At 39.7% G+C, this 144,179-nt stretch overlaps 4 protein-coding genes and 5 pseudogenes across 5 annotated transcripts; 4 read left to right on the forward strand and 5 right to left on the reverse strand.

Moving 5' to 3' along the window:
- Positions 1-5,824: 5,824 nt before the first annotated feature.
- LOC138426501 (olfactory receptor 10G9-like) lies at positions 5,825-6,759 on the reverse strand (annotated as a pseudogene).
- A 13,198-nt stretch (positions 6,760-19,957) lies between these two features.
- LOC138427238 (olfactory receptor 8B8-like) lies at positions 19,958-20,923 on the reverse strand. The gene has a single exon (XM_069566604.1). It carries the CDS (start codon positions 20,921-20,923, stop codon positions 19,958-19,960), a length of 966 nt encoding a protein of 321 aa, XP_069422705.1.
- A 9,576-nt stretch (positions 20,924-30,499) lies between these two features.
- Positions 30,500-31,444, reverse strand: LOC138426460 (olfactory receptor 8B3-like; annotated as a pseudogene).
- A 1,879-nt stretch (positions 31,445-33,323) lies between these two features.
- On the reverse strand, positions 33,324-43,980 carry LOC138426875 (transmembrane protein 225-like; annotated as a pseudogene).
- Positions 43,981-54,737: 10,757 nt separating this feature from the next.
- LOC138426876 (SIN3-HDAC complex-associated factor pseudogene) lies at positions 54,738-56,583 on the reverse strand (annotated as a pseudogene).
- Positions 56,584-57,324: 741 nt separating this feature from the next.
- On the forward strand, positions 57,325-87,239 carry VWA5A (von Willebrand factor A domain containing 5A). 2 transcript variants are annotated; one of them, XM_069565884.1, is made up of 19 exons: positions 57,325-57,413; positions 58,397-58,441; positions 60,519-60,576; positions 60,680-60,882; positions 61,472-61,694; positions 61,817-61,992; positions 62,272-62,386; positions 67,221-67,390; positions 67,645-67,733; positions 68,383-68,527; positions 72,423-72,502; positions 76,943-77,057; positions 77,811-77,975; positions 78,253-78,353; positions 78,604-78,869; positions 81,251-81,373; positions 83,601-83,731; positions 85,280-85,406; positions 85,905-87,239. In XM_069565884.1, exons 3-19 carry the CDS (start codon positions 60,534-60,536, stop codon positions 85,982-85,984), a joined length of 2,352 nt encoding a protein of 783 aa, XP_069421985.1. In that variant the 5' UTR covers positions 57,325-57,413; positions 58,397-58,441; positions 60,519-60,533; the 3' UTR covers positions 85,985-87,239. The 2 variants fall into 2 exon arrangements, with proteins under 2 accessions (XP_069421985.1, XP_069421986.1); XM_069565885.1 differs by lacking the exon at positions 57,325-57,413 and adding an exon at positions 58,083-58,303.
- Positions 87,240-97,921: 10,682 nt separating this feature from the next.
- On the forward strand, positions 97,922-100,757 carry LOC138426461 (olfactory receptor 10D1B-like). The gene has a single exon (XM_069565023.1). It carries the CDS (start codon positions 97,922-97,924, stop codon positions 98,855-98,857), a length of 936 nt encoding a protein of 311 aa, XP_069421124.1. The 3' UTR covers positions 98,858-100,757.
- An 11,048-nt stretch (positions 100,758-111,805) lies between these two features.
- On the forward strand, positions 111,806-112,573 carry LOC138427239 (putative olfactory receptor 10D4; annotated as a pseudogene).
- An 8,430-nt stretch (positions 112,574-121,003) lies between these two features.
- Positions 121,004-121,936, forward strand: LOC138427240 (olfactory receptor 10D3). Its single transcript, XM_069566605.1, has one exon. The coding sequence runs from the start codon at positions 121,004-121,006 to the stop codon at positions 121,934-121,936; it is 933 nt and encodes a 310-aa protein (XP_069422706.1).
- Positions 121,937-144,179: the final 22,243 nt, after the last annotated feature.

Consider the following 144,179-nt stretch of genomic DNA (forward strand, 5'->3'; position numbering starts at 1 on the left):
ATTACAAATTAAAAACAAAAGAGGAAAACTTTCTACACAACCATGACGAAGTAGACTCTATTAACAAGTATTAACAACATAAAATATAGCCCTTCAATATAGAAATTACCATAGGCAATTCTAAATTGAATAAAATGATCCCAGATGGAAGTGCAAGAAGGAATAAATAGCACTGGAAAAGGTAAATATGTAGGTAGAACTAAAACACTGCTACACAGATATATAGAACGGACTTTTGGACTCTGAGGGAGAGGGAGAGGGTGGGAAGATTTGGGAGAATGGCACTGAAACATGTATACTATCATGTAAGAAAAGAAGTGCCAGTCTATGTTCAATACAGGATACAGGATGCTTGGGGCTGGTCCATGGGGATGATCCAGAGGGATGATATGGGGTGGGAGGTGGGAGGGGAATTCAGGATTGGGAGTTCGTATACACCCATGGTGGATTCATGTCAATGTATGGCAAAACCAATATAGTATTGTAAAGTAAAATAAAGTAAAAATAAAATTAAAAAAAAACTTAACAATCAAAAAATGATAAAATAAATAAATAAAACACTGCTGATCTTTAAAGTGGCCTTCCCTGGTGGTTTAGACAGTAAAGAATCTGCCTTCAATGCAGGAGACCTAGGTTTGATCCCTGGGCCGGGAAGATCCCCTGGAGAAGGGACTGTCAACCTACTCCAGTATTCTTGCCTGGAGAATCCCATGGACAGAGACAACATCTTGCAAAGTTTACAACACAGTTGGAAATAAAATAGAGGACAACAATATAAAAAATATAGAAAGCTGATACATGTACTTAAATGACTGTAAAGGTCTTGGATTGTTTAGAATTTAGCTTGGCCTCTAACAATGATGTTTAGTTACTATATGACAGATTGCCTGTTATGACATTGTTCTTTTGAGCCCAGTTTTGGAGTTGTGAACACCTGTGAATGGCTTGTCATGCTTCATTAATAATTTTGCAACACCCTAATATTACATCATCAGACATGCAAATATATATCCAGTGGACATCCTTTAAAGGAGTCATGGAAAGTCTTATATGTCTTGTCCACTAATATGTCTCTCCAGGGGAGTCCTTGTCTTCTCTTTATATCTAATTATCTTAAATGTTCATTAATATGTCACTCCAGGAGAGTCCTTGTCTTCTCTATATATCTAATGATCTTAGGGCATCTGACCACTTCAGACTTGATTCTGCACAAATTTCAAATGTATTTTCAAAATTCTTTTTATGGCTTTCCACTGCCCCTGCTGACTGTGGGTGAAATAGATGCATAGAGTGGTACTGAAACTTTTGTTTTGTTGTGCACTCACTGAGTTGTGTCCAACTCTTTGCAATCTCATGGACTGCAACATGCCAAGCTCCTCTGTCCACTCTCTCCAGGAGTTTGTTCAAATTCACATCTATTGAGTCTGTTATTCTAACCATCTCATACTCTGCCATCTCCTTCTTTTGCTATGTTACTCCTTGTAATAACTTACCACAGGCTGCCTATATTTCCACATCACCACCACAGAGACACAAAAGGAATGCATATTCTGGCCTTTTTGTGATTGGAAGGAAGTATGTCCGGGCCAACATGTATGCATGGCCTGGGCATTGAGATTATCAGAGAAAAAAAAACAGGTGAAAAGTTTTGAATTTAGTCTCTTGTGTCCAAAATTTCTTCTCATTAGAACTAAAAGACTCAAAATGAATTTTGGCCTGGGCTGAGAAGCAGAATCTCTGAGAATCTGGGGCAGACTCCAAAACACATGAACTGAAATAATCTCCATATTATTCACGTGTACTCAGTCGTATCTGACTCTTTGAGACTCTATGGACTATTGCCTGCCAGGTTCCCCTGTCCATGTGATTTCCCAGGCAAGAATACTGGAGTGGGTTGCTAGTTTATCCTCGAGGGGATCTTCTCTACTCAAGTACTGAACCTGCATCTCCTGCTTTGGCAAGCAGTTTCTTTACCACTGAGTCACCAGAGAAGTCCATATTATTTACACTTACATGTTATTAATATGAATTACATGTTTGGAGAAATCCATATTATCTGTGTGTGTAGTTTTATATATTTTCAGATTGTGACTCACTCAACTGCCTAACCTCTATTAGATGCCATATGGTTTACCATTTCACCTGATATATAATTTATGACATTCTAAAACTCACTTGTTTACTTATGTGTTTCAGGTATGGATGCTGGACCTTTAGAACACGATTACTGTCTTGATGTTCTGTATTTCCTGTGCCTTAAATATTTTGTTGCTGTTGTTCAGATTCCCAGTCGTGTCTGACTCTTTGCAACCCCATGAACTGCAGGACACAGGGCCTTAAATATAATAGTCATTTAATTAAAATTTTTAAAGGAATTATTGCATTGATTAATTAATTGAGAATGCAGGATTGAATGGATGAATGGTATCAACATTAAGATTATTATAAAAGTCATCCTATTCCTTCTGGGTTTGGCCAGCCTCTTTCCACGCTAGCTACTTACATCTCATAATTTAACTATGTACTTTCTATAATTTAAGATCCGTTTGGCTACTAGTTAACTCAGAAACTATAACTTCAAGGAATCAATTAGACACATCATGCTATTACAAACAATGTTTTAAAATTTTGGGTTAACAGGGGAATGATAGCATAATAATGAGTCTCCAAGGGCAAGTTCAATACTCCATAGCTGTTACTGCAAGGAAAGACCCGAGAGAATATATGAATAAATGACACAGGATGTTGAAAGTTTTTCTCAGTTTTCATAATTCCCCAACTGGAATGGGAAACATCAACTCTGCATTATTTTATTAATTAAAAAAATATTTTCCCTTTTGAAAACAGGCCTGATAACTTTTAGGGCATAGTAATGACATAAGGAAGTATTTATAAAATAAAGTTTTCCCAATTAATATTTGAAGATATGAAGAATTCATTATGGAAGTATTAAAATTATCCACTATGCTTCTTTATTTTCCAGAGATTTTTCCTGCCATTTGAACTCTCTCATTTTTTTCTATTTATCTCTTCTCTTATCCCCTTTCAACTGTATGAAGAAGAAGTGTAGAAGGAAGGATTCTGGGCAGACACTGAGTTTCAGAGTAGATTTATACTGGGATATAATCATATCACATAAGAGACAAATGTCAAAGAAAGGGGTGAAATGTTTAGACATGTAAAATTTGATGCAATACCTTTACCTCCTAATTGAAATATCTGACAAACTAAAGTTATTAAGGACTTGAACAAGGAAAGCAGGAACAGCATGGAGAGAAAGAGAAGGCCCCTGTTTAGGAGGGATACCTAATATTGTGAGTGTGCATCAGAAATTGGGTCCCTAAGAAAGTAAAAAAATATATTGGGAAATAGAAATGACCTATAGCAGAGAAAGCACCCTAAAGAAAGGAGACAAACATTTATAAAGATGGATTACTATAGGATAAGACAATATTTTTCCTTGAGAAGTCCACAATTTAATGTGGAGCATGTAAAGAAACAGTGTGATGAAGCATTTAGAATCTAAGTCAGGCAAAGGTAAGGTAGCTAGGGTGCTTTTCATAGTATATGGGGAGAAAAGTAGTTTATAAGAAATTGCATTTGATATATAAAATACTGTACAAATTTATATGCTTTGTTATTTCAATGATTATTGATGTTCATTGATATGAACATTGATATGATGTTCATTGTCCTCCCCAAACACTTAAACAGTTTTCTCATATTTAGTAATAGCAATGTAGGGTAAAGTTTAACATCATGGGCTTTGGTGCAGGATATCTGGGGTTAAGCCTTGACCATATTCCTTACTAAACCTGCGTACTTGAGTAAGCAACCTAATCATCTTTAGTTTTCTCACCTTATATATCAACAGTACAAATCTCATAGGGTTCTTGTAATGATTAAATTATAAAGTGTCTAGTATATCCTAAGCTCATTAATATTTATATTTTTGCCTCTGAATTGTTCTAGAATAATTTAATTTGGTACAATATAATTTTTGTTGATTTTATAATTATTAAGTTCCTTGAAAACTAGTAAATATGACCATATAAAATTTATCAAAATAGCTAATCAGAATAATTACATTGTGAATAATGGTGATAATCATGACTATAATTTATTATCAGTGATTTAAAGAAAGCTACATTCATGCATCTGCCAAATATTATGTCAGTGGCTAGAGAGTCACTGAAATAAATTGTAGAAGAAAAGATTCTGAGAATCAGGCTATCTGGCTGGTGGTCACATGTTTTAATTTTAAAACTTTAAGAATTTATTGTGACTTGATATTGCTCAAGTACATTTACTTCCACTAAATCATTTAATTCTCTGAACAGTACTGCTAGAAAAGGTCTTTAACAGATGAGAAATTGAGATACAGTCACATCTTCATCATTACATGTGGAAGTCCACTAGTATGGGCTGTGTAGCTATGCATTGTTTTTTTTTTGTTTTTGTTTTTTTTTAGAGTGTTTTGTCTTTACTAGGCCTTACTTTTCTAACTTGTAAAAGAAATATGTTGAAATCCCAAGATACCAAGTGACTTAATTATACTTTAACTATTCTACTTTCTAAATAGGAAGCCCCTTTGGCTCCAGCCTATGTATGGTGTCCCTGTCTCAGAGGAGGCTGAAGTTTGGTGAATCTAAGGAGCTCTCTGGGCAGCATGACTGTCATCACCACCAATAGTGAAATAACCCAGCATAGAATGATTGTGCTGAATATGGGCATCTGGTCCAGTAATACAAGAATTTAAAGTCAGATTGTGTGATGGAGACTGAAGGTATCTGATGGTAGCTTCCTCCTGATCACACCGACCAAACCTGAGAAACTGCAGGGCTCCCTGAAGGTGGTGATGGTCCCCAGTCTCTGAAAGGAGTCTCTCAGAGACACAGCTTGTCCTGGCAGACCTATCTAGAGAGACAAGTTGCTCAGAAGTCTGGGACTCTCAGTGTGGCACCACTGACCAGGGTCAAGACGTCCTGGGAACAGGACTAGTTACCTTGGGACCTTCATGCAAACAGACATACACATAGACACAGACAAACACACACACACACACACACACACACGCAGCCACAAAAAGAACTGAGGAGGCAGGTGCACTGCTGCATCTGTAAGTAAATGACCTCTGATAATTGTTGCTATCCTTGAACAGTGTTAACAGTGTCCCCAGATTCTAAACCTCCATGTTTATGTGCATAAGATGTAAACAGATAAGCACATTCTCAACTTAAGAATATTTAAATAAGTCACTCCTCTGCATCCGAGATCCAGGTTGAATATTTACTTTTTAAAAAGGCAGAAAGTGAAGTTGCTTAGTTGTGTTTGACTCTTTGCAACCCCATGGACTGTAGCTCCTCCGTCCATGGGATTTTCCAAGTAAGAATACTGGAGTGGGTTGCTATTTTCTTCTCCAGGAGATCTTCCCGACCCAGGGAGCAAACCAGGTTTCCTGCACTGCAGGCAAAATTCTTTACCATCTGAGCCACCAGGGAAGCCCTTAAAAAGGCAGAAAAGATGTTATATGTCAACTATATGTCAATAAGAGTGGGACAAAAATGTAACATAAATGTACTGCAGAGAAATGAGTTCATAGATCAAAATTTAAGCATGTTTATTGTAAATAAAAATTTGTAGTTTTAAAAAATTCTCGAAATCTGTGAAACAGATATGTCTAAGTAGTTCGAATAAAATTTAACACTGAGAACTATATACATAGTACATTTCATGTTGATAAAATTATATTACTATTATTATTATATTATTATTATACTATTTTATTACTATTTTTTAAATAAGCATATGTATAGTGTAGAGATTATTTGCTCTGTGAATATGCTACTTTGTCTTTAAGCTTCACCAGAGCTTTCTTCACTTCCTTGTTCCTCAGGGTGTAGACCACAGGGTTCAGAAGGGGCGTCATCACAGAGCAGAAAACAGCCACAATCCTGTCCACAACCTCCTTGGAGCCTGGTCTCAGGTAAATGAAAACAAGGGGAACATAGAAGCAAAGGACCACAGTGCAGTGGGAGGCACAGGTCTAGAAGGCTCTCCATCTCCCCTCTGAGGTGTGGATCTTCAGGATGGAATGGACAATGGATACGTAAGACAGCACTATCAGGAGAAAGCAGTCTGAAGCCACCACAAAGATCACCATCTCCACAATGGACTTGTCTGCATAGGCCAGTTTGAGGATGGGTGGTGCATTGCAGAAGTAATGCTGGGTCTGGTTGGGCCCATAGAAGGGCAAACAGAATGTCAGTGTGGTCTGGACACTCTGGACAGCAGAGTGCACAGAGGTACCGAGCCATGTGGTTGTGGCCAGGAGAACACACACCCTCTCACTCATCATGCTGGCGTACCTGAGTGGGTTACTGATGGCCAGGAAGCAGACATAGGACAGGATGGTGTAGAGGAAGCACTCAGTGCTGCCCAGGAAGTGGAAGGAGTAGAGCTGGGCCACACAGCTGGGAAAGGAGACAGGACTGCCTTCTGGGGGCACCAGGGTCATCAGCATTTTGGGCACAGTTACTGTGGAGAATGACATATCAGTGAAGGACAGATGAGTCAGGAAGTGTAGTATATGGGGGTGTGCAGGAGAGGATTCACTATAATCACCAGCAGGATGAGAAGTTTCCCCACCAAAGTGAAGACATAAATCACCGGGAAGATTCCAAAGAGGAAAGTGTCCAGCTCTGGTGCATGGGGAAGGCCCGTGAGGATGAAAGTTGTCACTAGGCTCACGTTTGTCATTTCTCCACGTTTTTGCTCTCTGTGGGAATATCAAAAGCACCCAGCATTAAGGGAGAACTGAGAACCCATTCTCTAGATAGAAGCTGCATCATTCAATGTTGATAACTCTAGAGTCATACTCAACTTTGTTTATTATGAAGCTTCTTTGAAAAAAGTAATGGAATAATTTCATCATCATCCTCTCTCTCTCTCTCTCACACACACACAGATATGCAAAAGGAAGTCGAGAAATTCTATGCATTCATCTATTGGTGTATCATAAATTGCTACAAATTCGGTAGCATAAAACAATTCGAATTTACTGTCTTAAAGGTTTTTTGAGTCAAGTCAGCGGGGTTTCCCTGCTCAAGGACTCACCACATTGAAATCAAGGTATTGGCTGAGTCTGAAATCTTGTCTGAGGCTCACGATCCACTTGCAAACTTATTGAGGTGGTTGTTATTTAGTTCCTTGAAACTTTGGGGCTGCTCATTAAATGATAGTGAACCACACAGCACTGTGCTTTTTATTACAAAATTGCCATATATATATAATATATGATATATATGTATGCATAATACATATTTTACATGTATATAATATATATCATATATGTGTATATATAGAGAGAGAAAAAATAAATAAATTCTCATTGTGCTATAGAGACTTCTCAGTTTCAAAAGCTACAACTTTAAGGAAAATTTAATCACTGGTATTTGTACTTGTGTCTCATTAATTCCACTTCCTGCTTATATAAGAAATACTCTTAGAGCAGGTTAAGAATCCAAACTCCAATAGAGAATTCTACAATCTCCAATACAATCAACAAAATACCAACCCTCATAAGATTGCTGTTATCATGCTTGTCTTATGTGAGACTATGCTTTATGAGGCTCTAAGAACAGAGCTCATATGTATTTTCCCAGCCACAATCCATTAGGTAGGGGCTGGTTTCTAACATGTATTTCAGTCTTAAATATGAAAGTATTGTTAGAGATGATATCTCTTCCCCCATCTTCCACTCCTCATACTTGTAAATCCAGGTGATGACCTCACAACAGAAGACAATTCCATCAAATACCTGATGCATATTTAAAACCTACTACCTGTGACAAGGATAGAAATGGTATGGACATAACAGAAGCAGAAGATATTAAGAAGAAGTGGCAAGAATACACAGAAGAACTGTACAAAAAAGATCTTCACGACCAAGATAATCACGATGGCGTGATCACTCACCTAGAGCCAGACATCCTGGAATGTGAAGTCAAGTGGGCCTTAGAAAGCATCACTACGAACAAAGCTAGTGGAGGTGATGGAACTCCAGTAGAGCTATTTCAAATCCTGAAAGATGACGCTGTGAAAGTGCTGCACTCAATATGCCAGCAAATTTGGAAAACTCAGCAGTGGCCACAGGACTGGAAAAGGTCAGTTTTCCTTCCAATCCCAGAGAAAGGCAATGCTAAAGAATGCTCAAACTACCGCACAATTGCACTCATCTCACACGCTTGTAAAGTAATGCTCAAAATTCTCCAAGCCAGGCTTCAGCAATATGTGAACCGTGAACTTCCAGATGTTCAAGCTGGTTTTAGAAAAGGCAGAGGAACCAGAGATCAAATTGCCAACATCCACTGGATCATGGAAAAAGCAAGAGAGTTCCAGAAAAACACCTACTTCTGCTTTATTGACTATGCCAAAGCCTTTGACTGTGTGGATCACAATACACTGTGGAAAATTCTGAAAGAGATGGGAATACCAGACCACCTGACTTACCTCTTGAGAAATCTGTATGCAGGTCAGGAAGCAACAGTTAGAACTGGACATGGAACAACAGACTGGTTCCAAATAGAAAAAGGAGTATATTGTCACCCTACTTAGTTAACTTATATGCAGAGTACATCATGAGAAATGCTGGGCTGGAAGAAGCACAAGGTGGAGTCAAGGTTGCCGGGAGAAATATCAATAACCTCAGAAATGCAGATGACACCACCCTTATGGCAGAAAGTGAAGAGGAACTAAAAATCCTGTTGATGAAAGTGAAAGAGGAGAGTGAAAAAGTTGGCTTAAAGCTCAACATTCAGAAAACGAAGATCATGGCATCTGGTCCCATCACTTCATGGGAAATAGATGGGGAAACAGTGGAATCAGTGTCAGACTTTATTTTTTGGGGTTCCAAAATCTCTGCAGATGGTGATTGCAGCCATGAAATTAAAAGATGCTTACTCCTTGGAAGGAAAGTTATGACCAACCTAGATAACATATTCAAAACAGAGACATTACTTTGCCAACAAAGGTCTGTCTAGTCAAGGCTGTGGTTTTTCCTGTGGTCATGTATGGATGTGAGAGTTGGACTGTGAAGAAAGCTGAGCCCTGAAGAATTGATGCTTTTGAAGTGTGGTGTTGGAGAAAACTCTGAGAGTCCCTTGGACTGCAGGGAGATCCAACCAGTCCATTCTGAAGGAGATCAGCCCTGGGATTTTTTGGAGGGAATGATGCTGAAGCTGAAACTCCAGTACTTTGGCCACCTCATGCGAAGAGTTGACTCATTGGAAAAAACTCTGATGCTGGGAGGGATTGGGGGCAGGAGGAGAAGGGGACGATAGAGGATGAGATGACTGGCTGGCATCACCGACTCGATGGACGTCTGAGTGAACTCCGGGAGTTGGTGATAGACAGGGAAGCCTGGTGCGCTGTAATTCATGGGGTCGCAAAGAGTCGGACATGACTGAGTGACCGATCTGAACTGAACTGAAACATAAGAAAATGTTATAAAGAAAATCATAAGGATGAGAAAATACACTTACTGTACTGTGTTTATGGATACTATAAGTGTATGTCAACTCTTTACAAAGAGAATCATGTGTGTGTCACCGTGTACATCAATATTGTCTTACAGAATAGATGACACTGTAGATGTTATACATATTACTAACACTACATCTCAAAAATGAAAAGATAAAGTGAAAAGATTTATATTTATTTGCAACTGTAACAACTCATGACTTCCATGGTGGCTTCACAGTAAAGAATCCACCTGCCAATGCAAGAGACACGAGTTGAATCCCTAAGTCAGGAAGATCCACTGGAGGAGGCAATGGCAAACCACGCCAATATTCTTGCCTGGAAAATCCCATGACAGAGGAGACTGGCAGGCTACAATCCATGGGATCATAAAAGAGTAAGACTCAACTTAGTGACTTAAACAACAAACAAAACAGTAAAAATTCATGCATTAATAAGAAAGAAGCAGCTATATGATTGCTTCAAGGTAGCCTGGCTCATATATGAATGAGTGAATTCTTAGAAAATTCTTATGTCATACAGTATTACAGCTATATCTCTTCAGTTCAGTTCAGTTCAGTTCAGTTCAGTTCAGTCACTCAGTCATGTCTGACTCTTTGTGACCCTATGAATTGCAGCATGCCAGGCCTCCCTGTCCATCACCAACTTTCGAAGTTCACTCAAACTCATGTCCATTGAGTTGGTGATGCCATCCAGCCATCTCATCCTCTGTCGTCCCCTTCTCCTCCTGCCCCCAATCCCTCCCAGCATCAGAGTCTTTTCCAATGAGTCAACTCTTCACAAGAGATGGCCAAAGTATTGGAATTTCAGATTTAACATGAGTCCTTCCAAAGAGCACCCAAGACCGATCTCCTTTAGAATGGACTGGTTGGATCTCCTTGCAGTCCAAGGGACTCTGAAGAGTCTTCTCCAAGACCACAGTTCAAAAGCATCAATTTTTCAGCACTCAGCTTTCTTCACAGTCCAACACTCACATCCATATGTGACCACTACACAGTATTAAAAACATTATTACTTCTTTTTTTAAAAACCACTTATCTGTGATGATAGGCTAATACAATTTCTTCCATGATGATGGAAAGAGGTATTCTGTATGGTAATGTAAGTCTTTGAAAGCAAAGTTATGATATGGTTCAAAACTAACAGGTTTCCACAATGTTAGCTTTATATTAAATATCTCTCACCTTATGCCTATATGAAAGTGAAAGTGTTAATTGCTCAGTCATGTCTGACTCTTTGCTACCCTTCAGACTATAGTCTGCCAGGCTCCACTGTCCACGGTATTCTGTAGGCTACAATACTGGAGTGGATTGCCATTCCCTTCTCTAGGGATCTTCCTGACCCAGGAATTGAACCTGAGTCTCCCACACTGCAGGCAGATTCTTTACCACTGAGCCATCAGGGAAGCCCTATGCCTATATATGAATATCTACAAAGCCTCTTGATGAAAGTGAAAGAAGAGAGTGAAAAAGTTGGCTTAAAGTTCAACATTCAGAAAACGAAGATCATGGCATCTGGTTCCATCACTTCATGGGAAATAGATGGTGAAACAGTGGAAACGGTGTCAGACTTTATTTTTTGGGGCTCCAAAATCACTGCAGATGGTGACTGCAGCCATGAAATAAAAAGATGCTTGCTCCTTGGAAGGAAAGTTATGACCAACCTAGATAGCATATTCAAAAGCAGAGACATTGCTTTGCAGACTAAGGTCCATCTAGTCAAGGCTATGGTTTTCCCAGTAGTCATGTATGGATGTGAGAGTTGGACTGTGAAGAAAGCTGAGCCCCAAAGATTTGATGCTTTTGAACTGTGGTGTTGGAGAAGACTCTTGAGAGTCCCTTGGACTGCAAGGAGATCCAACCAGTCCATTATGAAGGAGATCAACCCTGGGATTTCTTTGGAAGAAATGATGCTAAAGCTGAAACTCCAGTTCTTTGGCCACTTCATGCGAAGAGTTGACTCATTGGAAAAGACTTTGATGCTGGGAGGGATTGAGGGCAGGAGGAGAAGGGGACGACAGAAGATGAGATGGCTGGATGGCATCACAGACTCGATGGACATGAGTCTGAGTGAACTCTGGGAGTTGGTGGTGGACAGGGAGGCCTGGCGTGCTGCAATTCATGGGGTCACAAAGAGTCGGACACGACTGAGCGACTGAACTGAACTGAACTGAACTGACATATAATTTATGCATTTGTAACATACCTTTTCCTTATTTTTTTCAATATTTCTAGGCTATCCTACTTGTGATTTTTTTTCAAATTGTTGAAAATCTCCAAAAATATTTCCAATATATTTATTGGAAAAGTCTGCATGTAAACAGATCACGGTGTTCAAACCCGTGTTACTGAAAGGTCAACTGTATGTATATATCAGAGAGAGAGAGACTTGATAGCCTTATTTAGGTGGAAGTCTAACAATCCCCAAGTAACTTATCTCTGAATGAAAGCTTAAGAAGGAAAATAAGGGGAAACAAAAGAAATCTACCTTTCTAAGAAATTACCTTCCAGTATGTGATGTCTTTCAACATAAAACTCATGTCCCTTTTTAGTTCTTTTTTAACCAAAATTTTAAGCTTACTATATGCTATGTTGCGGTATTTGTTTGCAGGTTACTAATAGAAGAACAGGTACTGTTCTATTTGCTTGGTGAGAAAGAATGATTACTCTCTGTTCAAGGCCCCAACTAGTTTATGTGCAGAGAATGGAAACTAACACAGCTAGATGGGTAGGAGATTAACTTGATTTAGTGTCTCAGGGGATAGAATTACTCTTGGGTCTTTAGGTTCCCTTGATGAGCAGAAAAACAAAAGAAAGAGATTAATAAAAGATTTTTAATAATCATACTTATATTTCCTATGAGTTTGTTATTTGAACCCTCTTGAGTTCATGTAGTTCTGGAACTAATATTTATATCTAAGAAGAAAGGTGATGCATGTAGACTCATAACAGATTCCTCTCAACTTAAAGTGGCCCAGCATCCATAATATTCATCCCCAGCTGGCACTCTCTGTCTCACTGTCACTCTCTTCCACCATCTTCTTCAGGTGTTTTAAAACATCTTCCAAATTTCTTTTTTTAATATATAGAATTTTAGTGTGGCTTTTCATAAAGAAATCTAAAGAAACATAATTATTTCCAAGTTTACAATTAATAATCAGATTCTATTGCTGTTATTTCATTGCTTTTACAAGCATGACTAAGACACATGATATTCTTTAAGGGTATCTTATTTTGCAAATTAGGTTTTCGTGAACTTTCTTTTAGAGTAATAATCATTTTGTTGATTCATCTGAGCTTTTTCAAATTAAAAGTACTAATTCAAGTTATAAATATCAACATCTGACTGACTTAGATGAAAGAAACGTTTCCTCTGACATCTGTTTGTAGGTTATTCTTTGGAAAAAAAATGATGATAGTTTCCAAATTTAAATATATTTATATACACTCTCAAATCCAGTAATTTCACACCAGAAATCTATCTCATGAAAACAAAAGCAGCAGTACATAAGTAGATATATTCAAACTCCTGTGTTAACACATGTTTTATGATAACAAGACAACTGAAAATCTAGTGAATATTCCCAAAGAGAAATGGGTAAATAAAATATGGTACTGCTACATCATGAAATACAAAGCAGTTATTTAAAGTACTGAAATATAACAACAGCAGTTAACTTTGAGTGGTTTTCAGTAGATACCATGGTATTTTCTTTGGGGATGGTATGTGATATACAGAAGTGTAGTTAGCATTGTGCCATTTTTGTAAAGCCAGAAAGACAATTTGTGTGTCATCAAAGCATAGAGAAAGAAGCATAAGGATATATTATTTGTTTTATTGGAGTATAGTTTCTTTGCAATGTTGTTTTAGTTTCTGCTGTTAAGCAAAGTGAATCAGCTATACTTATACATATATCCCCTCTTCCTTGGATTTTCTTCCTGTTTAGGTCACCATAGAGTGTTGAGTAGAGTTCCCTATGCTATACAGTCAGTTTTTACTAGTTATCTATTTTATACACAGTATTGGTAGTGTATATATGTCAATCCCAATCTCCCAATCCACTGCACCCTCCCCTCTCCCCTTGGTATCCATATGTTTGTTCCCTATGTCAGGAGTAGAAGGATATAAATGAGCTTATAAAACTAATCTGGGGTTGAGGCGTGTGAGTGACTAAAAAAAGTTTAAACATACAAAAATAGTAATATAACATTAATGATGTAATTACTTTTAAATCATGTCCATTGCTGTATGCATAAAGAAATCAGAAAATATAAGAATTGTATATTGATCTACTGACTTGGAGGGAAGTCCATAATACAGAATTTAAGTGAAAAAAGTAAACTAAACAAAATCTCATATTTCAGTTAAAACATACTCTTTCACACACACACACCCACATAACAAACAATCCAGAAAAGCCAAAGACCAAACTTGTAAAAGGAATAGGAATCAGGTAGAATTATTCCAAAATCACATCTAATGAATATCTGGTGCAGGTCCACTGCTGTCTCCATGGAGCTCAGCCCCACAGAGGGCCACCATCACCACAAGTATCCCCTAAATCCCTGTTATCATGAAGTCAGCCCTGCCTTTCAAAACTGTGTTGCCAATGCTGTCATTGGTTTCATTGATTGATGTCATTGATTTCATCCTCTCTTGGACTCCCAACCACTGGACCAGCAGGGAAGTACATATATTTTTCTTAGTTTAGAACATTGCCTTTGTGTTGAGTCATTTCATTCACTAAGACTGCTGTTCATGTTTCACTGAATTTTGAAATCATTTACTTTATACATTTAGAATCAAAATACTCAAGTCTCAGCTCTACCACTTATAAATCATAATTTGGAGCAAGCATGAACATCTCTGAGCCTCAGTTCATCATCCATGAGATGGGAACTAGGATCCCCTTCCCTAATTCCCTCACTATTCTTCCCTGAGGAACACACAGCCTGACAGACGCAACAGTGTAGAGGAAACTGCAACACGACCTCTAAGAGCAATCGTGACACCCTATGCCTTCTTTCTATTAATGTGTGAGGTGGGTTTACTAAACCTCATGCCACAGGGGGACTTCAAACACCCCAGGTGATTCCACCAGCCTCCCATTTATTGAGGAAGAGGGAGTCTCTGCCTTAGAACGTAAAACTTCTTCATTGAGCAAGCTTTTAATCTTTAAAGGTGCCTATTTTGATGGACATGAGTTTGAGCAAGCTCTGGGGGTTGGTGATGGACAGGGAAGCCCTGTGTGCTATAGTTCATGGGGTCACAAAGAGTTGGATATGACTGAGTCACTGAATTGAACTGAACTTATTTTGTATACCAAACCCAGCATATAAAGCTGCAACTTCATCTGGTGCCAGGGTGATGATACACGTAAACGTCCCACTGCTTGAGAGAAAAGTCAGTTGTGCCAGATTTGGGGAAACATTGTGTCTGTCCTCAACATGGACATCAATTCACCAGAGTCAAATTTCAGTAAAAATTTTCAGAATATAGTAATAATTTTGAGTAAATATGACTGACTTTGGATTCTATTTATGGGTTACATGCAACTCCACTATGCTGTAATGAGAAAAAAATACCTTGATGGCTTTCTCTCAGCTGTGACTTTCCGCCCAGTGCACAAATCACCAAAAATGCATACAAAATGGGTGTTTCACTTGTTGTAGCTACTACACAATTAAATGGATGGTTGACTCAATAGCTATTTCTTATCGTTGGATTCAATGAATATTTCCTGCTTGGTCTTGCTCCTCAGGTGCTGAAACCAAGAACCATGTACTTAAATGTGCTTGCAAAAATTAAAAGTGGGTTGTGTGTCCTCTTTGACATAAATCACAGCAAGATCCTCTTTGGCCCACCTCTTAGAGTAATGAAAATAAGAACAAAAATAAACAAATGGGACCTTGAAACCTAAAAGCTTTTGCATAGCAAAGAAAACAACAAATACAATTAAAAGATAACCCTTGAAATGGGAGAAAATAATTGCAAATGAAACAAGTGATAAAGGATTTTCCTCCAAAATATAACAGCAGCTCATACAGCTCAATACCAGGAAAAATAAAAATAAAAAAATGAGCAAAAGACCTAAACAGACATTTCTCCAAAGAAGACATAGTGATAGCTAATAAACATATGAAAAGAGGCTCAGCATCACTAATTATTAGAGAAATGTAAATCAAAACTACAATGAGGTATCACCTCACACCAGTCAGAATGGCCATCATCAAAACATCTACAAAAAAATAAATGCTGGAGAGGATGTGGAGAGATGGGAACCCTCTTGCACTGTTGGTGGGAATATAAATTAATACAGCCACTATGGAGAATAGTATGAAGGTTCCTTTAAAAACCAGGAGTAAAGCTACAGCATGACTCAGCATTTGCATTACTGGGTATATATACTGAGGAAACCATAACTGAAAAAGAAACATGCCCTAGTGTCCATAGCAGCACTATTTACAATAGCCAGGACACGGAAGCAACCTAGATGTCCATCAACAGATGAGTGGGTAAAGAAGATGTGGTCCATATATACAATGGAATATTACTCAGCCACAAAAAAGAAAAAAATTTGAGTCATTTCTAGTGAAGTGGATGAGCCTAGAGAATACTGGACTGGGTTGCCATTTCCTTCTCCAGGGGATCTTCCTGACACAGGGATCGAAGCTGGGTCTCACGTACTGCAGGCAGACTCTTTACTATCTGAGCCACCAGGGAAGATCATACAGAGTGAAGTAAGTCAGAAACAGAAAAACAAATATTGTATATTAATGCATATATATGGAATCTAGAAAAATGGTGCTGATGAACCTATTTTCAGGGCAGCAGTGGAGATACAGACATAGAGAACAGACTTGCGGACACAGTGGTGGTAGGAGAGAGTGGGTTGAATGAAGAAAGTAGCATAGACATACGTACATTATCATGTGTAAAATAGATAGCTGGGGAGAAGTTGCCATATTACACAGGGAGCCCAACCAGGAGCTCTGTGATGACCTACAGCGGTGGGATGGGGAGGGGGAGGGAGTCTCCAGAGGGAGTGGATGTATATATGACTGATGTGTATTGTCGTATGGCAGAAACCAACATGATACTGTAAAGCAATTTTTCTTCAATTAAAATATAAATTTTAATAAAAGGGAAAAAGTGGGTTGTGTGCCATGCAATTGATGTTAGGCAGTGATCTAATAAAATGCAAGGTTTGAGGGCACTGAGTGTGTGTGTGTGTGCGTGTGTGCAGGGAGGCAGAATAAGGAGGAGAGTATAATGGGGTTCAATAAAGTTGGGAGTTCAGGAACTAAAGGGACATAGGAGTCAGAATGCCTTTTACTTCCGGTTTTCTTCAGCCCTTAGCCACAGTACACTCTGGTCATACTTATCCTAAAGTGGATCCTGACAACAACAGTAGCTCACTTAGAGCTACTGAACATTAAACAGATTCAGAATATCCTCAGGGAATTTTCTGGTCCTTAACGAGGAGGAAGACTTTGTTATGTTTTGAAAACCAGAGCTTTCAAATTGACCAGGCTGGTACATAGGCACAGGAGGATCCTATGTCATACCTGCTTGATTCTCAGCTGTGCCAGCTTTGACAGAATCATATATTCCCCCATAGCTCCTTTTATCCCATTTTATAAAAGAGCGAAAAAAAAAAAATCCTCTGCAAATGACAGTTTTATGCTGTGCCTGTAAAACTGACCATTTTTTCCCTGACACATCCCTTCCTTTTGAAAGAAGTCCAAATAGCCATATAGTACTTATATGCACTAAAAAATCAAACTGCCTCTGCTGAAACTTTGCCATCCCTTAGTTTTTAATCTGTATGCATGTCTGTTTTTCTAATTAATTTTATGCAAAATAATCCAAAAGAATGAAACCTAATTTTAAAGAAAAAACTTTTTTCTGAGATTAAATAGGTTTCATTTGTATTTTGAGTCTCATCAAATAAAAGATTAATGACAACTTAAACCCACACTTTGAGTCACTTCAAATACTAATGAATTATATGACAGATTGAACATACTCTGTGATATCTACCAAGGTTCTCAAACAGCACAACTGTTTGCCTATTGAGATACACTTTTCTTTCAATCTGGAATATATATTTTTCAGAACAATTACTAAAAGAAAAAAGAAAAAGTCAAACCAAGATGAACTATTTCATATACCTAGAACTAGTTAAGTGAAAATCAAGCATATTAATATTGGAGTCAGGGAATGAGATATGAGTGGTCATTTAGAACCAAAAGTCAAGGATTTAGCAGTGCTGAACATCTAAAAACAAGCAAGCAAGCCAACAATCCAGATATGTTAAATTTCAAAATATCTAAATATTGAGTGGAAACTAGAAAAACAACAAAGTAATAAATGTTATTATGTTCTCTTGTTGTTGTTCAGTTGCTAAGTTGTGTCTGACTCTTTGTGACCCCCACAGACTGCAGCAGGTCATGCTTCCCTGTTCTTCACCATTTCCCAGAATTTGCTCAAGTGAAGTTGTTCAGTCATGTCTGACTCTTTGCAACCCCATGGACTGTAGCTTGCCAGGCTCCTCTGTTCATGGGATTTTCCAGGCAAGAATACTGGAGTGGGTGGCCATTTCCTTCTCCAGGGGATCTTCCTGACCCAGGGATTGAACCTGGGTCTCCCACACTGCAGGCAGACTCTTTACCATCTGAGCCACCAGGGAAGACCTGGAGTTTGTGAAAACTCCTCCATTGGATTGGTGATGTCATCCAACCATCTCATCCCCTGTTATCCCTTCTCCTCCTGCCCTCAATCTTTCCTAGCATTAAGGTCTTTTCCAGTGAGTTGGATCTTCATATCAGGTGGCCAAAGTATCGGAGCTTCAGCTTTATATCCACCCTTCCAATGAATATTCAGTGTTGACTTCTTACATGTTTAAATTTTCCCTTGGCATCATAATAAGGATTTTTGATTTTTCATCTTTTTGCTTGTTTTCTCAAAAGAAAAAAAAATCTAATTCTAAAAATAGATGTTGTAAAAATTAGCTTATTCATTAAATACTTCTTTCAAATTGCCATTGCTCTTCCAGGCGCCATTTGTGGATTTTGTACTAAAAAAAATCCATATAAGGGTAGTATAAAGAAGCCAACATAACAAGGAATGGTTTTTTTCCCCCGGGTCCCACAAGTCCTTTCAGTTTAACTTTTTAATATCAAATAACTTAAGCTTTCATCCTATCTAGAGAAATCCTATGACTCTCATAAGATTTTGAGAATCTTCCAGAAAGAAGAGAGTCATAGAAAAAGTTTGTTTTTTTCTTTACCATTTACTTTCTATTCATTCTTCCTAATTTGAGTTTTGATGAACAGTAACTATGTTATCTTTTTAAGAGGTCATCCTTTCTCTTCCTGGTTCCCCACAAATTAGTCTTAATTCTAAGAATCACTGTTAATGTGTGGTCATTGTGTATTATAAGTTTTAATGGAAGCTTTATGGACAGTGGAGGATAATTGCAGTATTCTACAGCTCAAGATACAGATTTAGAATGAAATACAGCTTCTAAATCTCATTGTCCATTCTCTTGAGGGACTTCTTACTTACTGACTGTGTCTCTGGACCATGGACAAATGACACATTCATGAAAAATTTTCACCCCATGCTTTGTTCTCTAAGTTACAAGATCCCCCCAATATTTCATTTTTATATAAAAAGTCAACTTTCAAAGCAATTTTTTTCTCATACGTGTTATACAAATAGTATAATAGAAAGAGTGGTAGATTTGAAATATGAGGCTTTTAAAAAATAAAGCAGCTGTGCGATTTTAACTAAATGAATGATATTTCTTTCAGTATTCTATCCATATGTTAAATATATATTAAAAATCTATTGTGCTTCTGTGACTGTAGAAAGCAAATATGAAATCTCTGAAGTAAATATGAAACCAGCTACAAAATGGGGTATATTACATAGTTTTTATGGATCTGCTATAATTGTGAAACTGGCATTTGAGTCATAGTACTGACCACAGTAGGGAGAAAGAAAAGAGTTAGGACAGATTATCTGATTCATGCTTCTGCTGGCCCTAGTGGCATTTAAGAAACTCCCATTGTACAAGGTGTTACTTTATTGATCATTCAAAATCAGACTTTAAAACGACTTTAAACTCATACTAGTGTTACTTTATTGATTGTTAGCAGTACCGCCCATCTTCCAAGTGAAAAAAATCCATAATGATAATTTTAAAATAAAAGAGAATAACTTGTTTCTTAATGCTTTTCTTAAATGAGAAACATAAGGAAAACATAAGGAAATTGTGAAAATGGAGATAAAAAGGCCTAAAAATAGGAAAAATTGGAGAAAAGAGTCAGATTTCCTTCCCCATGGTGAGAAATAGGATGAGAAAGCTGCCACTAAAATTATTAAAAATAAACACATGGAATCTCCTGTCTTATGACAGCTTGCACAGAGACATTGATTCTAATAAAAATTTTCCCCTCCCCAGGGTTTTTCTCAGAGCAAGTTTAACATCTTTGTTTCTCAAGCTGTAGGTTAAGGGGTTCATCATGGGAACCACATTGGTGTAAAAGACAGAAGAGATTTTCCCCACATGCATGGACCCAGCAGATGACGGTTTAAGATACATGATTGCCCCTGAACCAAAGAACAGAGAAACAGCAATTATGTGGGAACTGCAGGTGCTGAAGGCTTTGGACCTGCCCTCTGTAGAGCATATTTGGAGGATGTTGGAGAGGATGAGACCATAAGAGACAAAGATCGTGAGACTGGGCACAATGATATTGATGCCCACCACAATGAAAACTACCAGCTCATTCACGTAAGTACTTGTGCAGGAGAGCTGGAGCACAGGGAGGATGTCACACAAATAGTGGTCAATGGTGTTTGCATCGCAGAAGGTCAGTCTCAGCATGCATCCAGTGTGAGCCATGGCACCAGAAAATGCCATCAAGTAGGAACCAAGCATAAGGCTGGAACACATTTTAGGGGACATGGCAATGTTATACAAGAGTGGGTTACAGATGGCCACATACCGATCATAGGCCATTGATGTTAGCACATAGCATTCAGAAACAACAAAAAAACAGAAAAAGTAGAGCTGAGTCATGCATCCCATATAAGAGATCGTATTCTTCTTTGATAAAAAATCTACCAGCATTTTGGGTGTAAATACAGAAGAATAACACAGGTCTATGAAGGACAAGTTAAAGAGGAAAAAGTACATGGCGGTGTGTAGGTGTGAATTCAGCACAATTAGTGTTAACAAGCCAAAATTTCCCAACATAGTGACCATATACATTACTAGAAACAGGAAGAACAAGGGAAGTTGAAGATCTGGTTGGTCTGTTAACCCCACCAGAATGAATTCAGTCACAAAAGAACCATTTCCAGGAGCCATTCTTCGCTAAGGGAATCTGTTGACACAGGAGAAAAGGGTGACATTAGAGAACAACTCAGCCCTTCTGACAATATCTTATCCTACATGAAAGTGTATATACCGAGCATGTCTGAGACTAGCCAACCTGGACCCATAGAATCTGCCTTTATCATTATCATGATAGTGAGTGACATAGACATTCCCTTACTGGAGGCTTAAGATGTTAATTACACAAAGAACATCACAAATAGCCTACAGAGAGAAGGCAGTGCTGCCATATGCAAAATATGCCGGAAAAAACTAAAGTGAAAAGAGAGGAATGTGCCAGGACAGAATCTTCCTTCTCACATCTCATCATTTCTTCATTCACTTAAGCCCTCCCCTCACCAGTAAAATTAGAAGGCAGAGACCCTAGCTCCCTGGTGATGAATACGTTAGAGTAGTAATACATGGTGGAATGGAAACCACATTGTCTCCAAACAAAAACTAAGGGACAAAAGGCCAGAGGAGGTTAAGTTACTGCTCTATTTCACAGAATAAAATCCATAAATGTAGAAAAATGGGAGTTCATTCAGGGAGAAGGAACTTACTGACTGAGATACTGCATTTTTTGAGCCTCTTAACCTCTGAACACTCTTTGATCTCCCATGAACATACTCTCCTGACAGTTTCACTTAAATCTCAGGACTGCACACAACAGGAATGAAAGTGGCAGATCTGATACCCCTGGCCTTCCATCTCAAAACAGGACATACATTAAATCAACAAAATTCATAAACTCACCCTCTTTGGTGCTCTCCCTTGGTATTTACCCCTGTAGTCCTGGAAAGGCAGTTTCAGGTTTGAGGTTCCTTAAATTCTAAAAGGATGCAGCCCAGACTGAATTTCAGACATGCCCTGGAAATCTTTCTGACCTACATATATTAATTTCAGATTATGACTTTGAGTCTTCTCAAGAATCAGGAAAAAATTAACAGCATTGTTATCCGGTTTGCCACTTGATAAGACACAGAAGATTGAATGAGGTTTAATGATGTAGTGCTCTTGATTATAAACAGGGTGGAAGCTTACTCAGTCTCTTCTCAGGGAATAGAGTCTATGTGTGTGCAAAGAAATAAGGGAATTGGTTTTACACTCTGGACCATATTCTCTGTTTAGTTCTTTAGGGACTCAGTATTTGAATCCAGTTTACACATCACTCCAGGGACTGTACATCCCCCAAGGCAGAGGCAAAAGTAGACTCCCATCTTCCTATCATCTTCATTACTTTAGAAAAATCTATTTACAGATTCTTACTCTGTGTTTTTCTACATCCTAAATGGAAAACTTCCAGAGAGTGTTTATAGGTTTCTTCACATCTTCACTATAAATTTTGCAAAGACCCTAGTAACTAATTTCAGTTACTGTCTTTCATGGGTTATCTCAAAAATTTTTGTGACTTTCTCCTTTCTATTTTTATGATTAAAGTCCTACTGGAAATTTCTGAAGATCTAGCTGAGCCCTTAAATGTATTAAATTATTTCATTAACTGAGGTCATCAATTCCTTCTCATCATAGAAACTACTAGGGGATACAGAGTTAGGGTGTGGCTTAGAGTCCTACTGCCACACTTACTAACTTGAGCACAGTGCTTAAACTCCATGCCTCAGGTTCGTAATTTCTAAAATAGTGATGAGAATGATAGCATCTTTTTCATTGCATTGTCTTGATGATGAAATTAAAAACTGTACAAAAATCGGTTAGAATAGTCAAGTGGTATATAGTCAAACAGTATCAGCTGTCATTATATATGTTGTCAAAACTTCCAATAGGTCCTCTGTCATAACACTCACCAGGCATTTTCCCCTTTAATTCCTGTGTCCTCTTAGACACTATAAGTTCTATAAGGACAAACATGTCTTCTGTCTTATTACTTTTCTCACAGTGCTGTGTATAGTGCACAATACACAGTAGGCACTGCATAAATAACATAAATAAGCTACGTTGTTCTTTGGTGAAAGCCTCCTGAGTGTTTCTTACATTTCTCACATGCTCAGCATTAGGGTCTACAGCCACACTGACCTTAGGTTTTTATTGAATTACTGAACTACATGCTGAAATATGGTGATTCCAGCTGTTATTCTAGAATTTTCCACATACTCCCTCTTATTTCACTATGTACACAGCTGTTAGAATAAGTTCTGAAAGCACAGATCTGTTCCTTCCTAGTTTAAAATGTTCCATGATCTTAAGCTACCTAATGGGCAATTGAAACACTGTAATAAAGGCACACTGGAACACTGTAATAAAAACATAACTATCAAAACTATGATTAAGTTTTGCATAAAAGTAAAGAAAATCAAGTGAGATACTATACTAAATAGAGAAGTTTTCCTTCTTAGTCTGAAAGTACCAGGCTCTTTAACTCTTCACACTGCTCAGAATACGAGTGCCTCCAAATCACATCATCAAGATGGTTAAAAAAAAAAAAACAACAAAAAAACAGCAAATAGAATGAGAGAAATATGTTTGATAAGGACCTAGTATCCAAATGGGCTTCCCTGGTAGTTTAGTCCGTAAAGAATCTGTCTGCAGTTCAGGAGACCTGGATTGGATCCCTGGGTTAGGAAGATCCCCTCGAGAAGGGAATGGCAACTCACTCCAGTATTATTGCTTGGAAAATCCTACTGACAGAGGAGCCTGGTGGGCTACAGTCCATGGGGTTACAAGAATCAGACACAACTTAGTTACTAAACCACCACAGTATCCAAAATACTTTGGCAGGGAAATTCTTTACCTCTAGTGTAGCCTGGGAAGCACATTTTTTTTTTTTAAAAAGGAGACACAGGTTCAATGCTTGGGTCAGGAAGCTCCCCTGAAGGAGAAAATGGCATCTCCTTCAAATATTGTTGCCTGGAGAATCCCATGGACAGAGGAGCCTGGTAGGCTATAGTCTATGGGGTTGCAAAGAGTGGGACACAACTGAGCATGCATGCACATGTTTTTAGCATCCAAAATGCATAAACCACTCTTTCACTCAATAATAAAAAAATGCAAATAGTCCAAAGAATGCATAGTTCCATGGAATGAAATACAGAGTCCAGAAATAGATCCATATACATTAGAAACAATAATTTTAACAAAAAAACAAAGGCAATCTAAAGGAGAAATGACAGGCCTTTAATACAGTGAGGCAGAAATAATTAAATACACAAAAAGCAAACAAATATACAAAGAGATTCAATGTGTACCTCACAACATTAAAAAAATTGTCACAAAATGAATCATAGGTACTCATGTAAAATATAAAATTAAGAAGTTTAAAACAAAAAAAGGACAAGATAGTGACAGAGTGTCCACTGACAGACAAATGGATAAAGTTCGTATGGAGTACTGCAATGTCGCTCAGTCATAACAAAGAATGAAAGCTTGCCATTTATGTTAAGGATGCATCTAAGTGAAATAAGTCAGAGAAACACAATAATGTATGATCTCATATGTGAATTCTAAAACACAAAACAAAAATTAGACTCACACATACAGAGAACAAGTGAGCAGTTGCCAGAGGAGATGGTGTGGGGGATGAGAGAAATAGGTGAACGGAATTAAGAGGTGCAAACATCTAGTTATAAAATAAATGTCATGGGAATACACAGCATATGAAAAATGGTCAAAAAATTATAATAATTTTGTATGAGGACAGATGGTTGCCAGACTTGTCATGGTGATCATTTCATTATGTGTTTAAATATTGAATCACTATGTTGTACACCTGAAAATAATACAATATGTACATCAAGTATATTTCAACAAAACAAAACAGCAACAAAAAAAAATCTTAAAGAAGCCAAGTGTGAGAAGTGTTTTACCCATAAGGACAAAGATTAAAAAAAAAAAGAAAGAAATTGCCACAGCCATCAACATCAAGGCAAGATTATCCAGCAGCTAAATGATTATGATTCAGTGAAGGCACAGATGATGGTTAGCATTTGTTACAAATAAATTATTTTTAAAATGAAAAAAAAATAATTACAGAGAGACTCTCATTGGAAACCATGCAAAAAAAAAGAATGGAGTGAAATATTTAAAGTGTTGAAATGAAAAAATCACCAATCTGTGATTTTAAATTCAATAATATTATCCTTCAACTTGAAAGTGAAATGATGACATTCTCAGATAAACAAAATCTAAGAGAGTTTGATGTCAACAGAACTGCCTTGCAGGAAATACCAAAAGCAGTTTTTTAGGCAAAAGAAAAAGAATATAGGTCAGAAGCATGAACTGACATTTAAAAAAGAGCATCAGAGGGAAAAAATAGTCATAAAAAGTTTGTCTTATTCTTCTTAATTTATCTAATAGATAACTGTGTGTTTAAAATAACAGTAGCAACAATGCATTAGTAATTACAACATGGTTCTGTAAAATGAATAACATCAGTGTCATAGAAGCACAGAAGGAAATAAGTAGAAACTGTCCAAGCTCCCTGTACAACAGATGATGTCGAATAGAGTTATTTGAAAGTGGATTTGATTAAATTAAAACTTATTGTAAACTTTAGGATAACCAGTGTAAATATTTTAAAAGAAGGATAATCGATATATTAAGATAGGAGATAAAATGGAATAATAGGAAATGCTCAATTAAATCTGGAGAATAAGAAAACAAAGGGAAAGATAAAGAAACAAAGAACACAACATGTGCACAAGTAGAAAACACTTATAAACATATTAACTCAAGTTTATTAATACAGCTGGTCCCCGACTTAGGACGGTTTGATTTATGATTTTTCAACTTCACCATGGGCCTAAAATAAATACGGGTCAAAAGCCACAAGCTGCAGTTCCCCATCAATCATTTGACCATGACGGTAAACAGCCCATACTCTTTCAATTGCAAAGCCTTTCACTTTCGTACAGTATTCAACAAATTACATGAGGTATGTAACACTTTATTATAAATGGCATTTTTTCTTTGCATATTTTAACCAAGACAACATTCTAGCTTTATGTTAGATGATTTTGCCCAACTGTCGGTTAATGTAAGTATGCTGAATACATTGAAGGGAGGCTAGGCTAAGTCATGACATGACCCCAGAACCCTGTCGTGAGTTGAGAAAGCTCTGCAATCACGTTAAATGTATGTCGTATAGATACACCAAGGATTCTTCAACATCCACAAATCAATCAATGTAATTCACCACATTAACAAATTGAAAAATAAAATCCATATGATTATCTCAGTAGATGCAGAGAAAGCCTCTGACAAAATTCAACATCTATTTATGATAAAACTCTTCAGAAAGCAGGAATAGAAGGAACATACCTCAACATAATAAAAGCTATATATGACAAACCCACAACAAACATTATCCTCAATGGTGAAAAAATGAAAGCATTTCCTTTAAAGTCAGGAACAAGACAAGGGTGCCCACTTTCACCACTACTATTCAACATAGTTTTGGAAGTTTTGGCCACAGCAATCAGAGCAGAAAAAGAAATAAAAGGAATCCAAATTGGAATAGAAGAAGTAAAACTCTTACTGTTTGCAGATGACATGATCCTCTACATAGAAAACCCTAAAGACTCCACCAGAAAATTGCTAGAGCTAATCAATGAATATAGTAAAGTTGCAGGATATAAAATCAACACATAGAAATCCCTTGCATTCCTATACACGAATAATGAGAAAATAGAAAGAGAAATTAAGGAAACAATCCCATTCACCATCGCAACGAAAAGAATAAAATGCTTAGGAATATATCTACCTAAAGAAACTAAACACCTATATATAGAAAACTATAAAACACTGGTAAAAGAAATCAAAGAGGACACTAATAGATGGAGAAATATACCATGTTCATGGATCAGAAGAATCAATATAGTGAAAATGAGTATACTACCCAAAGCAATCTATAGATTCAATGCAATCCCTGTCAAACTACCAATGGTCTTTTTCACAGAGCTAGAACAAATAATTTCACAATTTGTATGGATATACAAAAAACTTCGAATAGTCAAAGCAATCTTGAGAAAGAAGAATGGAACTGGAGGAATCAACCTGCCTGACTTCAGGCTCTACTACAAAGCCACAGTCATCAAGACAGTATGGTACTGGCATAAAGACAGAAATATAGATCAATGGAACAAAATAGAAAGCCCAGAGATAAATCCATGCACCTATGGACACCTCATCTTTGACAAAGGAGGCAAGAATATACAATAGATTAAAGACAAACTCTTTAACATGTGGTGCTGGGAAAACTGGTCAACCACTTGTAAAAGAATGCAACTAGAACACTTTCTAACACCATACACAAAAATAAACTCAGTAGATTAAAGATCTAAACGTAAGACCAGAAACTATAAAACTTGTAGAGGAGAACATAGGCAAAACACTCTCCGACATACATCACAGCAGGATCTTCTATGACCCACCTCCCAGAGTAAAGGAAATAAAAGCAAAAATAAACAAATGGGACCTAATTAAAATTAAAAGCTTCTGCACAACAAAGGAAACTATAAGCAAGGTGAAAAGACAGCATTATGAATGGGAGAAAATAATAGCAAATGAAGCAACTGACAAACAACTAATTTAAAAAATATACAAGCAACACATGCAGCTCAACTCCAGAAAAATAAACGACCCAATCAAAAAATGGGCCAAAGAACTAAATAGACATTTCTCCAAAGAAGACATACAGATAGCTAACAAACACATGAAAAGATGCTCAACATCACTCATTATTAGAGAAATGCAAATCAAAACCACAATGAGGTACCATTGCATGCCAGTCAGAATGGCTGCAATCCAAATGTCTACAAGCAATAAATGCTGGAGAGGGTGTGGAGAAAAGGGAACCCTCTTACACTGTTGGTGGGAATGCAAACTAGTACAGCCACTATGGAGAACAGTGTGGAGATTCCTTAAAAAACTGCAAATAGAACTGCCTTATGACCCAGCAATCCCACTGCTGGGCATACACACTGAGGAAACCAGAATTGAAAGAGACACGTGTAACCCAATGTTCATCGCAGCACTGTCTATAATAGCCAGGACATGGAAGCAACCTCTAGGTTGCAGATGAATGGATAAGAAAGCAATGGTACATATACACAATGGAGTATTACTCAGCCATTAAAAAGAATACATTTGAATCAGTTATAATGAGGTGGATGAAGCTGGAGCCTATTATACAGAGTGAAGCAAGCCAGAAAGAAAAACACCAATACAGTATACTAATGCATATATATGCAGTTTAGAAAGATGGTAATGATAACCTTATATGAGAGACAACAAAAGAGACACAGATGTATAGAACAGTCTTTTGGACTCTGTGGGAGAGGGAGAAGGTGGGATGATTTGGGAGAATGGCATTGAAACATGTATAATATCATATATGAAATGAATAGCCAGTCCAGGTTCAATGCATGATACTGGATGCTTGGGGCTGGTACACTGAGATGGCCCAGAGGAATGGTACAGGGAGGGCGGAGGGAGGGGGGTTCAGAATGGGGAACACATGTATACCTGTGGGGGATTCATGTTGATGTATGGCAAAACCAATAAAATATTGTAAAATAAAAAAAAATAAAAATTCAAATACATTAAAAAAAAGACAGAAATTTTCATAGTGGATAATGAAAATAACACCATATATGCACTGTCTAGAAGAAATTCATTTTAAATGTAAAGATTTAAGTTAGGTGTAAAAGGATGGAGAAATACATACCATGGTAACACTCAGAAGAAAGCTGGAGTCACTATATCAAGTTCAGAAAACTTACATTAAGGACATAGGAAGCTTACCAGGGACATTTAATCTTTAATAAAGAAGAGGAATTACAGAATGTTAATAATTAAGCAGGCAGAAGCACTGTAAGGATCCAACTGAAATTGGGAGAAGGAATAGTATCCAACAACAGCCGTATGTATATTTTTCTCAATCTCACATGGAACAACGAACGGGTTTCTCTTTCAACCACAGCCTGGATGCTTGTGGTAGCTAAGAACAGCAGAAAGAGGAAAGAGGTTGCTGCAGCCTGCTGTCTCTGATACTGGCCTCCCTGTGCCTTCCCCCCAGGAAATCGGGGGCGGAGTGGAGCCTGCCTCCTCCATCTTGACCTTTCCAAGACTTGTCCTATGACCTGAATTCCAGGGAAATTTGCTCCGAAAGCACTAATTCTGCACAAGCATAAAACTATCCACTTCCTGACATCTTGATGAATATTATTTTTAATACAGTTTTGAAACTCAGTGAATTAAGGCAAAGACTCAAGTAAAGAGAGACTAGTATTTCAGTAAAAGTAAGTTTGTTAGGTACGGCTTTTTGACCATCAAATTTTATGTGACTATATTTAGCATTAAAAAGAGATGTTTATATTATGAGTCCAAACTCTTTTAAAAATATTTCATAGTGTTCAGTAAATAGTCCATCCATTAGTTTGTTAGGGTTATTATAAAGAAATACCATACTAGGTGGCTTAAAAAATAGGAATTTATTTGTCACAGTTCTAGATGCTTTAAATCCAGGATCAAGGTGTTGGCAGATTTGTTTTCTCCTTGGCTTGCAGATGGCCACTCTGTTCCAGTGTCCCCATGTGGATTTTCCCCTGTAAAGAATATTCTTATCTCTCTGTGTCCAATTTTCCTCTTCTCAGTTAGAATGTTTCCTTCTCAGAAAAATCCTTCCTGAACACCCAGTCTGAAGTAACCATAGTTACCTATTGTACCATCTCCTTAATTCAAGACTCTACATGGCATTTCCCATCTATACATGTGTATATGTTTATTTGCTCATAATTTGACTCCTCCAGCTTGCACCCCACCTCCACCTTCCCATAGACAATTAGCCTGATGAAAGCACAAACATTGCCTTGTTCACCATGGTATCTCTGCTGTTTAAAAACACAAACTGATACAGAACTCAGTTTCAATTTGTTGATTGAATAAACTATATTATTTGTACCTGATGTCCAGGGCATACCTAAAGAGAAACTTTTGAAATCTTTATTTAAAATTTTATTTCATTTTGTTTATTTTTTAAAGTTGGAGTATAAATGCTTTACAATGTTGTGTTAGTCTCTGCTGTACAATAACATGAATCAGCTATGTGTATACATATATTCCCTCCCTCTTGAGCCTGCCTCCAACCCTGTACCCTACCCCTTTAGGTTATCACAGAACATTAAGCTGAGCTCCCTGTGCTACACAGCAGCTTCCCACTAGCCATCTATTTTACACACAGTAGTGTGTATATATCAATGCTACTCTCTCTATTCTCCTTACCCTCTCCTTCCCTACTTCCCACGAAAAACCTGACAATCTTACCATTCCTTGATACATTATCATTCAACTTTCTCGATTTAAAACCTTATAGTCTCTGAAAATAAGCTGAACAATGACACAATGACTACTTCCCCTATTTTCTATGAAAGGATGAAGGGTTGATCCTCCTTTTCCATACAGTATTTTTTCTTATGAAGTGATTTATATAATGAACTTAATATATGCTATGATTTAAATCACTTACATTTCTACTTTAATTTCTCTGTTCTCCATGTCTTTATACATTGTGCATCCATACTAAGATGTGGCATCAATAAGTAACAAAATTTTAGTTCAGAATACTCTTTTCTTCAAGGTCTTTCTCAATGCAACTTGGACATCTTTGTTCCTCAAACTGTAGATGAAAGGATTCACCATTGGCCCCACAATGGTGTAAAAAATTGTGGACACTTTATCTTCATCCAGAGACCGAGCAGGAAAAGGCTTAAGATACATGAATGCAGATGATCCAAAGAAAAGAGATACCACAATTATGTGGGAGCTGCAGGTACTGAAGGCTTTGGACCTACCCTCTGCAGAACGGATGCGAAGGATGTTCAAGAGGATCAAGGTGTAAGAAATGGAAATGGTGATACTGGGCACTATGACATTGACACCCACCACAATGAAAATCTCCAGCTCATTGATGGAGGTGCTTGTGCAGGAGAGCTGGAGGAGAGGAGGAATGTCACACATGTAGTGATTGATGATGTTTCCATCACAGAAGGAGAGTCGCAGCATGCACCCAGTGTTGGCCATGGCACCCACAAGCCCCATCGCGTATACACCCACTGTCAGCATGAGGCAGACCTGATGGGACATGGAGACTTTGTACAGCAGGGGCTTACAGATGGCCACGTATCGGTCATAGGCCATTGACGTCAAAATAAAGCACTCATCAATAACAAAGAAGGAGAAGAAGCAGAGCTGAGTCATGCACTCTGCATAAGGGATGATGTTCTGGCTTACAAAACTCATCAGCATTTTAGGGGTAATGACAGAGGAGTGGCAGAGATCAATGAAGGAAAGGTTGAAGAGAAAGTAGTACATGGGAGTGTGCAGGTGAGGGTTCAGACCAATAAGAATAATCAAGCCAACGTTCCCCACCACAGTGACCACATAAATTGTTAAGAAAATGAAAAAGAGAGGCAGCTGGAGTTCTGGCTGCTGTGTTAAACCCAGCAGGATAAACTCGGTCACTGAAGATTCATTCCCTGGGGCCATTCTTCCCTAGGACATACCTGTGGGAACAGGACAGAGGGTAATGTTAAAATGAGTGCCCCGCTCTCTCCGCTCAATCCCAGTCTACTGAGACAGTCCCAGAATTTGAGAAGAAACCCCCACCCACCCTTCTGTGTACCTTTGTTTTCTCCTCTGTATAAAGGCTGAAGAAATTTTTAAAGAAGTGTATCAAAAACACTATCGGGCAAGTTCTACAGGGATAAAATTCAGTAACCCATGGACTCATGACAACAGCATCTCTTTTCCACTTCTGCTCTGACAGTTTACCAGACTTACCCAATGATCAATAGTTATCTCAGCAGAGAGAAAGCTGTCATTTTAAGGAATCCTTGGCTTCCACAGATGAGGTTTGGAAGATGAGTAACAGGGCAGATAAAATTCAACACTCACCCTTCTGTATGGAGACTTCAGTGTTGGGACTTGCTACCTCTGCTTCCTTATTCTCAAGGAAGAGCAAGTGGCTCTGATGAATTTTAGAGATGAATGGCCCAGAACAGAGATTCTTCTTCTTTGCTATTGTTTCTGTTTTGAGTGCATTTGGACTGAGTCAGAGCACAGACCTCAGTACACCAGGCTCTAAGGTGACATGAGTTACAGGTCATGATTTCTGATGGTGGCTCTGCCAGAGTGTCCTCTCCAGTCCAGCGGGGTGGAAATAGCATCTGCTGGTGCCCAGGGAGCCCCTGATAATATGACCCAAGGGTTATTGTGAATGGTAAATCCTAGGGACCTGATTAAAACTTAGAAGTCTTCGGTTTTCATTGTGCTTTCCCCAGAGATCATGATGTGTAGCAAAGAGAAATTACTCTGCGTTTAAGCTGAGTTCACTATAACAGTGATGTATTGGAAGTAAACCATTTTGCATACATTTTTGTTTGCCATATGGGGCACATCCTCAAATAGAAAAGCAGGTGACCTTTCCTGAATACACAGCACCTACCCCTCTGTGAAATACTAGTCACTTATTTGTTTACTTAGTTTGGTTTCTCACAACACATACACACACATTGATATGCTCAGGTGCATTTGAATCTAAGTTCCATAAGGGCATAGATTTTGTCTATTTTGTTCAGTGCTATTTTTGTAGCAGGAGAAGGCAATGGCACCCCACTCCAGTACTCTTGCCTGGAAAATCCCATTGGTGGAGGAGCCTGGTAGTCTGCAGTCCATGGGGTCACTAAGAGTCAGGCAGGACTGAGCGACTTCACTTTCACTCTTCACTTTCATGCTCTGGAGAAGGACATGGCAACCCACTCCAGTGTTCTTGCCTGGAGAATTCCAGGGACAGAGGAGACTGGTGGGCTACCCCCCATCCATGGGGTCACAAAAGAGTCACATATGACTTAGCAACAAAACAACAAAAGAAAACTGCTAGCTTTTTATCAACTGGAAAGTGAGTATTTCACATTATATCCCTAAAGGGAAAAACTTAACAGTAGTCTGAATCAATGAAGTAGAACAAAACTTATCAATGAATTACAAAACCATAAAGTCAAGTGAAAAAGGTGACTTGCTAAAAATGATCTGTAAAGTACAATATTTAATGATCTTTAAATGCTTCGATAGCTAATCTTTACAATTTTTATAGATGTATAAAGTTGTAGGAAAGATGACATGAATGTACAGTTATCAACAATGCATCATTAAATGTGTTTTACAGTGAAACAAATGAGGGAATTAAGATTAGAAAAAACAATTAAGGGAATATCAGTTATGTCTATAATGTGAAAGTTGGGTGATGTATACACAGGTATTTATCATGTTGTTTTGTATTTTTTTCTGAAAGGTTGAAATATTTTACAATAAAATCAATGAGACTAAAGGTAATATACATTATTCCAAATCATTGTGATATATAAAGTTAGTAGTACAGCAAGTATCAGTTATATGATGATATTTACTATATTAATAACAGATGCTATTAAATGGTGAGAACAAATAAAAGCTGGTCAGGGTAAAACAATTTTTTTTAAAGGTTTCTGGATCTTCTTATAGACCCCAATCCAGTTATAGTCATTTACATAATTCCAAACCAGACCATACAGCTGGACCTTCACACACCACATATGCACAAGATGCTGCCATTAAGATGAACATATACAGAAAGATAAATTGTCAAATCATAGAGCCCTGGTTACACGATGTGCTTGGTCTTTTTGGAGAATCTTCTTTCATGTGGGCAGAGTGTATCCAGACAATACTATGAGGCATTGCAGTACCTGCTGGCAACGAGACAACTTTGAAACTCCATGTTGCTCCATAACCTGACTTTCTCTGGCAGATTTGGGGATGGTGATCAGGCTAGCAGAACCATTAATAGACTGCTTGTACTGTAAGAGAGAGAGGAATCCTGGGAAAAAGAGAAGCCAGGGGAGGGTGATGAAGGAACAACAGAAAAGTCACAGAAACACTTCCCTCCCTATGGGCCACGAGGCCCAGCTGTGAAACCTAATGGTTCCCTTTGAACAGTCCCAAGCCATTCAGGAGGGGGGTGCTTTAGCAGAAGAGTGCTGGTTGCTCAGACAATTCTGCCTACAATGCGGGAGACCCGGGTTCGATCCCTGTGTTGGGCAGATTCCCTGAGAAGGAAATGGCAACCTACTCCAGTACTCTTGCTTGAAAAATCCCACGGACGGAGGAGCCTGGTAAGGCTACAGTCCATGGGGTCGCAAAGAGTCAGATATGACTGAGCAACTTCACTTTCTTTCTTTCACTTTAAAAGTGTGTGCAGAATAGCTTAAATGCAGCCCAACTACAGTCCATGGGGTCACAAAGAGCCGGACTCACCTGAGCACACACGCACAAGGTTTGGGGCTTCCCTGAGGGCTTAGCAGGTAAAGAATCTACCTGCAATGCAGGAGATGCAGGAGACTTGGGTTCAGTCCCTAGGTTGGGAAGATCCCCTGGAGGAGGAAATGGCAACCCACACCAGTATTCTTGCCTGAAAATCTCATGGCCAGAGGAACCTTGCAGTCCATGGGGTCATGGACGAGTCGGACACGACTGAGTGACTGAGCACACACACAGGCAGTGCTAAACATAATTGAGCATTCTTTCTGACAGAGGACATGCTTCTGAGTTAGGAAGTTTAGTTCCAAGGGAAATTTTAAAGGCTTCTTAGAAGAGTCTCTGATGTTTGTAAGTGGTCACTGTGCACCAGACACTGATTCTCTCTGACCTTAGGCTGTCCTGGCAGGACAACTATGCCCCTAGGGTCACCGCCTCCACATAAGTGAACATTCCCTACCAGCTCTTTAGTCTTGAAGTTAGCGGTTATCTCTACTCTGAACAGGGCAGGTGTGAAAGCAAAGGTGGAAAGGAAGGGTTCCCTTGGAGGCAAGCGTATCGACCATCTCACTCAGCCCACATCCTTGTAGGAACCATCCTCAGAGTGAGTCTAACTCCCCCAATAGCCCTTTAAAATGGAAAGGTTGGTAACTTTCCCTCTATCTTCTTTCCCATCCTCTCACTCTCCCGCCTATCAGAGATGGGTTTTTAGCTCCCATCAAGGGCCCTGAAGACACTCACCAGAGGCGAATAACAATAAAGTGTTCAAGTATGCAGTGAAAATGACCCAGGAGACCTTGTAACTCAAGTAGTACACGGATTCACCCTGAGTTAGCATGTGGGGATACAGTAGAAGCGCAATGAGCAGAAAGATGCCTGATGTCCAGACAAAAGGAGAAAGAAAAGTCCCTTCTGAGGGACCCTGGCACTCGTACTTAAGTCTTAACCCGAGATATGCTTGACTTCCAAACCCCTACCACGCACAACTGCACCTTGTCCAGAGGCCAATGCCACTTGAGTGGTGGCTCCAATTTGGCAGCTGTGTATCTAAGCCAAAGAACTGGGAGGGCTGAGTTAGTCAGAGACCACAGCCTGGACCTACAAACCAAGTATGCCTCCTATCCTATGTCAGGGAAGACAGGAAGTTACTGGTGGCTGAAGACAGGAAGTTACCTGTGAGGAAAGAGAGGCAGGCAAGTCATGAGAGTATATTTGGTTTGAGGAATCACATAGGTGAATTCAAAACCCAGGAGCAAGTTATGCATGAAGGAAAAGCTGAGCACCACAATCAGAATGTTCCTGACCACTTCCAGGCCATCTGTTGAAAAGAAGAAGCTGTATTGAGAGGAGGACAGATATTTCTTCTGGCTCATTTCTACCTGGGGCACACAAATCTCTAGGTAAATAAGAATGAGGTGAAACATTTGATTAAGTAATAAAGGGCAGAGGTAGGGAATGAAAGAGGTAGGGGTCTTAAGCTAAATGGGAGACGGAACCAAAAGAAATTGTTCTCTATCTTTGTATCTCTGTAAGCTTCTTTCTCTTCTATTTTTTCAAAATGTATTTCTTGCTAAACACTCCTGGCTTCCTCTAGTGGCAGTGTAACATGTTTTCTTTGCTGCCAGTCACCTTTCTTTTATATCCTCACATTCTAGATGTGCTAGATTCCCTGTTGTTACTGTCAGGGCTTCTCAGAGATCCATCAGTTAAGTCTGTGAGCTTCTAAACATTTTTCCAAAATGTGCAAATGCTGAGCTTTTGGGGTAGGCCTTGACTGTGTTGATTATGAAAGTGGGCACATTGCAGCTACAGGTGGTTGCACTAGAGGATAATGGTGAGATAAACTGAAGTCAAAGAAGGATGAACCCTCATTCTCTACCCATCTCTTTCCACATAATAGCTCTGACCTGTTGGTTACTACGAGTGAAATGACACAGAACATACAAGACACACAAGAGACAGACAGGACCCCACTCTGGCCAGAGGAACAGAACTGGGCAAACTAATTGCCGTTTATTATTATAAAGCCCCCCTTAGGCAGAATTCCAGACTGTAAGAATAAGCCTTTTCAGTACAGTGCAGGTGCATACATGATATCGTACAGCAAAGGGGAGTGGAATCTCTGTCTACTGCAGAGTCTGCACAAAGCCCTCATCTCCCTCTTATCTCAAGAAGGGAATGCTCCCTCGTTTGCAAGGGACCATTAAACTCAAGGCTGTATGCAGACTCTTTGGCAGAACGCCTCGTATGCAAGGACGCTCAGCCTGAGCAGAGAGACCCGTTTGCAGGCACATCTCTGCTACCTTATTAACCCTTCATCTCCCCCTTTTTTATTTTATTCAAGCCCTCGAGACATTTGTATTGATGTTTTGTAGAGCAAGTCGTAAAGCTGTAGGCAGCCAACCTCCAGCCTCGCTAGCCCCTCTTGCGGCTGTGCCTGTCTTAGGTTGCTCTCCTCTGAGGGTCTTACCCGTCATTGGCTATCCAGCCACCTCTTAGGGGCTAGGCGGAATCTCTCTAGATGATGGGCATCTAGAACTCTTTATTTATATGTCTCGGTTAATCTCTTGAAGGGCTCATGTTAAATGGTACAGGTGTTATACAAAACAGAAGAATTCCAATCACATTTTAACACACTTCGTGTAGATAAAACAGCCAATTGATCTCCATGCCAGGAAACGGTGTGTTTGAAGATTAAGCATGTCGGTAGCAAGTTGTGCATCCAAATCTCGCTGTTGTTGCCATAACAAACGAGAGTCCTTTTGCCAGTCCCAAACAAAATCAGCTGTTTGAATTCCTTGGTGTAACGCAAGGCCTGCTACAGCTGCTGTTGCAGTTACTGATGCGACTGTGAGAATCGAAGCAATGACCACAGCAAGCATACGTCGAGATCGGTGTAGCAAAGTCTGTACAGCGGTTACTAGATGAGAAGCAGCAAAAGGATCTGACCACGGCTGAGTCAGATTTATAGACAACCATACTTCTGTCCGAGCTTTAAAAATTACTAGCGAGAAATTGGAGTTAAAGGCTTGTCTTTTAAATTTTTCCCACCAAGACATTTATACATTGAGTTAAATTACAATAGTTACTTGACATAGACCCCACAGTATCATTTTAGGTCCAATTCCCATATAACAATGTAAAAGGATATTTTACACATGCAATTGCGGAATAAGATTTATTAACATGTAAATTAACATGGAATGGACCCAAAGAGTCACCACTGTCCAAAGTATAATTTCCTGACCAGATAGTGTGATTACCAGAAACCGCCCATAGTTTCCAAATATCTCCTTGAATGTGCGGATATCCTTGCAATTGTAATTGAGGAGGGACAAGTGCAAATTGCTGCCATTTAACTGTTTCGTTACCGTTGCCCATCAAAGTGGTATTTGCGCGATGCCACCTAAAAGGTTTATTTGACCATTTTTCTAAGAATTGTCCATGATCTGGACTCCAATCTACAATGATGGCCCCAGAATAATTCATGACCTTAAAGGGTCGATGGCCTCGGCAATGTTCCCACTCCAAAGACTCTAGAGAAGGAACGAAAAGGTTAATAGGACATAGTGACATGTGTTTTCCATTATGAGTATCCATCGGTTCTGTCCAGGTACTAAATCCTGGTGGAAACAAGCACAGTAAAAGTAGCAAAATGGTAATTATTATACTTTACCCCCCATGTATTATAAGAATGATGAGAATGTTCCTTGGTGGACAGACAAAAGGGGTGTCCCCCTATATATAAAGGAATATCTTCCATTGCAGTGGTCAAATTATTAATATTATATTATTGTTTATGATGAGATAGTTGTTCTATTCCCCCGCAAGCTGGCAGGGGAAAGAAGGCAGTCTCATTAGTACATACCTGCACTTCCGGCTCCCCCCAGGAAACTGCTCTTACTAATGGGGGATTAGGTATATATGCCCAATATGTATGATTACTTGCCGATACGCCGATTACCTGACATGTCACCACTGCCATCGTGGCAAGCAAAAGATTGGTAGGATTTAGAGGCTGCTCCACCTTCATTAATGTCTTTTCTGCTTCCTGGGTCAACCTCTTCATTTGACCCCACGTAGGAGGTGTTGCTTCCCTTGTACGGGAGGTAAGGCTTCTCTGCATAGTAAGCTCTTCAAATTTTTGAACAAGAGGATTGATTAACCATTGCTGATTTTGATCAATCTTGTTGGGGTCTAAAACCTGTAATTATCAACAGAAATGAAAGCATACCCTTGCCCCAAATATATTAATGATGCTGGGATCCAGCCTTTCTCTTTATCTTTATACCAAATGGGCGTATTCAAGATCTTTTTATCCTCTTCTTTCCCTTGAAAGTGCAACTTTGCTGCTGATAGATTTCCCCTGCTCCAAACACTCAAAAAATTTAGGGTAAGTAAGGTTTTATTCAGAATGTCTTTAGGTTTCATAAATCTCCCTTGTTCCCCCTTTTTTATTTTTTTAAGATAATCATGCAATGTACGATTAGCTCTTTCAATAATAGCTTGCCCTTGACTATTATAAGGAATACCAAAAGTATGAGTTATATGGTATTGGGATAAAAAGTGAGCTAATTTCGTGGATTGGTAAGCAGGTGCATTATCAGTTTTTAATTCAATTGGTAATCCCATAACTGCAAAACAAGATAACAAATGAGTAATAACAGTGTCAGCCTTTTTTAGAATGTAATGCAGTGGCCCACACATTTTTGTTGTCTGAAGGAAGAAATGTAAATTACATTAATTTGCCATATCTGATTTGCTTGTTGTCCTCTCATGTTGACACCTGGTGAGGTAAATGGCAAAGCAAAGGGTGCACATATGGAACAAGAACGAACAATATTTTGAGCTTGTTTTCGAGTAATAACGTGAGATTTTTCTAACCCTTTGGAGTTGGTATGTTGTAAGAGCTGTTCTTGCTTTGCTGCTTTTATAGGATTAAGTAAGGCATCAATTGTAGCATTTCCGAATAATAATGGTCCAGGAAGGGCAGAATGTGCACAGATGTGAGTAAAGAAAATTAACTCTGAAAGTTGCAAGAGTAATTGTTGTACTTGGTAAAACAATTTATCAATAGCTGTTTTAAGAGTCAGTGGAAGGGAGACATGAGGAAGCTGTAGGCAAGAGAGAACAGCATATCGAGAATCTGAAACAATGTTAATAGGAAGTTGGGGAAAATCTTGTAAAACTAAATAGATAGCCCACAATTCAGCAGGTTGTACAGAAGAAAATGAGTGGGGGAGAACCTTGGAATTTTCTGGGGTCCAATATCCAGCAGTAGTTTTATTTGCATCTGTAAAAATAGTGGGTCCTTTAACTGGAACATCTGAAATTGGGGAATGAGATATCATAGTGTTAGTCTGGAGAAAATCAATCAATTTAGATGATGGATAATGATTAGAAAACGAACCAGGATATGAAGCAAGAGAAATTTGCCAGTTTTCATTAAATTGTAAACATCGAGATATTTGAGCAGTTGTTAACTGAGTAACAATCTGGTGTGGTTCACATTCTTGATAATTGTAAAATATGATGGTGATTTTTTGTATAAGGAAGGCTAATTTATCCATATATATTGTCAATTTTTTGGAAAAACTGTTAGGTAAGAAAACCCATTTTATTAATCCTTTTTCTTGAGCAATTACACCAGATGGGGAATAAGGGGTATGAAATATGATAAAAGAAATAGGTTGAGATGCATGTAAGTAAGTCAAAAAGCCGTCATTCAGTCGTTGTTCAACAAGTTGAAGTTCCTGTAAAGCCAATGGGATTAAGGTCCGGGGGCTATCCAAAGCTGTATCTCCTTTAAAAGTAGAAAACAAATGTCGTAACTGATAAGTAGGAATCCCAAGTACCAGGCGTAGCCAATTAATATCTCCCAATAATTTTTGAAAATCATTTAAGGTTCTGAGATGGTCTCTTTTAATTTGTGACTTTTGGGGCTTAATTTTATGTTGTTCCAATATTGTCCTTAAATATGAAATAGGAAAGTCCTTTTGAATTTTTTCTGGGGCTATTTGCAAATTGTGTAGTCTTAAAGCCTCTTGTACTTTTAAAAAGAATTAGTCACGTTCAGCAATACTAGGAGCTGCCAATAGGAGATCATCCATATAATGATATAGAATATAATTAGGGTATTATTGATGGAGAGATTGTAAAGAGCGAGCCACCAATTTTTGATATAAGGTAGGACTATTTATCATTTCTTGTGGTAGGACTGTCCATTGATAACGCTTAACAGGTTGAGCATGATTAAGAACAGGAACTGTAAAAGCAAATTTATTTCTATCTTGAAATTGTAGGGGAATGGTAAAAAAACAGTCTTTAAGATCTAGCACCATTAAGGACCAATTTTGAGGAATAAGAGCTGGAGAGGGGAGTCCCAATTGCAATGCTCCCATAGGTTCAATACATTTATTAACTTCTTGTAAGTCAGTTAACATTTTTTATTTTTTAGATTTTTTTTTAATAACAAAAACAAGAGAATTTTAGGGTGAGGTAGAGGGCTCTATATGACCAAGTTGGAGTTGTTCTTGTACTACTTGTTCTAATGCCTCGAGCTTCATTTGTGGTAATGGCCACTGCTCAACCCATTTAGGAGTATTAGTTAACCATTTTAATGGGAGTGCTCAAGGAATTTGAGCAGTGGCCACTAGTTTTCCGATGGAATGGTTACAGAAGCCCCCAAAGGAGAGAGGAGATCTCTCCCCCATATATTAATAGGTATATTTACAATATAAAAGGTAACAAACACTGATCTTCTATTATGGAATTGACATTGCAAGGGATGGGTACTCTTCCAAATATCTGCAATGGAACCCAATCCCGTCAGCATCAAAGGGCTCTTTTTTCCTTTTCCCAACCTTGGGGCCATTGCTGAGAAGAAATGATTGAAACATCTGCCCCTGTATCTACTAGTCCCTCAAAGTTGTTTCCTTGTATAATCAAGGGGAGAACAGGGTGAGAATCTCTGATAAGCATTTCCCAAAATATATTTCACCCAGTACTTCCAAATCCCCCTGTTTGTTTATTAGGAAGAGCCAAAAAGGGGGTGATAAGGTAGGAGAAGTATTTGGGCAATACGTTCTCTAGCTAACAATGAAAGTGTGGTAGAAGTAGAGACCATAATTAAAATTTCCCCAATATAATTAGTCTATTATCCCAGGAATTATGGTTAGACCTCTCAAAGCCGCGCTGCTACGGCTTAATATTAAGCCAAAAGTGCCTTTAGGCAGTGGTACAAATACATTTGTTTTTAATTTATAAATGCCTCCCCCTGGTGACAAAAGAACATTATCAGCTAGCGGCAAATCAGCAGCAGCACTCCCTGAAGTAGCAGACCATAAGTCCGAAATCATCGTCTGAGGTCTTTTTAACGGGGCAGATGGAATGGGAGGAGGGCAAGGAGGAGAAGCCCCGGGTATTGTTCCTGGGCCCCAAGGACTCAGGCCCGCAGGACAGTTTCCCGGTGTCGGGTTGCCCATTTTGTCTGTTTTAGATTTGCATTCATTAGTCCAGTGAAATCCCCTCCTGCACCGACGGCAAAGTCCAGGAGGAGCCTTATTCTTCCTAGCAAGAGATCTGTCTTTATCAGCTTTTAATTTCTGACACTCTTTTTTTATATGACCAGGTTTTCCACAATGAAAGCAGTAACCTCCCTTTGGTGGTCTCATAACCTTGGCCAAGGCCGTAGCAAAGACATTAGCCTGGTGCTCAGTTCCTCCTACTCCCGAGCAGGCTCTGATATATTCAGCTATAGAGGCACCCTGTCCCTTTAAAGGTCCCAGTATACGCTTGCATTCAGGATTTGCATTTTCAAATGCCAAAGTTTGTAATAATATCCCTGAGATTTCATCCCTCCCTACAGCCTGTTCCACAGCTACCCTCAATCTTGCTAGAAAATCAGTATATGGCTCATTAGGGCCTTGCATTGTTTTAACAAAGGAGGGCTGGGCTTGGCCAGTAGGCACCACACGGCGCCATGCTCGTAAAAAGACCTGGCAAACTTGTTGTAAGTCCTGGTCAGAGTATTGAGCCTGTTCTCTTAAAGCCCAATATTGGCCCTCTCCCAATAATTTGTCCTCGAGAGGACCAGGGGGATTTTGTCCCTCATTAATCCGAGCTTGCTTCCTAGCTTTTTCCTCCCACCAGCTACAAAGTTGCAACCATTGAGAACCCTCCAAGACAGCTTGGGCAATGGATTCCCAATCTAATGGAATGATTAGTTTGCCTTTTCCCAATGATTCCAGCATAGCAAAAACAAAGGGAGATTGAGGACCGTATTGCGCTATTGCAGCTTTAAGATCTTAAAAAAATTTATATTCCAAAGGAGCATATTGAACATTTATCACATTGCCTTCCTGCTGTCTCTGGATGGGAAACAATTGTGGAGGATCAATAAACCCACCAGGGGGAGCAGACAAGTCATCATCATGAAGCATAGACAAAGGAAAGGAGAACGGACAATGTCCCCTGCCCACATCGGGCCGATCAACTGCAGTGGGGAGAAGAGAAGCACAAGCAGGAGCAGAAGGTGTAGATTTTTTCTCCTCCTTACGGGATTTCCACTATTCCCAGAATAGATGGGTCATTTCTTTAATCTCTTTGCCCTCCTCTGACGAAACCGAAGAAGCCTCCGAATCTGATTCTGAACTATCAGATGTTTCACCATTTCCAGAAGGAGGCTTATTTGTATCCTTACTTTCAGGCAAGGCAGAAATTCCACCAACATTTGGCATATCCTCATAAATTGCCTCTCCCTTCATTAAAGCATTAGATTTAGTCTCATTATCAGTAGATAGCAAAGTCAAAGCCTGTGTTATAGCATTACATAAATTCTATAACATGATTCAATATATAAATTCACATATAACATGATTCAATATATAAATTCACATATTGTGCCCATAATGAACATTTATTTCTTCCTAGCAGGATTTCCCCATGGTTTTTTGAACCATGAACTTTTGAAAGTTCCCATCTGCTAGGGTGAAGAATTCCCCATGATTATGTACAAGAATTCACCTAGCAATTTTTTCCGCTAGGGTGAGGAATTCCCATGTTTCCGAAAGCTCCCCTGCTATGGATCTAAAATCCCCCCGGGGTTTCTTACCTCTTTCGGTTTCACTCGAGCCCCATCCGTTGGGCGCCAGATGTTGGTTACTACGAGTGAAATGACACAGAACATACAAGACACACAAGAGACAGACAGGACCCCACTCTGGCCAGAGGAACAGAACTGGGCAAACTAATTGCCGTTTATTATTATAAAGCCCCCCTTAGGCAGAATTCCAGACTGTAAGAATAAGCCTTTTCAGTACAGTGCAGGTGCATACATGATATCGTACAGCAAAGGGGAGTGGAATCTCTGTCTACTGCAGAGTCTGCACAAAGCCCTCATCTCCCTCTTATCTCAAGAAGGGAATGCTCCCTCGTTTGCAAGGGACCATTAAACTCAAGGCTGTATGCAGACTCTTTGGCAGAACGCCTCGTATGCAAGGACGCTCAGCCTGAGCAGAGAGACCCGTTTGCAGGCACATCTCTGCTACCCTATTAACCCTTCACTGACCTGATGGCCACAGGGAAGTACAACATATCCACGAACTGTGGGTTATCGTAGGTTTTTGGGGTCCCAACTTCAGTTCAGCCCATTCTTCTATGATGAGTCCTATCGCCAAGAAGACTAAGACCCAGGAAGAGAAGAACATGTTGCTGGCCTCGACCTTTCTGACCAGTATGTGCACCATTGCGACTGGGGTTTTCAAGCGGAGACCGTCACCAATATCTCACATGCTTCTTCTCAGATAGGATTAATCACAAGAAATAGGGCAAAATCTTTTAGTGATTGCTGACGCAATGGCAGTGGCAGAAACTGAAGTAGCCTATGGAACAGAGAAGATAAATCCTACTGTTTCTGACTCCTCCATTTGGGCTAGTCTGTTGTCATGGCTGCCAACTGCCATGGGATCATCTTGGTCTGACCCTTGACCCTGAGACCTACTACAATGGAATCAGCAAGGGGCCTAGAGGCCCTGAAAGAGGAACCAGATACAGAAGGAGATATGATGTCACACATAGAGAATACTATCAGCTATAAGAGTAACTAGAGGTCCTGAAAGAAGTCAAACACATGTGATGGAAGACATTAAGATTATATGCTCCAGGACTGATGAACATTAGATAGGGATCAAGGAAATGAGGAAGGTGATTGGATCATTACGTGAGATGTCAGGTAGCTAGCATCACAAAAGAGAATGCCCACTCATAATTTGGGGTATTTTGAAGATAGGTGAGAGAGATTAGTGAGACACATGTCAGAGAAGAAATTATGTATGTAGTTAGGGAAAACAGGAGTCAAGATGCCATTAAATAAGATGTAAGCCATGGGAGAAAGCACAAGTCTGCTTATGAGAAAGAATTTAGTAAGTACAGGTTTTGGTTAAATTTAAGGTGCCTTGAAGGCATATGATGGAGGAGGCAATGGCACCCCACTCCTGTACTCTTGCTTAGAATTAGTCTTGAAACTTAATAGTAGGTTAAGAGTTATCAACATAGGAATGGCAGTTGAAACATAGGTGTGCATATCATCATGAGAGGATATCACACAGAAGGTGACAAGAGGCAGTGAAGGAAATTCTGATTAACGTCATTTATGAGAAAGAGCAAAGAATGAGGTCAGAGCAATGCTGCGTGTGTGTGCTTGCGTGCTAAGTCGTTTCAGTCATGTCCGACTCATTGCGACCCTATAGACTGTAGCCCACCAGGCTCCTCTGTCCATGGGATTCTCCAGGCAAGAATACTGGAGTGGGTTGCCATGCTCTCTTCAAGGGGATCTTCCCCACCCTAGGTCGAACTCCTGTCTCTTATGTCTCCTGTACTGGCAGGTGGGTTCTTTACCACTAAAGCCACCTAGAAAAATACAAATGCTGCTGACTAATTAAAGAAGCTTGAGTTGTGAGGAGAGATTAGATTCCTAATGTTGCAGAGAAATCTAAGGTGGAAGCTGAACATACGTCACTTGATTTGATGATTAGAATGTCACTGGTAGTTCTGGGCGTGGCATTCTCTGCAGAACAACGGGAGAAGTGAAAGTAGAAGGGAGATTGTTAGGTTTTATGTTTTCCTTTTTTTATAATAGACAACTAGATTAAAGAAATAACAATAATAGAAAAAGAAAATCATAATTTTAGTTTCAAAAGGTAACTATGCAATTTTGAAAAAGGAGAGATTGGTGGGATGATTCCCGTGTACCCTTTACCCTGCTTCAGTGCTCATCCCTGAGTTATTCTGAAACAAACCCAGAGAATCTCATCCTTAAATATTTGTTGGAGGAGTCAGAAACAGTAGGATTTATCTTCTCTGTTCCATAGGCTAAAAGATGAGGACTAAGTTTTCCTCATAGATTTACTTACTCTCCCTCTTTGTTTTCTTAATCTGGTTTATTAAAGGGTTATCAATTTGTTGATAATTTTCAAGATCCCTTTACATGTTTATCCATTTGAAAATATTATTTTTAATAGATTTTACTACTTTAAGTTTTTAATCTCATTATTTCCCTTTCCAATTAATTTTTTATCCCTCAAATTTCTTAAAATAGTTAAAACTTCTTTAGTATGCCAGGATTTAAGGTCACCCATGTTTATCTGTGCACAGAGTTTTCTATATCTCATATAATTTTTCCTATTTAAACAAGTTTAAGAAAATAATATTTTAAAGAGCAGTTATGTTTTTCCAGCAAAATTGAGCAGAAGATGCAGATATTTTTCATATACTCCCTGTATATCCCACACAGGGACAGCCTTTCCTGTTCTCAACATCCTCACCAAAGTGGTACATTTGTTACATTTATAAACCTACAATGACATATTATTGTTGTCCAAAGTCCATGGTTACTGTTAGGGTTCACTCTTGGCTTATGTCTCATATATTTCCACATTAGACAGTTCTTAACGTTAATTTTGACTTCACCGTTGAAATCTATTTGGGACTGTGTTCACATGTACAAATGTTTCCCACTTGAATGTATCTTGGAAAGTAGAAACTATAGTATTATAGCATTCATGATTGCAAGATTCACTAGTAAATAACTGAACATAGTCCCATCTGGGGCAATTAAAGCTTTTCCTGGGACTTACCTGGTGGTACAGTGATTAAGAATCCACCTACTGATGCAGGGGACATGGGTTTAATCCCTGATCTGGGAAGATCCTGCATGCTGAGGAGCAACTAAGCCTGTGAGCCGCAACTACTGAGGCTGCCCTCGAGAGCCTGTGAGCTGCAACTACTGAACCAGTGCAGCATCACTGAAGCCCCTGCACCCGGAGCCCTTGCTCTGAAACAAGAGAAGCCATTTCAATGAGAAGCTCATCCTCTGCAATGAAGAGTAGCCACCACTCACTGCAGCTAGAGGAAGCCCATATGCAGAAAGGAAGACCCATCACAGCCATAAATAAAGTAAATGAATTATTTTTAAAAAAGGAAGACAGGAACCAGCTCCTCTCACACACCTGAGGGCAGGAATGAATGCAGGTTCTCAGCAAGGCAGGAAGATCAGTGGCCAGGCTACCTGGGCCTCTCTTCTCTGCCTTTCTCTGTGTCCCTCCCCCCCACCTCCCTGGAGCCCAGCTCCCCTCCCACTTCCCCTCAAAAAAACAGAATCTTTTCCTAAACACCAGGAACACTGGAGATCAAAAAGAAAAATGGAATCATTATTGCTCTAAAGCAGTGTCTCTGTCACTTATCAGCTTGATTAGGTGCCTCTGTGAGCCAAACAATTTTAAGACAAGAGTATCCTCTAAGACTCCGTCCCCCGGGTTAGGGTACCATGGACAAGTCTGGGACTGTGTTGTTTCTGGGTCTCTCTCCTGGATATTTGTTTTCCTTTATTTCTAAATGCAAGTATGATAGCTACCTTCCTCTACTATACTTGGAATACCCTTCAGCTTGGGAGTGGGAGACCATAGGCTAACAGTCTGGATGGTCTGATTCCTGCCCATGGGATACATATTCTAGGCAAATGAATACATAGCTCTTTATCATAATCCCTTTAGCTGAAACAGCTCCTCCTGACATTGTCTTGAAGAAAAAGGCACAGAGGGTCAACCCGAACCCTGGGGCACATATATATAGGCAGAAGATCCCCTTCTGCCTGTTGGAGGTTAGCGAAGGTGACGATTGCAGTGTTAATGGGTGGAGAGTCTCTATACAGCATCTCTATGGTCTATGTCTGTGCTTCCACTCAGATACTTTTCACATCACTTGGCTTCCCTATTCCCTTCTTTATCAGATGTCTTTCTGAGGTGTGGACTTTGACCTTCAGGACAGACTCTGATTTGCAGAACTGGACGGTGGCATTTTGCTACATTATGGCCCAGGATTTCTTGATTATGTACCTCTGGAATGCTGAGATGGTTGGATAGCATCACCGACTCAATGGACGCAAGTTTGGTTAAACTCTGGGAGTTGGTGATGGATAGGGAGGCCTGGTGTGCTGCGGCCCATGATGTCGCAAAGAATCAGACACGACTGAGTGACTGAACTGAACTGGAATGCTACTGAAATTAAAAATTTCATTTCCCAACCCCAGATTTGCATAATCAGACAACTAGGGTTAGAGGGAGCCACTTTAGCTCTATCTCCCCTTCCACAGGCAAAACCTGAGGACAGTGTGAAGCTCTCACTGAGACTGAACTTTGGACCATTTCCTTTTCATATTTTCACAGTATCTGAGGGATCTAAAAACCCACACTTGATTTTGGTAGAATCTCTACAAGATGTTGCTGCACATTACCATTTGTTGGATAAATACCAGCAAAGCATAACAGTCATGCAGACCAAGTGTAAGAACATGTCTTCACTCCACTGACCACGGCTCCCTTCAGACTAAAGCAGCCATGTCTGGTGGAGCAGCAGCAAGCCCAGGGTGCCCATGGGGGCTGCCAGGCACTGTTGGGGATGGTGGAGTGGACACTCTCCCAGGTGGCTTGTACTTAGGACAGTGAGAGCAGGGTTTGGAGGGAGCAGCGGTTCTTTCCAAACCTGAATGCCCCAACAGAAAACTTCAGAAGATCATAGATTAAAAAGAGCTAAAAAATTGAAAGAAAGATGAAAAAACAAAAACTACCTCTCTAGTGTCCAGGCTTTTCACTAGCTCACATGACTCTTCTTTCCTCTACCTTGAGACAGCACCTAAACCATGGCTTTTGGATAAAGGAAAAGAGGAAGAAGAGAGACGGCATCCAAGTCATTCTCTGTGTTTACTCTTAGTGCTTGTCTCTCTGTGTAACTTCTTGATCTCTAAGTTTTATTCCACTTCAGAAACTTTCCCCAAGGAAGCAAAGGAGAGTGACAGGTATAAAGCCAATAAAATCTTCTATATTGATATCCCCAAAGCAGCAGACAAGTTGATTTTCACATGTTATTTCACATAATTCTAATAACCAAAGTCTTATATTATTTTCTGTCTAAGGATTAAAGAAAAACATCTCCTAGAGGTACATGTACCCCTTAGTATTTCTTGGATGACTGCACCATGCCAGTGCTGGAATATGTGCTCAGTTGCTCAGTCATGTCTGACTCTTTGCAACCCCATGCACTGTAGCCTGCTAGGCTCCTCTGTCCATGGAGATTCTCCAAGCAAGCATACCGGAGTAGGTTGCCATGCCCTCCTCCAGAAGAATTCCAACCGTGGTGGAAAATAAATTATGTAATTATCTGTATGAGAATAAGATAAATGATTTGCTTTGCCCCACAGAGAAGGATTTGATATATTTGAAATATATATTCTAAGTCAAATAACACATTGACAATTATATATAGGGACTCAGCTCACCTTTAATTCAACAAACAGAAGTTAGAACACAGAGCGAATCACTTAAATTATCTCCTTCCACATTAGGAGGGTTGCCTGGCATAACTGTGAAGACATTGCTTTAGTTCATTTCACTTTGACTTATCCACGTTACAAAAAGAATATGAGATAGTTCGAACACTTCTCCTTGCCTTTGAATTACATTTATTGTTTTTTGCAATCTGGTATCACCCCCTCAAAATAATTTTGCAGCAAATTACAAATAATTTTTAGTTCCAAACAAACTACTTGCATGGTGAGACAGTGACGCATACACACACTCACACTCACAGGATCATAATAGTCTGATTTGAGATTTATTTTACTAAACATTATTCACAATATGCATGATTCATGGCCTGGTGGAGGTCTCATATAGGTCTTGGGTATGCTTGGAACTTTGTGTTTAAAATACTTAACTCCAAAAAATTTTTTTTTAATAAAAATAAAAAATGAAATATTGACTCTAGTAGACCTTATGCAATAATTTTGCTAGAACATATATAAGGAGAACAGATGTTTATCTGTAGTATTTTAAGGATAAGCAAGAATACGGTGTCAAATATCTACTCTTTTAGTACCATAATCCATATCTTTGAGGACTCATTTCTTTTCATTAAAAGTTGATCTCTTAGCCAAATTCAAGTATACAAATAGCATTATGAATAAGATTCACATGCTGTACATCAGATTCCAGGAATTTATCTTATAACTGAAAAAATTTTAAAACAGTCACCATATAAGGTGGTTAATGTGTTAATGTGATAATCATCTCAAAATATATCAAATCATGTTTGTACAATTTAAGTATGTATGTGTGTGGCTACTCAATTGCTTCTGTCTTGTCTGACTTTCTGAGATCCCATGGACCATAGACCAATCAGGTTCCTTTGTCCATGGAATTTTCCAGGCAAGAATACTGAAGTGGGTTTTCATTTCCTTCTCCAGGGGATCTTCCCAACCTGTACATTGAACCCTTGACTCTTGCATCTCCTGCATTGACAAGTGGATACTTTTAAACTTGGGCTACCTGGGAAGCTTACACTTTAAGCATACACAATATTTATTTGTCAGTTATATGTCAGTAAATCTGGGGGATACACTCAATCTCATTTTGTGATTTTTCTAGGAAATGAAAAACTTCTAGTATAAATTAGTGTATCTTACCTCGTTTTCAGGCCATGAATCTCTAAGCTGGAGAAAAACAAAGTATTCTGATTGAATTAGGAATCTGGCGGTGATTATTTTATCTTTCATCTGAATATCCCTTTGTGTCCTCCAGCCTAAGTGAATTCTCCCTACTTCTGAAAGTTTAAAATCTACCCTTCCCTAAAGACTGCTACTATTGCTATAGACAGTAGTGTTCTGCCTCATCTCTGAAACTCAACCAGTTCCTACCACTTTTTATAATGACTTGCTGGTCTCCTCAGGGATGGGTTTGATATATTAGGAGTGATGGTTCTAAGTCAAAGAGAGCACTGGATACAGTGATTCATTCATCCAGCAGTTGGTCAGGATGAGGCGTGTGCTGGCCAGTCCTCTCCTCACTAGACTGCAAGGTTGTGAAGAGAATGAGGCTGCGTCATCTTTCAGTGAGCTCATCTGTAGTTCAGTTCAGTTCAGTCACTCAGTCATGTCTGACTCTTTGCGACCCCATGAATCGCAGCACGCCAGGCCCCCCTGTCTATCACCAACTCCCGGAGTTCACTCAGACTCATGTCCATCGAATCAGCGATGCCATCCAGCCATCTCATCCTCTGTCGTCCCCTTCTCCTGCCCCCAATCCTTCCCAGCATCAGGGTCTTTTCCAATGAGTCAACTCTTCGCATGAGGTGGCCAAAGTATTGGAGTTTCAGCCTCAGCATCAGTCCTTCCAATGAACACCCAGGACTGGTCTCCTTTAGGATGGACTGGTTGGATTTCCTTGCAGTCTAAGGGACTTGCAAGAGACTTCTCCAGCACAACAGTTCAAAAGCATCAATTCTTTGGCACGCAGCTTTCTTCACAGTCCAACTCTCACATCCATACATGACCACTGGATAAACCATTGCCTTGACTAGACAGACCTTTGTTGGCAAAGTAATATCTCTGCTTTTCAATATGCTATCTAGGAAATGGCAACCTACTCCAGTATTCTTGCCTGGAGAATCCTATGGATGGAGCTTGGTAGGCTACAGTCCATGGGGTTGCAAAGAGTCAGACACAACTGAGTGACTTCACATCACATTACAGATATCCTCAATACTTGTTTTGCCCATGTTCTATAACGTGTGGGATCTTTGTTCCTCAACCACGGATTGAAACCAAAAGTCATAGCAGTAAAAGCACCGAGTCCTAATCACTGGACTGTGAGAGAACTCCCCAAAATACTAAATAAATAAAAAATTCCATCATTTGTCACTTACAATTATATAACCGAATTTTTTCCACTCCTGGACATATATTCAGAAAAGACAAAAACTCATTCGAAAAGATACATGCACCCTCGTGCTCATAGTAGCACTATTAAAAATAGCTAAGACGTGGTTCAGTGGTAAAGATTTCGACTGACAAGTAGGAGATGTAGGTTCGATTGCTGGATCGGGAAGATCCCCTGGAGGAGGAAACGATAAACTGCTCTAGAATTCTTGCCTGGGCAATCCCATGGATAGAGGAGCCTGGCGGGCTACAGTCCATTGTGTCACAAAAGAGTCGGACATGATTTAGTGACTAAACAACAACAACAAAAAGACACGGAAGCAACCTAAATGTCCATTGTCAGATGACTATATGAGGAAGATTGGAATATACAATATATACAATGGAATATTAGTCATACATTAAAAAAGAATGAAAAATGCCATTTGCAGCAACATGGATGGTCTGAGAGACTATTACACTAAGTGAAGTAAGTCCGATAGAAAAAGACAAATATGATATCAGTTATATGTGAAATCGAAAACAACTACACAAATGAACTTGTTTACAGAACAGAAATAGGCATAGAAAACAAACTTACGGCTACCAAAGGTTTGAAAAGGGAGGGAGGGATAAATTAGGAGTTTGGAATTAATAGCTACCCACTACTACATATAAAAATAGATAAACAACAAGGACCTACCATATAACACAAGGAACTATATTCAATATCTTGTAGTAATTTATAAAGGAAAACAATCTGAAAAAGAATATATATATACAGACATATATATATATATAACTGAATAACCTTACTGTACACTTGAAACTGATGCAACATTGCAAATCAACTACAAATCAATAAAAATTTTTAAAGGAGAAAGAGTAGTTATATAATTTTGGAGTAGGAATAAATTTATATAATATTTGAATTATTCTTATATTTTTTAAATTAAAACTTTATCCATGTCTTACTTAAAAATATGACTGAAAATCTACCACTATAGTTTAAAACACTTAAGAGAATATTACATTCTTTCTTTTACACATTCTATTTCTTATAGAATTGTGTTTCTAAATATGTATCTGATATTAGGTTATATTAATTGGATTGTTCTGGAAATATGATATTACACAGGTTTTCACATGTAAAAATAATATTTTAGGATATATTCTTACAAATATTTAGGCCACTAAACCCCAGAGATCAGAATTCCTTGAGGGACACTTGCTTTTATATTTCTTGGCATAAAATACTTGAACTGAGAACAGAAGTCACATTCATTTAAACCTGCTTCTTCTTAACGTAAAGATGAAAAAGAATAACTGACATCTTTCCTCTTAAAATGATGAGATTAGGGAAAGAAAAGATACTCAGCTAGTTTCAGAGGAGGAAGGTGAGTTTCATAGTCACAATGTTTATGTTGTATAGGAATTAAAACAAACAGGTTCTAAATTAACTTCTGATTTTCCCGTAAGCTAGAGGTTCTGATGTTTGCAGGCCATCGAGCCACAGGAGTGGAGAGAAGAGCCTGTGGACACTTATCTTAGACTCAGATGTGTAGTGTCCGCTTAATGCTTAGTTAAGTCACATAGAGTCTAGTGTGTGAATTAGTCTGTGACATCATCAGCCTCTAAGATAGAAATTTTAATACTAGAAATATTTTTATACACAATGGACACCATGTACAAAATGTCTTGTTTAATTTGTATGGCAATTCTTCCAAGTATTTAATTTTTTTTTTTTTTACAGGTTAAAACATGAGCTCAGAGAGCCTCTCTGATGGATCAGATGGTACCCTGTGTTAGAGCTGGCATTGAAACAAAACGTATTTGACTCATGATTCAGTGCTGTTTCTGCCACTTTTGTGTTAATGGTTCCCTTCTTTAAAGGGGGCAATTATTTGACAGTCAACTTTGATTTTTAAAAAATTATATTCTAGACCCATGCTGTGGGATATTATAGCCACTAGCTATGTGTGGTCACTGAGCATTTGCAATGTAGTATGATTTTAGGTGTAGTGTAAATATAAATACATTATTAATTTCAAAAATTTGTACAAAAAATGCAAAATGCTTCATAAGGAGTTTTACATCATTATATGTTAAAATATAAGTTTTTGTATATACCATATTAAATACAGCATTAAATTGATTTCAGCTACTTTTTTTTTTTTCTTTGCTTTTAAAAAATGGGCTTCTAGGACATTATAATCACTCATGTGACTGTATTATCTTTCCTTTTCTAAAATTTTTTTTTCTTTTTAGTTTTTTGGCCATGTGGTATGTGGGATCTTAGTTCCCCTGCCAGGGTTCACACCTGCACATCTTACACTGGAAGGGTGGTGTCTTAACCACTAGACCACCAGGAAAGACCCCGCATTATCTTTCTATTGAGCAATGATGATCTAGACTTCACTTTTGTTATTTTTTTTTAAATTTTCTAATAAGACTAAATTTATTCAATATCCTAGTAAAACTTTTGATTATAAGTATCCAACAGTATAAAAACTACAAAAGAGATTTGTAGATTTCTAATGTATTAATACAAAGTGCATGACTACATACAGTACATCCTACAGGCAAAGAGAGGTGGAAGGGGGAAAGAAGACGGTGGTTGAAGTCTAGTAATAAATAAATAAATACAGAAGTAGAGATGATCCATATTATAGCATATTCTACCACCAATACTGCAGCCAAAATGTACAAAAAAGAATTTCAAAATAACTCAGGAGGAAGATGATAATGGCTGGGGTTCTTGTAATACACCTCAAAGTCTGTGGGAGCACTGACCCAACTCACTGTGTAGTCTGTGCATACGGTGGCTTGTAGTTTTTTCCAAAGGAAGAAATATAAAACTTTAAGTCTCGATTAAGAACTATAAAACGGTAGGGTGCCCATAAAAGTGGCTCACTCTCTTGTTATGTATAATATCCAATCTTTAAAATCCAGTTTTAAAAGTAAGTACCGAGTCATGTTTTATCAGGGAGGTAAATGATGCTTCCTCATTATTAAAACAGGCGATATATTTTCCCTGTACTTTTAGACAAGAGGCAATAGAGAGTACTTTGGTTTGGGTTCAAGTAAAAGGCTTTTAATGAAGGTTTTAGAATGGAAGAGCTCCACCTTTAGGATGTATCATCTAACACCTCAGTGTTCAGAAAGCCTGACTAAAAGAAGCCAAACCAAAACCAACCCACTCAGCATTAACACACACCTCTTTTCTTTTAGTAGAATTTTACTTTAATATAGAATGAAAAAAAAAAAATCCCAAAACCCTAACAGGTTAAAACAAGTCAAACAACCATTCTACACAGATAAAACCTTCACAAAGGTCAACTGAAGTAATCCAGAGCGAAAACTGAATTGTGCAGATTTTCAGTGAAGTCACCAGTCACATAACATAAACAAATTACTTACACACTTAAGAAACATGCCCCAAGAAGCATTAACCTTTGTTTTTCTCGTGTGCCATCCTAAAGACTTGCACATTGTTATTTTTCAGATAATCTAACATTTTTAATAGAGAATATTCTCTACCAAGTGGTAATGCTTTGGTACTATTCATATAGGATTGCTTATCCTAAAGACTTGACATTTCCCCAAGAGGAACTTTAATTCTGCTTTAAGTTTTCATTCTGCTTTTTAAGTTTCATGTAAATTAAAATCTGTATCGAATATCAATATGGAGGGAGGTGACACAGGATGCAACATATACAGTCAAGTTACCTCTGCATATTTAGAAATTACTCCTTCAAGATATTCACACCAGAGAGCTGTCTGTCCTGTTTAATATTCAGTAGTACAGGTTTGAATCACAAGAATCTTGGCAAGACCTTAATATTTCAGTTATTAAAAACTACCTCTAGGGGCAAGTCCATGTTTACTGAGTTATGACAAATTTATTATAATGAAGGAAAACAAGTGTAGCCAGCCATCTTAAAAAATGCCCCAACCACTGCTTCTCAAAATAGAAAGACTAAAACTACATACGTTTATCATACAACAAATCCCGTCTCTGTCCCCTGAAAATTCCCCTAGTTTCATTCATTAAAAGGGGATTTTTAAAAAAGACTTAAAGAGTACTTTACAGCAGCATTCAGCTTTCCTATGAAATACTCAGCATCTTAAATATTATGTACACTTCTTTTTTATCTCTTAGTAAGCTTCACTGGCTTCACAAACTCTTGTGGAACTGGAGGAAAAATAACCCATTCAAAACTATTCTACAAATCCATCTTTTGGCAGAATAGAAGTTATCCAAATTGAAAATAGGAGGGTCATTTTGTTGCTTTGTTTTCCAAAATTTAAATCGTTTTTGCTCCCCTTCTACATAAAGCTTAGTCACCACTCCTGAGTGGAGATAGGCAGAGGCTCTGGCCTCTGCTCCTCCGGCTTCTCAGCAGCTGCTTTCTTATTGCTGCAGCGAGGCTTGAATAGATGTGTGTCGATGAGGACTTCCCCAAAACGGCCCTTATAGATAATGCCACAGCATATTTTCTGTCTTTTCCAGTATGTGAGATCTAAAAAGGAAAACACTGGCGTTCTGTTGGAGCCAGAAGCCATCTCTGTATCTGAGCCATCATCTGAGTGGTTACTGTAACAGGGAGACTGAGCTGGAGAGGCCCTTGAGGTTGTACTGTGAGCATCAGAATTGTGGCGTTTAAATTCCTTCCGCAGTTTATTGATCTGGTTACTTTTTATTCTGTTTCTAGATAGAGTTTTCACTGTCTTTGGTTTCAGTGTAGTCTTTAGACTGGGTCCTGCCCTTGCGTCTACCACATAATTCCAGTTTTTTTTTTTTTTTTTTTTTGATCCTGCTGGCAATTTCTTCCATCTTTTCACAAGCAGGAACAGGCATTACAGATATCTCCTGAACGAGTCTCATGTAACCCAAAACAGCTCTGGAAATCCTTTTCATAGCGTTTACTGTCAGTGAATTGAGAACTGGAGGATTTAGCTCAGCAGCCCTCTATACTTCGGTACATCTTTGGCTTGTGAAAACCAAACATCTTTTCTTCTGGGCAATAGCCTTCCAAAAGCAGCCGTTCCACGCGCAATAATGTTCCCGAGGGGCGCAGTGCACGCCAAGTCAACCCCCCCTTCAAATCGCTCCCTGCTCCTCAACTGCCTTGTCTAGAAAGATTGTCTTCTGCAATTCTGCAGTTGCTTTCGCTGGCGGGGAAGGTGTAGATTCCGCTTTCCCCTAGACTTCACTTTTGAAAAAATACTTTCAATTCTCATAGTTTTAATAGTAGTATGTAGTACATGGAAATGCTTAAAAACGTAGCTTTTAAATTGCTAAGCTGATTTTGAATTCCAAAATGCACCTAAGGCCTGAATGAGCACAAATATTCTCATTTATTTGCACTGTTAGCCCCCATCATTTGATTTTATAGCCGGAATGAAAAACCCACAAGTGACTCATGACTGGAAGACTTGGTCTGTGGGTGCCTTTCCTTGGCTCCTCATTTTCGTCACATATTGTAGGAAGGGATACAATCTTGGAACAAACGACTCAAATGAAAAATGAATCAATGATATAAAGCCAATAGAGTTTGGGGTCTAGCACAGTAAGAATGAAGAAACGCTAATTCAGTCTATTACAAAAACACGTAATTTTTGATGTTAATGTAGTTTCTTACAGTGTTTTCGTTAAAAAAAAAAATCCCTTCCCTTTGCCTCTCCTGTTTGTTCCTTAACTGAGACAAGACAAAGGAAAACAAAAACAAAGACAAAAACGTTCCAGGGTTGAGGACTTGAACCAGAGAGAAGTGAAATTTTCAATATTCTGTGTAAGAATTTTCCGTCGATCCCTTAGTCACGTAGTCACTACCTTACATCCGGTCCCTAAGAGGGGGCGTGGCTTTCTGGAAATTCTGTCTGCAGCTGTTTTCTGCCTGCAGCGACGCAGAGTGCTGGGAACAGCTGGAGGTAAGTGAGTAGGGCGCCCGCGCCGGCGCTGAATGGCACCCCTAGCTCTTGAGGATTGAGACCTGCCTCTTACAACTCCCTTTCCCCGTCTTTAAATCTTTCGGGGCTCGTTTTAACTGCAAGCCCAGGGGAGGGAACTCAGTCCTGGAGTGCGATGCCCAGAGGGTATCTGCGTGTTTGGTGGGTCAGGGGAATCCTGCTGAATGTGGAAGGGGGGTGTAGCCATCTCCGTATAATCCCAAGACCCCTCTTTCTACTTCACTTCTCTTATTTCATTTTACTTTTGATCAACTTCTCTCGTTCTTTCTTCCTTCCTTTGTTTCCTGTGGACACTTGATGTTTCTCAATTTTATGTGATTTTATGCTGGGGAAATGGAGCTTCAAGCCTTCTCTCTCCAAGTCCCCCCACCCCCGACCCCCAACCCCCTCCCCAGTCGGATTGCAGCCCCTAAAGGTTTCTATATAGAAATTGAGGACTGACTCAGATCCCTTCCGTTAGTATTTGGATGCTGAAATTTTAGGACTGAATAAAGACTCAGTCACTTTCCGTTTCTAGAGGAGTCCCGCTTTCACCCACTCCTCCGGATTCCGGGTTCTCCACTTCTGCCCTGCAGCAGGCTGCAGGGGTGTGACCCACTGCGCCACCGCCAGCTGCTCCTTCCCGCCCCCGCTCTGCCGGGGCGCCTGCATTCCTGAGGGTCAGCCTAGCACTGAGGCCCCCCGCCCCCGGCTCAGTGAGCCATCTTCTGCTCTCCCTGCTGCCTGGGATTCAAGGCTCTGACCTTGGCCAGCCGCTGTGGCCAGTCTGCCTACCTGTTGCTGGCTGCATTTCTGAAGTGCCTTCTTGAAGGAAGAACTAATTCTGACGCAGCATCATTTGTTTGAAAAGGGTAGGGGAGAGGGTGCAGGAAATCAAATGACTGGCAAAGAGGGATTTGTTCTGGGGTCATAATCAGGAAATAAATAGGGTTGTTTCTTTATAGGAGACGTCCCTCTGCTTCTCTCACCCCGTCTGAAAACCACCCTGGGTGAGTATTACCTAATTTTGGAGCATGGGTGGCCTGACATGTGACGCAGTTTCTTCAGCTCTTGTACCCGGGTCGGTGTCCTCCTCCTGCTTTAAGCGCCCTGCTGGTGTGGTTAGCAATTCTTCCTGTCCCCAGCTCCAGCCTGTTCTAGCAGGAAATTTAGCCCAGTTAGGAGTCTGCATGGAAACCTCTCCTCCCCTACAGCTGGTACTGTGCTCTGTGTTTCTCTGTCAGATAGTGTGCCATTTTACCACAGTCAGGTTTGACTCAGTTGCTCAAAATAAAAACAGACACGGAAGGAAGAGCCTGTTTTATTGGCTCTGATTTGTGAGGAGGGGCACCGCGATAAGAAACAGGATTGCCATCATCTGGAGGAGCAACCTGGACTTTGCTCTGGAGTGTGGATAGTGTGTGATATACCTTAAATGGTGATTGGGATGAGCGTAGATGGTCTAGAATACGTAGAGGCAATCTCACAAATGCTTGGGTTCAGAAAAGTCCCAGGGCATCTTCAATGGGTAGGACCAGCTCCACCTATTACTTCTCTGCATAAAGGAATCATAATGTAAATCGCAGTATATGTACATACATTGATTTCTTTGTTAATATGTCACCTGAAATGGTTGTCTAGGGTTATAGTAAAACTTGGAAGATATGTTTAGAATGGCCTGATTTAAAATAGAGGACATGCTACATGTAGCATGCAATATACATACGTACATACTTACATACATACATATACACACACACACACACACACACAGTACAAATAGGTGATTCCCAGGTGGCTCAGTTGTAAAGGCTCACCCTATCATTGCAGGAGATGCAGGAGACAAGGGTTTGATCCTTGGGTGGGTAAGATCCCCTGGAGAAGGAAATAGCAACCCACTCCTGTATTCTTGCTTGGAAAATTCCATGGACAGAGGAGCCTGGCAGGCTACAGTCCAAAGCGCTGGACACATACTTGTGTACAAACCACACACACATATATAAATATATCTTCAACAGGAGAATCCATCAGCAATTTCAATTATGAACCACAAAAGAAAAGTACAAGATAATTGCTCCAAATTGTAAGGGGGTCCATTTTGAATTTGGCAGCTTCCTACTTGTCTGAATAGCATGATCAAAGTGACAGCAGAGGTCTATTTAATAATAGTAAAAGGAATAATAGGAACAATACTTATGTCTATTAACATTGCTTAACTGTTTCCTATAAGTCAGGCACTGTTCTAGGAACTTCACATGTACTAATTCATATATGCATATGTGATATACAGCTATTATGATTTTCAATTTAGCAAGAGAATACTGAGATTCAGAGGGGTTAAACTAATTACACTGATTCAATATATGTAACAAGTGGTGTATTAAATATGCTTTTGAAAAAACTGGAGCCAGCCTTTGAACAAACCTCAGGGTTTTTCAGAGATTTCCTATTTAGTATATACTTACTGAACCTTACAGGTTCCCCACCTGGGTCTGGCATTTAGAAGGATCCTTACTACCGGGTTTTCTCCCGTGGCTTAGATGGTAGATAATCAGCCTGCAATGCAGAAGACTTGAGTTCCATCCCTGGGTCAGGAAGATCCCCTGGAGAAGGGAATGGCAACCCACTCCAGAAGGGGTTGCCTGAAGGGTTCATAGATAGAGCAGCCTGGTGGACTACAGTCCGTGGGATCACAAAGAGTCGGACACAACGGTGCAACTGACTCTTTTCTTACTATTAGCAACTTTTTCACCTATCCAGTCTCTTTTTCTAGGTTCCTTTCTCCACCATTATGCCAGAGAGAAGCAAATAAAATGCTGGTACTTGAGTGATTGGGCTTCTCTGGTGGCTCATCTGGTAAAGAATCAGCCTGCAATGCGGGAGACCTGGGTTTGATCCCTGGATTGGGAAGATCCCCTGGAGAAGAGAACAGCTATCCACTCCAGTATTCTGGCCTGGAGAATTCCATGGATTATATAGTCACAAAGAGTCACAAAGAGTCAAAAACGACTGAGTGACTTTCACTTTAATTTTCTGAGTGAATAGCTCCCAGCATGTTACTCTGTTCATCATGTGTTTTCTCCACAGTAACCCTGTGTCACCATGGTGTACCCAGGAGGCCTCCTAACCCCCCAGGAGAAGCCAGGTAAGTCTGACTCATAACTCTTACTTGCCTTCATACCTAACCTGGCCTATAGGAGGTATTCAGTTACATTTTGTTGAACTCTTGGACTCTGGTCTGTTTCCAGTGCCACTGAAGAGCATCTCTGTGACTTTGTCCATCTGTGAGTTTGTGGCTGGTGTGTCTGCAACCTTAAACTACAAGAATGAGGAGGAAGTTCCCTTGGAGGCTTTCTTTATATTCCCCATGGATGAAGACTCAGCTGTCTACAGCTTCGAGGCCATGGTGGATGGAAAGAATGTTAAAGCAGAATTACAGGACAAGATGACGGTACTGCGGATAAGTACATTACCTCCTTCCTCCTTTCCCTAATGCATACTCTTCAGGATCTCCAGCAAATGCAACTTCACAAAATATGCTGATGTTGAATGCTCTTTCCTTTATTCCCCTCTAACTGCTAATTTCCTAAAATCATTTGGAGGGAAAGTCAATCAGAGTCACTTAAGGTACAGCTGTGGGGACTTCCCTGGTGGCACAGTGGATAACAATCTGCTTGCCAATGCACGGTCATGGGTTCAATCCCTGGTCTGGGAAGATTCCACACGCCACGGGGCAACTAAGCCCACAAGATGCAAGTGCGGAAGGCCACATGCGAGCCTGTGCTCCACAACAAGAGGAGCCACCACACTGAGAAGCCCAAGCACCTCAGTGAAGAGTAGTCCCTGCTCACCACAATTAGAGAAAGCCCGAGCAGGCAACAGAGACCCACTGAAACCAAAAATAAAAGCAAATAATACAATTTAAAAATAAAGTGTGGGTGTGAACTTGGCAATACCAGCCACCGTTTCTCCCTGCTAGTCTTTGTTTTCTGTGCCCTGTGTACCTCCACCGACTGTTGGCTTTCCTTCTCTGTCCTCAGGCACACACCAACTATGAGAATGCCATCATCCGTGGCCACCAAGCCTTCCTGTTAGAGGAGGACATGTGCTCCAGGGATGTGTTCTGTTGTAACGTGGGGAACCTCCTCCCCGGGTCGCAGGCAGAGCTCACCCTGAAGTACGTGCAGGAGCTGCCCCTGGAAGCAGACGGGGCTCTGCGCTACGTGCTCCCTGCTGTCCTGAATCCTCGTTACCAACTCTCTGGTCAGTCTCCTCTCCCTCCAAATACTCCTGGGGGAGTTGACGTAATTGGGGAAACCCCTTCAAGGCTGTAGGGTGCTAGAAAGAGTGGGAAGGGAACATAGAACTAAAATAACTTTTTGTAGGATGTTCTGAGGACAGTTGCCTTAATATGAAGACTCCTGTAGTCTCTTTGGAGGATCTGCCCTACACAATCAGCATGGTGGCGACCATCAGTTCCCAGCATGGCATTGACAGGATTCAGTCCAACTGCTCCTTGAGTCCTATTGAGTACTTTGGAGATAACAAGACTTCTGCTCAGGTAATTCACAGGAAAGCATTATCATTGCTGGTACCCTTTTCCTTTAGATCCTGACCTTGGTCCTCACTCAATTCTGCCTCATTTTTTCTTATTAACCCAGAGGGGATCACACTGTGCTCCCTCCCCCCCCTCCTTTAATCTCCCTAGGCTTCTCTCTGTTTTTGCTCCTGCTCTTGGCTGTTCTTCATGGAAGAAGCCTGTAGCCCTCAGCTCTGACCTCAGCCCTGGGCAGAGGCAGCGATAGTTCTAACATGGCATCTTTGTCTGTTCCCAATTCAGGTTTCCTTGGCCGATGGACACAAGTTTGACAGGGATGTGGAATTTCTGATTTACTACAGAGCAGTGCACACCCCTAGCGTAGTCGTGGAGATGGGAGAAGCTACCACAAAGTCAGGTATTGTCTTTCTCCCTCTGCGGTTACCTCCTGAGGAGTAACTTTCTGATTTGGAATTATCTTCAAATTATCCTCAGTTTTATTTCCTTCTATCCAGTAGTAGGTGAAACATTGAAACATCTTACATTATGATGTGAAAGAAATGGTTAAGTTCAATGAATATCTTGTGGTTATATCTTTTAGGCAAATCTAAGTGCATCAGTAGATAATTGAACCAAGGACACGAGCAAATAATTCACCAGAGGAAACGCTAGTTTACAAACATGTGACAATGATCAGTCTCTACAAAGGCAAATCAAAATAAAACTAATAATGTGACATTTTCATTTTTCAAGTTATCAGAGATTTCCAAATCATGCTTTAAAAGGTGTGGTGAATTTGGTACTCAGAGATTGGCTGAACCAAAATAATTTGGTATCAAGCTTTTGAGGGGAAATGTGGCTACATGTGTCAGAATAAATGTTTATTTTAGTAATTCTAGGTTTGGGAATCTTACAAATGAAAATAAATCTAAATATAAGTAAAAATATGGATTGAAAAGTTCTCTTCTTTTTTAATTTAATCATATCAAAGACCAGTAAGCAATCAAAATGTCTTACAGTGGTTAAATTCACTATGCTAGGTATATTTGATGAGTTACCATGTAACTACTAAAATAATATACATTGACAGATTGAAATAATATGGGAAAAAGGTTTCCAAAGATTGTTAAGATAAAAATGAGTTGTAAAGTAGATTACCACTAGGAAATAATCTATGCATGGGGAAAAACCACTTTAAAACAGAGAAAGTATGCAAGAAGTAACTGTGATTAGTTTCAAAGTAAGTTTACTTTTTATTTTTTTATTATTATTTTTTTTAATTTTTTTAATTTTAGTTTTTTATTTTTTAAATTTTAAAATCTTTAATTCTTACATGCATTCCCAAACATGAACCCCCCTCCCACCTCCCTCCCCATAACATCTTTCTGGGTCATCCCCATGCACCAGCCCCAAGCATGCTGCATCCTGCGTCAGACATAGACTGGCGATTCAATTCACATGATAGTATACATGTTAGAATGTCATTCTCCCAAATCATCCCACCCTCTCCCTCTCCCTCTGAGTCCAAAAGTCCGTTATACACATCTGTGTCTCTTTCCCTGTCTTGCATTTTTAAATCTAACAATTTCTGTTGATCTTGATTCATATACCTTCACGTAATCTTACTTGGAATTCTTTTTTTGTGTGTGTAGTAAATTTATATACATCAACTTTACCCTTGTAACTATTTTTAAGTATAAAATCCCATTGCCTTGCATGCATTCACCTTGCTGTTCAACCATCATCACTATCCATCTGCAGATATTTTTCATCTTGTCCTAGTTACTTAATTTCTGAGACTATGTTTACTTTCTTACTGCTTAGCTTATTATTATTATATTATAATATATTATATACAAATTATTATTGTAATTTCTTTAATGTGTCTTTCTGGGGGGAATTCCTTGGTGGTCTAGTGATTAAGACTTTGCCTTCCAATGTAGGGGGTGTGGGTTTGACCCCTAGTAAGGGAGCTAAGATCCTACATGCCTTGTGCCCCCAAAACAGAAATATGAAATAGAATCTATGTTGTAACAAATTCAGTAAAGTCTTTAAAATGGTCCACATAAAAAAAAACTTAAAAAATATTAATAGCAATTTATCTTATTTTCTAAATTTTTCTTAATGTGTGTGTAGTTTCCTTATAATCATAACGGGTATAACCCATATCCATCTCTTGTTCTGTGGGGCCTTCTTGGGCTGTCAGGCCGCTGGATTGCAGGGACCTCAAAGAGGTCTCTAACAGCTCCTCTTCCAGGAAGCCCCGTGCTCTGTCTTTGTACATTAGTTGCCTGGCTTTGTCCTCTCCTTTTGGGGAGTTCCCCCCCCCGAGTGCCCCTGAAATTCTCCTGCAACAGTGACCTGGTCTTTGTGTGAGTATGTGTATGCTCATATGCTCAGTTGTGTCTGACTCTTTTTAACCCCAGAGACTGTAGCCCACCAGGCTCCTCTGTTCATGGAATTTCCCAGACAAGAATACTGGGAAATTCATTTCCTTCTCCAAGCTATCTTCCTGACCCAGGGATTGAACCCACCCATGACTCCTGTGTTGGCAGAGAGATTCTTTAGCAATGAGCCACCTGGGAAGCTGGACCTGGTCTTTACTCAGTTACTTTAATCCCCTGGAGAAAGTTCTATGATGTTGAATCTCAAGTGGTAAGGATTGAGATGTCAAGCCCTCTTCTTGCAAGCTCTATTAGCTTTAGGAGAACTTCAGGGGACCCTTTACAAGTCTAGAGAATCCCGTCCAGCAGGGTCATTCACATCTTGTTTCTAGATCATGTATTTGATCAAGATGACTTGCTATTTCCATCCATACAAAGAAGCAAATGACAGCTGACTGCTTGATTCACGAAAACAGTTTGTAGTTTGACCAAATGAAGCATACCACTACATGACAGAAATGCATAGTCTGTTTCTCAAAAACTTAGACTGTACTTTCCATATTAAAAAAATGATATTAAAAATGGTATGTATAATTTAATAAAAATAATCACATAAAACAATTTATAAATAATTTTATAAAACTATTCTTAATTTAAGTTGAGCCACAGACTGAGTTTCTCAAGGGTACTGTATCAGACTTCCCTCACTTAACTCTTAAAATAATATTTAAAAAAATTTTTATTGGCCTATCATTGATTTACAATGTTGTGTTTCAGGTATACAGCACAGTGAGTCAGTTACACAAGTACATATATCCACTCTTTTTTAGATTCTTTTCCCATATAGGCCATTACAGAGTACTGAGTACATTTCCCTGTGCTATACAGCAGGTTCTTACTAGCTGTCTATTTTACATATGGTAGTGTGTATGTGTCAATCCCAGTCTCCCAGTTTATCCGTCTCCCCCACCTTATCCCCTGGTAGATATAAGTTTGTTTTCTACATCCATCTACTTCTGTTTCTTAAAATAATCTTGAGGCAGGTATTACTACTTTGATTTCACAGGAAACAGGCTAGCAAGCAGAGGAGCTAGGGTTTGAAATGCCTCATTTTAAAAAGAGCAAGTGGAGACTCTGGAGATGAAACTAATTTGAGTCACGACAAAAGAATAATGGTGAATGACACATATATAGTATTTCCTATGTGTCTGGCATTGTTCTAAAGTTATATATGGACTCATTTCATTGTTGTGGCAACCTCTCTGACCTCTTAGCACAGTGCTAGTCCCGCTGTAATGAGTTGTCTCTCAGAATGGAAAGTAATCTACCTTGCTCATTTAAAAAAAAAAAAAAACCTACTCCTTTATATCCAGAGATCCTGGATTGTATAAAAATTATTTTTGAATCAGTGCTCTATCAAATATTTGTGGAGCCACACCCATTTTATTTGGAAGCCATTTTGGTTATTGAGATATCTCAGAGGTAAGAGGTTAAACTGAACCAGATCTTGTTATCATTCTGAATCCCAGGTGTACTGATAATTTAAAGCTGTAATCCTAGAATCACTGTATAAAAATGGGATACTGGAATTTAATTGTGTCTTTTTATATTCTCTGAACAGTAAAGCTAGAGTTGGTATAACCCAGCCATTCTTAGTTCATCTCCTGTATCTGTTTTCACTTGTTCCTCAAAATAGAAACACAGCTCTGGCTTTTGCAACTTGGTAACATAGGCTAGATGCCCATGATCTCTTCCATACCATTATTTGGATGATGCTAGTGTTAGAGTGCAACATGCATTTAAGTACTTCTCTTTCTTTGTTCTGAAGAGTACCATAAGTGCTTTGTATCCAAATGAAGCCCAGATGGATTTCCTTGTCCTGTATGACACTCATTACACTCTCAGCTCTTGTAAATTGTCAGCATAAAAATTTCCACACAGTCATCATTGTTTTTTTTTCAAAGCTGTAATTAAGAATTAAGGACAGGCTTTCCTGGGGGCTCAGATGGTAAAGACTCTGCCTGCAATGCCAGGAGACCTGGGTTCGATTCCTGGTTGGGAAGATCCCCTGGAGAAGGAAATGACAACCCACTCCAGTATTCTTGCCTGAAGAATTCCACGGACAGAGAAGCCTGGCAGGTTACAGTCCATGGGGTTGCAAAGAGTCAGACAGAACTCAGCGACTAACAGTTTCTTTTCCCTGTTGGCTCAGTGAAAGAATCGACCTGCCAGTGTAGAAGATACCAGTTTGATCCCTGGTCCAGGAAGATCCACAAGCCACAAAGCAACTAAGCCCATGTGCCACAGCTATTGACCTTGTGCTTTGGAGCCTGGAAACTGCAGCTGCTGGGCCTGTACACCTTAGAGCCCATGCTGGGCAACAAGAGAAGCCACTGCAATAAACCCATGCACCACAACTAGAGAAAGCCCACGTGCAGCAGCCAAGACCCATCACAGCCAAAAATAAATAAAAAAGTTATTTAGAAAAAATAGAATTAAGGACCCCATGTAAATAAATTTCCCTTTGATTTGATGTGAAGATAGCAAATAAATTAGCTTGATTCCTCTAGCAAATGCTGGGACATTTTAATGACATATTTCACTCCCAACTGCTAGGTGATTAACATCCAGATATAGTATTTTAATATTGTTTGTATATAGTAAATTCTACCCTCTTTCTTCTCTTTCATATCTGTAATACATCTATATCTTTTATATGTTTGTAACTCACCTCAAATTCTTTGCCAGCAGATATCGTATAAAGATTAAGCTGTTTTAGATTTGTGTTTTCTTGGCTCCTTAGGTAACTCACTACAATTGATTCTTGAGTTCCCTTTTTCTTACCACGTCTTTATTCTTTCTGAGTAGATGGTGTGTTGGGAGATCCAGCTGCAATGGTGACTTTCTACCCGAATATCCCAGAAGCTCAGGCATCAATTCCCTGTGGAGAATTCATCTTCCTCATGGACTGCTCAGGAAGCATGCAGAGCCCCATAAGTAAGCAGAGGAGATCTCAGCTGCGCATAGATGTAGCCAAGGTAAAAGTAGTTTCTTTCTTTTCCTAGTCACTTGCTCAAGTGGGAGTGAATCTTGGGGATTAAATTAGGGTCCATTGGAGCTATAGGTCTGTTCCCCTTCTGAGTTACAGTTAATATGACTACTGTGAGGTTAGCCTTGGAACAGAAGGGTCTGGGGGAATGAAGGGGTGAAGACCCATTCCTGAGTTAGATTAGCAGGGTCATGTGATTGAGAGGATCCTTTTTCACTGTCTTCTCACATGGTCTTCCTTCAGGAAACACTGATTTTGCTTCTGAAGAGTTTGCCTCTAGGCTGTTATTTCAACATCTATGAATTTGGATCTACTTATGAGGCATTCTTTCCGTAAGTTTCCAGAAAGTCCATAGAGAATTCAAAAAGCTACCTTATACAATGAAATATTAATCATGAAAAGGAACAGATTTGAGTCAGTTGTAGTGACTCCTCTCTCCCCTTACACAGAGTAAAGTAAGTCAGATAAACAAGTATCATATATTGACACATATGGAATCTAGAAAAATGATATTGATGAACCTAGTAGGGAACAGACTTGTGGACACAGTGAGGGAAGGTGAGGGTGGGATGGATTGAGAAAGTAGCACTGACGGTATATACAGAGTCATGTGTAAAACAGATAGTGGGAAGTTTCTGTGTCACACAGGGAACCTAGCCTGGTTCTCTGTGATGGCTAGTATGGAGACAGGGGAGGGAGGGTTAAGAGGGAGGGGATATATATATATAAAACTATGACTGATTCATGTCGTATGTCAGAAACCAACACAACATCAACGGAATTTTCCATCAATTAAGAAATAAAATAAATAAAAATTTTAAAAAGGCTACTTTAAAGAAAGGACTAGATTGTTAAAGGGGTTGCTGCAGAATTGACTTTGGCTTTGGAGATTTCAAGTTAAAGTTGTTTACAATTCAGGGACTTATTACTGGGCTATGTCCAGTAGCCTTCATTTCACTGGGGAGTGTTTGTTTTTCTCAGGAATAGTGTGAAGTACGCTCAGAGTACTGTGGAGGAGGCACTGCAAAGAGTTAAGCTTATGAGGGCTAACCTCGGGGGTACGGAAATCTTGACACCACTCCAACACATTTACAAGCAGCCTTCTGTCCCAGGCCACCCCCTGCAGGTAAGAATTGGAACAGAGCTCAAAAAAGGGATGGAATAGAATCCTTGCTCAAGAATACATAGCTCTGGGCTTCATCACAGGATTGTTGAAATGTGGTAGTCATTTAGCCGTGGGCTTCCCAGGTGAAGTGGTGTAGAATCATTGGTGGTATAGCCTCAGCAGTATAGAATCCGCCTGCTAATGCAGGAGGCTCGGGTTCAATCTCTGGGTCAGGAAGATGCCCTGGAGATGGAATTAGCAACCCACTCCCGTGTCCTTGCCTGAGAAATCCTGTAGACAGAGGAGCCTGGCTGGCTATAATCCTTGGGGTCACAAAAGAGTTGGACATGACATAACGACTAAACAAGAACAACAAATTTAGCTTTATGTCCTATAATAAAGAGACTAAGACAAGAGGCATTTGATGGAATTCAACTCCCTTAGCTCCATGCTATGGACAATGGATGAGGGAAGCTCTTTTTGGGAAGTGCGACAGAAGCCTTGCATGAAACTAGCAGAGGAGATGCTGAATATTCTCAGGGTTGTGATCAGACCATGTGAGAGAGGTGAACATTAGGAACCTCATACCTGTCTGAATCACAGAAACCATAATCACAGAAAAACTAGCCAATCTGGTCACATGGATCACACCCTTGTCTAACTCAATGAAACTAAGCCATGCTGTGTGGGGCCACCTAAGACAGGCGGGTCATGGTGGAGAGGTCTGACAGAATGTGGTCCACTGGAGAAGGGAATGGCAAACCACTTCAGTATTCTTGTCTTGAGAATCCCATGAACAGTATGAAAAGCCCAAGTGATAGGATACTGAAAGAGGAACTCCCCAGGTTGGTAGGTGCCCAATATGCTACTGGGGATGAGTGGAGAAAGAACTCCAGAAAGAATGAAGGGATGGAGCCAAAGCAAAAACAATACTCAGGTGTGGTAGTGGCTGGTGACAGAAGCAAGGTCCGATGCTGTAAAGAGCAATATTGCATAGGAACCTGGAATGTCAGGTCCATGAATCAAGGCAAATTGGAAGTGGTCAAACAAGAGACGGCAAGAGTGAACATCGACATTCTAGGAATCAGCGAACTAAAATAGACTGGAATGGGTGAATTTAACTCAGATGACCATTATATCTACTACTGAGGGCAGGAATCCCTTAGAAGAAATGGAGTAGCCACTGTGGTCAACAAAGAGTCCAAAATGCAGTACTTGGATGCAATCTCAAAAATGACAGAATGATCTCTGTTTGTTTCCAAGGCAAACCATTCAATATCACGGTAATCCAAGCCTATGCCCCAACCAGTAATGCTGAAAAGCTGACATTGAACGGGTCTATGAAGACCTACCAGACCTTTTAGAACTAACACCCAAATGACATATCTTTTTCATTATAGGGGACTGGAATGCAAAAGTAGGAAGTCAGGAAACACCTGGAGTAACAGGCAAATTGGGCCTTGGAGTACAGAATGAAGCAGGGCAAAGGCTAATAAAGTTTTGCCAAGAGAACACACTGGTTATAACAAACACTCTCTTCCAACAACACAAGAGAAGACTCTACACATGGACATCACCAGATGGCCAACACTGAAATCAGATTGATTATACTTTTTGCAGCCAAAGATGGAGAAGCTCTATTCAGTCAGCAGAAACAAGACCGGGAGCTGACTGTGGCTTAGATCGTGAACTCCTTATTGCCGAATTCAGAGTTAAATTGAAGAAAGTGGGGAAAACCACTAGACCATTCAGATATGATCTAAATCAAATCCCTTATGATTATACAGTGTAAGTGAAAAATAGATTTAAGGGACTAGATATGATAGACAGTGCCTGATAAACTATGGACAGAGGTTCGTGACATTGTACAGGACACAGGGATGAAGACCATCCCCATGGAAAAGAAATGCAAAAAAGCAAAATGGCTGTATGAGGAGGCTTTACAAATAGCTGTGAAAAGAAGAGAAGTGAAAAGCAAAGGAGAAAAGGAAAGATGTAAGCATCTGAATGCAGTGTTCCAAAGAATAGCAAGGAGAGATAAGAAAGCCTTCCTCAGCGATCAATGCAAAGAAATAGAGGAAAACAACAGAATGGGAAAGACTAGAGATCTCTTCAAGAAAATTAGGGATACCAAGGGAACATTTCATGCAAAAATGGGCTCGATAAAGGACAGAAATAGTATGGACCTAACAGAAGCAGAAGATATTAAGAGGTGGCAATAATACACAGAAGAACTATACAAAAAAGGTCTTCATGACCCAGATAATCATGATGGTGTGATCACTCACCTAGAGCCAGACATCCTGGAATGTGAAGTCAAGTGGGTAAGCATCACTACAAACAAAGATAGTGGAGGTGATGGAATTCCAGTTGAGCTATTTCAAATCCTGAAAGATGATGCTGTGAAAGTGCTGCACTCAATATGCCAGCAAATTTGGAAAACTCAGCAGTGGCCACAAGACTGGAAAAGGTCAGTTTTCATTCCAATCCCAAGGAAAGGCAATTTCAAAGAATGTTCTAACTACCACACAGTTGCACTCATCTCACACGCTAGTAAAGTAATGCTCAAAATTCTCCAAGCCAGGCTTCAGCAGTACATGAACCGTGAACTCCCTGATGTTCAAGCTGGTTTTAGAAAAGACAGAGGAACCAGAGATCAAATTGCCAACATCTGCTGGATCATGGAAAAAGCAAGAGAGTTCCAGAAAAACATCTACTTCTGCTTTATTGACTATGCCAAAGCCTTTGACTGTGTGGATCACAATAAACTGGAAAATTCTGAAAGAGATGGGAATACCAGACCACCTAACCTGCCTCTTGAGAAACCTATATGCAGGTCAGGAAGCAAGAGTTAGAACTGGACATGGAACAACAGACTCATTCCAAATAGGAAAAGGAGTACGTCAAGGCTGTATATTGTCACCCTGTTTATTTAAGTTATATGCAGAATACATCATGAGAAACGCTGGGCTGGAAGAAGCACAAGCTGGAATCAAGATTGCTGGGAGAAGTATCAATAACTGCAGATATGCAGATGATACCACCCTTATGGCAGAAAGTGAAGAGGAACTAAAAATCCTGTTGATGAAAGTGAAAGAGGAGAGTGAAAAAGTTGGCTTAAAGCTCAACATTTAGAAAACTAAGATCACGGCATCTGGTCCCATCACTTCATGGGAAATAGATGGGGAAAGAGTGGAAATAGTGTCAGACTTTATTTTTTGGGGCTTCAAAATCACTGCAGATGGTGACTGCAGCCATGAATTAAAAGACGCTTACTCCCTGGAAGGAAAGAAAGCTATGATCAACCTAGATAGCATATTGAAAAGCAGAGACATTACTTTGCCAACAAAGGTCCGTCTAGTCAAGGCTATATTCTTTCCATTAGTCATGTATGGATGTGAGAGTTGGACTGTGAAGAAGGCTGAGCACCGAAGAATTGATGCGTTTGAACTGTGCTGTTGGAGAAGACTCTTGAGAGTCCCTTGGACTGCAAGGAGATCCAACCAGTCCATCCTAAAGGAGATCAGTCCTGGGTGTTCATTGGAATGACTGATGTGGAAGCTGAAACTCCAATACTGTGGCCATCTCATGGGAAGAGTTGACTCATTGGAAAAGACCCTGATGCTGGGAGGGATAGGGTCAGGAGGAGAAAGGGACAGCAGAGGATGAGATGGCTGGATGTCATCACTGACTTGATGGACATGAGTTTGAGTGAATCTGGGTGTTGATGATGGACAGGGAGGCCTGGCGTGCTGTGATTCATGGGGTTGCAAATAGTTGGACACAACTGAGCGACTGAACTGACCTGTCTGAAGTGACATGAGTCTTTGAAATGAAATAGTTGGGGTTTTTCAAGGGCAAGTTCTGATGTCTTTAGATATACTTCAGAGACTTGATGGATGTTTTCTTTCTACAGGTTTTTGTCTTCACAGATGGAGAAGTTACTGATACATTTACTGTCGTTAGAGAAGTTAAGAGCCACTGTCTAAGGCACAGGTATGAGTTAATGTGTCTGGACCCATATAATGTCACATGCAATCTAGTGCCACCTGATAACAGTGTTCATATTCCTTTCAGACAACAGAATGATTCAAGTATTTTAGTTTTAATACTGAAAATATTTTTCTATATAATCTTCACTTCCTACTAAAAGAAAAAAGTAGTTTTCTAGATAATATCAACAACACAATGAAATCATTATCTTGTGGTGTCTCTAAACCACAATGGAAACAAAAACTGAACAGTAAGATTTTTTCTTTACTATAAACATTGCAATCAAAATAATACAGAAAACTATACAACTTTAAATATACAGTTGGGTGAATTATCGGAGTTACACACATGTGTAACCACCACACAAGTCTAGTACCAGAATGGGTCTGACTTCTCTATCCATTTCCGTCACATCCTAATTTTAATCTCTACTCATTTTTTTCCTCTCCAAAGAGGAAATAAAATAACACTGTGGATTATTTTTGCTTGTTTTTGAATGAAAATAAATGAGTTATGCAGCATGTTTTTGTTTCTGTGTATCTGGCTTTGTTCCCTCAGCTGTATGTTGAGATTCATGCATATTTTTCATGGAGCCATAATTTTCATTGGTATATAGTATTCCATAGGGTGATTATACCATAATTTATGTATTGATTCTACTGCTGATGGTCTTTGGTTTCGTTGCTGAAAATTATACTTCTGTGAACATTCTTGCATTCTTGTACATGCGTTTTTTGGACATGAACATGTATATACATATATATGAATATATACATACATATCTATGCTCATATAATCTAGAATTTAAACACACTGACATCATTGTGAAATTTTGGGGGTATACCAAATAGTTTTCCAAGTTACTGTGCTAATATAATACATACCAGCATTGTATCAGGGTTCCAGTTGCCGCTTTACTTATCCAAAATTTGGCACTTGTTTGTTAAAACTGTAACTAATATTGTGGGTGTGTGTAGTACTAGCTCATCATGGTTTTAATTTACATTTTCCTAAGTAATGAAGTTGAGCACATTTTCATATTTATTGATCACTTAGATGTCCTTTTGTGATCAAGTCTCTTTCCAATTTTTTTCTATTAGATTTTCTTTTTTAAAAAATTGATCTGTAGTTCATTCTATGGTCTAGGTACAAACAGTTTCTGAGATGTTCTAGAAATATAGTATTCTGTTCTATGGCTTTCCCTCAAGAGGGTATCTTTTGATTAATAATTGTTCTTAATTTGATATAGTTTTCTCTTTTAGTAATTTGCTTTACGGTTAGTATTTTTTTCTATTCTGTTAAAAAGTCTTCCATTATCCAAGGTCTTCAAGCTATTTGCCTTTGTCATTTTCTAGAAGATTTATTGTATTTTCTTTCACAGTTAGAATCACAGTTGATCTGAAATTTATTTTTGTGAATTGTATGAGTTAGGGGTCAGGGTTCTTTTTTCTCTCTCTTTTTTTTGGTTTTCATGTGGATATTATGTTGACCTTGTATATTTTATTTAAAAGCTTGTCCTTTCCTCAGTGATGTACAGAGCCATTTTGTCACAAACAAGCATCTATCCATGTGTGGCTTGTTTCTGGATCCTCTGCTGCATTCTGCTGGTCTGTTTATTTGGACATGTGCCAGCAATACACTGTATAAACTAATGTTACTTTCTGATAAATTTTCATTTCTAGTAGAGTAAGTCCTCAGCTTTGCTCTTTTTCAAGACTTAGTCATTCTTGGATTTTTTTGTATTTTATGATTAGTTTGTCAGTTTTTACCAAAAGAGGAAACATGTTTGGATATTGACTAAATTGTATTCTCTTTATAAGTCAGTTTTGGGAGAACTTTAATATTTGCTGTAACAAACATTTCCCCTATGTGATATGTCCTTCTTTTCATTTGGGTCTTTCTTCATTTTTTCTAAATATGTGTTTCCTATATATTGTTTTGAAATATTTATCAAACCTAGCAAATAGTTGCAAGAATAAAGCAATAGATGTTCATATACCATTCACTCACATCCAGCAGTCATCAACGTTTTAACATATTGATTTCACTTAATTTTTTTGGTCTGAAATAGTTGAAAGCAAGCCACAGATGCCATGACCTTTCTTATGCATATCATTTTGCATTCGTCTTCTAAGAACTAAGAGTATCTGACAAATAGCCAGAATAAAACTACTTGGGCGTCCTCGGTGGCTCAGAGGTAAAGAATACACCTGCCAATGCAGGAGACATGGGTTCAATCCCTGACCCAGGAAGATCCCACATGCCACAGAGCAACTAAGCCCATGGGCCACAACTATTGAGCCTGTGCTCTAGAGCCCGGGAGCTACAACTCCTGAAGCCTGTGTGCCCTAGAGCCTGCACTCCACAACAAGAGAAGCCACTCCAATGAGGAGCCCACACACCACAGCTGGAGAGTAGCCCCCTCTCACTACAACTAGAGGAAAGTACACACAGCAACAAAGACTTAGCACAGCCAAAAAGAAATAAGTAAATTAAAAAAACCAACTACTCAATTCAGGATATTTAATTTTTATATAATACATCATTTAAATATAGGTCATTTTGCCAATTTTTAAGTAATGTCATATAGAATTTTGCTTGCTTTTTTATTTTTCTTCAGGAGGAAATCCAATAATAAGTATTTTATTTAGTTATTATGCCTCTTTAATCTCTCTTCCTCTAGAGTAGTTTCTTGGCTTTTCATTATCTTTAATGACACTGACATTTTAAAAGATTACTAGCTAGTTATTTTTGTAAAATTGCAATTATGTTTGTTTGACTATTTAAGTTTATGTTTAGATTAATAGTAAAATATTTTTGTAAAAAATATTCCAAAGTGAATTTGGGCCTGGCTGTAAATTTTGTCACTTAGTTAAAGGTGGTATCTGACATATAACTTTGACATTTTTGTAAACATCTTGTTTTCAGCCAATGTTTACCCAGTAGTTTTAGCAATCACTGACGATTATTGCCCAGATTGCTGTTAGTGGTTACAAAATGGTGATTTTTTTTCAATTCTGTCAACGTTTCCATATTTATTACTTGGCATCCTACTGTAAAGAGGAATTTTCTCTTCCTGACTACCTCTGTCCCGCCCCTCCCCCCAACCTTTTTTGTTGTTGTTGTATCAATGTGTACTTTTGGATTCTTCTATTATTTTTCTTTTTTTTAAAGATTCATTGCTCTCATTATCTATTTAGATTCTCAGAATTTCTAGGTTTGGTCAGTGGAAGCCCTTTTAACTTGCTCCTGTGTCTTTTTTCACTTATCTCTTGTTTATGAATATGTTCTTTGTTTCTTACCAAAAACAACAACAAAAAAACAATTTAGAGATCATGTTGAGAATTTGAAGAAGATAATACCAGTATGTTGGCAGGCTGTGGTCTCTAGAGGACTTGATCACAGTTAGGTTCCTACAGTTGGATGTCAGGTTCTTAGCTCTCCACGTTTAAGAGCATTAATCCTGAGGCTGATATCACTAGATATGGGGATGATGACTCACATTAACCTGATAAAAAAGAGATGGATTTATAGGCCAAAATTATAGTGTATTAATTTCATATAATGAAAACTATTTCTCATGCTCTTAAAAATGCTTATATTTGTAGTATCTCTGCTTATAGACAGTCTTATTTGGGAATCTGTTTGTGGTTTAAAAGCTATTTGGTGCCCATCGACAAGGGTGGGGAGATGACCCTCTAGTTAAAAGAGCAGGAGGCACTTTTTTTCTGGTGGCTCAGATGGTAAAGAATCTGCCTGCAATGCAGGAGACCAGGGTTTGATCCCTGAATAATCAGGAGGATCTCCTGAAGAAGGGAATGGCAACCCACTCCAGTATTCTTGCCTGGAGAATTCCATGGACAGAGGAGCCTGGCGGGCTATGGTCCATGGGGTTGCAAAGAGTCGGACATGACTAAGCATCTGACACTTTCACTTTTCGTAAGACTGGCCTTTTGAGGGCAGATGTGGTTTCGTTACAGTGTTAGTCAAACACTGATGGCAGTGTCTGCTTTTCCTAACTTCTGATTTCTGATTAGTTCTTTGGATTGATTATTAAAATAATTGATGAGGATACAGTCCTATTAGTTTTTTTTTTCTGCTTCAAGATTCAGTGTAATATATAATGGTTTGCCAGGGGCATCTTATGATCAGACTAGTGCTCAATGCAATTTCTGCTTTTTTGTAGATATGTGATCTTGGACATATTTTTTAAGTCCTTCGGGCCTTAGCTCCTTACCTGCAAAAATGAGATATTAGCCTATGTCTTAGGAACCTTGTGATGATTAAATTGCATCATTAATTTAAGACATCTGGTCCCCTGAAATATGCTCAATAAATGGTAGCTCATACTTTTGGTCAAGGAAGAAAACTATTTATGTCTTTTTGATCATTTTGTGTTAATTTTATGGTGCCTGTCTCTAACATCTTCTTTTATAATTCCAGATGTTTTTCATTTGGTATTGGTGAAGGAGTCTCCACCAGCCTAGTAAAAGGCATTGCCCGGGTGTCACGGGGCACTTCAGAATTTATCACAGGCAAGGAGAGAATGCAGGCCAAGGTGAGGGACAGGCCTTGTGTCTAGAGGTGGCAATATAAGAAGAGTGTGGAGCAGAGTGGGGCAACAACTCCTTGCCAGCATTCATTTTCTTATATCCCCAGGGACTTGGCCTATATACTTAATGGGACTACTTTCAGCCTTATGCAGAAGGAGCCCAGTATATAGTTTGGGGAGAAATGGCATCTGGTTCTAGTAGTTGGAGGCCCAGAGCCAAGATGCTGGAATAGGTTAGGGCTTTGGGTTTAAGACCCGAAACAGAGACACTGAATTTTGAATGTCATGATTGAGATTCCAGGTGTTTGCTTTAGGGCCTCTTTTGGTATTGAACCCCATCCTCTGTGCAAATACTACAAAGTAAAGATGAAGGAACAGCAGTCGTAGGTCTGGTAGATTGGAAGAGGTGGTAGATTGATAGTCCATTTGCTTCCTATACACAAGGGAAGGCATCTTCCACCTCTCATTATATTTCTAAATTCCTCTTTGCCAGATCTCTTATCCAATCCCTACCTCTCCTGGGTTTCCTTTCCCAGACAGTTCCTTCCTTCCTTCATAATTATGTCATTCAATCTCTCAATGTTAGTTTCCTCATTTGTAAAGCAAGAGGAATAATGCCCGTGTCCTGGTGCAGATAGTATCAAGGATAGGTGTATCATGTACTGTGTTGCCTAACACTAGGTATGTGATATTCAGTTAGTAGTGGTATTGTTGCTGTTTCTATGTTTTGTGCTTATTCTGATCTTTTTCCTTCACCAGGCACTTAGAGCCCTTAAACGTTCTCTGCAGCCTGTGGTAGACGATGTTTCTCTCAGCTGGGATTTGCCTGATGGTCTGTCTGCTAAAATGCTTTCCCCAGAACAGACTGTCCTCTTTAGGGGTCAGAGATTAATCCTCTATGCCCAGTTGACCGGGACAATGCCGGTGAGTTCTCATTCTTGTCTGTTCCTCTAGTCAGAGTAGCTATTGTCCTAAATTCTCCTCTGGGCAATTCCATGAAAGCTGGTAGAGTCTCGTCAGGAGATTTCCCTTGCCAGGTAGAGTCAGCCCGGCCCTTCTCTATTATTTCAAGTCTCTGATTTCTTGAGTGGCCTGGTTCCCTGTCAGAAATTTATTGGGTTGGGTTGGGGAGCTGCCCCATATCTATCCTTTCTTTTGGTAATCTCTTCCTCTGCCATTTTTACCCTTCTCTAATTTGTAGCCAGCAGAGGCAACAGGAGAAGTTTGCCTCAAGTACACACTCCAAGGAGAGAGTCTGGAGAATAAAGTGACATTTTCCCTACAACCCAAGCTCGATGCCAAGTGAGAATTCAGTGTTCCTTTGCTATTTTCTTTCTTTCTTGTTTGGTCTCTGCCATCCTTCAGGGTTGATTTCCTTCTCTTATTTTGGGGTTCAGTAGTGGCCCTACCATCACTTCTCCTTCCTAACCCATTTATATCTTTTTCTTCCCCTAATTTGGTTTTTCCCTCCTTTTCAGCCTTAACTTTTGAGGGTCCCATACAATTGACTTTTGTGTGAGTCTCTAAGTCACAGGATTTATTTATTTTTTAGCCTCACCATTCACCGACTTGCAGCCAAATCCTTTCTGCAGACCAAGGACATGGGCCTCAGGGAAACTCCTGCAGGTGATAAAAAAGATGTGTTGAAAGTTAGCATGGAGTGTGGAGTCATAAGCTCCCACACAGCTTTCATTGCTGTCAACAAGGATTTCAGCAAGCCAATTCAGGGGCCACTGGCTCCTCGGGATGTTCCAAGGCCAATGCTGTTGCATGCTGCCCCAGTGATGCAATCCATGTCACTACAGAGGTGTGGAACTGGTAAGTTTTACCCCATTCAAACTCATGCAAAAGAAGGGCCTCTGGACATCTGAACACAGCATTTAAAGCAAAGGTTTGTGAAAGGTCCTTGTTGTTCAGTTGCTGAGACATGTCTGATTCTTTGCAATCCCATGGACTAGGTATCCCAAGTATCTAGGGATAGATGGCGGAGGATTTTCCATATGAAATTAAGAAGAAATGAAGTGGGAAGACAATAAATGAATGTATATTCAAAACAAAGGATATTCAGATGGGTTCATCAAAATGTTAGATACTGCAGAAAAGTCAAGGTAAAAGCTGAAAAAGAGCTACTGGATAAATATCAAAGAAGCCCTTGCCAATCTAATGAAGAACAGTTTTATTGGCTTGGATCAGGAAACAGTCCATATTACAGGATGACAAAGGGTATAAGTGAGGCTCCTCTGATGACTCAGTGGTTAAGAATCCACCTGCCAGTGTAGGAGACCCGGGTTTGATCCCTGGTCCAGGAAGATCACACATGCTGTGAAGCAACTAAGCCTATGAGTGGCAACACTGAACCTGTGCTCTAGAACTCAGCAGCTGCAACTGCTGAGCCCGTGTGCTGCAACCACTTAAGCCTGCTCATCTTGGAATCCACAACAAGAGAAACTACTGCAATGAGAAGCCTGCTTGCTGCAACTTGAGGAAACCTACACACAGCAATGGAGACCCAGCATGATGTTGAAAGTCCAGTTTAGTTTTGATTCCTTGACTTTTTTAGTGGCACCAAACTACTAAAAGGAATCAGGAGCTTTGGTATAAGAATGAAGCAGGTAGAGTGTTGGCTTAATACTGAGGTTGGGGTTTTGTCAGATGGGTGTAATGAAAAGGACATTAGGGACATAGAGTTGATATTGATAAGAGAGTAGTACTGTTGGACCTGAGATTTAAGGTAATTAGGGGAGAAAGTAAAGATAGAAGGAAGTGTTACATAGGAAAAAAAAATAGAGGAAACAGATTTAGAATCCAGATGAGGTCAAAGACATAGAGCCTGTTATACAGAGTGGAGTAAGTCAGAAAGAGAAAAACAAATATCACTCTGTTAATGCATATATGTGGAATCTAGAAAAGTGGTTCTGATGGACCCGTTTGCAGGGCAGAAATTGAGACGCAGACGTAGAGAATGGACGTATGGACGCAGGAAGTGAAGGAGAGTGTGGATCAAAGTGAGAAAGTAGCGTTGCCTTATATACGCAACCATGTGTAAAATAGCTAGCTGCTGCATAGCCCAGAGAACCCAGCCCGATGCTCTGCGATGACCTAGAGGGGTGGAGTAGTGGGTGAGGGAGGCTCCAGATGTAGGAGCTACACACGTATACACACACAGTTACAGCTGAATTGAATTGTTGTACAGCAGGAACCCACACAACATTCTAAAGCAATTATTCTCCAATTAAAAAACATAACCAATAAAAAAGAAAAGAAACTGGGAGAAGTGGATTCTGTATTATAAAAGTAGAATATTTTAAAAGTTTATTTTGTATAAGTGGAACAATTTGCTTGATAATAAGATTCTGACTTGAGAGGGAGTGGTGAAGTAGAGGGGAGGCTGAAGCCATTTGATTGAAGAAGTCCCGAAGTTTTAAAGTGTTGGACAGGTTATCTGCATAGATAGGTGTTGATGTCTCTCAAGGTGATGCAGCCTGTAATGAAGTGCAAGTCTGTGATCTTTCAGACACTCCAGTGGGTGATGGGAAGTGACAGAGAGGTTGGAGGCTGACAGCAGCAAGGATATGAGGAAGGTAACCCAGGTGAGATTGGTAGGCTGGTGACCTGGCTGCAGCAATCGGCAATGAAGTGGTTTCCACACACACCTCCCAAACCTGGGGACTTGGGATATGGCACTTCGAGCAATTTGAGGGGTAGGGCAGGAACAGGTTTTAACAGTTTTAAGTTAAGATAGTCTGAAGAAGCCTCTTGTGATGAAACTCACGATGCAGAAGAGGTCTTTGTCCTGTGTCAAGAGTTCCAGAAGACAAAGTACAAAGCACTCAGAGGGTGATGTTGTGTGCAGGATGTGGGCTCATGGTAGAAGAAAACAATGCACAATAGAGCCAGTGGCAGAACTGATCTGGATAGGAGGGTCTCAAATTATCCAGGGCCTTTGGCTACACTCGAGCATAGAGGGCGCCTTGGTCTCCATGTCTACACTGGTGTTTTTCAGCTCATTCAGAGACCTTTTCCTGCTTCCATCCTCCTTCTCGGCCCACTGATGATCACTCATTACTGAGGGTGTCCCACCAGCAGAATAGTCATGATCCTGATCCTTTTAAGCCTCTGATTAAACAGAGCCTGTTCTTTCTACCTGAGCATCTTTCCAGGGACTTTTTCTGACCAGTGTTTGTCTACCGCCTGTATAGGACGAAGAACACGCATGTGTCTTGGTTATAGACAAGAGAAGAAATGCCTGTCAGAGGCCTGTCTTGAGAAGCCAAAGTCTCGTGCTTCTGCCAAAAAGACCAATGCTGAAACTCACGGTCCAGGTGAGATGGGCCTCAGTCTTACCCTCTTTTCTATGGGAACTGAAGAGCAGATCTTCAGTTCTCTGCTATCTTGTGGCTTTCTTTGTTATTGTTGTTTAGTTGCTCAGTCGTGTCTGACTCTGCACAGTACCCTGCCAGGTTCCTCTGTCCATGGAATTTCCCAGGCAAGAATTCTAGAGCGGGTTACGATTTCCTTTTCCACGGAATCTTCCCGACCTAGGGGTCCAACCTGTGTCAGCTGCATTGGCAGGTGGATTCTTTACACCTGAGCCACCAGGGGAGCCCTGTGACTTTCTCTACCAGGAAGTTACCTATTTGAAAAGCAGCAGGCAGAGGGTGAGATTTGTCCAGTCCCTATATTTGCCAGGGTCAGTCCATACAGCTTATGACCCTGAAACCTACCCAGTAGAGTCTGAGTTAAGCCCTAGATAGATAAACCACGTTGCCATCTCAGCTCACACTCCTTGCCTATGGGCTGGGGCCCTCCTCCCGCACAACTTACCATGTGTGGGCCCCTGCTACACTGCCATTCTTGTACAGACTGGGTTTACAAATGGGTCTTCCAGATACCGTCTGATGATCGTCTGTCACCAAAGAGTGTTCCTTGCTCATTGCCTTTTGTTTCAAGTAGCTGGCTTTACATGTACATAACAAATGGAATCTAAGTACATTTCACCATGAAGAGATGTCTTTTCTATTAAAATAGGCTAACAGGACATTTCTTTCTAGTCTCCCCAGTTTTGTAGCTAGAGTTTGTGCTATACAATTATTTCATTCTTTAAAATCTTATTTGGTACTCATTCTCATTCAGTTATCACAGCTTCAGGGTCTACGGTGGATTCAGAGCTCTGTACTCCCAGTTGTTGTGGAGTTTTAGGCAAATTGGTTCACTTATTCACGCTAGCTAGCTCGCTCATCTGCACAGCTCCTCACCTCCTTGGGTTGCCACAAGAACCTTCTTGGGTTGTCCAAAAAGTTCATTCGGGTTTTTCCATAAGATCTTTTGGAAAACTCTTTGGACAAACCACTAGTTTGTGTTGGTTGTCTGTAGTGTCCTACTATCTCAGTAACTTAGAATATCCCCACTCTGAGCTTTCTCACTTATGAATTCTTTTACCAAAGTAGAAAGAAAAATTACCCAGGAGAATAAGTTGCTGGTTTTTATGAATTAATGAGCGATTACTATTTATAGAGAGCTATTAGTGGCCTTCCAAGTACTTCACATTCTTTGTCGTGTGTTAGACTCTATTGTCTTGAATTTACAGAGAAGGCTGACATTCCTGTTAAAGAACTGTTACATTTTGAGTGTTAACAGTACTGAGTTTCAAACTAAGACTGTGGAAATCAGAGCCTTAGGTATTTTTTCTTTTTCCATTGGAGTGGAACTGTTTCTCTGGTTACAGTTTTTCTTACCTACTAATTTTCTAAGTTGCTGTAAGTACACCATCTCATAGGATTGATAGCCAGATGTGAGATACTTTCTATGAAAATTTTGTGGCCTTTAAGCAGTTTTCATACCGCCAGGATTGGACACTAGGCTATTCTTTGAGGTAGACTGTTGAGAGCTTCCATAATATCTGCTTTCTTTGGAAATTTTGATAATTGAATCCAAACCATATTTGTCTAGAATTTTTTTAATATACCTAAAGTTTTAAGGCCCATTTAAACATGACTGATGCTGTGTATAAAATAGATAACTAGTGAGAACCAAATGTATAGCCCAAGGAACTCTACTCAATGCTCTGTGGTGACCTACATGGGAAGGAAATTCAAAATTCAACAAGGGAAAGATACAGGTCATTAAAGAACCCATATGATGGTGCTGTTTAAGTCTTACCCAGTCCTGTTTATTTTGCTGTAGAGTAGAAACTAACATGACATTGTAAAGCAACTATATGCTAATAAAAATTAATTAAAAAAATAAAAATAAAATAAACAGGACTGGGTAAGACCTAAACAGCACCATCATGTGGGTTCTTTAGTGGCCTGTATCTTTCCCTTGTCACTGAATGTTTTCAGTGCTGTCAGTGTGTCACCGGAGTGGCCTGCATTGTCACAGAGAGAGGGCATGTGTCCTAGGGGACAAGATTAAAATGAGGATCTTTTGGTATCTGTTTAGTGCTGGGCTCTCACTGCATCCTGTCTCTGAATTCAGACCTGTCTCTCAGGATGCTCAGGGGCCATTAGCGCCATAATCTCCCATCCTTTCTTTTCTTCTCCCGCACAGTCGTTGAAGATAATCGTCTTGCACAGTTGATTTCCCTTCAAAAGGCAGATGGTTCCTGGGATCTGAATGAAGGTCTGGCTTTGGTCCTGGGTATGAAGTTGGAAGACATACAAGCTGCACTTCCTGACAAGGTGAGATTCAGAGAAGAAAAGAGAGTGTATATATTTTTGTGAGGTTAAGGTGAGTAATGAGAATTGGGGTGAATCATGAATCACCTCAGGAAGGAGAATACAAGAGGTCATAGACTAATTTCTGATAAATAGAAGTTGAAGATTTTTCTGGCTGTGTTGGAGCAGAAAGAACAAAGAATTAGTGTGTTAGTAGAAGTTGATGGTTTAGAGTTGATGGATGACAGAGGGAAAGCAAAAATCCTCTTTAACTACATTTTCTGCCAGTCATCTTAGTTATAATTACTTATATTTATTGAGCAATTACTTTATGCCAGCCCCTGTGCATTGCACTTCCCTTCATGACCTTATTTATTCATCAATCAATTAAATATGGTAAATCCTACTCATGCTGTACTTAATAGATGAATAAGAAGTATGACAATATCTTTGAGTATACTCAGCTAGTCAGTGGCAGAGTTGGATTCAATCTAGGACTATCTGTCTTCAGAATCTATGTTCTTTCTACTAAACAGGGTGGTCCAGAAAGTAACAGAATTTCACCAAAGTTAAGATAGGTGAAGTATCAATAGGGACAACTTAGTTATTTCAATTGTGTTCAAGAATGCTGATGAGGACAAATTATATTCAAGAATTTCAAGGTAACTTACTGAATCCTCTAGTTGAGAAACTGTTGAATATTGAGATATACGCCAAATGAGACATATGAGACAAATGTCAAAAACTTGAAGGACACCCATCATGCTGAATTTTCAAAATGTGGAAGGTAATTAACTAAATTTTAAATATTCTATAATTGCCTCATCTAATATAGTATCCACTAGTCACCTGTGTCCTCTAAGAGCTTGAGCTGTGACAAATGCAAGTGAGAAATTAAATTTTCCATTGAATTGAAATGTGCTAGAGTTGTGAAAGACAAACTGATTTCAAAGACAACATAAAAATGTAAACCATTCTTGATAATTATTTTTAAATTGATTACATGTTAAAATAATACTTGAATATATTAAGTTAAAGGCAATATATTAAATAATTCAATGTCTTTATTTTTACATGTGGCTGCTTGGGCATTTAAAGTTATATATGTGTCTAGCATTATATTTCTCTGGAAATAATTATTCTAAAACAAATAATTAAAGGGGTAATTTACAAATAAGTGGAAGAAGATATGAGAATCATGAAGTTCTAATTTGGTTTCATTGAGAACAAGGCGTGTCTGACTAACATTTCCTTCCTTCTCGTGGTAACTGGATCAATAAATCAGGGGAATGAAGAGTCCTTCAACAAGGAACCTCAATTTTTAAAAAATACTTATTTATTTGACTGTATTGGGTCTTAGTTGAATTATGAGGGATCTTGCGTTGCAGTGCACAGACTCTGGCTGCGGGGCGCACAGGCTTAGTTGCCCGCAGCACGTGGGATCTTAGTTCCCTGACCAGGAATCGAACCCAAATCCCCTGAATTGGCAGGCAGATTCTTAACCACTGGGCCATGAGGGCAGTCCCTGAACGTAACCTGGGGGCCTCAGGGAAATCTCTCTCTGTGGTACAGGATGTGAATTCTTCAAGCTGGGCCACAGTCCTGGCGGTGCTCTGGCTGCATGACAACGCTAAGGACATGGATTGTGAGTGGGAGCTTCTGGAAAGGAAGGCAGTGGCCTGGATTCACATCCACGCAGGTAGGAACCCAGTCCTAAGACCCCATCTTTCCCCGTGTTTAGGAAGCTAGCCATCATCCCAGGCATTGAGCCTCCAAGCCTGATAGAGGGTTACCAAGATAGGGTCCCCATGTTTCCCTTCCTGACCATCCTGGTTCAGACCTTTCCTGATGCCCCAACTGGTTGGATGAGGGTGCAATCTGAAATGGGGGAGTGGAGGAGGTGGGTGGGGAGTGTGAGCTGTGAGAAGGACGTGAAGTGAAAATGTGCTGTACTGAGTGTAAGACTGGATGTGGAGCCCTTATTCCTTGGGTATTTATCGTTTCACTGCTGCTGAATATTTCTGGGGCCGGAGAAGATTAAAGGGAGCCTGGGCACTAGGGAGAAAAAAGTCAGGGGTATTGAAGACTGCTAAGTAGGGCTCAGGGAAGATGCTGAAGAGTTTAGGGGAGCCTGGGAGAAGAGCCTGTCCTCTCATCGCTGTCCCTCAGCCCTCATTTTTGTTTCCTCCTCTACCAGGGTCCGTCAGGCACGAGCTTGTGAAAGCTGCAATTGCTTTCGTGAAATCTTCTGTGGATCCTGCCATCTTCGGCCCCTGAGGAGACCGTCCAGAAGAAGTGCCTCTGCTACGCTACAGTCCTTGCCTTCACCGTCTCTTCTCTGAAGTTTCTGTAGTTTACACCTGTCCTGGCAGCTCCTTATTACACGAGCAGTGGGCGGCCACACCCTCTTGCCTCTCAGTGTCAGGTTCTCTTCGAATGTGCTTTTCCTTCCCCAGCTCATACTCTCAGCTGAGTGTCATGGGTCCCAGAATCAGTTCCCTTTCTTAGAGGAATTCAAAGCATTCCCAGGCTATAATGTTCCTCCTCAATTGTCCAGAATGACCACATGGAACACAGGTGATGTGGACTCCAGACTAAAGATTGTAGCAATCATGTTCAGGGAATGCTTGAATCAGAGAATTCTCTGCACTTTTTTTCTGTCTGTTTTTGTTCTTAGGTACTTATCAGGACCAGACTGGACCAGAACTATGCAGTTTTCTATTTTTAGATAGGAAGAAGAGTTGGAGGGGAGGTAGAAAGCCAACACTGGGATAAATATAAGCTTAAGATCACAAAGAGGGAGACTCAGGGGTCCACTGTGAGATCTGGCATTTGGGGAGCTTCTTTTAAAATTTTTTTTTTTTAATTTGGAGGATAATTGCTTTACAGTGTTGTGTTGGTTTCTACCATACAACAATGTGAATCAGCCATAAGTATACATATGGCCCCTCCCTCTTGAACCTCCCTTCCACCCTCCACCCCATCCTACCTCTCTAGCTTATCCCAGAATACCGGGGTGAGCTGTGTTCATTATACAGCAACTTCCCACTAGCTTTTGGTTTTACATATTGTAATATGTATGTTTCAACGCTACTATCCCAGTTCATCCCACCCTTTATTTCTTGGGGACTTTCTTTATTGATCCTGCTTGGGCTTTGTTTGCCCCTGCTACATGCCTTTCCTCCCATTGCCTTGGTGACTTGGGTTGAGTTATGTCTGATAGAGACCTGTTTTTCCTTAATCCTTAAAAATGTTAGTAAGAAAGCACTAATGGACTCCTTAGTCCTAGTCTGAACTCATGAGGCTTCTAAGTCCAGATCTGACCTCATATAATATGGGAAAAAACAAGTTGAAGGGCAATTTCCTCTGAGACCTCTACCTAGACCACTCACCCCGTGAGGAAGAAAGAAGCTCCTTGTGTTTCTGAAACTTATGTCTCATATACTCTATCCTGGTGGAAATGACCCTTTTTGATGTGTTGTCTCCTAAAATGCTATCATATCAATATTAAAATGGCTATCTCTACCCTGCACTTTGTTGTATTTGGTCTTTATTTGTAGAGTTACCCACTGAACCTGCATCAGTTTTTATTATCCCTTGTTTTTTCCAGCCAACTTTTCTGGTGCCTCTACTGTTCATGCTGTGTCCTTTCCTCCTATCTTCTGTTGTAGGCTGGTTTCCTGTCATTTTTTAAATGAGAAATATATATACAAATATATATATATATATATATATATATATATATATATATCTTTTTTTGGGTTGCATTGGGTCTTAGTTGTGGTATGCAGGTCTTTACTGTGTCGTGTGTAATCTTTGTTGCATATATATGTATATATATATATATATCTTTTTTTGGGTTGCATTGGGTCTTAGTTGTGGTATGCAGGTCTTTACTGTGTCGTGTGTAATCTTTGTTGCATATATATGTATGTATATATATATTTTATTTTGGTTGCATTGGGTCTTGGTTGTGGTATGCAGGTCTTTACTGTGTCGTGTGTAACCTTTGTTGCAGCACATGGAATTTCTAGTTGTGGTGCATGGGCTCAGTTGCCCTGAGGCATATGGGATCATAGTTCTCTGACCAGGGATTGAACCTGTGTCCCCTGCATCACAAGTGGATTCTTAACCACTGGACCACCAAGGAAGTCCCTGGCTTCCTATCTTATATGAGGCAGGTAAAGAGCACTGGCCAGAAAACCACTGTTGGAATCCTGACCATACATTTAAATAGTCATGTGAGGAGGGACAAATGATTTTACCTTCAGGACCTTAGAATTCCCATCCTACAACTAAGAGATTAAACTAGAATTCTGTTATTATTTTCATCTCGATTATTCAAGCATTCTGAGCAAGATGACAATACCTGTTCACTTAGGTGGAGAATGGCCCACAGCTGAGTCCTGTTTGGCTCTTGCATGAACTGGCATTAGGAAGATTTGCCTGACTTGCACAGTGGTGACTCACCTCCCAAGACTTTCTTCCAAGTTTACTACAGCTGAGTGCAACCCATGGAATATGGCCCTGACGTCACTGAGAAGCTTGCTAGAGATGCAGAATTTTAGGAAACCTCAGAAACTACAGTATCAAAATCTGCATTTTCTTTATTTTAAAAATTTTTATTTTTATTTTGCTTTACAATACTGTATTGGTTTTGCCATACATTGACATGAATCAGCCACGGGTGTACATGAGTTCCCAATCCTGAACCCCCCTTCCACCTCCCACCCCATATCATCTCTCTGGGTCATCCCTGCACATCAGCCCCAAGCATCCTGTATCCTGTATCAAAGATAGACTGGCGATTCATTTCTTACATAATAGTATACATGTTTCAATGCCATTCTCCCAAATCATCGCACCCTCTCCCTCTCCCACAGAGTCCGAAAGTCCATTCTAAACATCTGTGTCTCTTTTGCTGTCTCACATACAGGGTTATCATTACCATCTTTCTAAATTCCATATATATGTGTTAGTATACTGTATTGGTGTTTTTCTTTCTGGCTTACTTCACTCTGTATAATAGGCTCCAGTTTCATCCACCTCATTAGAACTGATTCAAATGTATTCTTTTTAATGGCTGAGTAATACTACATTGTGTATATGTACCACAGCTTGCTTATCCAGCATTTTCACAAGTTCACCAAGTGATCTGTACACACATTGAACTTAGAGAAATAAGGGCTTAGTCTTTTCATAAAATAGGCTTGCATTCAAGTTTGTCATCTAGATCAGAGGTCCCCCAGCTTTTGGATACCAAGGACCAGTTTTGTGGAAGAATTTTTCCACGGACCTGGGGTGATGGGGATGGAGATAGTTGGTTTCAGAATAATTCAAGCATATTTATTGTGCACTTTATTTCTATTATTACTATATCAGCTCCACCTCAGATCACCAAGCATTAGATCCCAGAAGCTGGAGACCCGTGATCTAGATAGTCCCTATCAATGTAATGACAGAAAAGACAGGTTCTTAAGGACCATGGCACTTGCACAATTACCCTCTTCCACAAAATGACAGTCCTTTACATTTATCGTGCCGGACGTAGACTGTTCCATTCATTGTTCATCTCTCCTTTGCTCACCCTCAGTTTCCAGACTTGAGACTTAAGGAACTTCTAAAACAAAAATAAAACAGAAGGATATGGCAACCCACTCTAGTATTCTCGTCTGGAAGATCCCATGAATAGAGGAGCCTGGTGGGCTATAGTTCACGGGGTTGCAAAGAGCCAGGACTGAGCAACTGAGCAAAAACCAAAAAAAAAAAAAAAAAACCAAAAAAAAAAACAAAGGATAATCTTACTTGTGTCTTCTTTAAACTGCAGAATCAACTCCCATTTTAAAGTATAAACTATAAGCGCCCATGCTTTTATTTTTCTAGTTGTGCTCTTGTGTTATAGAATGTTGTACCAACTATACATTCCTCAGATCTAAACAAGTGTCTATCTTCAGAACCAACAAAGATATTTTATCACCTGCACTGAAGCCCACGTTCAAGGCTTGTGCTTCATGTTTTAGAAAAATGTCAAACACCATCTGTGCTGTCAGGAACTGATGATCTGGGCAAGGAGCCTGGGAAGGAAGCTGCTCTCATATTGGTTTTCCTCACCCTGTTCCTGTAGTTGTTTCCTGGCTGCTGCAGACTTGGCCAGAGGGAAGGCAGATAACATAGCCCCAAGATTCTCCCACTCAGACTGAGTCTAGTGCCTTCAGGGCAGGGTACGCTGTTCTACAGAGACTTATAGGAAACCCATTGGTATTTTTACTAAGGGCTTCCCTGGTGGCTCAGATGGTAAAGAATCCTCCTGCCAATACAGGAGACCTGGGATGGATCCCTGGGTCAGGAAGATCCTCTTAGAGAAGGCAATGGCAACCCACTCCAGTACTCTTGCCTGGAAAATCCCATTGACAGAGAAGCCTGGTATGCTACAGTCCATGGGGTCTCAAAGAGTTGGACAAGACTGAGTGAATTCACTTCACTTGTGTTTTTAGCTACTCTGACCATCTTTGAGTTTTAGTTTAGTTAGCACATTTTGTAATCAGCGATATAATTGGCTTAATATTTATTAAATTCACTTTCTATTTCTTGCATCTGTTTTTAAACATTTTCCCACTTCTTTTGGTTTCAGTTAAGCATTATATGTGATTTCATTTTATCTCCACTCTCAACATATCAGTTATATTTCTTTATATGTATTTTTTAGTTGTTTCCCTAGAATTTGCAATATCAGGTCCACCTTCAAATAGCACTATCTTACTTTACATGTAGTTCAGGTACCTTGATGAGTTACAGAGTTTTCATAGTTCTTTCATCCCATTCATTGTGGCATTGTTCTTCATTTATTTATAATTATCCATTGCATTCAGTTCAGTTCAGTTCAGTCGCTCAGTCGTGTCCAACTCTTTGTGACCCCATGAATCGCAGCACGCCAGGCCTCCCTGTCCATCACCATCTCCCAGAGTTCACTCAAACTTACGTCCTTCGAGTCAGTGATGCCATCCAGCCATCTCATCCTCTGTTATCCCCTTCTTCTCCTGCCCCCAATCCCTCCCAGCATCAGAGTCTTTTCCAATAAGTCAACTCTTCGCATAAGGTGGCCAAAATACTGGAGTTTCAGCCTTAGCATCATTCCTTCCAAAGAAATCCCAGGGCTAATCTCCTTTAGAATGGACTGGCTGGATCTCCTTGCAGTCCAAGGGACTCTCAAGAGTCTTCTCCAACACCACAGTTCAAAAGCATCAATTCTTCAACGCTCAGCTTTCTTCACAGTCCAACTCTCGCATCTTTACATGACCACTGGAAAAGCCATAGCCCTGACTAGATGGACCTTAGTCGGCAAAGTAATGTCTCTGCTTTTGAATATGCTATCTAGGTTGGCCATAATTTTTTTCCAAGGAGTAAGCGTGTTTTAATTTCATGGCTGCAGTCACCATCTGCAGTGATTTTGAAGCCCAAAAAAATAAAGTCAGCCACTGTTTCCACTGTTTCCCCATCTATTTCCCATGAAGTGATGGGACCAGATGCCATGATCTTCGTTTTCTGAATGTTGAGCTTTAAGCCAACTTTTTCACTCTCCTCTTTCACTTTCATCAAGAGGCTTTTTAATTCCTCTTCACTTTCTGCCATAAGGGTGGTGTCATCTGCATATCTGAGGTTATTGATATTTCTCCCAGCAATCTTGATTCCAGCTTGTGCTTCTTCCAGCCTAGCATTTCTCATGATGTCCCATGCATTAGTATTACTTTAAAAAGTTATCTTTTAGACTAAGAAAAATAAAGTATTTGTTTCACCTTTATTTATTCCTTCTCTGACACTCTCTCTTTATGTAGATCTGAGTTTCTGACCTATGTTATTTTCCTTCTTTCTGAAGAATTCCTTTCAACATTTCTTGAAGAATAGTTCTCCTGGAAATAGATTTCCTCAGATTTTGTTTGTCTGAGAGTATTTGTTTCTCCTTCACTTGTGAAGGATAATTTTACTGGCTGTTCAATTCAATATTCTGTGCTTATCTATTTCAACACTTTACACATTTCACTCCACTTTTTCCTGGTTGTATAATTTTTGGCAAGAAATATGTTGTAATTCTTATCCTTTTTCCTTAGTGGATAAAGTGTTTTGCTTGACTCTGACTTTTTTCAAGATTTTCTCTGTTTTTGTTTTTTGTAGCATTTTATTTACTAAGCTAGAGATAGTTGTGGGAAAGCTTGGAATGGAAAAACAAGAGAGTGCCTCTTCAGTTACAGTGAGTTTGAGATGCCTAACATCCAGACCCCTACACGGAGATATTGAGTAACAAGTCTAGAATTCAAGGGGGGAAACCTAGGCTAGAAATATAAATATGTGAATGAAGACAGGATTTAATATTGTTAGAATGAAAGAAAGCAAAACAGGAATGAATATAAACATAAAAAGCTTAGCAATTGAACCCTGAATATATATAGTTACACACACATATGTTTACTATATGTGACACAAAGGTGCATCTTTTTATACATATTCTTTTTTCTTTTGTAAGGATGCTCTACTGTATCTTTCAGGATAGCTGTTACTAAAAGTTTTATTCTTTCTGAACCATGGCCTACTTGTCTGCTTGTGCCTTGGAAACTGGATACTGTAGTTTGCTTGACAGACTGGGCTATATCTCAAACCTGCTAGGTCAGTCATCTTTCTGCTAGTACCTGGTCTGCTCCATCACACACAAGGGCTGTTTCAGTACTGTAGCCTTCTGAGCATACCTGAACCATATCCCAGCAGTTGACCAGCTCTCATCATGGGAATGGGGACCACAAAGAAATGTGAGGAATCGCTTAAGAACTGGTAATAACTAAGGACACCAAGCCACTCAAGAGAGTGTCCTGGGATTCAAGTCCCTGATATTTCTGTCATACCCATCTCTCCCCAACAAAAATGCAGAAAGTATGTTTCGTTCCTATATTTATTAACTTAATTCCTCCATTAACTGGGTTCCACCTCTTCCATAGAAACAATTAAATTGTTAGGGAGCCCAGTAAAGCAACTGAACACTCTCTTACCAGAAGGAAAAAAAGAAAAAGAAAGGGAGGGGGAAAACAGATTAAGAAATTTATGACCCAGTAAGTAGCCATATCTTACTCTTCCATTTTGGCTAACAGTCCACTTCTTCACTGCTGAGTTTTTGCAGATGAAAGAAGAAACTTTCACTTGGTTACTCATGCCAGACCCCAGCCCTACCAACAAACAATAAAGCACCTGTCACTGGACCGAGAATGCCTGTACTTAGCCCTGCTATTTATAATCAGAAAGTTCTGCTGAATGATTAGTTGAGAAATCAGTTGTTGCAAGAATGTACTAGTGACTTACTTGAATTTCAGAGAGAGGATAAAAGGCATTGAACAAGGCAGGGCTTTTTTTTCTGATTAAAACAAGAGTGATCCAAATAAGGCAAGATTTCCTACAAATAAATTGTAGCAAGACTGCTCCCTTGAGAAATACCTACTGAAATTTCTGAGACTCGATTCCTATGAAACGACATATTCTGAACAGGTTCTCTTCTTTTTCTCTCTCTCATAAAATCTTGCCATGGAATACACAATAAAAATGGTAATAAGGCATACACTAAGGGCATACACAACACTCCTCCAAAACCCTCAAGTGAATCTATTAATAACTCTCGCACAGGGCCAGCTGCTTTCTGCATGGGGTTGTTTTGGGAAGCAGTGATGATGCAGTGAAGGAGGGCTAAGCTTGGAGATGACTGTTCTGCTGCCTAACTTTAGGAAAGTCACAGTTGCTCTGAGTCCAATTTCTAATCATTAAACTTTCTGCATCGAAAATAAATCTTTCTACCAGATATGCCCATGATTCCTGAATCATCACATGGAAGAGTGCATACAAAGTTTATCTATCAGCCCTGGAAGCCTTTTTTTTTTTAATTTAAATTTATTTATCTTAATTAGAGGCTAATTACTTTACAATATTGTGTTGGTTTTGCCATACATCAACATGTATCCATGATGGGTGTACACGTGTTCCCCTTCCTGAAACCCCTCCCACCTCCCTCCCTGTACCATCCCTCTGGGTCATCCCAGAGCACCAGCCCCGAGCATCCTGTATCCTGCATTGAACCTGGCCTGGCGATTCTTTTCTTATATAATATTATACATGTTTCAATGCCATTCTCCCAAATCTGTCTGGGTACAAAATTCAAATCTCTGGAGTTCATCATAGTGTTGAGCTTAAAAACATTGGCTTTAAAATGACAGACTCAGTGCATTCAGTTTTTAGTTGTGTGATCAGTTATTTAATCTGCTTTTCAGTTTCTTTGTTATATGGTTTCTTTGGGAGAATAAATGTGGTAATAAATTTTAAGAATTAGCGTAATACTTAGAATGTGTCAGAGCTTCCATGATGGCTCAGACAGTAAATTTGCCTGTCAATGCAGGAGACCCAGATTCAATGCCTAGGTCAGGAAGACCTCCTGGAGAAGGAAATGGCAGCCCACTCTAGTCTTCTTGCTTGGAGAATTCCATGCACAGAGGAGCCTGGCAGGCTACAGTTCATGGGGTTGCAAAGAGTCAGACATGATTGAACAACTAACACTTTCACTTTTCTTTAACATGTGGCAAAGGCTTACTGTGAGTTTTTAACTGAACATTAGCTATTTAGTCAATCATTTTTTTTTTTTGGAGAAGGTTTGCAGCCAACGCCTTTATTTACACTGATCACCCTCCATGAATGTACATTTGTCTTTAGAGGTACTGACCTGAACGACAAATAATGATAGTAGACATAAAGTGAATAATAACTGATGAAGTTTCTACCTGGAAGTGATATTTATTAGAGATAACCACATAGTTGCATGGATGTATAGATAATTTCAAAAAAAGTAGACAAAGGATATCACAAGGAAAAGTTTGAAGGTGTAAAAGACAACCAAAAAAGAGATAGCATTGCAGGTGATCTAAGGTTAGAATTGGAACTCATGCTACCATGCAAATACTCTTGGAGGAACACAGACATTTCCCACTTCAGAGAATTCCTTTCTGACAATCGCACTACTATTATTTCATATCTGGATGATGAATAGATCGACAAACTAATTGCTCCCTCAGAGCTATCACTCATTCCCAAATAGGGCTTCAGGGGATCTGAATCAACTTCCAAGGAAGCACTCCTGGAAGCAGGGGTGTGTACAGGTCTCGAATGCATAAACCCTAAGAGACTCCATTTTTATAAGTAGGAGAATTAAAGAGTGTTTGGCTGGAGCACTCTGTTCTCTGGTCAGAGGCAGTAAACATGAGGTCCTGTTATAACGCTGGAAAATGTGACTTCATTCTCAGGTGGACTATGTGAGTGTTTCAACCTCTGCCATGCCATGTCTTATCATTAGCTTCTGCTCCCCCACACATGCTTGGGGACCACATAAAGGAACCTTCCTGGTCCTTGAGGCTTCTTTTTCCTGAAATGGACTTTAAAAATCAAACAGTATTATAGAATCATATGTTATTGTAGTATTTGGTACTCTACTTGCTGCTATTCTTTCTTTTATTTAACATTCCAAAGTCACCTTAGGACTTAATATTTCTAAGTCCACTCAGAAAATGTTAAAAGGACTAGAAGAACCAGAGCAGCATCTCTTGATAGAGTTGGGGACATTGTACCTCCCAAGTCTGGAAGGATGTAACCTGAAGAGGATGTGATGTAAGTCTATTTAATAATATTATTTCATAAAACATGTATTTGCAAATAATTTTATAATGCCAACATTGAAGAAAGGTATTTAAACATATATTTAAGAAACATAAAAATACACTTTTCATTAGGATTTATGTTTTCCGCAGATACTTTCATAGAAATTGCATTAACTTTACTATAACACCAGAGTATCTTTGTTGTTGATGTTTTTGCTAAGGCAATTATTAGTTTCATTTTTTTTTTTTACACTGGGATGTTTTTCAGCTTTATTTTTTTTTAATTAATTAATTTATTTATTTATTTTAGTTTTTTATTTTTAAAATTTTAAAATCTTTAATTCTTACATGTGTTCCCAAACATGAACCCCCCTCCCACCTCCCTCCCCACAACATCTCTCTGGGTCATCCCCATGCACCAGCCCCAAGCATGCTGCACCCTGCGTCAGACATAGACTGGCGATTCAATTCTTACATGATAGTATACATGTTAGAATGCCATTCTCCCAAATTATCCCACCCTCTCCTTCTCCCTCTGAGTCCAAAAGTCCGTTATACACATCTGTGTCTTTTTTCCTGTCTTGCATACAGGGTCGTCATTGCCATCTTCCTGAATTCCATATATATGTGTTAGTATACTGTATTGGTGTTTTTCTTTCTGGCTTACTTCACTCTGCATAATTGGCTCCAATTTCATCCATCTCATCAGAACTGATTCAAATGTATTCTTTTTAATGGCTGAGTAATACTCCATTGTGTATATGTACCACAGCTTTCTTATCCATTCATCTGTTGATGGACATCTAGGTTGTTTCCATGTCCTGGCTATTATAAACAGTGCTGTGATGAACATTGGGGTCCATGTGTCTCTTTCAGTTCTGGTTTCCTCGGTGTGTATGCCCAGAAGTGGGATTGCTGGGTCATAAGGTAGTTCTATTTGCAATTTTTTGAGGAATCTCCACACTGTTCTCCATAGTGGCTGTACTAGTTTGCATTCCCACCAACAGTGTAGGAGGGTTCCCTTTTCTCCACACCCTCTCCAGCATTTATTGCTTGCAGATTTTTGGATCGCAGCCATTCTGACTGGTGTGAAGTGGTACCTCATTGTGGTTTTGATTTGCATTTCTCTAATAATGAGTGATGTTGAGCATCTTTTCATGTGTTTGTTAGCCATCCGTATGTCTTCTTTGGAGAAATGTCTATTTAGTTCTTTGGCCCATTTTTTGATTGGGTCATTTATTTTTCTGGAATTGAGCTGCAGAAGTTGCTTGTATGTTTTTGAGATTAGTTGTTTGTCAGTTGCTTCATTTGCTATTATTTTCTCCCATTCAGAAGGCTGTCTTTTCACCTTGCTTATATTTTCCTTTGTTGTGCAGAAGCTTTTAATTTTAACTAGATCCCATTTGTTTATTTTTGCTTTTATTTCCAGAATTCTGGGAGGTGGATCATAGAGGATCCTGCTGTGATTTATGTCTGAGAGTGTTTTGCCTATGTTCTCCTCTAGGAGTTTTATAGTTTCTGATCTTACATTTAGATCTTTAATCCATTTTGAGTTTATTTTTGTGTGTGGTGTTAGAAAGTGATCTAGTTTCATTCTTTTACAAGTGGTTGACCAGTTTTCCCAGCACCACTTGTTAAAGAGATTGTCTTTACTCCATTGTATATTCTTGCCTCCTTTGTCAAAGATAAGGTGTCCATATGTGTGTGGATTTATCTCTGGGCTTTCTATTTTGTTCCCTTGATCTATATGTCTGTCTTTGTGCCAGTACCATACTGTCTTGATGACTGTGGCTTTGTAGTAGAGCCTGAAGTCAGGCAAGTTGATTCCTCCAGTTCCATTCTTCTTTCTCAAGATTGCTTTGGCTATTCGAGGTTTTTTGTATTTCCATACAAATCTTGAAATTATTTGTTCTAGTTCTGTGAAAAATGTGGCTGGTAGCTTGATATGGATTGCATTGAATTTGTAAATTGCTTATGACAAAACTATGTCTATGGAAGATATTGTATAAATTGTTTGAACTACTATATCTAATAAGTGGCAAAGCCAGAATTAAAATTAAATGTTCTGATTCCTAACACAATTTTTTCCTAATTATTTTTCAGAGGGTAATGCATAGTGGGAGTTTGCCTCTCAAAGATATTGTGAGATTTCAAAATATAAATGTGCCTGAAAAGAGTGAATCCATGAATTAAACAACTGTAAAGTGGTTTCTAACTTGACCTGAAAATGATTTGAATATATCTCAGAACTTCTGGTCTTGTTATAAACAAGAATCAGCCTCTCAAGACATTCCTTCCAAGAGATTGATAGACTGGTTGTAAAATAGCCTTTTCTTAATACATGATATTTTTAATATATGATACTTTAAGATATGATATATTTAATACATGATATTTTTAACCTGCCATTCATAGGAAGGCGGGTTGTTGCTTGTTAAAAACACAGCCAATGTGCTCATCATCAAAAAGCTTAATAATTTGATATTGGTGTTCAGACTTCAGTGTTCCTGATCCCTTTTTAAGGTTTGACTTTATCACAGCTATGAGGAACGCCTCGGCGGTGACTGAGTTTATTCTGCTGGGCATCCCGCACACAGAGGACCTGGAGACCATGCTCTTTGTCCTGTTTCTGTCCTTCTACATCTTCACCCTAATGGGGAACCTGCTCATCCTACTGGCAATTGTCTCCTCCACTCGGCTGCACACTCCCATGTACTTCTTCCTGTGTAAACTGTCTGTGTGTGACATGTTTTTTCCCTCTGTGAGTTCCCCCAAGATGCTCTTCTACCTTGCAGGGAACAGCAGAGCCATCTCCTACTCAGGCTGCGTGTCCCAGCTCTTTTTCTACCACTTCCTGGGTTGTACCGAGTGTTTCCTGTACACGGTAATGGCCTATGACCGCTTTGTTGCCATATGTTACCCTCTGCGCTACACAATCATCATGAGTCACAGAGCGTGTGCCATCCTGGCCATGGGCACCTCGTTTTTTGGCTGTATTCAGGCCACCTTTCTAACTACACTCACCTTCCAGTTGCCCTACTGTGGCCCCAGTGAGGTGGACTATTACTTCTGCGATATCCCAGTGATGCTAAAGCTGGCTTGTGCAGACACCTCGGCCCTAGAGATGGTGGGATTAATCAGTGTGGGTCTCATGCCCCTCAGCTGCTTCCTTCTCATCCTCACCTCCTACAGCCGCATCGTCTGCTCCATCTTGCAGATCCGCTCTGCAGACGGCCGAAAGCATGCCTTCTCCACCTGCAGCGCCCACCTCACTGCCATCCTGCTTTTCTACATGCCTGTGGTCCTCATCTACCTACGGCCAACCCCAAGCCCCTGGATGGATGCAACTGTTCAGATCCTGAATAACCTCGTCACCCCCATGCTCAACCCACTGATCTACAGCCTCAGGAATAAGGAGGTGAAGTCATCTCTGAGGAAGGTCCTATATCAGCTGGACTTCCTTCCTGAGCAGAGGTAGAGACATCAGTAGCTACTACTTCAACTGCACTTTGTAGTTTATGGAATATTACTATACGGTAATATTCACAAACATCTTTGAAAGGGCAGATACTATTATGATTACATCCATTTTGCGATGTGAGGACTAAGACTGGAAGAGATAAAATGGCTTGTTAAGGACACATAGGGCTTCCAGGTGGCAGTAGTGGTAAAGAACCTGCCAGTCAACACAGGGGATATAAGAGATGGGAGTTCAATCCTTAGGTCAGGAAGATCCCCTAAAGGAGGGCACAGCAACCCACTCAAGCATACTTGCCTGGAGAATCCCATGGACAGAGGAGTCTGGTGGGTTACAGTCCATGGGGTCATAAAGAGTTGGACAAACTGAAGTGACTTGGCGCACATGCATGTATGCAAGGACACATAAGGAGTGAATGGCAGAAAGAAGACTCGAGGGCTGGCTTTCTGACGCTGGGATGTGTGTGTTATCATGCTGCTGATAAGGGAAAGAGGGAGATCACCTTTTGCTTCTTCAGCTTCTCAAAATCTGTTTCCTTCATCCTCTTGCAGCCCCTCCTCCTCTTCTTTCCCCCTTTGCCCTGGTGCTTCTTCGTCTTGGCTGCAGTGTTTGATTCCTCCAGTGTCTTCATTGAATAAGCCTTCATTTTATTGGTCTAGGAGCTGTTGAAAAAAAAGAGAGACACATGCATACACAAACGCTTCTAAGCCTCTCTGAGTCTACATGATCTCTTCCCATTCCTCAGTTTCCTGGTTGTAACAGCTCAGAGGGTCAACCTAGCACAATTTGTAATAATAAAAGATGGATTCCAATTCCTTTTCATTTTCACTCGTTCAGATATCATTTGACAGATAACTTTGCTAGGAGTGGGCAAGGCAAAGATAAAGAAGACACAGATGATCTTACCTGAATGATGTCATAGCCTGCTGGAGAAAACAGACATACAATAGTTAAATTACAACTGTAGACAGAAAAAGATAAACTGAAGCTACCACCAGGAATGGAGAGACCAAGTAAATGTGATAAATGTGGCAAATTTGATAAATGTGATAAATAGAGCATTTATCATGTACTAAGCACTATACTAGTTTATTTGCATTCTTATATCATTTTATTCTCATAATGATCCTATCCGCCTGCAATGCAGGAGACCCTGGTTCAGTTCCTGGGTCGGGAAGATCCCCTGGAAAAGGGATAGGCTACCCACTCCAGTATTCTTGGGCTTCCCTAGTGGCTCGGTTGGTAAAGAATCCACTTACAATGTGGGAGACCGGGTTTGATCCCTGGGTTGGGAAGATCCCCTGGAGAAGGTAAAAGCTACCCACTCTAGTACTCTGGCCTAGAGAATTCCATGGACTCTATAGTCCATGGGGTCGCAAAAAGTCAGACACGACTGAGCGATTTTCACTCACTCAATGACCCTATGAGCTAAATACTTGTTGTTACTGTATTTTTGTATTTTACAGTTTAGAAACATGAGGTTGAGCCTGGGAAACTTGTTCAAAGCCGTACATGTCATGTGCACCTTGGCTGCCATCCAGCCCTATGTTTGTCTTACTCTATTATAGACTGAATTGTGTTCTCCCCCCAGATTCACATGTTGGAGTCTTAACTGCCCCCTGCCAGACCCCATACCTTAGAATGTGGCTGTAATTTGGAGATAGGACTTTTAAAGCAATAATTAAATTAAAATGAGGCTCTTAGGGTGGACCCCAATTCAACATGACTGATGTCCTTATAAGAACGGTAATCTGCAGACACAAAGAGACACCAGGGATACAGTCAGAAGAATGCCGGCATGAGGATGAGCAAGAGGGTGGCCGTCGGCAAGTCATCAAGGACAGAGCCTGAAATGGGTCCCTTGTCTTCCCAGAGGAAACCAACCCTTCTGTCTCCTTGATCATAGACTCCTAGACTCCAGCACTGTGAGAAAATAAATGTCTGTTGTTCATGCCACCCAATTTGTGGTTCAGTATTTTGTCCCCATAGTCCTATAAAACTGAGACTTCCAAGCCCAGATCTGTTCTAATGCCTCCCATAGCCAACGTATGATTTGTGGTGCTAACAGCATGCACTCTCTATGTTCATTCCTATCAACATCACTGTTTGAGACTCAGAAACGGTCTTTGTTTCCCAAAGGAGGTAATGGAAAGTTCCAGAAAAGAAACACATTTAAAAAACTTTTCTTACCACTTACACCAAGCCGTAAGATTTCTCTAAGGGAATCATTGTGAAGATAATTCTCTAGTTAATTAATCTCAAAGGTACTCACTCTTATGAGATGCTTCTCCTGCTCATTATGACTTTGGATTTTATTTTTGCCTTCTTATTTCTAGCTCTCACTTCAGAGCTGCATATCAGGGCCAAGTGGATTAAGACTGGGAATTGATACTGGAAGTACAAGAAGGCTTGTTAGTTTTATGGTCTGGGTTTTCTCTGCAATTAGTATTCCAGGGAAGAACTAAGTGTGAGTGTAACATACATGTGTATATGCGTGCACACACACACACACACACACACACCATACAGCCTACTTTCCACACACACACTCAAGCAAAATTTCATTCACCTCAGTTTTTCTAGCATTTCTAAGGTGAGACTGATTTCTTCCTAAATTATCGCATTAAAATAGAGAGATTCTATGATATTAGCTTTTTGTGAGAGTTAGTGATAAAAATGTCACTTGCCAGTTATGATGCAATTAAATGGTCTAGACAAAGCAATTAAAATAATTCAGAGTTCAAATGGCTACATATTCTGAGCATGGAATCTTATCTTAAAGAAGCACCATTGGAATCTTTCAATCACATTCCAGGCTCAGAGCTGGCTTTGCCCAGCACCTAATAAAAAGCAGAATTAAAGCAAGGCAGTTAGACCAAACAGCAGGGCCAGGGCGAGCAATATGACACTCAGAATGAATTTTAAGACGGAATGCAGAAGGTTCAGTTTATCAGCCTTGACAGTTCTCATGGCTTAAATTAATCTGATACTTGCTAATTCTTTCCATCAGTAGGTGCTGTGCAAATTTGTATCTCATGTTATTGCCTGCAGTGGTTTTTTTTTTTTTTGCAGTTTTGATACCCAAAATTTATAAGTATTTTACATTCTTAGTTATTTTGAGAGAGCTAAGGAATATTTAATTTCCTTAAATACACACACACACAAAACTTATGCACACACACACATGATATAATCAATGGAACTGATAATAATTCTGATAATAATCCAACAGAATGAAATTCATTATTTTTAAAGTGAATATAAAAGGCCTTTAGGGATGCCAATAAACAAACCACTTCTATGAAAACAAAGAGCTACATTCTTAAGGCCTGTAAGACATAGGAAGATAGAAATTTATGAGACCTTAAAGATCATATAAAACAATGATTTCATTTTATATATAATGAGGCAACTGAATCCAGAGAGCCCAAACAACATACATAAAATAACATGGAACAAGTGAGAAAAAAGTTAGGGACTCTGTTCTTCAATGCCGCTTCACTTAAAAGAATGGATTGGTAGTTAATTTAGGATCTAAATCTTATACTGAGTTTGTCTGCTTAGAATAAGTTTTAAAAATTTATTTATTTATTTTAATTGGGGGATAATTACTTTACAATATTGTGATGGTTTTTGCCATAGAGTGACATGAATCAGCCATAGGCATACATGTGTCCCCTTCCTCCTGAATCTTCCTCCATAGCTTTTATAGTTATCTTTATACTTGTCTTCTCCACTTCGTAGCTGGTGAATTCTCTGAGAATAGGTACTGTATGTCTCATATATCTTGTACCACTAAGCCCATCTTTGTGTCCCATGCAGTGGTTCAGCACAGGGTCTGAGCACAGCTGAAAGTCTATCACTATTTTTAATACTGAATTGGATATACTTTAGTAAGTGATGCCTTTACGTAGCCTGGTCCTCAACTCTCTGGCCAGTTCATTATTTATAGAGGTAAGTCTATCTACTGGGAAGCAAATGATGAGCAGAACTAAAGAGAGAAATTTAGACTAGGGTCCACATGAAAAGATAGTCTAAATGCGACATAGTTAGACCTTATTTTTAGATCATGATTATCAAATAGAACTGTTGAGGGAGAAGGGACCTCAGAGATCCCTCATATAAATACCTCTCCTAGAAAAGAGGAAAGAGGTCTGTGTATCTTACTGAGTGCTCAGAAATGAGGGCACAAAACTGGGAGTTCTGCTCTCCAAGGGATCTGAAGTCTAAGTTGATTTCCTCTTATTTTAAATAACTGATGTATTAATTTAGCAAACATTCATTGAGTCACTGTTAAGTCACTTAACTAGACGCTACAGAGAAAGAAAATCTGATTTGGGCAGAGGTCTTTATGTAATTAATTATGAAACAAATTAAGTATTATCTGTCAAAAAATGTAATTAAAATATGAAGTGGGTTCAAATGAGAGATGTTTATTTGGTCTGGGAATACCAGGGTGAGCATAAAAGAGAAGATCACATATGAAATGTGTATTGCTGGCTGGGGTAGGATTTAAAAATTTGAGAATGGGGATGGCCATAAGAGGAAAATCTAGGAGTGGTTAAGGCATAGAAATGTCAAGAGATATAGAAAAGTCATTAGTTTTTTTTTTTTTTTAGCCAAAAAAAAAATCAGTAATATATGATCCTTAATATTATGTTATATGTTTATAATATAGCAGCTATTATTATATATAATATGGTATGCACATACAATGTATACTATACATATATGTATAATTCATTTGTATATATATATATATATATATATATATATATATATATATATATATATATATGGGGCTTCCCTGGTGGCTCAGACGGTAAAGCGTCTGCCTGCAATGCGGGAGACCAGGGTTCGATTCCTGAGTTGGGAAGATCCCCTGGAGAAGGAAATGGCAATCCACTCCAGCACTCTTGCCTGGAAGATCCCATGGACAGAGGAGCCTGATAGGCTACAGTCCGTGGGGTCGCAAAGAGTTGGACACGACTGAACGACTTCACTTTCACTTCACTTTCATATAGTAATATGTTCTATTTTTATTGGACACTGTTAATATAGTATTTTATAGTATTTTAAATGTTTGTAGCATGGTATTATTTATATTCACTTGGCAAAAGCATTGGCTATATGGTCAGGAAAAAGAGAAACAGCAGGCTTGAAATTAATTGTTAGGTTATCCATGCTCTCCTTCTGCTCTGCATTTGGTTTCCATGGAAACCTTCCAGAGGATCCTGTAAGTCAGTGACTGACCAAAGCTGGTTTGCTGAGCCCTTTGAAATGAGATGTAAGCTTGAATGTCAGAGAAAATGTTGCAAGTAAAATTGCACTGGCTGAATAATTTTTAAAGTCCATTGAACATAATTAGCCCTATTATCTTCCACCTGTAATTCTGTTCCTAGCCATCATAATATCAGGTCCCCAACCACATCCATATACAAGTATATAACTTACATCACTATGTATCTCTTGGAGTGTCACGATTTAAGGTCATTTCAAACATGTAAGTGGGTTTCTTAGGTGGCTCAGTGGTAAAGAACCAACCTGTCAATGGAGGAGACCCAAGAGGCACACGTTCGATCCTTGGCTCAGGAAGATCCTCTGGAGGAGGAAAGGGCAACCAACTCCAGTATTATTACCTGGGAAATGCCATGGACAGAGTAGCCTGGGAGGCTACAGTCCATCGGGTTGCAGAGTCAGACACAACTGAGCACTCATGCAGACATACAAAGAAGATATAGTGGGCAACTGTTGTTCCTATGGGACAAACCCAGATGCACAAAATGCAGCTCCCTTTATTTTCTCATACCTCGCTTATTTTTATCTTGCACCTCCATTTCTGTCAAATGGTTGGTAGGAAAAGTATCCTAGTTACACTGAAGTCCATGAGATTCAAGTTACACTTATTATATTCAAGTTACAAAATTGTTACATTCAAGTTACAAACTTAGTCAATTTTGAACTTTTATCCTCATCCTTCATTTCCCCAGGGTTGATTCTGAGCTCTGCAACTACAAGGTTGGTAAAGAGTGGTGTCCATTTTTCCACTTTGATACACCTTCCTGTGGCCTCCTTTGATATGTACTGTGACCTGTGATGGTGTTTGGTCAACTCTCTCTGCCCCAACATCTGCTGGAAGTAACTCATTCCTACCATGGTCACCCAACAACATTGTTATCTAACATTGACCTCCAACATCATCATCCGGGGGAGACTCCCCTCATCATAAACTGGAGACTCCTTTAGATTTCCCCTAAAATATAATTGCTATAATCCCTTTAAAATTTAATTAATTAGCTGGTAAAAATAATATATTGATAAGTTAAAATCTCATTTTTAAAAGAAGTAAGATTACAGCAAGGGTAAGAAGGATAATTCAAAGGATGATTGAATATACCTTGAATAGTTTAGGATGGAAAGGTACACACTGCTAAATTTAAAATGATAACTAATACAGACCTGCCATATAGCATGGGGAACTCTGCTCAATGCTATGTGGCAGCCTGGATGGAAGAGGGGCTTGGAAGAGAATGGATACATGTATATGTATGGCTGAGTCCCTTTGTAGTTCTCCTGAAAATAGCATAACATTGTTAACAGGCTATACAGCAATATGAAATAAAAAGTTAAGAAAAAAATATAAAAATGAAATCAAGTTGACAAATGAAGCATAAAACTCACAAATATAAATATATTTCTTTGATTAAATTCAGTATCAATTATTTAATTTTACATAAAACAACATAATCATTTAGATCAAATCAGTGCATTTAGGATTTTATTAGGTTTTATAGTATTTTTTTGCATTTATTTTGCTTATTTCTATATAAAGATTGAAAGCAACCATTCACATCTAGTTTCAAATTAGAGATGACAATACTTAAGAAAATGTACAGTCAACAAGAATATTTTTTTCTGTTTGTATATAATTCAAGTTGAAGTACCAACAATCTAGATTCAGCATTTCACCTCTGGGCATATACACAAGAGATTTGGAAATATATAGTCAAACAGAAACATATATAAATTTTCATAAGAGCACTATTAACAATAATCTAAAGTAGGAATAACCCAGTTCAGTTCAGTTTCAGTTCAGTTGCTTAGTTGTGTCCAACTCTTTGCAACCACATGGACTGGAGCACGCCAGGCTTCCCTGTCCACCACCAACTCCCGGAGCTTACACAAACTCATGTCCATCGAGTCAGTGATGTCATCCAACCATCTTATCCTCTGTTGTTCCCTTCTCCCGCCTTCAATCTTTTCCAGGGTCTTTTCCAATGAGTCAGTTCTTTGCATCAGGTGGCCAAATTATTGGAGCTTCAGTTTCAACATCAGTCTTTCCAATGAATATTCAGGATTGATTTTCTTTAGGATTGACTTGTTGGATCTCCTTGCAGTCCAAGGGACTCTCAAGAATCTTCAACACCAAGTTCAAAAGTATCAATTCTTCAGCAGTCAGCTTTCTTGATAATCCAACTCTCACATCCATACACAACTACTGGGAAAACCATAGCTTTGACTAGATGGACTTTTGTTGGCAAAGTAATGTCTCTGCTTTTTAATATGCTGTCTAGTTTGGTCATAGCTTTTCTTCCAATGAGCAAGTGCTTTTTAATTTCATGGGTGCAGTCACCATCAGCAGTGATTTTGGAGCCCCCCAAAATAAGGTCTCTCACTGTTTCCATTGTTTCCCCATCTATTTGCCCGGATCAGATACCATGATCTTAGTTTTCTGAAAGTTGAGTTTTAAGCCAATTTTTTCACTTTTCTCTTTCACTTTCATCAAGAGCCTCTTTAGTTCTTGTTTGCTTTCTGCCATAAAGGTGCCATAAGGGTGGTGTCATTTGCATATCTGAGGTTATCTACATTCCTGAGGCAGTAACCTTAATAACCTCAGAAACAACCCATATTCCCATAAAGTAATGAATGAGTAAAAAACGTACAATATCTACACTGTGCACAATTATTTGGCTATAAAAGGAATGAAGTGCTGGTAGATGCTATGAAGTAGATGAACCTTGAAAACATTATGCCGAATGAAAGAAGGCAGATGCAAAAGGCTACATGGTGTATGATTGTATTTACATGAACTGTGCACAAAAGACAAGTCCATAATAACAGAAAAGCACATTATGGTGTCCTAGAGTGAGGGATGGGAAGAAGTAATGCCTGCAAGTAGGCACGAGGGATCTTTCTAAAGTGATAGAAATGTTCTAAAATTGGATTGTGGTGTTGGTGGCAAAACTGTGAAATCACTAAACTGTATACTTTAAAATGATGGGTCTTATGATGTGTGAATTATATCTCAAGAAATTTGTTATTAAAAAGTCAATAGTCTAGGTTCTTTTAACGCATTATTCCAGCCACTTTAAATCATACTAATTAAGTGAAAGTAATTAAAATAGTGCTACTTCTTAATATTTACAGAAAGATTTACAATTCAAAACCAAATTTGCACATACATTATCTCATGTGAAATTCATAAAACTATAATGTGAAAGGTATTATCATCTCAGGTTTACAGATAAAGAAATTTGGTGATCATCAGACAATTTGAGTAACTTGTTCATTCTCACACACCAGTCATTGTGTGGTCAGGATGTAAACCCAGATGTTATGATTAAAAATCTTACACTTTAAGTACCATGCAGCAATCATGAGCCCTATAATTGTTCTGAGGAAGAACCAACCATTGAGACATTAAATGTCAGGAATGAAAATATTAATGTAGCATCAGGTCTCTACTTTTCATAGATAATAAGTTGAATGTTTTCTAGCGTACCTGGTAGCTCTTCCAGAATGGTCCTTGGCAAAAGTTTCATCATCTTCAATACAGAGACCAACTGGCTATGTCAAAAAAACAAAAAAGTATTAGAGTCCTTAAACTAATTAGTGAGAAAATGATGTTATCTGTAAGCCTTAGGGACTTAAAACAGATTTCATGGAATCTGGTCCCTTAGAGATGCCAGTTCTATTTAAGCCTCTGATACCCACTCTTGAGGGAGGCTTTAGAGCCTAGAGGAAGGATCAATGACTCAATGAGCTCTAGATTTGCACAGACCCTGACCAGCTTAAGGACAGAAACATAGCAACACCACAAACCTAAAGACCCCAGGATCAAGCCAGTTTGTAGTCCTTTCTTGACAAGGTGACCATAAAAGCATCCATAAGAGGCACCAGGAGAACAGAGAAGTGTAAAACTGTACTGACTTGGACCACAACACTGTTTTTATGACAGTATAAGCCTACATGTTTATTATAACATATAGTTTCCTTTCTTTTTCCCTGTATCTTTTCCTATCACTTTCTCACTCCTCTCTGCCCTTTCTGCTATGTAACTTCCTTGTTCTATTTTTTCCCCATTTCCTTTAAGTAGACGCTAAGACATTTTAACTCTTTTGTCATGGAATATAAACACAAATATATTTGTTTCACCTTAGTTCTTAACCTACGTGTCATTTTCCTAGTTTAGTCTAAGTAGTGATTCCTCATCATTTTGATGGCTGTGACCCCTTTTAAGAACCCAAGAATACTTATGGACATTTTCCCAGAAAAAATATGTGTCTGTGTGTGTATGTCTGCGTGTATCTCCCTCCCCATCCGCCCTACATGACATGCTGAATATGATGTCAAAGGATTAAATAGAACTGATTCAGATCAACCACAACATACCCTGGATCTAAATTCTAATCCTGAATCTAAGACATTGGGCATTTCTGTCCTCTCTTGACCTTTATTTTTTCAAATACAATTCGAGACACAAACTGAGTTCGTCTTTTTGTCTCCTTCCATATTTAGCCATGTAGGATTTACTCTGCGTTAGTTATGATATATGTCTGCTCTCTGGCTCTCCTTTGTATGATGATAATAAAGATATGTTTACAGTTAAGGAATTGTGCCATAGAATCATTCATTAGAACATTAAGATTTGGGCTCCTGGATTGTTAAATTGTTCCCTAGCCTAACTGTTCTCATGAATTTTAAGAGAAGAAATTAAAAATAACCACTTTAATATATTTACAGTGTTCTTGTCCCTGGAGAGTCATTCAAATGATTAACATTGTTTGGTATGTCATTTCCTGGTATTCACTTCAATGCTATTATACACAGAGTAAACATTCAGCCTGATAGTCCTTTTTCTATCCATTTTATTGTCTGACTCACTTTACAGCCTTACAATGGTATGAGGCTTCTCTTTCACCAACACGAAACCTGGACTGAGACTTTTAAAAACTCAGAAATAATTATAGACCAACTGTAATCAGGTGACTCATGCTTAGCAAACAGCTCACCAGATCTCTGTTTTGGCGGGGAGAGAGAGTGTCAGAATTTACTATCTGGTAATCATACATAATGTGGCAATTTATTTAATCTTCTATTATGCAGTTTACTCTTCTGAGACTTTCATTTTCAATTGTAAGTAATGTGGCAAATTATTATTCCATTTACTCTTCTGTAAGTGGGGAATAGTAATACAACTACTACAGATGGTTGTTAAGAGGATTAAATATGTTAATGTATATAAAGGGCTGATTATTAGGTATTATTTTATTTAATTTACTGATTTTCCATAGTGCATTGGAACCAGATAATAATGTGAGGAGTGGTGAGGGGAAGGAATAAGGACAGGACCCCTAATTCCCTAGACTTCTCAAGTGCTCCCAGTTCCTCTCTGTGTTCTCCATTTTGTACTCATCTATATTTTCATAAATACAAGGAGCAATCTTCCATTTTTTGGTTACATCTTTAGCCCTGAACTTCTCTTTGGTTTCAGAGTCATGCATTCAGCTCCACTTTGGACATCATCAATTGCTTGGTCCATATGTTCCTTAAAGTCAATAGATAGAGGAACAATTCTATTATTTACCTTAAAAATAGATTTTCATTCTATAATTCACTTAGTTCCATATTTCACTGACTAGCACTACCATCCACCATGTTGAATTAAGAGAATAATTTAGCATTATAGGAATGAGGTTTTTTTCAATGTCTAAACTTTTGCTAATTTTGTTTTATTGTGTGTTATAATTTCTCTTCTCTGATATGAAAACTTACCCCTTTCTCCTCTTGGATCAATAGAATCAATAGAACATATTCTTTTTATTCAAAACTTCAATGAAAATAAAATCAAAACATGTTATCTAAAAAAGGCATGGTCTAAACTTTTATGATTTATTTTATCATAAAAATTTTATATATCTTATTATTCCCTGAGGCAATGAAGAAAAAAAGCTGAAGGATGTGGGTATGATTTCAAAGTTAATAATCTGTTTTTCAGATTCATTTCTGATTCATCACACATGTTAGTCTTGATTTTACACTTAAAAGTTGCTTTCCCTTTGCATATTAAAAAAAAATGTTTAGGATGTTAAATTAAGTTCATCTGATTTCATATGGTTGCTTCAGGAGCAGAAAATATCCTATTTCAGATAGTTCATGACATTTGTTATTTCTGAATCTCTTTTAGAGAATACAAAAAAACCTCTCCAGAATGTTATGAAATATTTTTTATTTTCAGTGATTTACTTTATCCATAGTTTTTGAAATTTTTTTGTATGTACATTTATGCAATGCTTATTAGAATCCTCAATTTAGTTAAATCAAAAGAATTATAAAAGTTAATCCATATCTCTCCCCTACTTAGATCAGAAATAGGATACATAATATATCCAAATATTTTAGTAAAGAAAAACATTGCCATTTTAGGCAGTTTCTTTTACCAATATCTTCCATATGGATGTAGATGAAAATGTGGACACTACAACACCTCATGATTAAAGAAAGGGCATGCTGGAAAGAATACAGTGTATTGCGTATTTTTTATGACAGTCCAAATACACAAAGATGCTTTGATAGGCTTGGGTGATGGGTGAATACTAAAACTATGAAACTGGACACCTATAAACTATATATGTAGGAACCTGGGTTTTCATAAAAACAGACTTAAAAAATGGTTTCAGCACTAAATAACAGAAACCAGTGTGAAAAAGTCTTTTTAGCTTCACATATGAATAATTCAATTTCAGATCACAGTGTTCTCAAAGTTGCTTTGAAAGTTCATGAAATGTAAAAGTGCACTGACAGAAATAGAATAAGGAATGCAGGGTAACAGCTCTCATTGTATAACTGTCTGGAATGTTTAACAATAATAAACAGGAAGAGTATAGTGAAACAAAAATTGCAAAGGAGGGACTCAGTGACAACTTGGCAAGGGTGTTTATGGAGAAATCCAAATAAAAAAAAATGAATGACCGAGCCACATTGTCTTGTCCTCTCAGTTTAAAAAATACAATAATATTTTCTCTTATCTGCATTTCCATAATTATTTTTCTCCTTTTCCAATTATAGTATAATGGTTTTGGAATCCTTGGAGTCTAATTCTGGATCTTCCATGAGTTATATATGAGAAATTCAACAAGTTACTTAATCTCTCTGAATCATAATTTCATCATCTATGAAATAGAAATATTATTCCTATCATATATACAGGACTCTGTTACTGTTTAGTCACTCAGTCGTGTTCCATTCTTTGTGACCCTATGGACTGTAGCCCACCAGGCTCCTCTGCCAGTGGGATTTCCCAGGCAAGAATACTGGAGTCGGTTGCCATTACCTTCTCCAGGAGATCTTCCCTTATGAGACTCTATAAAGGCTTAACTCAAAAATGGTCATAAAAATTCTCTGTAAACTGTAAACATGCCTCATTTTCCCTTTTCTTTTCTCTACTCTATTTTGTTTTCCTTCCCTTTCTCTTTCTTTTCCTTCATCAGTTTCCAAGGTTTCTACTATCTTTGTCACTTGCTCCTCTCTAGCTGATAATAAAACAATGTCTGTCCATATACTAGCCTGCCTTCAGTCCTCACCCCAGAGACGGCACCTCCTTCTGGGGTATTTGCTATTCTTGATGTCTCAATCACAATAAACATTATCCTTCCATGAATAGAACCTATGATCATCTTTCTTTTTATGAATCTATTGGTAGCAAGCTGCGGAATTTGGTGCTGTGGGTCGTTAACTTACTGTCACTTCCCCTCTTTCCAGGACAAAAATCTAACTTTTACAGAGATAAGGAATCACACTTTGGTTAAAGAATTCATCCTGTTGGGCATCCCTCGAACCCAGGGGCAGGAAGTTGTGCTCTTTGTGGTGTTCTTAATCTTCTACGTCTGCACTCTGCTAGGAAATCTGCTTAACCTGCTAGCTGTGGTGTCTGATTCCCGCCTCCACACTCCTATGTATTTCTTTCTTTGTAACCTCTCTGTGCTGGACATTGGTTTCTCTTCTGTGAGCACCCCAAATATGTTGGCCAACCTGCTGGTGAAGAGCCGGGTCGTCTCCCTGGGTGCCTGCATGTCCCAGGTCTTCTTTTACCACTGCCTAGGCTGCACGGAGTCTCTGCTCTACACGGTGATGGCCTATGACTGATTTGCTGCGATCTGCAACCGGCTGCGTTATGCCATCATCATGAATCATCGGGCGTGTGCCCTGCTGGTGGCTGGCGCCTGGGCTATTAGCTCTTTCCACTTCACAAGTCTCACTACACTGACCTTCCAATTGCCATACTGTGGGTCTAATGAGATAGGTTATTTCTTCTGCGACATCTTTCCTGTTGTCAAATTGGCCTGTAGTAACACACTCATCATTGAGATGGTAAGCTTCACCAACATTGGCCCAGGATCTGTTTCCTCTTCATGTGCATCGTCACTGCAGTGGTAAAGACGCACGCGGCTGAGGGGTGGCACAAAGCATCGTCTACCTGTGTCTCCCACCTCTCTGTGGTCACTCTGTTCTTCGGGCCCTGTGCTCTTGTCTATACCCAGCCGTCTTTGAGTGAGGTGCTGGTCACTCCAGTGCAGATCTTTGCAAGTGTAATCTCCCCCATGCTGAACCCCACAATCTACACTTAGAGAAACAAAGATGTCAAGGGAGCCCTGAAGAAACTGGTTCAGGGGTGGATTGTTTCAGAAGGAGGTCATTAGTCACTTGTGGGTAAAGATGATTTTTTTCCCCTCCTCATTTGTATATAAATTAATTTTCAAAATGTATCTATGACAGTTGTAAAGGTCTTTTTGCAGTAAAGAAAGTGGGGAAGCAACTCTAGCTGATCCAAACTGGTGGCATTTTCCCCATCTCAGAGACCAGGCATCAGCAAATATTTTTTCTAAAGGTCCAAGTAGTATGTATTTTAGGCTTTGGGAACCAGAGGGTCTCTGTCACAAATACAAAATTCTGCTATGATAGCATGAAAACAGGCATAGAATGAATGAATAAACATGAATGAGTGAAAAAAGATGAGGCTTAATCCAGTGAAATTCCATTTACACAAATAGGCTACAGGCAGGATATTCCCCACAAGCTATAGTTTGCTAATCTCTGTCAGAGGTTACTTGAATTTGAAATCAGTTTTTTTCAAGGCTACGTTGATAGTGGTTTAAGACTGGACTTTGACGTGGGCTGAGTCCCACCAGTGCACAAGCTGAACTATTGATCAAGGATGGTCAAGGAAGGGATGGGTGTCAGGAACACAGGCAGCACACCTTGGAGAGAAATCCACAGCATCTCAGTGAGACCTGCTATTGCTACAGGCTCATCTGAATATGACCCATGCTAAAGTTTGGCCACCTGATGCAAAGAAGAGAAACCCTGATGCTGGGAAAGATTGAGGGCAGGAGAAGAAGGGGGTGACAGGGGATAAGATGTTGGCTAGCATCCCAAACTCAATGGACATGGGTTTAAGCAAACTCCAGGAGACAGTGAGGGATAGGGAAGCTTGGTGTGCTGCAGACCATGGGATTGCAGACAGCCCGACATGACTTAGTGACTGAACAACAACAATGCCAAAAATAACGGGCTTCCCAGGTGGCTCAGTGGTAAAGAATCTACCTGCCAAGCAGGAGATGCAGGTTCAGTTTCTGGGTTGGGAAGATCCTCTAGAGAAGGAAATGGCAACCCACTTCAGTACTCTTGCCCGAAATCCCATGGACAGAGGAATTTGGCAGGCTACTGTCCATAGGGCTGCACAGATTAGACACAATTTAATGATTAAACAATAGCAACAATGCCTAGAAATGTACTGATACCTTTGGTCCTGGTACTAGAAATGGTTTGCAGCCAGTTTTCGTAGGCTTGAAGGTCATAGAGGTCATTAGTAGTAGTAGTGTTAATCACTCAGTCACGTCCAACTCTGCAATCCCACAGACTGTGGCCTGCCAGGCTCCTCTGTCCATGGGATTCTCCAGGCAAGTAGGTTACCATTTCTTCTCCAAGGGATCTTCTTGACCTAAGGATTGAACCCGAGTCTCCTATATTGCAGGCAGATTCTATACTGTCTGAATCACCAAGAAAAGAACTATCCATCTGAAATCTTGGTGTCCAGTCTAGGAAGTAAGAGAACCAAAAGAATGACTCAAGAGAAGTTGTCTGCATATGGAAAAATAATACTGAGAGGAACTTGGGACAATTGGCAGTTGTCAGGCTTTATCCTCACGTCTGTTCTTAAGTCCATCGAATTTTTTATTCCTAGAGGTTGTTCTTTTTTTTTTTTTTTGTAATCTGCTACTTTCATCTCCTGAGAGGGACCATTGCCTTACATCTCCTAGAACATACTGTTTCAAATGAACTAATAGTGGAGAAACTTTGACAGCATTTCTAATTCTTCCTAATATCATTCTATGATGTCATATTTTATACGTACAGTTGCTTATTTTCCTGTTAACAACACTCTGTTCATTGCACCTTCTGTTTCCTCTAGTGCACATGCCATAGGTAGTATTGAGTAAAGAATGTCATCCAACAAGTCCTAGAATATGAAATTGAAAGGTATCAATGTGTCTTGCTGTATCAAAACTCAGAGCACCCAAGGTTAATCACAGGAAGGAAAATCTTCAGTCCTTTTACAAAACGGTCTCAGATTTGTCCCTCTGTGTCTCACTTTTTCCTTGTTGGCTCTCACCCGTGGATTAATCAGAGGTACACACGTTGCAGGTTGACAATCTGAACCTGGTTTAGGCAAGACATTTTTTTCTCTGATTAAAAAACATGATGTTAAAAAAAAAAAGAAAAACATGATGTTATTAGAAGGATAGCAATAGAAACAAGGGATACGAAAACTGAGAACAAGTAAATGTAAAAAACAGATTGAGTTGTGAAGGCAGACATCACTCTCTCAGCAATGACTTCTTTATGAAAGCGCCTTCTCTTGGGGAAGGGGTTGTTCAGGACTGGGAACTCATGTATACCCATGGCTGATTCATGTCAATGTATGGCAAAACCAATACAGTATTGTAAAGCAAAATAAAGTAAAAATAAAAATTAAAAAAAAGAAAAGAAATGGAATAAAGAGCAGAAAAAAAAAAAGATGTAAAAGTGTGCTAGCAAAGAGATATGGCCTGAAAACACAAACCTCCAGGAAATGAAGTACTAAGAGTAAGATGGGAGCTGTCACTGTTCAGCTAGAGAATGTGTATGGGGGTGGTAGAATGAATTTCCAGACAGGAATAGCAACTTTACTCCAACACAAAGAAATACAAAAGGTGGAGGAAAGAAGTCATCTATTTGTTCAATAGACGTTTATTGAGCAGTCTTATATCCAAGGCACAATCTAAATGCTATTAAACCTGAAATACTATCAAGCCTAAAATCACTAGGGGGCTATTGACAAACCAGATGCAGACATGTCAGAAAGCCAAAAGAGCAAGGTATATGAGAAACGGTTGTTGGAAATTAAACTGTTTAGACAAAGAGAAAGCAGATATAACCAAGGATCTCAAATTTGTAATGGAATATTGAATGAAAAAAGGGTTAGATTCTATTGGTAATGTGCAAAGAGTAAAACAAGGAACATTTGCTAGAAAATTCAAGGAGGTAGGCTTTAAATGGAGGAGATAATTACTACAGAATGGTCTGCTTGGAAAGAGTGTCATTCTTGGCCCAGAAGCACTGGAGTGCATTCTAGGTTTGACAGAGGATATTCTAAACTATTCAGCAGCCTTTTCAAATTGAGAGTTTCAAATCCCACAGAAATTTCCTGGAAATGATCCTTGCACTTCATATCAGTAAGGAGAGCAGTGGTATACTTTTTTCCAATTTTTTTTTTTTTTTAATGAGCTAACAAAAGTATTTTAATGCATTTTTCCTTAAATAAAAGCTTTGAAAGCCTCTGTGTGTGGTTTGAATAAACAAGAGCAGCAATTTGAGGCTATGAGACTATATGCTCATGATTTGGTCACTGATTTGTTGAGTGTGTGCTTAGTCACTCAGTTGTGTCCAGCTCTCTCCAACCTCATGGACTGTGGCTTGCCAGGCTCCTCTGTCCATGGAATTCTCCAAGCAAGAATACTGGAGTGGGTTGCCATTTCTTCCTCCAGGGGATCTTCCACCCAGGGATTGAACTGGCGTCTCCTGTGTCTCCTGAATTGCCTGCAGATTCTTTACTTTCTGAGCCTCGGGAAAGCCTGATTTGTTGATATTGTGTAAAAATAACAACTGGTTACCCACTGCGTCTTTAAATTGTTTGTCTTAACTGTTTATATGTAATTATATTCACATTGGACTAATGGTTAAAAAGAGGAGGCATGAGGGAAAATGATACTGAGATTCAAACTAATACAGAGGGTAAATATGTGTGTGTTAAGTCGCTGTGGTTTCTGACTCTCTGCAATCCTCTGGACGATAGCCGGCCAGGCTCCTCTCTCTATGGGGCTTTTCCAGGCAAGAATATTGGAGTGGGTTGCCATTTACAGAAGATAGATGGATTGACATAAATAACACATTTGGCTCATGTTGAACTTCAGAAATTGTACTCATCAAATTTTGGTCTCTGGTTTAAAATCAACTTTAAGATATATAGCAACAATTATAACAAAGGTTTCATTTCTTTTCCTGAGGATATAGACTTTGCACCTGGTTTTTAAAATAACTGATAAGTGTTTACAAATAAAAGACTGAATCTTTCACTTTTTAACATTATTTTTTAAAAAATTTAAAGCATGAAGTGTTAAAATTTAGGCAGTGGGTTTTAAAAACTGTTTTTGTCCATGTATATGTCCTAACACTCAATGACATTTTAGTCTGTACTTTTTGTACATGTTTGGTAAACTAGCCAAACATAACATAATAAGACATTAAAGAAAACGTGGTAATAAATTATTTTTTGTTTTCCATAATCAATTCAAGATAAATTAATAGGGTACATTCTTTAGTGGTTAGAAATATATACACATGTTTTATATATTATTTAAAATTAATAACATTTTTCATGTATTACAGTTTTTAAAGTTATTTTTCTTGTGGAATATCTTGAGTATTAAAATAAAAAATAAATTATCACATGTGAAACGAATTGCCAGTCCAGGTTCGATGCATGATGAGGGTGCTCAGGGCTAGTGCACTGGGATGACCCAGAGGGATGGGATGGGGAGGGAGGTGGGAGGGGGGTTCAGGATGGGGAACACATGTACACTCATGGTAGATTCATGTCAATGTATGGCAAAACCAATACAATATTATAAAGTAAAAATAAATAAATAATAATTAAAAACAAGAATATTAGTAAATTCATGGGAGCTTTTCAGCCAGTACAGGATATAGAATATAATTTAGAAGTTCCTTTTGTGTAATTTTGTCATCCTCATCCTCTCAGCAGTTGTTGGACAGCTGAGCTTTTGTTAAGAAAATATCTTCCTTTTATTTATGGATTTGCCACTATGAGTGCATATGAACAATATACTATTTTTTTTTCTTTGGGTTTTAAAATTTGTTTAAAAAGACTAACATGTGATTGCCCTTATTCCCATCAAACTTGTTTTTGAGATTGATCAATCTTAACCCATATGGTGTTTTATTCAGTAATAATCTTTGCAGCAGTATATCTATTTTCTTAGTATTTTAAGAAGGTCAAATTTTAGCTTCATTCATCTTTTTGCTTTTGGTTTTCTTTATTTCATTAGTTTACTTATTTATTTATTTATTTATTTTAGTTCTCTGAAAATTAGTTGGCTGTCTGCCACATAAAAGATCAGTTCTCACATTTCCAACATTTGTGTTCAAGAGTCAAGTTTTTTGACTTCTTTTAAGTAAGAGAAGTTCCAGACTCAGCAAACATGTTTTGTGCTTAGTTGTACATAGTAGTATAAGTTATTAATAAATATTTGCTGATAAATACATTAATAGAATTCTGGGAAAGTCATGTGGAGAACAATTCCTCATTCAGGGAAGTCAACTTTGCCAATTGAGAATTCTGCTTTTAGGAGAATCTGATATAGGAAATTATATTTCCAAACCAAAGTATCATAGAAAAGTGTATGGGTTAAAGAGAAATTGAGGTAAAGTATATGAAATTGGATATTTAAAAGCATGAGATATATGGTTGCTATTTCTTATTCTAAAAAAGTATACCCTGAAACTGGGGAAATGGTTTCTACATATGGATGTGAGAGTTGGACTGTGAAGAAGGCTGAGTGCCGAAGGATTGATGTGTTTGAACTGTGGTGTTGGAGAAGACTCTTGAGGGTCCCTTGGACTGCAAGGAGATCCAACCAGTCCATTCTGAAGGAGACCAACCCTGGGATTTCTTTGGAAGGAATGATGCTGTAGCTGAAGCTCCAGTACTTTGGACACTTCATGCGAAGAGTTGACTCATTGGAAAAGACTCTGACGCTGGGGGATATTGGGGGCAGGAGGAGAAGGGGACGACCCAGGATGAGATGGCTGGATGGCATCACGGACTCGATGGACGTGAGTCTGAGTGAACTCCGGGAGATGGTGATGGACAGGGAGGCCTGGCATACTGCGATTCATGGGGTTGCAAAGAGTCAGACACGACTGAGCAACTGAGCTGAACTGAACTGAACTGAAGGTTGCGCTGTACCTCTTAGCTTTTCTCTAACTTCCCCAGGTCATTCACAGAAGTAGAAAGTATAGATATGTCTCTATCTTGTTCACATCACGGTAATGTCACAGGGGAGTTACCATCACTCACTTCTAATTACTCCCTTTGCTCAACAACCCCTGCAAAACAGGATTCATTCAGGAATGGGGTTCCCCAAGGGCTTCATGAGCATTTAAATTTTCACTATGAGAAAACAATGTTACTATTAGTGTTTTGCAAGAGATCTTTGCAGGAGGCAGAGGGACTTTCAGTTTTCTGTCACTTAACCTGAGTTTATTTCACTAAGAAGAAAGAGCTTTCCAGATTATGAGAGGAGATCCCTGATCCTAGTTTACGGTATGATATCAGAAGCAAACTTGGATGACAGATCCTAGAGAGACAAATAATACAGGGATGAAACTTTCTCCTTGCTAGTCATGTAAGTGCCACCCTCATCTCTCTCTCTCTTAAGTCCTCTTTTCTTCCTCAGCTATCCAGTGGGAAGGAGTTTTGGAGTCCCTGGTTTACAATTGGTCTCAAAGTCCAGGAAATAAACAGAAACTTGTGGCTAAGAATAGAACACTGCTTGCTTGGTTTGTCATTTCCCTCATGATATTGGCTCACCATCTCCAAATCTCCTTTCTTTACAACCAAGGCTTTGGTCTTGAATCAAAATAATTAAAAAATTGGACACTTAAATGAGCCTATCCCTGGACACCTTCAGTCCAGTTCTTTGCTTCTGTGTGACTCTCTTGATAAGATATCCAGGTCTCATTTTTTTTTTTTTTTGGAGACTGCAGATTATGTGGACTTCCCAGGTGGCTCGACAGTAAAGAAGCCGCCTGCAATGCAGGAGCCACAGGAGATGCAGTTTTGATTCCCAGGTCAGGAAGATCCCCTGGAAGAGGGCACAGTAACCCACTCCAGTATTCTTGTCTGAAGAATCCTACGGACAGAGGAGCCTGGTGGGCTACAGTTCATGGGGTCTCAAAGAGCCGTACAAGACTGAAGCGACTTAGCATGCACTCACATATAGATTATGTAGCTCTTGTCTTGGGTCATCTTTTACAGCACAAAGCAAAGCTTCTTCTTGGGTTCAGATGCCATATAGGTAACAGAGAAAGTTCAACTATTCAGAGGATGCTGCAAAAGAGAAACAGGTGTATGATCAAGCTTCTTTACATGGTTGTTTAGGAAGACTAATATCTGATAGTGTCATGTAAGTCCTTGTACAAGACAAAACAACTGAATGATTTCCTTTCCAGTTATTCACGGAGCTGTTTCATCATCTCATTCATCAGATCTTTATTAAGAACCTACTCTGTGCTGGTCACTGTTTTCTGCACTGAGGGTATAGCAGTACATGTCAAAAAGTACTAACTCTTCTAGACTTTATATTTAAGTGTGTGTGTGTGTGTGTGTGTGTGTGTGTGTGGTGTTTCATGGAGAGACAAGATGGGTTTACATTGTTTACTAAAGAGAACTGGGAGCATTTTTAGTGCCTGGTGACATCAAAAGGAAAAACATAAACAACACAGAGGTGAAGGACAAAATCTGACAAGGTCAGTAAAGCCACAGTCCATCACAAGTGCACACAGTGGAAAAACTCATTTCAGGGGAAAAAAAAAGATTTAAATACCTAGCTCTGCCATGTATAGTAACCTCAAATTAGGCAAGTTGTTCACTCTTCCCTAATGTTCAGAAGTTTCCTTTTCTATACATTTATCTCAAAGGGTTACTGGGAGGATTAAATGAACTGAGATCATGTTAAGTAACTGCTTCAAACTGTTATGAGGTTCAATCGTAGGTCTCACCAGAAAACAGATAAAATATAATATTTGTCAGCAGTAGTGGCTCACAAATATAGTGGTTCTCAAGTTTCATATCTAGAGACATTAAAGAGCCTTTATCTGGTTTTGAGGCTTCTGATACTCCTCCACTCTGAGGGAGCATATGTTTGTATGGGCATCACCCTTCCCTTTAAAAGCCTTGCTCCAACATTAAAAGTAGTGTTTTAATAAAGGATATTTGCATTTAGAATCAGTATGATAAAAATATTTGGTATAAAAACTATGATGTTTTGCTATGGTAGCTGCATTCCAGGTTAAATGCTCTGTAATTTGGCTTAGACATAGTATTTCCTTAACTTTGAATCAAAACGCTGTGATGTCCCTCACATACTTCATTTCTCCAGTACATTCAGTCTGCTGACGTCAAACCAGGACATTCTTCCACATCCTCTGCTTCCGTTTCCTTCCACAGGACTGACAATCACAGAGATGAAGAACCGCTCTGAGGTGACTGAGTTCATCCTGTTGGGAATTCCGCACACAGAGGGGCTGGAGACTCTACTCTTTGTCCTGTTCTTGCCCTTCTATGCCTGCACCTTGCTGGGAAACATGTCGATCCTTGTAACTATTCTTTCTGCCAATCGCCTTCACACACCCATGTATTTTTTCCTGGGGAACCTGTCTGTGTTTGATATGAGTTTCTCCTCTGTGACCTGTCCTAAAATGCTGCTCTACCTCATGGGCCTGAGCCCTCTCATTTCCTACAAGGACTGTGTCTCCCAGCTCTTCTTCTTCCATTTCCTCGGCAGCATCGAGTGTTTCTTGTATACCGTGATGGCCTATGACTGCTTCACCGCCATCTGTCACCCTCTGCGGTACGCAGTCATCATGAACCCTAGAGTTTGCATGGCCTTGGCTGTGGGCACGTGGCTGCTAGGATGTGTCCATTCCAGCATCCTGACTTTGCTTACTTTCACGCTGCCATACTGTGGTCCCAATGAAGTGGCTCACTTCTTTTGTGATATTCCAGCACTCTTACCCTTGGCTTGTGCTGATACATCCTTGGCTCAGAGGGTGAGCTTCACTAACGTTGGCCTAGTATCTCTAGTCTGCTTTCTCCTAATCCTTGTGTCTTATACTCGGATCACCATCTCCATCTTGCAGATTCCATCAACTGAGGGCTGTCGTCGGGCCTTCTCCACATGCAGTGCCCACCTCGTTGCCATCCTCTGTGCCTATGGACCCATCATTACTGTCTACCTGCAGCCCACACCTAACCCAATGCTAGGAACTGTGGTGCAAATTCTGATGAATCTGGTGGGACCAATGCTGAACCCTTTAATCTATACCTTGAGGAATAAAGAAGTAAAAACAGCTCTGAACAAAATATTGCACAGGACAAACCATGTTTCTGTGATTTAAAAAGAATGGCTGGAAGGGTTGATGATATAGAGTTCTTTCTGCCCCAATATGCGAAATTTTTCTCTGGAATTCTTACATGTGGCTTTTCAGCCCAAGCTGAATGGTGTGGATGGGTATGTCAAAATATGTCATCATTTTGCCTGTTTTATTTTCTTGTATTACCTAACCCCTTCCTCATAGCTTCAGAATAGCATGTTGTTATTATTCAGTCACTAAGTCATGCCTGACTCTTTGACCCCATGGACTGTAACCCACCTGGCTCCTCTGTCCATGGGATTCTCCAGGCAAGAAAACTGGAGTGGGTTGCCATTTCCTTCTCCAGAGGATCTTCTCAACCCAGGAATCGAACCCTGCAGAATCGAATCTGCATTAGGAAGCAGATTATTTACCACTGAGCACCAGAGAAACCCTCAAAATAGTATAGTCTTGTTATCCTGCTTTCCTTTCCTTCCTCCTCCCACTAAAAGGAAGGAAGATTGCCTTTGCCATTGCACTTTTCCTACCTTTTCTACTTTATTTCCTGCTAAACTTTTTTTGAGATAGGACAGTGAAAGATGAACTCCCCAGGTTGGTAGGTGTCCAATATGCTACTGGAGATCAGTGGAGAAATAAATCCAGAAAGAATGAAGGGATGGAGCCAAAGCAAAAACAAGACCCAGTTCTGGATGTGACTGGTGATAGAAGCAAAGCCCAATTCTGTAAAGAGCAGTATTGCATAGGAACCTGGAATGTTAGGATCATGAATCAAGGCAAATTGGAAGTGGTCAAACAGGAGATGGAAAGAGTGAACATCAACATTTTAGGAATCAGCAAACTAAATTGGACTGGAATGGGTGAATTTAACTCAGATGACCATTATATCTACTACTGTGGGCAAGAATCCATTAGAAGAAATGAAGCAGCCATCATAGTCAACAATATAGTCCAAAATGTAATCTCAAGAATGACAGAATGATCTCTATTTGTTTCCAAGGCAAACCATTCAATATCACAGTAATCCAAGTCTATATTCCGACCAGTAATGCTGAAGAAGCTGAAGTTTAATGGTTTTATGAAAACCTACAAGACCTTTTAGCACTAACACCAAAAAAGTTGTCCTTTTCATTATAGAGGACTGGAATGCAAAAGTAGGAAGTCAAGAGACACCTGGAATAACAGGCAAATTTGACCTTGGAGTACAAAATGAAGCAGGGCAAAGGCTAACAGAGTTTTGCTGAGAGAATGCACTTGTTATAGCAAACACTCTCTTCCAACAACACAAGAGAAGACTCTACACATGAACATCACCAGATGGTCAATACCAAAATCAGATTGATTATATTCTTTGCAGCCAAAGATGGAGAAGCTTTATAGAGCCAGCAAAAACAAGACTGGGAGCTGACTATGGCTCAGATCATGAACTACTTATTGCCAAAGTCAGGCTTAAATTGAAGAAAGTAGGGAAAACCAGTAGACTGTTCAGGTATGATCTAAGTAAAATCCCTGATGATTATGCAGTGAAAGCTAGAAGTAGATTCAAGGGATTAGACCTAATAGATAGAATGCCTGAAGAACTATGGATGGAGGAATGTGACATTGTACAAGAGGCAGCGATCAAGACCATCCCCAAGAAAAAGAAATGCAAAAAAGGCAAAATGGTTGTCTGAGGAGGCCTTACAAATAGCTATGAAAACAAAAGTGAAAGGCAAAGGAGAAATGGGAAGATATAACCATTTGAATGCAGAGTTCCAAAGAATAGCAAGGAGAGATAAGAAAGTCTTCCTCAGCAATCAATGCAAAGAAATAGAGGAAAAGAATAGAATGGGAAAGACTAGAGATCTCTTCAAGAAAATTAGAGATACCAAGGGAAAATTTCATGCAAAGACGGGTACAATAAAGGACAGAAATGATATGCACCTAACAGAAGCAGAAGATAAGAGGTGGCAAGAATACACAGAAGAATTGTACAAAAAAGATCTTCACGACCCAGATATTCACTATGGTGTGATCACTAAACTAGAGTCAGACATCCTGGAATGTGAAGTCAAGTGGGCCTTAGGAAGCATCACTATGAACAAAGCTAGTGGAGGTGATGGAATTCCAGTTGAGGTATTTCAAATCCTGAAAGATGATGCTGTGAAAGTGCTGCACTCAATATGTCAGCAAATTTGGAAAATTCAGCAGTGGCCACAAGACTGGAAAAGGTCAGTTTTCATTCCAAACCCAAAGAAAGGCAATGCCAAAGAATGCTCAAACTACCAGACAACTGCACTCATCTCACACGCTAGCAAAGTCATGCTCAAAATTCTCCAAGCCAGGCTTCACCAGTATGTGAACTGTGAACTTCCAGATGTTCAAGTTGGATTTAGAAAAGGCAGAGGAACTAGAGATCAAATTGCCAACATCCGTTGGATCATCGAAAAAGCAAGAGAGTTCCAGAAAAACATCTACTTCTGCTTTATTGACTATGCCAAAGGTTTTGACTGTGCGAATCACAACAAACTGTGGAAAATTCTTCAAGAGATGGGAACACCAGACCACCTGACCTGCCTCCTGAGAAATCTGTATGCAGGTCAGGAAGCAACAGTTAGAACTGGACATGGAACAACAGGCTGGTACCAAACTGGGAGAGGAGTACATCAAGGCTATATATTGTCACTCTGTTTATTGAACTTATATGCAGAGTACATCATGAAAAATGCTGGGCTGGATGAAGCACAAGCTGGAATCAAGATTGCCAGAAGAAATATCAATAATTTCAGATATGCAGATGATGCCACTCTTATGGCAGAAAGTAGAGAAGAACTAAAGAGCCTCTTGATGAAACTGAAACAGGAGAGTGAAAATGTTGGCTTAAAAGTCAACATTCAGAAAACTAAGATCATGGCATCTGGTCCTATCACTTTATGGCAAATAGATGGGGAAACAGTGGAAACAGTGTCAGACTTTATTTTTTTGGGCTCCAAAATCACTGCAGATGGTGACTGAAGCCATAAAATTAAAAGACACTTGCTCCTTGGAAGAAAAGTTATGAGCATCCTAGACTGCTTATTAATAAGCAGAGACATTACTTTGCCAACAGAGGTTCATCTAGTCAAAGCTATGGTTTTTCCAGTAGTCATGATGGATGTGAGAGTTGGACTATAAAGAAAGCTGAACACTGAAGAATTGATGCTTTAGAACTGTGGTGTTGGAGAAGACTCTCGAGAGTCCCTTGGACTTCAAGGAGATCCAACCTGTCCATCCTAAATAAGATTAGTCCTGAATATTTATTGGAAGGACTGATGTTGAAGCTGAAACTCCAATATTTTGGCCACCTGATGCAAAGAACTGACTCATTTAAGAAGACCTTGATAATGGGAAAGATTGAAGGTGAGAGGAGAAGGGGATGACAGAGGATGAGATGACTGGATGGCACCACTGACTCAATGGACATGAGTTTGAGTAAACTCTGGAAGTTGGTGATGGACAGAGAGGCCTGGCATGCTGCAGTCCATGGGGTCACAGAGTCAGACACATCAGAGTGACTGAACTGAACTGAAACTATGTCTGAGACCAAGGCTATGAAGTGAGGGAATAAATAGAAGAATGTAATTTTAAATACTGAATAAGAACTTGATAGGATCTTTTCCTTTTTAGTATTAACAGACTGAATGTCAGAGGCAACATAAAGTTTCATTTTTCTTCCTTTACTGCATGCTGCTGCTGCTGCTGCTGCTAAGTCACTTCAGTCGTGTCCGACTCTGTGCGACCCCATAGACAGCAGCCCACCAGGCTCCCCCGTCCCTGGGATTCTCTAGGCAAGAACACTGGAGTGGGTTGCCATTTCCTTCTCCGATGCATGATGGTGAAAAGAGAAAGTGAAGTTGCTCAGTCATGTCTGACTCTTAGCAACCCCATGGACTGCAGCCTACCAGGCTCCTCCATCCATGGAATTTTCCAGGCAAGAGTACTGGAGTGGGGTGCCATTACCTTCTCTATTTTAAACATGCTCAGAAAACTTACAGTAGCCTACAGTTGGGCAAAATCATTTCATATAAAACTTACTTTTTAATAGTGTTGAATAGGTCTTGTAACTTACAGTATACTGTACTGAAGGGGAGAAACAGAATGGTTGTCTGTATGCAGAATGGCGTAGGTGTATCAGTTGTTTATCTTCATGATCATATGGTTGACTGGGAGCTTGGGCTCACGGCTGCTGTCTAGCATCATGAAAGAATATCCTACCACACATAGTGAATCCAGGGAAAGATCAAAATTCAAAATTAGAAATAAGGTTTGTACTGAATGCATATGGCTTTTGCATCACCAGAAAGTGAAAAAAAAAAGTCAAACAGTTGTAAGTGGGGACTATCTGTATATAATTGTTTTCAATAGTCTCTTCACTCATTTGTGCCTCACATTCCTGTCTTTGGTTCACTAGTATGGAGATCATTATTTATAGACCCCTTACTGTTCATCAGATAATATGCAAAATGCTATACAAAACGATCTCATTTATTCCTCACAACAATCTTGTGACAGTTGTATTCTTATCTCAATTGCATTAATGAATTTCCAAGGCTTAATAAAAAAGAAATTTCTTGCTCAAGATCACCTAGCTAGAATATAATAGGACTAGGTTATGAAGCTGAGGCTTTTCCTCTTAATGAGAAAATCTACCAAATACTTAGGGATCTTTCCCGTTGAGAATAGGTAAGGCACTAAATAGGATCACTTATCTTTATCTATGCAAACCCAAGAAGATAAAGAACCTAGATAAGGACTTTTTTTTTTCCCCCCAATCCTTATGAAGGAAATGGTAACCCAAGTGGTCAGTGGTGTGTTTATCTCACTCTGGCCCTATAGTGAGATATGAAGGGGCACACCAATTAGGATCCAACACAGCAACAGAAAAGCAAGGAGGGCCACCCAGCAATAAGAAGTGTTACATCTTTCTCTACATCTTTTTCCAGAATAAAAGGAGGGCAGGAGCTATAAATGAAGGCACTGGAAACTTTGATTATATCTAATCTGAGGAAACTTGCAAAGAGGAGAGAAGACCAAGGATATAAAAAAACATGCAAGAGCTGGAGACAAAGCTCTGTCTCCAAGCAAACATCGACCCCATGCCGCCTCTGTTGCCTGTGGTCTCCATCCCCTGTGGTCTCCATCCCCTTCATGAGGAAGTTCCCTGGACCATGAAAGAGATGGATGATACTTTCCCAGTGTTGATTCCTCACCTGATCTGGACCACGACATTTATTCTAGAAGCTCACAGCCTTCTTTTCAGCCACACTATTGTTTGCATTGAGCCTGGTGAATTCACCTTCTGCTGAATCTCAGAAATATCCCAAAGGCTGTTAATGGGGAGGGGATATCCTACAAAAAATATCCAAGAGCACCTTGGTGGTTTCCAATTTCGCCCAAGGGCCTAGAGAAATGATAGCAAGGGACTGCACTTTTCCTGCTTCACTAATACATATTTTTTGTAATATTTTAAGACAAAATGAGAAATTGAAGACAAAATACTGAAACAGAGCAGGAACCTATGGTCCCACACCCATGTCCTCTACCTGCCTTTTGCCTGTAGAAAAACTATAATAGAAGAATAAATTTAATCAGGAAAGTGAGAAAATAAACAAGACCAAATAATAGTTTAGTCATTAAGCAGAGACAAAGATGTTTAGTTTCCCTTCAAGGGCTATAGATAATATTCTGATCCATATCTTATAAGCTGTTGTTTAGATACTGAAAAAAGATGAAAATAAAATTTATCTTAGTTCTGTAAAAGCATACAATCCAGGAAAACAGAAACATATACATATGACTCTCTCCTTATATATATGTAACTTCAGTGCCAAATTAACAGGTGCTACAGCTGGTGGTCACAGAAGTTCTCTTGACTGCTTTCAATTTCTCTTCATATTTCTCAAGCAGAAAGCTCTGGGAAGGGTGGTACCAAAGCCAGTCTCTGTTTATTGTAGAAAGTGAAAGTGAAAGTCACTCATCATGTCTGACCCTCTGTGACTCTGTATAGTCCACGGAATTCTCCAGGCCAGAATACTGGAGTGGGTAGCCTTTCCCTCCTCCAGGGGATCTTCCTAACCCAGGGATAGAACCCAGGTCTCCCACGTTGCAGGCAGATTCTCTACCTGCTGAGCCAGCAGGGAAACCCGGCTTAAGGTCTTTTTCTCTCTATGTGTTGGTGATACTCCTTATGTCTTCTTTTCCTATATCAATAGACTGTCCCCTGGCCATTGGCACAAATCAGTTAATGTAGAAGATAATTACAGGGCTTCAAAAGGATCATATGAACCAGGATAGAAGGACTTAAGAAGGCAGAACTCAAATAATAACTGGAAGAGTATCAGATTTGGTCTAATAAGGTCCCTAATTTAAATCAAAGAGATGCACATCACTGGTATCTCTGGCCTTCTTATGAATGATGATAATAAACTCAAATGTGTGCATAGTCATTTGTGGTTTGCAAAGTTACTCTACACAATCCATCCGCTTTTATTCTCAAAATAGACCTGTGAGATTGGAAAAGTATAAGGTGGATATTCTTGGCTCTTAAACGAGATGCCAAAGAGGGATGTTCACAAATAACTTGGGATCGTAAATAGATTACTCTCTGAGACATATTCTAAATTCAATGAACACTATATCAGACAAACAAACTTTACCAAATGTAATGTATTCTGGTCCAGCCAGACTTGACTGTAATCTGAAATAATGTGTTTATCCAGAATATAATTTATTAGTGTCAACTTATTCAGGTCCCTGGAACAACAATACCATAGGCTAGGTGGCTGAAACACTATCTCTCCACAATCTGGAGGCTGAAAAGTCCGGGATCAAGGCATCAGCAGATTTGGTGTCTGGCGAGAGCCTGCTTTCTGGTCCATAAGTGGCCATTTTTGACTGTGTCCCCTATGGTGGAAAGAACAAAGAACTCTCTAGAATCTCTTTCATAATGACGCTAAAAATGGGGCTTCTCAGGTGGCTCAGACAGTAAAGAATCTACCTGCAATGCAGGAGACCTGGGTTCAATTCCTGGGTCAGAAATCGACCTCCATGGGCAGAGGAGCCTGGAGGGCTACAATCCATGGCGTCACAAACAGTCAGACATGACTGAGCAACTGACACACAATGGCTTTGCCCTTATGACCTAATCATCTACCTAAGGCCCCACTAACTGATACCATCGCTTTAGGAGTTAGGATTTCAGCACATGAATTTTAGAAGGATACGAATGTTCAACCATGACAGTGGGACAGTGTTCAGGATAGGTAGGAATTGTTCAGATCCAGAACTACAAAAAAGATACATTATTAAGATAAATATTTACAGCTAAAATAAACCCAAGAGATAGACTCCAAGTATTATGGTTTCAACGTCAAGTCCACTCTCATGCAGAAAGGAATTAAAGGAAGTTGTAGCCAATTGATTCTAAGTATTACCCGCCCATTGGAAAATGACTTATACTGAGTGATGAATGCAACAGCTATTTAAAATACCTAATCTGGTGATTTATTACTTCTGGTCTATGGAATACTATGAAAGTGTGATAAAATTTTCACCAGTCAATGGCAAAACTAAAATTTTAATGTTGGCATTGCCTTTCCTTGGGAAGAATGTATTTTTTTGTCTGTGAAACTATATGTTATTTCCCACCCCGCCTTTTTTTTTTTTAAGTAGCTTTTAGTGTTAATTACAGTTTTAATTAATATCTTGCCAGAATAAGAAGTAGGTAACTCCAAATGTAGTTTTAATTGAATTATTTTCTTTTTCAAATTACTGAACAATAAAATTCAAAGACTGAGAAAAACAGATTCTGTTCAATTTGATTCAATTCACCTATTTTCCTTTTCATTTGACTTCTGAATAAGATCTCACTGGAGAGAAATTGCAGGGTGCAGATTTTGCTAGTTTGTGTGACATTTATGATTCCCATTTTAAATTAAATTGAACTTTTGGTATTCAGACTTCCCATCTGTAACAATATTGCTCTTTACAATTTAAGTATCTTAGGTTCATGGAAAATTAATAAATCAGGATTCTGGCTTTATGCCTGTTTTATGTGCCTGGTTGATGTGAAATGGATCCCCTGAGAGATTAATTTCCTTTTTGCATGTGGAGAAAATTAAGTTTCCAAAGGTACAAAACTGAAGGTCAGATGTGTAGACTGTGACAAATTTGCTAGCGTTATGAATCTCAGTCTATGAAGTCCTTTGGAACAACTGCTAAGCTTTTCCTGGTGATGGATCAACACATATTGCTGAATTCTTCACTCTCTCTCATTGTACTGATAAAAAATAACTTGGAAATATCTAAGACACATACCTAAGGAAATACAATAATTTGGGTAGAATTGGTTTCCAAACCCAAGTCTTCTGATTCTTAGTACTATTCCCATGCCATTAGCCAGTGTTTTTAATATTCCACTGAAGTGACTTGAAAGGCTATGCAGGAAAAACTGTGTAGGACGGAATGAAGTTGAGGGGAACAGGGGATGATGGGGGGAGGATAGTTATCTGGAAATTATCTTCATCCATCTTAGAAATGGTCTAAGCTCTCTCTCTCTTTTAATTTAAAGGTTATTTGATAATTTGCTTCATAAATACTTTATTTTCTATTCCATAATAGATTCATTTTTAATTTTTATAGGATTTTTTTTCATCCTCAAAATTTCAAGTTTAAAAGTCTGACTTTATAAAGGTAACTTTTATTTATTCTGTTGCATCATGAATGTCAGGTCCAATTTAGATGCATCCTTGTCCAGACAACAAAGCTTGAAAAATGGGGCTCCACACTGTGTTGTTTTCTCCTGATTTGGTCATTAAAAGATATAATCTTTTTTTTTTCTTGGTGTTATGGCAACACATGCAGATTGTCATGGCAACACATTACAGGTTTTCACACACCAGTAAAACAGAAATGCTTGTGTGATTCAAAACGACTGTGAGAGTCAGGCTTGTGCTCTCAGACTCTCTGCTCTCCTGCCCCTACTACACCTCTGGCAACAACTCAGCTATCAATTTTTAAAGCAAAAATAGATTAATTTTAAAGACTTGTCTAATATTTTTCAGCTGCTAAATAAATTTGCTAACTTTCAGATCCCGCAATTTGTGAATGAGCAGCTAAGGTGATATTTTTAGTGATCCACTCTGGGTGGATGTAGAGTTACATGGATTTAATTCTGTATTCCAGAAACCCTGCTTGGGTGGATTTATTGAACACTTCCAATAATCTTTGTTTAGCATTCCTGTCCAGTAAAAATTGACTAATGGTGGAATTTGATAGCTCAGCAGTGAAGAAATCTGTCAATTGGCCTTGTAGACAGACTAATATTCCTCAGAGATGCTCACATTCAAATCCTCAAAACCTATGAACGTGTTAGGTTACTGACAAAAAGGAATTAAGAATGCAGATGAATTAAGGTTGCTAATCAGCTGACTTTGAATTGAAATCATCCTAGTGATCTGGGTAAGCCCAATATAATTACAAAGATTTTTCTAAGTGGAAGAGAGAGGCAGAAGAGAATCAGAGAAATGACAGCTCAGTCCTGCCAACTCTTTGATTTTAGCAGGGTTGAGTTGTTTCATTGCTAAGTCATGTCTGATTCTTTTGTGACCCCCATGGACTGTAGCCCACCAGGCTTCTGTGTCCATGGGATTTCCCAGGCAAGAATACTGGAGTGGGTTGCCATTTCCTTCTTCAGGGGATGTTCTCGACATCCCTGACAGGGGGATGAACCTGGATCTCCTGCTTGGTAGGCAGAATTTTTACCACTGAACCACCAGGAAAGCAGTGACATTCACTGTGGATTTCTAATCTCTAGAACTGTAGATGATAAATTGCATTGTTTTAAGCCACTACATGTGTGGTAATTTGTCACAGCAGCAATAGGAATCTCATACACCTGGTGTGTCTCTGACCTTCACCGCTGATGCGGAAGCTGTCCTGGGTTCTCCCCTGCTCAGCTAGGGCAGAGATGACTCTGAGGGATGGATGGTATGACGAACTCCTGAGAACCTGTTAGCCTCGCTGAGAAGACAGGAATACCAAACTAGACGCACACAGGATGACAAAGACCCTAGATACTCACTGGAACAGGTCCGAGGAAGACTTTGGGGTAAGCACTCAGTTCTCAACTGCCCTAGGAGTGCAACTGTGTATTTGTCTTAAGCAGAAGTCCCGTGGCATCATAGAACAAGCATACTTACAAAGCCAGAGGTCCAGTCTCAGAAATTACGAAGAAAAACAATTCAACAAATTATGATTATATCCCTGGGTTGGCAATATCCCCCAGAGTAGGAAATGGCAACCTGCTCCAGTATTCTTGCCTGAAAAATCCCATGGACAGTGAAGCCTCTTGTGGGCTGCAGAGTCAGACATGACTGAGCGACTAAGCACACACACACAGATGGCTTTTGCACAAGCTAATCTAAACTAGTTTGTAATTCCCTGAAACAGTGTAACAAAATAGCCTGGATTTCCCAGTTTAGTCCTGACTGAAAAGACCCTGTTGCCATGTAGGCCATGTTTTGTACACGACGCCAGCCCGTGGATCCTATATTTTGGTGATTCCTCACTCATGCCCTGTCTTTGTTGACCCTGGGTCTTGATCTTGGTCCCTCAGCCTGGCACATGAGTTTTATTTATATGTCCAAATAAATCATACTCATCTTTCAAGACACTATCTAAGCTCAGGCTCACCCCAGCCTCTCCAAAGACTTTGATGTTCCACTTCTCTACTCTGAACCCTTTTGTTTGGAAGTGTAGACTTAAAACAAAAGCCACACAGCTGGAGAGCTGTGAAACTGAATTTTATTTGGGGATTTGCGGGGGACCATAGCCTGGATTACAGTCTTTAAAAAAAAATTAGTTTATTTATTATAATTGGAGGCTAACTACTTTACAGTATTGTGGTAGTTTTTGCCACACATTGACATGATTCTGCCATAGTGTATAGGTGTCTGCCCTCCTCCCAAACCCCCCTCCCACCTCCCTCTTTACTCCACCCTCTGGGTCGTCCCAGTGCACCGGCTTTGAGTGTGCTGTTTCATGCATTGAACTTGGACTGGTCATCTATTTCACATATGGTAATATACGTGTTTCAAAGCTATTCTCTCAAGTCATCCCAACCTCACCTTCTCCCACAGAGTCCAAAAGTCTGTTCTTTATATCTGTGTCTCTTTTACTGTCTTGCATATAAGATCGTCATAACCATCTTTCTAAATTCCATATATTTGCTTTAATGTACTGTATTGGTGCTTTTCTTTCTGACTTACATTACTGTGTATAATAGTCTCTGGTTTCATCCACCTCATTAGAACTGGCTCAAATGCATTCTTTTGAATAGCTGAGTAATACTCCATTGTGTATATGTATCACAACTTTCTTATCCATTCTTCTGCCGATGGACTTCTAGGTTGCTTCCATGTCCTGGCTATTGTAAACAGTGCTGAGATGAACATTGTGGTACACGTGTCTCTTTCAATTCTAATTTCCTCAGTCAGTGTGTATGCCCAGCAGTGGGATTGCTGGGTCATACGGTGGTTCTATTTCCAGTTTTTTAAGGAATCTCCCCACTGTTCTCCATAGTGGCTGTACTAGTTTGCATTCCCACCAACAGTGTAAGAGAGTTCCCTTTTCTCCACACCCTTTCCAGCATTTATTACAGTCTTTTATGGAGCTCTGAACAACTGCTCTGAAGAGGTAAGGGGAGAAGCCAGTATACATGTGACATTGGTGAAAGAGTAAGTGCAATCCAGCAGTCATCTCAGTAGAAAGTTACCGCTAATCACAAGGAATGGATATCTCAGTTAAGGATTTTAGTGCTTTTCAAAGTATGGGAAGATACAAGAATCTGGGTTCATTTCTCCTGAAATATATCCAACTATCTGACGGCCTGTTTTCCAAATGCACAGAGTACTTTATCTTGTTCTTTGTCCTTGACTAGCTTTCAGCCTTTACTCTAGGTAGGTTACCAGGATGGCTGTTGATTTAATCCTTATAGAACCCAATGGAGAGAAACATCACTTTCCCTTTCCTAACAACTACTACCAAGCTGAGGAAAAAGTATGAGTGGAGGGAAATAAAAGCTTTTTATACTAAGTGAATACCTGATACATTGGCATCAAGCCCTACTAGGATCAATAAATTTATATGAAACAATAAGACCCAAATGGAATTTATAGCAGAATAACTAAGGTTCAGCAGGAAGTGTTTGAAGTACACTCCAAGACTTTGAGTATTTATATTTAGGATACCATGCAAGCTAATGGCATTTATTAATAACTGACCCATAGTGGTTATGACAGTTGTGGAACCAATAGCCACCACTGGAATGTTTGTACTCAGTACAGCCAAAGTAAATGCTTCAGTTTAGAGAAAGATAGTCTCTCATTCATGTCTGACTCTTTGCACTCCCATGGACTGTAGCCTGTCAGGCTCCTCCGTCCATGGGATTCTCCAGGCAAGGATACTGAAGTGGGTAGCCATTCCCTTCTCCAAGAGGATCTTCCTGACCTAGGGATTGAATTCAAGTCCTCTGCATTGCAGGTGGATTCTTTAGCAATGAGACACCAGGGAAACCATAGACTTTGATAAGGAGTTATATTTAGAATACCTTGAAAGCTAAAGGCTTTTATTAATAACTGACCCACGGTGGTTATGACAATTGTGGAGCCAACAACTGCCACTGGAATGTTTGTATTCAATACAGCTGAACTGAATGCTTCACTTTAGAGAATGAAGTGAAGTGAAGTGAAGTGAAGGTCGCTTAGTCATGTTCGACCCTTTACAACCCCATGGAATATACAGTCCGTGGAATTCTCCAGGCCAGAATACAGGAGTGGTTAGCTGGTCCCTTCTCTATGGGATCTTCCCAACCCAGGGATCGAACCCAGATCTCCTACATTGCAGGCAGATTCTTTAGCATCTGAGCCACAGGGAAGCTCTTAGAGAATGATAATGCTTTATAAAATTTCCTCAATTTATGACTGTGTACTTAGGTAAAAACAGAAGTAACAAATATACAGGATACGTTAATAGTACATTTGACATTTGTAATGGATCTAAGACACATTTATACTAATTTGCATGCCCTGGTTATAACAATGTTTTCATATTTTTTGCTTCTTAGCAACCCAAAGAGAACTTGGAGAACTTGGAGCTTCCATTTGAACAACTGTCAGTAATAGAATCTAATCTCTCCCTCTTTTGAGTCTTAAGTTACTGTACTGTGAGCAAAGTGCTGGCTTCTTTAGCCTGTGTGACTCCAAGCTGTATTTAAATACCCTGCTTTATCAATGGCATGCAAAATGGAAAGACAAGCAGGAGACACAGGAGACTCTGATTCAGTCCCTGGGGCTGGAAGATTCCCTGGAGGAGGAAATGGTAACCTATCCCAGTATTCTTGCCTGAAAAATTCTGTGGACCGTGGAGCCTGGTGGGCTCCATTCCATGGAGTCGCAAAGAGTCACACGACTGGGAGACTGAACACACACACCACACCAGTTCAATGCAAATTGCAAAAAGATGGTGCCCAAAGTCACAAGGATCCCACTTGTGACCTATTTTACCAAACTGAGGGTAAATCAGTGGATATAGCATCTACTGAAAACCCAGAAGGATGAAAGAATTAGGAACTCACTTTGTCCTCTCTGATTTTGGTTTTGGAGCTTGTGATTGAAAATAATAAGGCTTGCAGGCTCTCTTTGAGCTCTTTAAATTATCCCTGATATTCTGATATGTTTCCCATTATTTGTCCTTGCACAAGATAGTTGCCTTATCTTTTCCAATATGTATTAGGTTTACAGATGAACAGGAATCCTGGCAGTATCTTGGATCTATGGTACAGTCTAAGTCTGTTAAGTCTAAACTTAGATTGATCCAAGATGGACAAGGCCAGCTGTTTGTATTCTGCAAACTGTGCTCTGTCGCCCTCTGGTGGATGAAGAGCATCTCCAAACCTAGCACAGGTAAGGGTTCTCCCTGGAGCGACTTTACTTTCACTTTTCACTTTCATGCATTGGAGAAGGAAATGGCAACCCACTCCAGTGTTCTTGCCTGGAGAATCCCATGGACGAGGGAGCCTGGTAGGCTGTCTATGGGTTCGCACAGAGTCGGACATGGCTGAAGCAACTTAGCAGCAGCAGCAGGCTTTAGAAATCAACAATATGTTTGTGTTTGGAGGGACTCGGATAGACGAGAAAATTTGCTTTATAAGTGAGCTGATAATTTTGAAGAGATGAAAATTCTGAATAAATGTTATGTACAAAGATGCTCTCTATAAAAATATTTATAATATTTGAAAACACGGGAAACAATTGAAATATTGAAAAATGGTGTTAAGAAATGGAATATTTGCTGCCATATCAGTAAACAAAGGGTGTCACTGTTATTAGAGACTGCAAGCACCACCAAAGTTGAGCTGGTGAGCCCTGAGGAAAGTCAGGAAGAATACCTGCCATCTAGCAGCCGTCAGACTGTAGCCTCTACCTACGATGAGCCCTGAGGAAACTCAGGATGTGAGAATGTAGGATCCTGGCCTCAGACAGGTGAGGCGTATATGAAAGGAATGATATCAGTGAACCCAAATTCTTACACTTTCCCATACATGGTAACATCTAAATTCCTTATCTTGAGACATCTGTTTTTTCTTTAATTTGCAATTATCTTTGGACATTCAGACTACCTGCTCTTAGTCACAAAACTTCTATATATCATGGCTTCCCACCCTCTCCTCTTTGGAACAGTTCTCTGAGGATTACTTAAGGTGCTGTCTCCCAGGCTTGACATCCTGAAAATTCCTGCTAATAAAAACGTAACTCTCAACTTTTAGGTTGCACCTATTTTTTCAGTAGAAATGGTAAAAATAATTATATCCAATTGAATTGTAGACATTTCTTCTGATATGACTTTTTGAAATTACAGTGGATACTTGTGATTATTACTTGTGGTAAAATGTTTTCTTTAAATAATGACTGCTTGGTAAAATAGGCATTTTTTGAAAATTAGTTTTACCTATGTTGTCAAAAATCCAGAAACAGCAAAATTAAACTCACCAAATCAACGAGCTGTACTTCTGAGAGTTTACTGTGTATATGAGGACAGTTCACAAAGTGGGAATTTTCAAATGCAAAGACTGATATGATCATGAATTTATAGGATTGTTGGTGAATTGGAAATGAGGAAGCTGTGTAATCTCCACAATGATCGGTTATTACCATGCAGTTTCCAAATGGCAGTGCTAGTGCTACGTGTATGTCAGTCATGTGAGACTCTTTGAGACCCCATAGACTGTAGCCCACCAGGCTCCTCTGTTCATGGGATTTCCCAGACAAGACTACTGGAGTGGGTTGCCATTTCCTCCTACAGGTGATCTTCCTGACCCAGGGATTGAACTTGAGTCTCACACTGGCAGGCAGATTCTTTACTGCTGGGGCATCTGGGAAGCCAAATGGCAAGGAACTGGTCACAAGTGACCATCTCAAGTGTCTGAGCAGGATCCTGTGGGGCGTTCCTGGAACAGCCCTTCCTCCAGACCCTCTGCCTTAGCTCCTTTCTGAAGTACCTAGGTAACAGTATTTGATGCAGATTGCCTGAGTTGTTTTGCAGATGTGAACACCCACTCCATCCCAAATGGAAGATGTTAACTACTTGATAACCAAGAACGCACAGCCCTAGGCTTCCTGGAGCCTAAAGACTGATTTAAATTAAACTTTGTGACACCACGCTGTTTCCTTACCTTCAGCCAGAGAACTGTGCAGGAGCTGATCACATACCCTGTGTCACGTCTCCCCTATCTGCCTTTTAAAAGTGATTTGCTGAACTCTTTTGGGGAGCTAGGGGTTTTTAAGGTCATGAATCACCTGTCTCCTTGCATGACCTTAGAATAAGCATTTCTCTGCTCCAAACTCCTATGTTTCAGTTTACTTGGCCTAACTCTGCACACAAACTTGTGCTAACACTCATACCGTTTTTAGGAAGATGACTTAAGCTGCTTTCATGATTGTGTGTGTCCCTCAGTTATGTCTGACTCATTGCTACCCCATGGACTATAGTCCACCAGGCTCCTCTGCCCATAGAATTTTCCAAGCAAGAATTGGAGTGGGTTGCCATTTCCTACTCCAGGGGATCTTCCCAATTCAGGGATGCAACCTGCGTCTTTTGCATCTCTTGTATTGGCAGGCAGATTCTTTACTACCATGCCACCTAGAAGCCTTCTTTCATGATTATCAGAAGCATTTACAAGAAATCGCCTAAATTAAGTCTCACTTAAGTTCATGAAATAAGCTAGAATTAGTTTTACGTACTTATTTGGATTAAATAGTTTTGGCTATTGAGAAAATTCTCAAGTCCAGTCTCCATTTTGTATTTAACAATGTGGAAGTACTTCTGATGACATTACTTTGTGTTTTAAAATTTTTTGTGTCTATCCATTTACTTTAGAATAAAACTGTTAGGTTGTTAGAATAGGAAAAAGGAGTCCATGATGGCAGTGGCTAAAAGACATAGAAAGGAAAAGGCCTGTGAAAACAGAACAAAGGAAGGTTTGAGGACTAAAGTTAGAATCTCAGGTAAAAAACAAAAACAAAAACACAAAAACAGCCTTCCTGGCTAGCCCAGTTTACATAGGGCAGAGTCAGGGAGAGGAGAAAAAAGCACGTGAAAAGAGAAACCAAATTTGAGCCCAGGTCTCTCTTCTCTTAGTGTCTTTTGGGTCAGCCTGCCCTCATGCTCAAGGATGTATTTTTGTTTGCTTGCCAAATAAAACTGAGTTGTAACACTGGTCCATATGTCCCTTCAATTTTTTGCTGCGATGAGACAGAACCAGGGAAATTACACACTCCCCCAACATAAACTGAGCTGTAACACTGGTCCATCCGTCGCTTCAAATTTTTGCTGTGGTGAGGCAGAACCGAGGAAATTACAAACTCCCTCGACATCTATGGTGCCATGACTTGGATTTAACCTGGCTCGGATTTAACTTGGAAACAACTTCTGCCCGGCCCCCATGAGGCAGAGGCCAAGTACAGCAGAAGCCCAACTCAGCAAAAGCTCCCATGGTAGAAGCTGAACGTGAAGAAAACCCAGCGCATAGAAGGTGACAAGAAGCCCAGTGTGCTGGAAACCAGGACAGCAGAAACAAACGCCACAGAAAGCTCAAGCAACTCAGTCTCAGATTCCAGAAGACCTCTGGTTGGGGTAGAAGTCCTCACTCCTATGACTGGAACGACATATGGCTAACAAAATCTTAAATCTTAATTCCTTTACAATCTCTTGTTTCTTATTTCCTTAAACCCCCTGTGAACAGGCAAGCTGCTGTGGGTGTCCCAGGGTGTTCTGAAGGCTCTACTATCTGCTGTGCCTTAGTAGGTGTTGCCCAAGCAGGTGGGGGTTCTTCTGTCCTTAATTTCCTTTGTGTCAAGGATCAGGCCAATGAAAGCTGTGAGCACAGGTCAGGTATTTAGCAGATTTTCAGCAGGTTATGATGGCGATTCCTTGGCACATTTTTTCCCCACTGCTTTTTCCTCCTGTCCTTTAGCTCCTGTCTCCATCTATGCCACTGCTTACAAAGTTTTGGGCAGGTCATCATATTTCCATTTTTGAAAGTTGTTCTTGAAACTGTTTACCTAAGATTAAGACTCAAACCCACACGACAGGCACTCTGTGCTATGCTTAGTCTCTCAGTCACATCTGACTGGGACTTGAGCCCAGTCAAAACCCACAATGCCTGGTTTTAGGACCTAATGAAGGTCAGGCTTTTGATGTCTCATTGCAAAAAAATTCATTGAGAGACACAGCGATAGATAAGCTTGTTTGGATTTGTTTGGATTTAGAGAGAAGCACATTCCAAGAGTGTGGGCCATCACAGAGGGGAGTGTGGCATCCATGGAATGTGGTGTGGTTAGTTTTTCCTAGCTGGGTGATTTCATATGCTAATGAGTAGGAGGATCATTCCAACAATTTGGGAACCACCCACTCCTGGGTCTTTTGACAGTGACTTAAAACTGTACCGGCACCTCTGGGTGTGTCATTTAGCTTGCAGACTGAGGATCAAAGTTCAGTTGAATTTGACTTGTTATCTTGGACCCATTTGATTTTAATCAACTTATGTTATTCCCTTGGGCTATGTCATTCTTTCAAAAGTTGGGCTTGTCCCCTTCCCTCCTGTTTTATGCACTTTTCCTGAGCCCCATCTGGGCCCACAATGTTGCCTCTACATTCTTCTGGAGGGACAACCAGAAATTAGCCGGCCCTTGGGAGGGAAATACTCTATAATATCCAATCTCTCTAGATATTAAGTCCTTCATCTTCTATTTTTCCTACTATATGTGTAACAACAGCATAACCCACTAGGGCGGGTGACAGGCACATAATGCCTGCTAGAAGTCCATCTGTTGGCATCGCTTCAAGGACAGTTGGGCTTTCAGGAATAATGTTTGCCACTTTGGGAGTTAGCCCTGCAGTCCTCTTGGGCCCAAACCCTTACCACCCTTCTCTTAAATTTACAAGCGTACCCTTGGATTAAATCTTCATTCCACTTTTGTGGAACATCTGGTTTGCTGCCTCTTATCAATTTGTTCTTAAGCCACTTACTAACTCCTGCAACCAGGACCCTGCCCGCTTATAGGCAACATTTCTCCACCCCACTTATTATTAAAATACTCTTAATGTTCCTAACAGGACCAGATAACCCACTTGTTTGTCATTACTTCTGCTACTACCTAAAGTGGGTTTATGACAATGAAATTTTTACCACTGGAAACACCCTAAACTGCTCTTATGAAGGACTAGGGGAGGAAATCAGTGACTTGCATTCTCTCAGAGCAATAAGAGGATAAGGCTTATGGCTCTTTCACCAGGTTCCCAGTCTCAGAGCATAAGCTAGGATTGCTTTACATCATGATATCTATTCCCATGGGCTTCCCTTGTGGCTCAGCTTGTAAAGAATCTGCCTGCAATGCAGGAAACCTAGGTTCAATCCCTGGGTTGGGAAGATATTCTGGAGAAGGGAAAGGCTACCCACTTCAGTATTCTTGCCTGGACAGTCCATGGGGTCACGAAGAGTCAGACATGACTGAGTGACTTTCACTTCACTTCACATCTAGTCCCATCTGTGGTAGACAAACCAACAATGAGTTAAGATTACAGCCCCTTAATCCTACCCAGCATTTGTCATGCTGGAGACCTTGGGGACAACCAACTCCAGTCTGGGAGTCCCAGGAGGTCGATCTGCCTCGACCTGCCTGTGGATCTGGTCTTAGGAAGCTTGTCACTTCTCAACCTGCTCGGGGATCTGCCAGTCTAGGGATCCCAGGAGGCTGACCTGCCTCGACCTGCCTGGGGATTTAATCTCCAGAAGGCTGTCATGCCTCAGCTTGCCTGGGGATCTGCACCATGACCCTGGGACACCTGGCTCTCAGATTGCAACAGTACTGGGTAGGATAGCTTAAAAAAGACTTACCCCCTAAGGAAGTCCACCCATGGAAATAGAAGGAGGCCTATTAGTTTTTTTCTTTTTTCTTTTCCTTCCTGTCATGATTGTCTTTCAGATGGGAAATGATCAATCCACTTCCCAACAGATGCCCTTGAGATGCATCCTTGATAACTGGAAGCTATTCAATTCTCTAGCTCTACGGAGAAGTTGCTTAAAATCCTTTTGTGTCACTACATGACCATGGTATTCTCTGAGGGACAAGGAACGCTAGTCTGAGGATGGGAGTTTAAATTGCAATACCATCCTGCAGCTAGACTTATTCTGCAAAAGACAAGGGGAATGGACAGAGCTCCCCTATGTCCAAATTTTCTTCCAACTAAGAGATATGAAGGGACTCTGTCTTAAGTATGGGATTGTTGTATGCCCTAAAAGTGAGCCTACTAGGCAAATGGTGTTAGGCACAGACAACACAGAGAAGGAAGCCCCCTGTGAAGGCTCACCTCCCATGGCTCCTGAGTTGCCTGGTGCTCCTTCCTTGTATCCAAATGTGCCCCAGTATCCAGGAGCACCTCTTCCACAAAAGCCAACTCAAGTATGTCCCTTAGTTGAAACTGGAGGAGAATTTGGACCACCCAGGTCCATAAGCCCTTCTCCATTTTAGAACTAGACAGATCAAACAAGACCTGGGAAGCTATACAGATGACCCAGGCAAATATATAGGTACATTCCAACTGATTACCTTGGCCTTTGACTTGACATGGAAGGACATCATGGTCATATTTAGTTGAACTTTATCTGACCCTGAGCATGCTAGGGTCTTTAAGGAAACCCAAAGGTATGCTATGGGACTTTACATGTCAAGCGATAAATATGCAGTGGGGGAAACTGCGGTCCCCTCCTCAGATCCTAATTGAAATTATAATGACCCTGAGCACATCTGGGAAAGGGATCATTTTCTGATCTGTGTAAAGGCAGGACTAAAAGCAGCCTAGCGAAAAGTAATCAGCTACACCTGGGTCTCAGCAGTAACTCAGAGCCCAAAGAGGACCCCATTGCCTTTCTGGAAATGCTAAAAGAGGCCCTGCAAAAGTTTACCAATCTGGACTTAGATTCTTATGAGGGACAGATGATTTTAAAGGACAAATTCCTGTCCCAGTGTGCATCAGACATCAGGATAAAGTTAAAACAGTTACAGAAGCAGGACCCTGCTGCCTCTTTAGATGAGATGGCCCAGACAGTGGTCCAGTTAGACCTTTTATAACAGAGAACATGAGAGGGAGGCCAAGGCCCATGAAAGGGAGAAAAGAAAAGAGACCAGGCATGCCCAGATGCTGGCCGCCTTCCTGGGAAGCCCTATGGCAAACCCCGAGTCCTTAAAGGACAAGGCATGAGGCAAATGACTAATCTGTAGACAGATGGGAATTGGGCCAAAGAGTGTCCAAAACAAGCCAAGTATCCTAAAACGGCTTGTTGCAAATGTCATCAACTGGGACACTGAGCAGCACTCTGCCCTGGGGACCCAAGAGCCTCAAGGTCAAGTGCCAAGCCTTTCCTCAGGATGGTTCAACAGAACTGAAGCAGCCTGCTCCAGCCAGCCCGCCTGTCACAGATAACCATCACGGGGCTGGAGCCATGGGTACAACTGGATATGGCAGGTAGGTCCAAGAATTTCTTGGTTAACCAAGGGGCTACCTACTCTGTCCTGACCTCCTACTCTGGAGCTTTCTCCTCCCAAACCTGTACCATTTTGGGTGCTACAGGAAAAAAAAAGATTCAACTGAGCACTTTGTTGCTGGGATGGACAAATATTTTCCCACCAGTTTCTGGTGGTCCCTGAGTGTCCTATTCCCCTATCGGGAAAAGATCTTTCCCTGCCTTCGAAATCTTGCAGCTATTGCAGGCCTGATAGAAGATGCTTTAAAACTCTCTTTTTGGGGTAAACTAACTATTTTTACCAGCCACCAAGTGAAACAACTCCTGAATGGGAAAGGCCATTTATGAATGTCTGATCAAAGAATCCTCAGATATCAAGTAGTGCTGGAAAGTCCAAGCCTCATTATACCCCTTTGTGAGGTTCTTAACCCAGCTATCCTCTTGCCTGGTCCTGAGGACTCTCTCCTCTTTCACTCTTGCCTAAAAACCTTGGACCACTGGACAAAACCCTGAGAGGGATTGGAAGATTCTCTGTACAGTCTTGAGGAAATCTGGTACACTGATGGAAGCATCTTTGTCATGGATGGAAAAGAAAGAGCCAGATATGTAGTAGTCTCATATTTTGAGACCATAGGGGCTAAACCTTTGCCACCAGGTACTTCAGCTCAATTAACTGAGCTCATAGCCCTGACTCGAGCTTTAGAGCTGGGAAAAGGAAAAGGAGTAGCCATTTACACTTTCTCCAAGTATGTCTTTCTGGTGCTACATGCACATGGTGGTATCTGGAAAAATGGGACCACTTGACCACCTGTTCCCCAATCAAATATGGTGATCAAATCCTTAAGCTCTTGGATGCAGTCCATCTGCCCACTGAGGTTTCAGTCTCCTACTGTGAAGGACACCAAAAAGAGAGTACGGAAGTGCCATGAGGGAACCAAGCTGCAGATTAGGCAGCTAAGACAACAGCATTACAGAACAGTGCCCTAATAGGGGTTGCCACCTTAGTTCTACAGACTGATTTGCCAGAAACTCCTTCATATATTGCAGGTGAGACTCTCAAAGCTAAGAGTGAGGGCTTTCAAGAAGATCATATAGGCTGGTTCCAAAAGGAGGGACTCCTTTTTCTGCCTTGGAAACTCCAATGAAAGTTGGTTAATTCCTTACATGCCACCA

This window comes from Ovis canadensis, chromosome 21, assembly GCF_042477335.2.
Source record: "Ovis canadensis isolate MfBH-ARS-UI-01 breed Bighorn chromosome 21, ARS-UI_OviCan_v2, whole genome shotgun sequence".
NCBI classification, from domain to species: domain Eukaryota; kingdom Metazoa; phylum Chordata; class Mammalia; order Artiodactyla; family Bovidae; genus Ovis; species Ovis canadensis.

What these genes read in the sequence shown, in the direction of transcription:
- LOC138427238 (XM_069566604.1), bottom strand. Translation starts at nt 20,923, where the DNA reads ATGGCTCCTGGAAATGGTTCTTTTGTGACTGAATTCATTCTGGTGGGG.
- VWA5A (XM_069565884.1), top strand. Translation starts at nt 60,534, where the DNA reads ATGGTGTACCCAGGAGGCCTCCTAACCCCCCAGGAGAAGCCAG. An exon ending in TGCGCATAGATGTAGCCAAG is followed by an intron (nt 67,391 to 67,644) that starts GTAAAAGTAGTT and finishes GTCTTCCTTCAG; the next exon opens with GAAACACTGATTTTGCTTCT. An exon ending in AGTTGACCGGGACAATGCCG is followed by an intron (nt 77,976 to 78,252) that starts GTGAGTTCTCAT and finishes TCTAATTTGTAG; the next exon opens with CCAGCAGAGGCAACAGGAGA.
- LOC138426461 (XM_069565023.1), top strand. Translation starts at nt 97,922, where the DNA reads ATGAGGAACGCCTCGGCGGTGACTGAGTTTATTCTGCTGGGCATCCCG.
- LOC138427240 (XM_069566605.1), top strand. Translation starts at nt 121,004, where the DNA reads ATGAAGAACCGCTCTGAGGTGACTGAGTTCATCCTGTTGGGAATTCCG.